Source organism: Canis lupus, chromosome 11, assembly GCF_003254725.2.
Source record: "Canis lupus dingo isolate Sandy chromosome 11, ASM325472v2, whole genome shotgun sequence".
NCBI classification, from domain to species: Eukaryota; Metazoa; Chordata; class Mammalia; order Carnivora; family Canidae; genus Canis; species Canis lupus.
In genome coordinates, this window is record NC_064253.1 from 7,417,889 (window position 1) to 7,562,067 (window position 144,179).

A 144,179-nucleotide genomic window follows, 5' to 3' on the forward strand; every position below is an offset into this window, starting at 1 on the left:
ATTTAGAAAAAAAATTACATGCAAATCCCAAGCAAGAAAATTATAATTCAAAGTGAACTACTCAACACTTAAGGATTTCTCTGTCACAGATTCTACAAATCTAGAATTTGGCAGGATATAGCATGTAAATGGTAGATTACCTATATCTGAATTTTTTGCCAGAATCTGTTTAAAGGAAAGTAGCTTAAGCTTTTCTGGGTCTTGTTGAAATTTCACATGTGAAAAGTAGCTCACTTTGTTACCGCACAAAAATACTGTTGGATATGAAAAGACTAATTTAAAAAATGCTTAATATGGCCTATAGGAAGAATGTATCCAAAATGATTAAGTTCTTGCCAAAGAAGAATTCAGCAAATGAAAGAATTTCTATACTTTGTAAGTTTCTTAAGCTAATTGTAATAATTTGTTGAGTAAATTATCTCTTCACCATGTCATATGTGAACTTACCAGCATTTTTCAATTTCCAGTTCCCAAGATTCATCATCTCCTATATTCTCAGTACTATACATCAGAACACAGACTGTTGACTACAAAATAAATGTCTAAAGATAGACTTATTGAGAATTAAAATAAAGTTATGAGGAATGTCAGAATATTCTCTTTAAAATGATCATACATTTGGCAATTTCTATAACACTGATTTCAAAGGCTCATTTCTGTTTTCCAAAGAATATTAGCAATCATCAGTGTTGATATTAGATTGGAAAATAAAACATGATTTCTGTAATTTCATTTTTAGGTAGACTTCAATATCAAAATAGAAAATGTTAATTCTGAAACAGGGTATTTTGGTCACTAGACCACATATCTGTGGTTGGAGTTGCCATTAGTAAAACTATAGATCAACCAGGGAGCCATGTTTGTCATGTAGAAATGTAGTAGTTCAGGCAGGAAATGAATTCTTGATGATGGGGATGTTACTGAAGAGGGCCACTGAGGAGCTAGAAGGCCCACAACAACAACAAAAATACTAAATAATTGTAGGGGCTATCAGAGCAAATACTTGACATCAGATCTCCAGGATCAGCTTAGTCAGAAAAGCCCATCTGATTCTCAGTTATGCAAAAACACTGAACTCTTACCTTCCATTAATTAATTTTAACAGAAATAAAACTAAAACATTGGATGTATTTTTGTGTAGCAGAGATCATTACTGATCAACTCAAATCAAAGTAGACCTGAGTATGCATAGGCATTGGAGATAGATAATCTGTTTATTTCATTTTCACAGAACTTGGGTCAATTATGTCTCCTAAAATTGCATTTCCCAGTTGCCAGTATACCTAACAGAGCTCTGAAACATTTTTATTTCCTTTTTTAAAAAAATTAAATAAATTCTCCTTATTCTATAAAAACTCCTGCAGTTAATGTCTTTTTTAAGCTTATTGAAAGATACTCTCTTTCAAAATGCCTAATAATCGTGGAAATATGTATATGGATTTGGATGTGAGAGTTTACACATGTGCATAATAGAATAGTGAATATAAAATTCATAACATTGCTTAATTCTGCAGAGGCTATGACATGATGGGGATAATTCCATACTAGTTGGTAAATGGCTAGTGTTTCAGCTCAGCTGAGTATCCCCGCTACCCAATCTCCTGGCCACCTGTACCTTTCCTTAGCCAGGCCTCCTTGAAGATCTGGGCAGTGGCATGTTGCCCCCCAATGGCATTTCAGGGGCCTCCACAGTGGCTCCAGAGTTTGGCCAGCATCAGTTTTCCTCATCTGTACCTGCTTTTTCCTGTTCTTAGACAATTTGTATATTGCTCCTGGGCCAGCTGTATATTATTTGCTGTTTTCTTTCTTGTGTTATGAATGTATGGGTATTTATTATATTATGAATTGAACATAAAGCAAATAAAAGAGGTAAAAGGGGACAAAAAGACAGGTGTATGATTGAATTGAGCGTTCTGTGTTTCTGATAGTTTTTCCAAAGCTTTGTGACTTTTCATATAATAAGCTTTAGTTCATTTTTCTCTTCTGCTTCCAACTGGGACCCAGCCAGGAAATTTATGTTGCATGTTTTCCTGGAAGACATAATCCTCATTGACATTATCAATACTGGGAGCACTGCCCAGGGAGTGAGATTCAATATTAATTATTATTACTTATCAGGCATTGACTGCATACTTTGGATTCTCTAAAACACAGAAGACAAGGTCTCTGGCCTGAGGATGTGCATAAAGTTTCAATTAGTGAGGCAAAAGAATTGAGCTGGTGCATGGGTGGGAGCATCTGAGGTTGTGTTCCCTCTGCTGGCTGCCTTACTCTTTCTCTTCATGTAAGGCTAAAACATGATCGGGTCACAATCAATCCTGACAGAAATCTTGCTTAAAGAGTTTATGAGTTTACTGTTGTTGTTTTTTATTTGTATTATTCATCTAGTTTTAGTGCATGACTGCATTCTTACTTATAGACAGCTTTTTAAGTGATGCTTAAAGGATGCTTGGAGGAGTTCTAAATGATCCACTCTCCTACCATATTTCCAATAAAAATGGCAACATTTGTTTCTAGCTATGTTTCTGAGAATACGTGAAACAATTTGGATATACTTTTATTTTTAATGTTCACTAACTGAAAAAACAAACTTTTGGTATAAGAGTAAGAATTTTTTTTAATAGTAAGAATGTAATAAGGATTTTGAAATGGGAAGGAATTAAAAAAAAAACAGGATCTTTTGAGGAAGAAAATTCTCATTTCGTTACTGGGCATATTTAGATGTGACAAGTGAATTTCCTCACTTGGCCAGCATTGTCATAATCATCTCTGAGGAGAGGCTATAACAAAGTGTTCTGCCTGTGGATGTAAATGGAAATCTGGAAGTTTGTATTCGGAAACTGGAGTACTTAATGACTGAGGTTTTCCACATTTGGAAATATAGAGATATGTAAAGGAAAAGAGGAGGAGAGACTCACAAAAGCAGTGAAGGATCAGGCCTACCTGAAGGACAAGTCCATCAAGACATTCCCTAGGTTAAGGAATAGCCAATTTCTTCAAGACACTGATACCTAATATTCTGTTTTAAGTGCTCTATGTGTTGTTGTAGTCTTCTCTGCTAATCCAAATTGTGAGTAAACTCTATTACATTGTCCTGGTGCTGATGGCACTTCTGCAGAATGAATAGAAGCATGATAGGTGGAATTTCTAAAATGTTTGCTCAAAAGTGACCCAGCCTAATCTATAGAACCTACTTTTATGTTAAGATGTCACCCCTGTACCTATACTATCTAGTTGACCTTAAGATAGGAAGATTATCGAGGTAAACCTGATCTAATAACACCAGCATGTAAAAGCAGGGAGCTTTCTCTGCCTAATAGAAGAGGAAGTCAGAGAGTCATCAAGCCTGAGAAGGACTCAATGCACCACTGTTTCCTCCAAGATGAACGGGGTCATGTGAGAAGGAATGTGGATCACTTTAAGGACTTGAGAGTGACCCCTGGCTGACAGCCAGCAAGGAAAGAGGGATCTTAATCTTATAGCCATAAAGAACTGAATTATGCTATCTAAATGGATGAGCTTGAAAGTGGATGTTTTCATAGAGATTATACATGGTAGCCAAGTCTAACCGACACCTTGATTTCTGTCTTGAACATGAATCTTTTTTTAAAAAAAGATCTTATTTATTTATTCATGAGAGACACACACAGAGAGAGAGAGAGAGAGAGAGGCAGAGACACAGGCAGAGGGAGAAGCAGGCTCCATGCAGGGAGCCTGGCATGGGACTCGATCCCAGGTCTCCAGGATCAGGCCCTGGGCTGAAGGAAGCGCTAGACTGCTGAGCCACCGGCCTGCCCTTGAACATGAATCTATTCAAGCTCATCGGGATCTACAGAACTGTGAGCTAATGAATGGGTGTTGAATTAAACCACTAAGGTTCTGCTAATGTGTTTCCCAGAAATAGAAAGCTAAGGATTTTTACTAATCATAGGCCAAAAGGAGTGGACATAGAGGAGAAATCATATGGGACAAGAGAGCATAAAGCAGAATAGGATCCACAAAAACAAGGTGTTAGCTGGGTGAGGAGGACTCAAGATTTCCCACAGTGGAATGGATTCTCATCCATTTGATTTACATTTTAAATGAGTATGAAGTCATTTATTTCATGAATCACTTTTCCAAGATTTGGGGGAACATTCTGTGGCAAAGATATAAAGTTATTGTCCCTATTTTGTGCAACAATTCATAAGTAGGGAATTTCAGTGACCTGGGCCAGGAGAGAAGGTAGAAATTTCTTAGCTTGGGTGAATACATAAAAGCATACTTATTCTACCCTGAAACAATCTGTTTTGTTTTGTTTTTTTTTTTCTAGTTGGAAACTAGAAAGTTGTAAAGAGTATAAACTATAAAACAGCTCATATTTCAGAGGCAGCAGAGATCGGATGTCTTCTTTAGGCTTTAAGGTACTATCAAGTAAATTTGTGTATAAAAGCATGCTCTTGAGTGTAATGGTGGTGTTCTTGTAAAGGAACATCATTAAATTAAGACTAGAATATCAAAGGTCAGAATGTATCTATATATCTATATAGATATGTATATATATACACATACATATACACGTGTATATATACACTTTCTGAAGATTACTGATTAACTATGGAAAAATCGTCACACATATCTACTGCTAATCTCATGATGGACCCTATTAAAATGTGGGATTTAAAGGATTTTTGGAAAGCAAAAGCCTGAAAGAACAAAGAAAATAGGAATGTCAAATCAGCAACACAAATTGGAAACCAGAAAAAATTTGGAGGGTTATTGACTTATGAGTGGGGCTAAAGACCAGAGAAAACTGTAAACCAGAGAAAGGAGAAGTCAGCTCCAGTCACTGTCGTGATTTAGCATCTTGGGAAAGCTTGAAGATTGAAGACGCCAGGTAGAGCTGATAGGAGGGGAAAGTCACAGGTGTACTGTTTTAGTGACTTTCAGTTCCCATGCCACACTGTATAGAATTGCTTATTCTTCTTCATTCTTCTTGGGCCAAAGTCTGGAAATTTACTTCATGGAGATTGGCAGAGGCACTTTAATCCCAGAAATACTACTTATAGCCAAGGAGGGAATATTTTATTAAAAACAGGAGGATTTAGTACAAGACAATATACTAAATGGTGATGGCTTAGGTTTCCTTCTTTCACTGCACTCGGAATGTTGGCAGTTAGGTTTATAGCACATGGGAGGAGATTAGGGAAGGAGTTGGAAGCAATGACCTGCTGTCTGTTTTTTATAAAGTTTTATGGCCACATAGCCACACCCTTTGTTTATGTATTTTCTATGTCTGCTTTTGTGCTATAACTGCAGAGTTGAATAGTTACAACAAAGACTGTATAACTGATAAACTATAAAATATTTGCTGCCTGGCCTTTTATAGAAAAAGTTTGCTAACCTCTGGACTAAAGACTTTTCAAGGAAACTAACTGGAACACAAGACAAACTCTATAGATTTAGAATTACCAAATGAGAGGGCTCTGCAAATTTACCCTAAAATAAGACCACCATTTGACAAAGCCCAACTATGCAAATAGAATTTGTAAACATCTTTACAGTGCTTCACTTCCCATTACATAAAAAGAACAATCAGCGATTACAAGACATTTTAACAAAGCTTCTAATATGAAATACAAAGATGAAGGGGAATAAGAGAAGAAATCATAATAAAGAGAGTCAATGAAAATAGTAAAAGAAAATTCCAGAAAAAGAAGCAGAAAAAAAATATACATATGTGTGTGCACATACATATCCTTACAAATTATAGGGTAAAAATATATATATATATATGTAAACTATATATACTGTCTGTGCAGATATCATTAGAAACTAAATTTCCTTCAAGAAACAGGAACTGTGGCTATATATAAAAAGAGCACTTAGGGGCACCTGAGTGGCTCAGTCAGTTAAGTGTCTTGACTCTTGGTTTCAGCTTAGGTCATGATCTCAGGGGCAGGAGGTTTAGCCCTGTATTGGGCTCTGCACTGGGCATGGAGCCTGCTTAATATTCTCTCTCTTCTCCTCCCTTTCCTCCTCTCTAAATAAATAAATAAAATATATTTTAAAGAGTGCTGAGATAAGAAAAGTTTTCTCAGAAATGAATCTACAATAACAGATAAAAGATGAGAAGAAATTATGAAAGATCGAGATCATTTTTTAAAAATCTAGAAACTTGGGGCAGCCCCGGTGGCGCAGCAGTTCGGCGCCGCCTGCAGCCTGGGGTGTGATCCTGGAGATCAGGGATCGAGTCCCACATCGGGCTCCTGGCATGGAGCCTGCTTCTCCCTCTGCCTGTGTCTCTGCCTCTCTCTCTCTCTCTCTCTCTCTCCCTCTCTCTCTGTGTCTATATGAATAAATAAATAAAATCTTTTAAAAAATAAATAAAAATAAAAATCTAGAAACTAGAACAAAGAAAGGAGAGTATCAAATAATTAACTCCAGAAATTTCCTAAAACAGAAATACTAATGTTTCCAGACTGAGCGGAGCAACTATTGCCTAGGGCCCTGGTACAATAACCAATTAATCCACAAATCAACTTTTCAGACTGAAAGGATTGGAATACAGAGTTTGGAAGAAGCACTAATGCTTGGTCAATAATGCATTTATATACATATATATAAAATAATGCATTTATATATATAATTATAAATATATAAATGCATTATTTATATACATATACATATACATTATTTATATACATATACATATATAGTGTATATATATACACTATAATCAATTTACATATAATACATTTTATAAATTATACCTTTCTTTATGTATATATAATGTCTTTCTAGATGTATGAGTTTATATATAGAATATAATCAAGTTATATATTATATAATTTTATAAATTGTACCCATAAGTATATATATAAATTATACATATAAAATTTTGCAAAATTTAAAAGAATAGAAATTTCACTTAAAACTCCAGATTCGTGACTTCCATTGAGCCATCAGAAGATTTTGCCACAGAGGTGCCTGGGTGGCTTAGTTTGTTAAGTGTCTACCTTCAGCTCAGGTCATGACCCAGGGTCCCCAAATCAAGCCCTACATCAGGCTCCCTGCTCAGTGGGGAGTCTGCTTCTCCCTCTCCCTCTCTGTGATCGGTATCTCTCCTCTCTCTCTCTATCTCTCATCAATCAATCAATCAATCAATCTTAAAAAAGAGGATTTTGCCCCATAAAGATTTTTATACATGATAATAATCAGCTAGAATTAAAGAAAGGTTTTGTGGCACCTGGGTGGTGTACTCAGTTAACTGTTGGGCTCTTGGTTCAGCTTGGACTGTGATTTCAGGCTCATGGAATCAAGCCCCACCTTGTAGTCTGTTTCAGATTCTCCCTCTGCCCCTCCTGCTCATGCTCTCTTTCTCTCAAATAAATAAATAAATAAATAAACAAACAAACAAATAAATAAAAATAATTTTTTTAAACAAGGTTTTGCCTTCTAAAAAGAGTGCATACTCTACTTTTCCATAGTCTCTGCCACTTCCCTTTTTTTAAAATGGCTTGCCTGCTTTGTCCATTTATGACACTCTTCTGTCCCTTGTAGACTTTTATGTTGGAAACTCCTGGTTCATGTTCATGAGGCATATCTGCTTATTCCATTCCTTGGAGATCCCTGCTTTCTTGACATTCCTGTAAAATTTTAAAAATATTTTATTTATTTATTCATGAGAGAGAGGGAGAGACATAGGCAGAGGGAGAAGCAGACTCCCTGGTAGGAATCTGATGCAGGACTCGATCCCAGGACCCCAGGATCACAACCTGAGCCAAGGCAGACACTCAGCCACTGAGCCACCCAGGTGCCCCACTCCTTTGAATTTCTTAAATCCCTCTCTTACATTTCTTATATTAACAACAAAGTAAACAGATGAATACCATCTATGACCAAAGGCAACATTAGTTGCCTTTCTTCACTAGTGCTTTGTAATTTTTAAAATATTTATTTATTTATTTTAGAGAGTGTGAGCAGGGTTTGGGGCAGAGGGAGAGGGAGAGAGAATCCTCAAGTCGACTCCCTGCTGAGCGTGGAACCTGACAGGACTTGATTCTAGGACCCTGAGATCATGACCTGAGCTAAAATCAAGAGTCAAATGCTTAACCAACTTAGCTACCCAGGTGCCCCACCGCTAATGTTTTTTAAACTCCTTTAGGGTTGAATGAAGTCTCATTTGGTGTTTCCCTCCCAAGGAGCCTAGCATAGTAAAATACAAGTACTCAGCAACTATTTTTTCAAGAAGGTGAGTAAATAGATAATTAGATTTCCCTAGAATGTCATGTAAATAAGCTTATAATTTCCATTAAAATGGCGAACATACAAATATAGTTCAAGGGAAATTGTCATAGAGAAGAATTATATGGAATTGTTACTTATGGATAGAACAATTTTCTTTTTTAATTTTACCCTTCATAGCTAAATAAATTCGGTATTTGTCAAATTCTGTATTTGGTAGTGTCATTTGCACATGTGTTTTCCTCGTATTTTCTGCAATTATCGTAATGGAATTCTTCTTTGGACCCTCACACATCCAGCCATATGGAAATACGTTGTTATTTGATATGACCTTGTATCATTACTTCAGCTTCTAAAAACACTTTTGTATTCAAAGCACAGAAACCAGTCTTCATTAGTGGTAGAGTGATTTGTTCAAGGGCAGAGAGTTATTGAATCTCACGGTCAACCTATTAAACCCAAATTACTTAGAAGATCGTAAATTTGGAGGCATTGCTCTTCTCTTTAAGTTGGATAAAACAGAGTTTCGGCTCATGGACTCTTGGTCTCAGGTTTGTTTGAATGGTTTAAACACTTGGCTCCAGGGGATTAGACACAATGGACTAATATTCAATAAATTGGCTGACTAAAATGTAGCTGTTCAAACAGAATAAAAATTGACTAATGGATTACTTACGAAATGGCCACATAACTCCTGCTAGAAAGCCCTAACATTCTTCTTTATCATTTGATGTAGGAGGAGAGAAACATAAACAGTCTTTTTACTCCTTAAATTTGTACCCTCAGTTGACCTTCTGAATACTCTTGCTTTTGTTTTGTATTCCTGAGCTCTGGAGGGGGAAGGAATGAATGATAAGCTCATCAAGAGAGTTAAAAGTGCAGTGGTTGCATATTAGTCTAATGGAATTGTCAGGTCTCATTAATAATAGGTATGTATCATTTGCAATCAATCAGCTCTTCATTGATAGAAACAGCAATGCTGTCTTCATTTTTTAAAATACTGTTTAGTTAGACTGAGATTCTTTCTACATGTTTTATAATTGTTTTACAAACCATTTTAAAATTACTGTCATTTTTACTTTTTTAGAAGAGTTCATTTCTGTCATATCGACGTGACTGTGAAAGAATCAGAATAAATTAAAAGATTTCATTTGGCTGATTTATTCACCACTAAGTGGTTTCTTCTTTTCCTTGAACCTTGGTAAATCATACAGTAATGCTGTAGTTTGAAGGTAGAGGCACTTTATATTGCTCATTACATGTGTGTATAAAGAATTAAAAAGGAGCTGGTTGGACGGATGGTAGCCTGAACATGGGCAGGGACGTATGTTAAATTGGGGCGTAACGGTTCACTCTGTAACTCTCTTTGACTTCTGCAAATTTTTGCTAAGCCAGCGAGACTGTGAGGCTAATCTGCTTTCTATTCCTAGAGACTTTCTAAGAATCTTGAGCCAAGAAAATCTTTTTCCTTCCATTTCCTCCTGCAGAACAGGAAAAACATAGAAGTTTCAAGTAGAAGGTGAAAACCAATTTCTTTCAAAATGCTGAAAAAAGTAAAATATAATTAGTTGTGATACTTGTATGCTTATTATTTTGAACATAATTTCAGAAATATGTAAGGGTGTCTTGTACCATTCACTAGGTGCCTTTGTGCAAAAAAGCAAAGTATATGGTCTCAGTATTATTGTGCAAACCGTTAGTTTTTAATAATTCATCAACAGCCTCTTGTTTTTACAACTAGTGGACTTGTTAGTAAACCTCTAAATGATTTATTTTCTTTCAGGTAGCTTTTTACTGAAGTGTAACATGCCAACGGAAAAGCACACAGGTCATAATTATACAGCTTATTCTGTACAGTTACATGCATAGTGAGCCTACCCACGTAACCCATACCCAAATTAAGAGGTGGAGCATTACAGACAACCTCAAATCCTCCCAGGGATTATCTTCTGAAAGGGAACTAAAATCCTGAATTCTAACACATATATGATTTTTTTGTTTGTCTTTCAAATTACAGTTGTATTCTTTTGTCTTTGATTTGATCTATTATGTTTTTAAATTCATCCATGTTATTATTTCCTGAAGCAACAGTTTGTTTCTTCTAATCATGTATCATGTTCCATTGTATGAAGCATTTGATTGGGTCCTCCTTAGAGGTTATTCTAAATAGTATTGTCAAAACACAATTAAGTCTTTCTGTTGAGCATACACCTGGGACTCAGATCACTAGGTGAGATGGCAAGTATATACTCAGCTTGGTGGATGTTGCCAAATCATTTTCCAAGGTATTTTTTCCAATTTTTATCCCCACTAATGGTGTATGAGAACTTTAATTCTTCTACCACCTTTCCAACACTTGGTATTGCCTGTCTTTTTCACTGCGGCCATTCTTATAGGTAAATAGAGGTATCACATTGTGATCTAATTTGTTGTTCTCTAATGACTAATTAAGCATCCTTTCTGATGTTTATTTATATGGATCAACACAAGGTTGGTTGCTATTCTAAGAGTTTGAACAAACTCAAATTCCCCTCTAAATGGGTTGTTCACAGTAGGGCTTAAACTGCGCTTTTTATGAGAATGAACATACTAGTGGATCTGAAGCCTACATACCAATGCGAATTAAATTGTTAGATATAATCATTTCCTCTCAAATCCACCAATCTCATCATGCCTTCCTCCAAACCCTTAGAGAAGTAGATTCGTTTAGGATAAAGAGATATTGGGTCAATAAAAAAGATATCTAATGAAGCTCAAAACAATTATCATAGCATTTAGAATTTTCCTATTGTGGAAAACATGTTTAACCTCAAAAATCCCCCTCAAACAAGCAGACCAAAAATGAACACTGTTTATATCATAACACAGATCACCCAGAATAAAGACTGAGAAAGTGGTGGGTCAGAACACAGTCCTTCTTTGGATTCACACCAATGGAAACAAACTCCCACAGATTTCAGCTAACAAGTACTATTCTAAAAACGAGCATACACACAAATATTTAGGGCTTCCAAAAAATAGCAAGGGTCCTAAAATAAGAAAACAGCAATCACTGAAGACCAGTAATGGATGACAGCAGCAAGGGCCACACAGAAAAGAAAGAGAACATGTTCTCTTGACCTCACTAATTCTGACACCTTTACTGGCTGCTTTGCCAAGAGTGTCTGAGAGACCATTAGACTAAAGCTGTACTGGACTTAATATCTATACATCAGTGGAATAGATCAGTATGGGGGGAGAAACACTGGAAGTGACTGCGTTCTTTAGACAAGTTATCTTCACTTTCCTCTTAAAAATAGGCAAACACAAATGGCTTAAGGGAAGGCATATCTAAGAGTAAATTAAGAAAGGACAAAGGGAAAGAGAAATAATTGGGACAGGTCATTTGGAAAGTGAAGGAGAGAGAGAGAACTAATTAGCCAGGATATATTGAACATCTTCTGTGTCCAGAGCTAGGGCATGAAGGACCTGTTTGGGAAGAAGTTTACAAGCCTAGAGAGAAAAAATCAGCTGGGCAGCTTATAATTCCAGTCAGCAATGCTTGGAGGCATCCCGTGCCCCCTGAGGCCCCTGTGAGGACATCATGTAAACGCAGCCACAGTGTTACACTCTACTTTGTCTTTGTCAACCCAGAATTTTCTATGGAGCCAATATAAACAGAAAGGGCCATTGTAAAGTTTTCTTTTCTTTTTCTTTTCAAAATATGACCCTATAACCACATTCCCAGCTGTTGTGTCTTGTGAATGGATTTTCCCCTTTTAGCATTTTGAGAGATACAGTTTCTCCCTGGCCATGTCTGCCTACTTTGTTCTCCTCTTTGCCACACCCTTTTTCCATATCACTTTTTAAAGCGACACACAACTCTATGTATTTTATAGGGAATCTGGGTGAGTGGGAGAATGGGCTATTTTTCCCTTTAGCGTGCAGTGGGGCATTTGTGGCATGCTGCAGTTGAGACTGTGTGTCGATTATTGAATTATATATCATTCTTACTTTATGTGATCACCACATAAAACTGTCCACCCAAACATATACATTTATATTTTGTGTTTTATAGTTAGGGAATAAGGGTCTTTCAGCTCTAAAATAACAACTGGCAGATTGTGGTTGCTGCCTGCCTACTGAATAGTTTATTGGGAGCATAGTTAAATTAACATGAGCTTTGTCATAACACTTTATCTTTGGAACAGGATTCATGATTCGGCTGACATTTTTCCCTTCTTACTCCACTGTAAAATATATTTTCATTCTATTAAACTCAGCCTAGGCTTTAACTCAATTAGTAACTTGGACACACCATCTTACCTAACTTTTTTTCTTTTTGATATAAGAATTCAAGTTTAAGAAAGAAAATTGCAGGTCTAATGAAAGATTGCATGGTGTTAAATTTGCTAACTCTCTCAACACATTGCAAAAAAAGGAGAAGCTGCCATGTTCTATATGTGAGGAAGTCGGACCGGCTGGGAAGTCCACCTGTCTTTATGAAATAGTGTATCTCTCATTCCTCCATCATGCCCCTTCAGACTTTTCCCTCCTGCCTCTCGAGACTCTGTAAATTAATTTATTTTATTCTACCTTTGCAGATAAAAAAGTGGAGGGACAGAGAAAGGAGATCACTTATGACCTCAGAGTGGTATTGTGTTGGAGATCAGGTTAACACTTCCCAGACTATTAGTTGGGTCACGCAGAGTCTCCACACTAAAGAATTATTCTGATTATTTTGATCCATATAAATCACTATTCTGTGAATAGTATGATACCCTAAAGTCATCTACCAGGTAGTTCTACTTTCTAGGTTCTCGTAGATGGGCAAGTTTGGTTCCATCTCTCCTATTCTCAACTCCTCCAAAAAGAGTATAATAAAGCCTCAGCTTCTGGGCTACTGTATCTGTACAGGATGTCGGTAAAGACCTAGAGATCAATTGGCACATCAAGGCATAAGTCCAGGTTTCATGAATAAATTTCCCCAACCATGAAATTCAAATAGGTTCATCTGGATGCCTCATAGAAAGCTAGAGTGTGAAGCCTCCCAAATACAATTGCAGGGAGCCGCTTCAGTGGGGAAATAATAGTCTAGCAGATACAGCTCTCCATGAGGGGTAAGTGACAGCATCATGAAGCTGGAATCAGGACTCATTACAGGAAATTCTGAGCATTTGTCTCAGAGTCTACCACCCTGTGACCCCAGGCTTCCTGAGGGAAAGAATCCAAATGAATACATCTGGGACATAATAAGCCAAACCACAGAGGTTTTGTGCTGAGAAACAGAAAGCAGCAATGCTGGAAGTGAGCCAAGGTTACAGTAAGGCATGAGCATATCATATAATATGGATGTCCAAGATGAAATATGGACATGCCCATATGATGAACGGCATACGGCCAAAACAGAAAACACATCTGCCCTTTGACATTGAGTTCCAGGCATCTACACCTGGGAGACATTTGTGTAAAGGGAAAAGTGCTCAAGAATGGAAAACAAAGCAATTGAGAAGTTGATTTTGATGGAAAGATTACATAGGTTAAATAGGCTGCCTGTTGTGGACAGAAAGGCAGCTAAGGGGTTAAATAAGATCTTAAGAAATGTGTTCTGTATATCCCTAATAGCTAGCAGAGTTCCTGGCACATAGTTAGTGTTCAGTAAATACCTGTTAGGTGAATGAATAGCTTTCAAATATAAACTTAACTATGAAAAAAGGAGTACCTGTTCTCTACGAAAATATATAACCCCAAGCTATTTTTAGTGCCCTTCTATAGAGGACCGATAAATAATTTAAAGAGAGTAGGCTCTATTATTATCTTTAAGCAAGAAACAAAGCTTACATACTCTTCTAATGCACAAAGGAAAGTGAATGTCCTTATGATGCTGCTTCCAACATCTTCTCAGATGTGAGACATCCAGGTCTGTCTTTAAGCACCGTCAGCTGGTCCAAAATCCACAGACAGAAGCAAGAGCTTTTTGTGTGTTGCAGATCAGATTCTTCAGAACAAATTGCATACTATGAAAGCTTGCACCCCACATGCCACCCAGAGGCCTGTTGTTCCTCATATTTGGATGTCTAAGTAAAACGTAAATTACACTTCACTGTATATGTGAGGATTTTTGGCTTTGCCTTGGCTCTGTCATGAATAACTTCAGCAATGGAATTATACTGTAAATCTTGGCTGATTTTTCAATCGCCAAAATGTATTGACTGTATAACTGCAAACATTTAGCATGGCACACATTTGATCAAAACCTTAATAAAATGCAAGAAAAGATCTATGTTTCCCATATGGGAGGTTGGAAATGAAAGGATAATGCTGTGACTCACCAGTGCCATGTTTAAATAGTTGTCTCTAATAAAATTAATCCAGAGTTTGAGCCCTGGACAAGAGATCAAAGGGAAAATTGGGAAAACTGGTACCATCTCTGACAGATCACCTGTGGGTGGAATGAAAAAAGAATAACTTGGGACACCTGGGTGGCTCAGCGGTTGAGCATCTGCCTTCAGCCCAGGAGTGATCCTGGAGTCCCGGAATCGGGTCCCACATTGGGCTTCCTGCATGGAGCCTGCTTCTCCCTCTGCCTCTGTCTCTGCCTCTCTCTCTCAGGAATAAATACATAAAATCTTTTAAAAAAGAATAAGTTTTATAAGAAGATCAGGATGTAGGAGTACTCAAGATTACTAAAAGGTCCATTTAGTAGTTTTTTCTTTCAATACAATTTGAATGGTCTCAGAGGATTCATGTATGTTGTTCACAGAGCTTTTTGATGATGCAGTCTGGTGGCCACCCTGCTTTCTCGGTCTAGCATGAAGCAGACACAAATTAAGAAGTATTGGGAGATGTGAGATATAAAGTAGATGACTAGAAAAATAAGCTTACCACCTTCACAGGGAGCTCCTGCCATGCCCCTAGACCACTTTATGCTTCTAATTAGTCATTTTAAGGTCTTTCATAGCTAATATTAGTTTCCTATTGGGTGAGTCTATCTTTGACTCCAAATCCTAGATGGGCCATCAAATGCGATGATTCCCACACTGAATTCCTACTCAATGCAATGTACTTCTTAAGTATTAGATCATGCAATTACTAATTTATTAAGATGATACAGAGAGATGTAACCAGGAAGAGCCACACACCTAAGAGCCTTTCAAATTCTCAAAATAGAAGGGAGATCATGTGGACTGTCTACTGGTTCTGTAACTCCCACTTCTATTCTACACTGGGCAGCGTAGCTTCAGTTCAAATCCCTCCCGTGTTACTCTTCTCTTTTAAAAGTTAGCAGTGATGCCCCAGCCACAAACCGTGGGTCTCTCTCAGACACACTCTCCTTGCTTTCTCCACAGCATTTTGTTTATTTATTCACTTCCGTTTTTGTTAGATTCCAGCACACCAAATTGACCCATCCTCCCCTTCTCTCTGACTCTACTTACTACCTACTATTCCTATCCCTTTAGTGTAAATCTTTTAATGAAAATCCCACCAAATTCTGCCTTTAGACCACTTTTCTTCCCCTTCTGGTGTCTGTCCACTCATTCTGTCTGTGACATCAATAACCATGCCTTTCATCCCTCATTTGCAAGGACCATCTCTCCATGAATGTTCAGTCATCATGTCAAATCTGACATGTCCACGACTAATCATCTGCTCTCTCCTTCTATATATGCTATTCTGCTTTTTTCTCCCTATAATCTTTGTTGAGAAATGAAGACAGAAGCTACTGTCCCAGTCAGACAGTCTCTTACAAATTTAATGCTAAATTTTGTAAGATAGTAAAGAAGTAATTCCTTACTACATTTTACATGCATGCCTTTATTTTCCACTACTGGTACTAATAACCTAATTAAGAACTGTCTTCTTTCTGTTGTGACGAATACTAATAAAAGGATTTATTTTACTACCATTCCTTCTTTGAATTCGTTGTGTGCAATAGTGAGAAAAATGTGGTTAAAGAACAAGTCTGATCAAACTGTCCCGAATTCCATGAATTTTGGGTGTTTCCAAATAATTCTTGAATAAGTGAAGTGTAGAAGACACAAAGAAGATTAATTCCAAAGCAGAGGGCACTGGGTTAGATGAGAGGAAGACTGGAAGAAGTCTTAAAAAGTAATAGCAAATATTTTCCAAAAGGACTGAATAAACTGAAGTACTCTATCTATGGTAAGGTATGATCAAAGATATCATGCTATCTTTACAGTATCATTCTGTAGACACAGATTTGTAAAATGAACATACTTCTCAAAGATGTATTGTGGGATTTAATCAATTTCATGGTGTTGACATAGATCTGTGAGACAAGTGAGGAACCTGTGGGCCTATAAGGCTTAGGGTAGCCTCTGACAGGCTGACAACTTCTGTACTGGGCTGAGTCATGAGGAAAGCGTTCCAGATGCATCTCTAAATAACACCAGGTCTGTTTTGTGTCATTAATTAGTGACTATATAGGAAAGGAAGTACTGTTATTAGGGGTTAACAGCCCTTCCCAATCCATATCAACCTGATTTATTTCTGAAGAAGCACTGTGATGCCCCCATAGCTCTAGAACAAGAAAATTACTCCTTCTTTCTGAAAGATCTCCTTCCAGCTAACAATAAAACTCACAAATAATTTTTCAAATCCAGATAAAATACCATTTTCTATTAAACCTCTCTAAACCATTAGAGAAATTTTGGTCCTTTGTATTTTATAGCATTTTGTCTGAACCTCAGTTATAATTGATTATATTATATTAGGTGTCGAAGTTTACTGTATTTCTAAAACATTCTTTATTTATTGATGGCCAGAATAGAACTTCTGCAGTTTGTTGGGAAAACATGGAATATGGAATCAGAAGGCTTGGATTTGAGAAACATCTCTGGCATGTATGAGATCTGTAATGGACTTTGAGTGAAGCCCATAACCCACTTTTATCATCTTTAAAGAATAATAGTAACAATCTTTACTCAAACACAAGGTTGTGATAACTTTGTTGATCTGAAAGTAATTTGTAAATGAGAATATGCTCTGTAAATATTATTTCCTAAGTCCATCCCACAGTGCTCCTGACCAGTGTCTTTTACGTATGAGGTCCTCAGTAAATACTTGCAGAATCAAATTGAATTTCGACCCTCCAAGGTGAACTGGGAAATGTTTATTGAAACAAAATTTGGAAAATATGTTTTATAGTGAAAGATGGCTTTTATAGATAAATGATTTCCCCAATGAATCCAAGCTTGTAGGAGATTGTATTAGCAGTAGCTCAGTATCTGGAATGTTCTGGTATAAACTACCAGTGTATCTTCATTGTTTTTATTTAGACTTATCAAGAAAATATAACCTAGTCAGGCTCGATAATATTGCCTTTGGCTCCAAAAGACAGAAAGAACATGTTTATAAAAGAGAGACAAATAGAATGTGAATGAGAAAAAGATAAATTAATCACTGGGGAGAGAGAGAATATGTATCTCCAGCCTAATGAATACGGTGATTGTGCTTGCCTGCTTTCACGTTAGTGGGGCAAATGAACATCCAGAATAACAAGGAATCGTTTTGCTTTAGAGGAATGCTGATTTTGATAAGAAGTAGAAATGCTTTCTGAAATCAGACCTAGTCAGACCTTAAGTTTGAGGAGAAGAAATGAGGTTGGTTTGGATACTAGATATTCCACATTTAATTTTCATGAAAACCATAGAATGCATGCATGTACTACTGTCCGCATTTTACAGTAGAGCAACCTGAAACACAGAAGGCTTTTTCCCTAATGCCTAAGGGGAAATTTTTAAGAGGGTCCAAAGATATATTGCTTTTGTGTGTAGGAGAGAGACATGAATGGTGCAGAAGGTAAGATCCTTATTCTCTGCAGAAGCCAGTGTATCTTCAATTCATCAGTGACATTTATCTCTCGGGCCTGAGAGTCAACACCCCAGTCCAGACATCAGTGTTCTCATGGAGAGCCAATCATAGTTTCCTTGGAGCCCTAGAGGACTTCTTAGGAAGCAGTCCTTATAGAAAGAGAGGCTGAGAACCTGGGGAAGAATAAGGCAGGCCTAATAGCAGTACTAATATAGTGTCTAGCATTTTCTGAGTGCTTACTATATGCCAGGAAGTATCTCCTATTCTTTACGCTTATTTCCTCACAGAATTCTCACAATACCCATATGAGGCAGGCACTCTTAGTATCCCAGTATTACAGGCCCAAAAATGGAGGCAGAGATTAAATACTTTGTCTACGGTTACATGAATGATGCCAATTGGTTCCAACGATTTGTTCTTAACAGTTCAGTGCTTTCCGCTGCCTTAACCTCCTGAAATAAGTGAAGCTGGCAAACTGTTGGTAGACAGGTAGGTGTGCCAAGTAATACATCTGGAGGGGCTTGTAAATTATCTGATGAGTTTGAGACAGTTCTGTGTGAAGGGGTGGGTAGATAAGTCCTACTCGGCTTTCAGCTCAAGATCCAAGTTTGCCCAGGCCTCGCTAGCCTGAAAGGGCAAATGGAGTTATGGCCACCTAGACAAATGGAAGATGCTCATGAGGCTCATGTTCCTCTTAGAAAAATGTCCTTAATTTTCTGGGACCTGGGAATAGAAGGACAAATATTTGTAAATTTCTGTATCTTTCTAATTTCTTTATCAGTATCTCATCAAAGCAGCTACCCTGATTGTAAATCTTTTGGCTTCATCTTTACCTGATTTATTTTCCTCTGCCTTTTTACAGTAGATGTGGACAGTAAAATGTTCTAGATAAGTATTAGAGAGGAAAGAAGGGTAGGATAAATAAGGAGGCTGCAGAAGTGTGTGTCTAATGGCTGTTCCTTTGTAATGTTTTGGGGACCCTTGCCTGTGGGAAATGTAAACAGTGAAGTACTCCTGGGATCATCTTTTGATGACCTTAACTTGTCAGAACATTGTTCTTTATCCAAAAATGAATTTTTCTCTACTCCTGAATGTATCAAGTAACCTTCCTAATTGTGAATTACTTCTGGATCCTTCCCTCCTACCATAGTACAAATGAATAATAATAATTTAGAACAGTGGTTCCTAAACCTAACCTTTTCATGTAATGGGCCATGTCAACAGACATCTAGTGATGCCTATAGAACCCCTTCTCAGAATGGTATCTTTAAATATTTTTTAAATATGTAAAACTAATATATTGAAGTAATGTTATAAAATGATAATTTTACAAATTATGAGGAATTAAATTATGTTAATGTTAATATAAATATTTTAAAATAATATTCTAATAAAAATCATTTACATTGAAATATAGTCATAAAATATTTTTTAAATTTATGATATATGTCCTCTAATTGGCACACTAAAGTTTTGGCAACAAGTCTAATAATTACTATAATCTTTAGGTAATGGTGAAGGTGAACAATATTTTGCCATTTTGCAACAATCACATATAATAAGATAATACCTGTGATTTCCATTGGTGGCAAAGTCACCGTGGCTGCTAATATGTACATGTTGCATACATTAATAAATGAAAATCATGCTAAATTTCAGTTAGAGATTAGTGAAAATAAAGATATAGTATTTCTCCATCCTTGATTTCCCTTCAGGGGTGTCTTGGGGATTCTGTGGACTCAAGATTGAGAACATTAAATTAAGTGGTGTCCTTTAGATGCAATTTCAGATTTTTAAGCTTATGAGTAACAAACTGCTGAATCTTAAATATCAGGTACTAGGTGGGAGAAGTTTGGGCAAGCCATTGCTTTCCTTGCATTCCTAAAATCATGCCATAAACTAGGGTACCTGCTATATACATGTACATTCCAGAGTCCTTTTTTTTTTTTTTACCATTTGCCATCAAAAGGGCAACAAAATTTATAATTCTTACTCATATAGGGTATGCATTTAACAGTTTAATTCTTGTTTAAATTCATATCTGGATGTCTATCCAGTTATGAACCAGAAAAACTAAAGAAAGAAGACACAGGCCTGGTAATTTTGAAGTAGATATATCTTTTGCATGGGATGACTTATTAGGACGTCACAGAGCTTATGTATCCTAGAGATCCGGAGCAACATCTGACCTCACTAGGAATCCTGTCCCCACCATACATTGAAGAAGGCAGGGAAGTGGCCTGGTTGAGAGCACTGCCATGCTTATCAAGGCAGCCACCACACTAGAATTTAGTATCTACAGTGAAATCTGGATGCAGCATACTAAAGAAGCTATTCTTATAATCCATGCTCTGGAATAGCCTTATAACTCAGGCGATTTATTAATGAGATCTTTTGGGATTTGGATGGGGATTCAGCACAAGCCTGCCTTCTTAGGAATTCTTTGCTCAGAAAGCCTTTGATAGAGAAAGTCCTAATATCTTTAAAACATGGAGAAAGGAAAAGTGTCTCCTTTATGTAAGTGCTAAAATGGTAAAAGAGGCAATAAGAATATTTGAAGTTTTTCTTCCTTTTTTTTCTTTCTTTGGTTTTTTTTTGTTGTTGTTGTTGTTATTTAGGGGGTTGATTCTTAGACAATGCAGAGAACAAGATATGGGTAACTACTGCGGTAATATAGTTAGAGGTGAAGTGAAAAAAGGAGCCTCAGACACAAAGACATGACAAGAGAACATCAGGATGGATGTCTATGTTTATGTATACTCATGTTTATACGGAGCCTTTGCCCATTGCCAAAGCCTTTGGGTGCATTTGCATAATTAAAAACAGCAACCTAATCAGCGCACTGGAAAAACAGCAATAACTAGATAGGGCCCCAAACTTATACTCTTCTAAACATTCTTGGCAAAATGCTCGTTCCTAGTGAACTCTGTAGTCACAACAGCCGAGCAAATTACTGAGACATATCCAGTGCCCTGAAGGTCATTGGACCCTGCCTTTTGAATCAGCATACATATGGTATATAGCATGGAAGCTTTGACTAGGAATATCCTTTCTAATATAGAACTTTCATCTAGTGATTTCTAAATTCAGCAGAGCTCTTAAGAAAATAAGTGGCTTCTTGGGAAAATAAAACCATACTTTCTAGTTGCACCCAGAAGCACTCAGAGAGTTGAGCTGTTGCATTTGTGATGCAGCCAGGGCAGGAGGAATTTCAAAGAACCAGTTGCTACTGCTGTAGACAGCTAGAGCCAGCTAGCCCTCTGCAATGCTTGCTCACCCGCTTGCCTTCTTTCTGTCTCTCTCTTTGCAACCTCTTCACAAAGAGGCTGTAGGATCCCTCTGCTCACTCCATTGTGAGGATCTACTGAAAACTATTTCTACTTTAAACTCTCTGTACCTTCATAAAATTTAGCCAGATCTCTCAGTTACATTCAAAGTCTTCAGTGTCTTGCTTTGGCTCATGGCCCTGTTGAAGCAACGCTGATAGAATTTTCGAAAGAATTGTGATGGACAAGAAGCAAAAAGTATCTTCCCTGTTGGCTTCTATTTACATACTCTGAGGTATGTGTCCTGTAGGGTGAAAAAGGCTCATGCATTGCTTGAGTTGACTGAGGTAGTAATGACCCATTTGCTTTTGGAATGGGAACAAGGCAGATCTTCTGTCCATATTTATTATAGACAAACCAGAAAGCATATGCTCTTGCCACAGAAATATAACCTGTCACTTCCACTTTCTTTGATAGCTGTAAAGCAGAGTCTGGAACCTGACTGAGTCAGAGAACAAGAATCTTTAAATGCAGAATAATTAGCCTATTGAAGTTCCATCTTCCTAAATTAACATGCAAAGGATCAAAATGTTCAACCTTGGTGGGTTAGAATGCATGTTTTTAGTTAGAAATACTGATTGCCTCAGAACTATGATTTGGTGTTGAGGGGGACATTTTCCCTAATGGAGCCTGGTGACTTGGAATCATTTGTTGGCTTTGGGCTTCGACCATTCTTTTGCCCTACTTGCACCTGTCAGAGTGTGCTAAGGCACACTCACATCATGTATCAACAGTGCATAAGCACAACTTGATAAACCCGTGGATGAAAATTAGATGAAATGGAATCCAAAATACACATAAAAATAGAAAAGTCACTTCTCTATCACAATTTTTCTGTAGGGACTGTGATTCTTCATCATTCCAGTTTCCATAGTTGTGTTTTCTGCACCATCTTGCAGAGAGTGAGACATTGACAGACTGAAAGTGCACAACTCACACTGACAACCTGGAGGCTGTTCACATTCAAGTTCAACTCACATTTCCCCATTCCACTAGGTTTTCTCTTTACACCACTTGTATACATGCCTCTATCTTCCATTAGTTTTTAAGCTCCTCTAAAACCTACATCATATTTTTATTCATCCTTACATTTCTTCCAACTTAGTTCTGACACAGCATTTTGTAATCATTAGTCATTAAATAAATACTGTTGGAGACAGAAACAGAGGACATTGTTTTCTAAAGTGAGCTACATAATAGTATTGCAGACAGTAAACAAATTAATCTTGTTATCTTAATAATTATTGTCTGCTTAGTATTAAAATTACGTAACATATGTCAGATCTATAATTGTAATGATATTCTCATGGCAAGTTATAAATGAGATGCCCAAAGAATGAATATTAGCACCATTCAATTTATGTGAATGGGCACATATTGTGAATTTTACAGGAATATGGCAGGAATTGTGACACTGGTGTGTTTGAGAAGCAACAATGTGAGGAAAGCAAGGAGTCCATGACTAACGAGCATTTTCTACTGTCAGTGAGTTTGAGTGGGCAAAACAAAATGCTGAAGGTAGTTTCAGAGCAGGAGTCAAACCCAAGACTCTTAAATGATGCCAGGAGTTTGAGCCTGTAAATATCCTAACGCCTGACTTCCTCATCTGAAAAAGCAGGCAATTGGACTAGACTATATGGTGTTTCCTGTGTCCCTAGAACCATACATAGGAACCTAATAAATGTATTTAAAGATGGCCATGTGTACTTTAAAGACCAACTACATTGTTGTTTTGCCTTTTTTAAAAGTAACTTCTCTTTGTTCACTCTTAGGTTATACAACATGGCTCTGATCCAATTTGCTGCCAACCACAATATAATCTGTCTCTTTATTATATAGGCCAGAATGTGAGGATAAACTGATTTGGGGCTCTGGCAAGTTAGGTCTTGAAATGCTATGGCTCCCTTGATAGCAATTCAAGCAAGTTTCTGTGTCCTTCCAGACTATGTGAATGTAGGTGCTTTGTATGTTTTTTTTTCTCACCTGTAGAAATTAAAGTTTTAGATAGTGTTCTTCTCTTTACATTTTCCATAACCAGTGTGAGCTTCCATATGTTACTCTTGATGATATCTTTCTAGGAGGGACTTGCTGCAAGCACTTACAGTCCTGCTTCATCAGTAAACACAGATTTATATTGCTTCCATGAGCTCTGAAGTAGTAAATTTTCTCTAAATAAGGCTCGTGGTAAATATAATTGAATTATAGTTTCAAAGTACATATTTATGGAGGTACCATGTTTTAGAAGCTCATGCAAAATGAAATTGATGTAACTGATGCTAACTAACAGAATATTTCCCATTGGGCACAACCTCACGAGCCTCTGTTTCTACCCACTCCTAATGTTGATAGTCTTTGCTTTCCTATTTATAGGAAACTTTTAGACAATGAAACCAAAGATAGAATGGAATTACTTATATGTTTCTCAAATCTTTTCTTCTTCTGATCTTAACTTCCTTAACCATCCACTCTGTGGAATCTATTATTATGGATGATTATAAAAAGATTCCTCTCGTTACTAGGTCTGTTTAAACTATAAAATGAATAGACAATTTTACTTCATTCCTTGCATGAAACTACATGAATTTTAACAATCTAATATCAAATGTAATTGCTCTAGTAATGCTTGAAACTGGCCTCAGAGGAATGGTATTTGAAGATCTCAGTGGGACATTAATTCAGTTGAAATTGTTGTGTCTCTCAGGTCAGCCCCTAACTTCCCAGTTTTTCTTTAGTGATATAGTATGACACCATGGATCACGATCAGATTTACTCTCCTTAGCAGATGATACAGCAAATCTTTAATTCACCTAGGTCAGCCGGCATGAGCTAAGTAAAATGCCTTATTAGATGAAATGTTCCAAATTACTTGATGGATTAATACAAATCTGTTTATCTGAACTTACAGCTGGCAGTTTACACTGAGTTCATTGCTCCTCTGAGTTCATTGCTAGCATTCAAAAAAAGAAGGTCACAAAGCTGAAGGCAGGGGAGACAAAGAGAAAAGAAAGGACAAGCCCTTCAGTTTTTTTAAACCAATGGGGCATTCCGGCAAAATAAATCAATTCGAGATGTCGTATCCCAAAAGGAGGTTGGGGAGTCTTCCCAAGCAAACAGTGGGAATCAACAAAGCACTAGTGGACTATTTGAAAACACTTCCTTGAGTATCTAAAATATCACATCTTAGGATGCCTGGGTGGCTCAGTGGTTAAGTTTCTGCCTTTAGCTCGGTGTGATCCCAGAGTCCTGGGATTGAGTCTCACATTGGACTCCCTGTGAGGAGCCTGCTTCTCCCTCTGCCTGTGTCTCTGCCTCCCTCTCTCTCTCTCTCTCTGTCTCTCATGAATAGATACATAAAATCTTTAAAAAAAAAATCACGTCTTGCCTTAGAACCTATAGACCAGCAACTCTAGACACTCAAATAGTGATCTTTTTTCAAGTTCATTGAAGTGTATTAATTTTCCATTTCATTTTGGCAGCCAACTCATAGTCATAAGGAAAACATACATTTGTTCAGTTTCCACCATGAACCAACCATTGCTTTGGACATAATCACATAATTTTCTTACTGAATGTGCTTAAGAACCATATGAGTAAACTATTGTTGTCCCTTTTATCCAAGGAAGGCAACTGAGACTCAAAGGAATTAAGGAATTTTTTTCCCAAGGTCACACAACTAATAGGTAAGAAAATGTAATTTTAATGTAGACAAACACAATTCTAAGTCCTATGTTCTCTGCACGTATCATGGTTCTCAAAATAATAGATTGAGCCACACAAAATTGCCGTTTTTATTAGTCAAAACTAATACAACATAGGTAAGTACATGATTCAACCTAACACATTTGGAGTTGTTGGACTTTAAGTGATGCATAGAACAGTTTGCATGGCAACACAGGAGGGACTCTGAGTTTGAGGGAGCACAAAACCTCAACAAGTAGCTTTGGAAAAATTTGGAGTGTGTTTATGTATACTTTGTATACATACTCAGTATACTTTGACCTGGATGTTGACTAATGTTTCCCAAACTCATATGTACACAAGTCACCCAGGGATCATGTTAATAGACTGAGACTGACTACATAGGCCTGGGACAGGGGCTGGGATTCTACATTTCTAACAAGCTTTCAGGTGATGACATTATTGCTGGTCTGAGAATCATACTTTGAATAGCAAGGAATTAGATACCTATTCTTTTTTTTCTTAAACTTTATTTATTTGATGGAGAGAGAAAGAGCAGAAGCAGGGGGAGCAACAGGCAGAAGGAGAGGGAGAAACAGGCTCCCTGCTAAGCAAGGAGTCCAACAGGGGACTTGATCCCAGGATGCCAAGATCATGACCTTAGCTGAAGGCAGATGCTTAACTGACTGAGCCACCCAGGTGGCCATAGGCATCAATTCTTAAAAATGAGCATCCACTCCTCAAGAATTGTCTGGCACCTACAGCAACTGTTAGTAGCCCAGAAAATTACTAAGAGTTGTCTGTACTATGCTTTGCTGTCCCAAGCAGAGAAATGGGAGCTCCACAGGGGTAGAGGCAAGGGCCTCTGGATTCTGCAGGAATCACCATAGCATATGATCTGGCTCTGTTCAGTCTCTTCAAGACCTATATACATAGGAAATATTTAAAGAAAGTATTCCTTTTCTCCTAGATAGGTACCACCACCTCTGTGGTAGATTATGTTAGTTACAAGTAGAGACTTGTAAAAAGATAAGTTCAAGAAATTCTTATTATAGTTAGACCAGAGAGACAGGTTTTTTATTTATTTATTTATTTTATTTTTTGACAGGTTTGTTTTAAACCCTGCAGGTTACCAGTTCCTCCTAAACTCTTGTTACAAACTGAGTAATGCTTTCTGGAGTGCAGTGGTATTTTCCTGTTTTAGCATATACAACCATAAGCATCCATAGATACTTTCAGCATTCAGCTTGGAGATTTCTTTCCTTACCTATAACCCAGAGGTTGATTAGGTATACTTTCTGTCTTGCAAGTTATTATGGCTAACAGTTTGCCAATTGTGTTGCCCCTATATACACGGATTGTTATTTTTCCAATCTCTCTGAGAAATTTCTCTGATATTTTTCCAGACTTCACTAACGGTTTCCTACCCATTGCTCTGTCTAGCCTTCACTAGCAATTTATTCACAGCTCTTCCAGCTTCTTCCTACTTCCTGGTCCTAAGTCTAATACAATATGTTTTATGTTTTTGTTTAGCAGCACCATGCAGCTAGGTATCAATTTCTGTCTCAGCCTTTGATGTGTAACAATTTACCCTGACACCTAGCAGCTTAAAGCATTATACATTTATTCTTTTCTCAAAAGTCTAAGGATTTTGGGAACTCTGAGTCAGAAGATGGTAATCTGAATGACTATATATATATGTATGTATATTTACATATACATTATATATAATTATGCAATTTATATATTATATATACATATTTATTTAACTATATATTTATATTATATATTTCTATAATATAATATTTTATATATGCATATACATATACGTATATATATAAATTTCCTACCAATCACAGTATCACAGTCCCCAAGTAAGGTGATTCTCTTCTGAATAAAAAGCATGGTGCTCATATCTCTCTCTCTCTTTTCTTTTTTTAATAAATCTTGTTGCATTTTTTTTTCTTTTTCACTTTATTTTATAGTTGCAATACTACTCTTTATCCTAATTCACTTCATTTGGCCAAGGACACTTTAAGATGAGAATTTTGTCAAAATTGTACTCTTATGTATATAATTTAACAACCATGTTTTCATTCATTTTGTAAATTATACTCTCAATTACTTTTTTATACAAGGCCATATGATACTTTTTATTTTGTAAAATATTCTTTTAAGACCATAAGTGTTGTAATTGAAATAGCATTTATGTTTTTTAAAGATTTTATTTTATTTTTTAAACATAGATGATAGATAGATAGATAGATAGATAGATAGATAGATATAGATGATAGATTTATTTATGAGAGAAACAGAGAGAGAGGCAGAGAGATAGGGAGAAGCAGGCTCCCCACAGGGAACCCAAGACGGGATTCTATCCCAGGACCCCAGGATCATGCCCTGAGCCAAAGGCAGATGCTCAATCTCTGAGCCACCCAGGCATCCCGAAATTTTATTTTTAAAGTAATCTCTACAACCACTGTGGGACTCCAACTCATTACCCTGAGATCAAGAGTCACATGCTCTACAACCGACTATTAACTTTCAGAATGTTGTCAACCCTAAAAATAAAAATAGCCGGTTATTTTAATAGCAAAATGAGTTTATTCAGGAACAGCACAGGAATTGCATTACAGCACATAGAAGCTATAGTGAATCATAGGTCAGACAAAGGGAAGATCCACTTGTATTAGGTTTTAGGAGGAAATTGGAGAGGGTTATTTTGAACAACAGTTCATTGAGAAGAACAAGAGTGAGAGGCTAGAGCATTTTCTCATTGGCTGGAAGTGGTGACCAGTGTGTTGCTGGGACTGGGAGAGATCTTCCTTTTCTTAAAAGTAGGATCTGGATTTCCTTTGTGAAAAGTGCCCTTCTCATCAAGATACTTATCTTCCTTCTTTCTGCTAGTTCTATAAGCCCAACAAGTAGTACCTGCATGAGAGCTCCCTGCTCTAGTTTAAATGACTTTTCCTTTATTTATTTTCATAGTGTAAACTTAAGTTAGGTAGAATGTTAACAAATGTAGAACTGAGTGGCTACCTTTAGTTTCCAGACTTGCAATTTTCAAATTCCCTTTACCCAGACTTACAAACACATTTCTGCCCGAATCCTACATTTTACTTCTCCAGAGAATGAAGATAAAATTAAGGTCATTTTTCCTATGTGCTCGGCTAGAACAGCATATCTTGCCTTTGTAACATTTGTTACATTTGAATCAGATAATTAAGCAATGAGCCATTTATTGCCTGTTTGTTTTCATAGAATCAGAACTCCACCAAGACAAGGAGTATGCCTGGTTTGATAACCATGACTTATCAAATCTATTTCGCAGAGCTGATGCTCTATAACTTCTTTGTTCAATACATGTACGAACAAATAAGAAAGCACACATTGTTGGGTACTGTGTTATTGTTACATTTTGTGTCGTTAGTAGCACTATGGTACAGGAATGGCTGAGACTTCTAGAATTTATTGAATATTGGTGTTTTGTAAGGAGGATACAGGATAATGCTACAAGAAATTTGCATAAATATTGGAAGAAATATTGGTCCAGTGATATACCACAGATTCTAAGCTGAAAAGGAAAATAAATGGAAGAAATTGATAGAGATAGAAAAAAGTACAAGGTTAATGGGACTAAAGATCTCCAAAAAGTATTTAAAAAGAGCTGGAAAAAATATAAAGAGCTGGAAAGAAAAGAGGAGTAAGAAAGGGGTAATGAGAGAATTATAGACCTATTCTTCAAAATACCTACCTCTCTATTGATATTTCCCAGTAGACTGCCTCTCGGTTTTCAGTTTTATCATGTAACAAAATAAATGTATAAATATCAATTTTTTCAACCAATGCTTACAAAGGAAAATTTTCAGTTATGCACTTTTAACCCACAGTAACATTGAAAAGCTACCAATCTTTTTTTTTTTTTTGTTCTTGTTTTCATTATCTATTTTCATTTCCTTTTTCTGAGTTTCTTGGTGTGTAAATGCTATACATAATGTCTAAAAACACTTGTTTTCAAATTTAAGCATTATCTTTTGATTGTCCATTGTAAGTGGGGATCTCACTCTCTTGTTCCTTCTTCATTGCCAATCCCCATCTGACCCTTCTCATACCCACATACTCTCTAATATTATAATTGAGGTTAGATCAGTGTCCAGCATTTCTATCACATTTATATTATTATTACCACTACAAAGGATATCCTTTTATCATCAACCAGGAGAAATGTCTTTTGTCTCTCTTCTAGGTTGGGTCCGTTGTTTCTTGTCTCCCCAAAAATGTTTCCTTTTTTTGGTTTACTCCCTAATTATGGGAGATCAGACCTCCAAGAGCATCCCAAGAAAGGAAACATGTGGTTTCATTGGAGGTGCTCTTATGTGATGATGATATGACTAGATTAAAAAAATTCTGTATTGGAAATAATTTCTTTTTAGAATTTTAAAGTATTTGACCCCACCATTTTCTAGTTTCTGATGTTGCTGCTGAAAAGGTCCAAGCCATTCTGATACTCTGATGCCTGCTGCCATAGGGCTTTCCAGACTCTCTCCACCTCTGCCTTCATGGAAGCTTGTAAAGTCTTCCACCCATCTCTGGTCTTCTCAGATTTTTCACACTTGGTGTGAATTGTTTTAATCACATGTAAGTAATCAGCAAGATCGTTCAGCCTAACAATGAAAGCTCTTTGGTTCTTAGAAATATTTTTGAATTATTTCATAGATTATTTCCTCCATTTTTCCCCTTTTCATTTGTTTTGGAACTTCTTGTATTAAGATATCGAACTTTTTGGACATTTTATTTAATCTTCTTACATTTTTCTCAAGTATTTTCGAACTATGATTTCTGTGCGTGTGTGCATGTTCTTCACGGGATATTTCTTTAGTTTTCCATCATTCTGTGAGTTTTATAACTTCCTTTCTGCTTTTTAAAAATATTTTATTTTTATTCATGAGAGACACACAGAGAGGCAGAGACACAGGCAGAGGGAGAAGCAGGCTCCATGCAGGAACCAGATGTGGGACTCGATCCTGGGTCTCCAGGATCATGCCCTGGACTGAAGGCAGCGCTAAACCACTGAGCCACCGGGCTGCCCTTTTCTGCTTTTTTTTTTTTTTTTTTAATTATTTTCAAAAACTTCTTTTCCGTTCTGAGAGTACTCTTTTATTTTTTTCTGAATATTCATTTATAATAGCAAGCTACTTTTTTTTTTTATGGATTCAGTATCTCCTCTCAGTCATCTGAAGATTTTAATGATAGTTTATTTGAAGTAGTATTCTCTTTGCACAATTTTTCTTTATATTTTTTTGTTTACATGTGTGTGCATGAGGATGCATTAGTCATTATAAATTTCATACTAAAGTCTCTTCTCAGATATTATTTAAATTATTTTGGCCTTTGATTTTTTTGTTAAGAACTCTATCAGGTATTGAGTAATCTATGATTTCCTGCTCATATTAAAAATTAGGATGCTGAAAACAGGATTGGAACCTCATAGACTTGCTGACTAGTTTTCACTATTAAGTGTGCTGCTGGAGTGCATAATTTTGCAGCTTTCCTCTTGCCAGCTTGGTCCAATTCACTAGAGAGGGATGATTCAATCTCCTGCCAACACTCTGGAAGCCACTTGGCAGGAGAGGGTTCAGGAGCCTCAGGAATTGGTATGCAAATACCAATACCATATTTTAGTACAGTACTCCTACCCACAACTGTGGCTAATTTCTCCCGTGGGGTCTCTTCTGTTTACCTTCCTGAGAGAACAAACCTCCAGAGTTCTGCTGAAGTAGAAGATGGGTGGTTGCTTGGCTAAAGCTAGAAATTTAACTGAAAATGGGGACTGGATCAGAGATGTGCACAGCTCATTGGGGACCTTCCTGGCATCAATAAGCATGCAGACTTATAAACTCTCATGGGCCATGCTAGGACCAGGCTGCTCAAATACATACACACAGAAACGACTGCTTGGCAGAAGGGCAACATCAGTCATCCTTTCAAAAAAGTGTTCTTACAGTAAGCAACCCATACAGCTTTTCATACAACCTTCCAGTAGCTTCCCTGACCCTAGATCACAGTGCAAAGACAGTGATCAGGACAGGAGATGAGTCCACTTTGGGAGTGCGAGAGTCACCTCCGTAGATGGTGATAGCTTTCATAAGAATTCTGTAGGCATAGCTTCCAGAGTCTGCACAGAAGACATTCCAGTTATAAGAGCCATATATTCATCGGAGACTAAAACTACGTCCAATCCACATGTAGTATTCCAGGGGTCATTTTTGTCATAAGCAATAATTATATACCATTTTTATCAGATACCAGACGAAATCTAAACGAATTTCAAATTTTCTGGCCCAAGGGAATGGATATTATTAAGCTTTTATTCACACAATCTAATTGTTTCTGTTACCTTTCTCTTATTATTGATGAAATAGGAAGGAAAGAAACACATGGATAGATCTGTGGGGAAGGTGGCACGTTAATGTTGTGTGAAGATAAGGGCATTTCTATTTCTATATTCTCAAGAAATGTGAGGTAAAAATACAGTCATACAGTAAGAATGGGGAAAGAGGTGCAGGTGATTAGCAGCAGAGGGGAGCAAGTGAGAATTAGGCTATTTTGTAAAAGTATTCAATAGAGACCTCAAATCCCCTCCAAAATGCTATATTTAGGATTTTTTAAATAAAGAAATAGGATGTCTTGCTTAGGATGGGCTCAATGGAATAACAAACTGACTCCAAAATGTATAATGGTCCAAATACAATAGAGTCTATTTTATGCTCATGTAAGAGTTTTAGGCAGGAACACAGGGTAGTGGGATAACCCTCCTCCACGCAATTTGGTACACCTACTGGCAGAATGTCTGCCATCTACATTACCTGGCTGGTTCTTCTTTCTTTGAGCCAGAGTGGAAGAGACCAAGGGGGCATGGGTTGTTTGAAGTAGACCTTAACATTCCACCCACTGGAACAAAAAAGGCACAGAGCCACCCTAAGTCTCCAGCAAGGCTGAGTAATATAATCCAGCCATGTGCCCACTATAGTGAGAGAAATACGGATTTTATTGAGCAGTAGTGTGAGCATTTAGATTTTAGAATGTTATCTATTAAATACATTCTATTAAATATATAATAGACATTAGTTTAGAATCCAAGAGTATAGTCAATTACTTTTAAAGAGCTTATTTGAAACATCGAATTCCTTAAAAAGGGTAGGTCAGTAAAATGGTATTTTGAAATTGAGTACTAATAATTTCAATAGCATTGCATTAAATGAGAATCTTCATGCTATTATGGTAGTGATTTAGATGTGTATGACACGACCATATACGTTATATATAAAACATACTTCTAGACTTTGCAAAACTGACCACAGGTCAATTACCTTCATAGTAAATGAAGTATCCATCTTTATTTTTAAAGAAAAACTTTTTTTTTTTAATCTCAATGGCTTATTTTCATTGATGTTTACTTCTTTTAATTTGGGTAACAGAGTATTTTATTCAATTCTATATGGTACCAAATTACCACGTTACAGTGGATATGACATTTTAAGGGATCAAAAGAAACCAAACCAAATAGAAACATCCAATTTATTAAAATACTTCTGTAACTATACCCCCCCACTGACTGGGGCTCTATTCTTTGGTTATCTTGCTTTTCTTAATGGAACATGAGAGCTGCCAGGAAGCTGAATAAACACCATTTTTACTTCAAAACACACTTTATGACACTAAAATAAAATAATAATTAGAAAATAAATCTTTTTAATTCCTACATTAAAATTAATTGCTAAAAAGTATATCCCCATTAGTTCATAAATGTGAATTATTTTAAATTTATCATTAATTAAATTCTACCAGTTTTACACATAGATTTCTTTTGCTTCACTTATAATGTTTGAAGCATACCTATTTTTTTTTCTTTTTAATAAAGTGACTTCACAAAAAAAGAAGAGGAAAAAAGGGCCAACTCAGTGTTTGATCGCCTGTTTCCATTCATTCACATCTTTCTGTAAAATTATCCTTCTGATCTAACGGGTTCCAGTAAAAGATGAAAGTTTTCATGGTGTGTGAGCCAAACTCACATTGCTTTTTTTGAGTTACACAGGGATGAAAGGAAAATCCTGTCCCTTCACTTTGATTATTTTTGCATATGTGTAACTTAGAAGGTGACTATAAAAATTGAAACTTTCCATGGGTTTAGTTTGCAAAAAGGAAGCCTCTCATGGCCAATTTAGAAAAATAAACATCCAAATTCTGAATGTTTGAAAAATAACTCCAAGGCCAGTTCTGTGGCATTTCAAACATCAGCTCGCCCTCATTAAATGCCAGTCTTATCTATTGCTGGGAAATTCACACATAAGACATAACTATCTTTTACCTAAGTGGTGGTGGCATCTTTGGTAGTAATTTTGTGTGTGTTTTTAATTGGTTTTGTTTTGTTTTGTTTTGTTTTTCTCCTGGGTTGGGGGAATAGCATTGACCCTAAGTGACTGAATTTCAGCCCTCCTTTTCTGCATAGTGTATCAATGTGTCTGTAATTCCTCAGTTTTAGGAATGAGGATACAATTACAAAGGAGAGTAAGCTTGAGTATGTTCAGACATACGTTCTACACTTGAGGGAGAGAGAGAGAGAGAGAGAGAGAGAGAGAGACAGCAGTCTACATTTGCCTAACCCCTAAAGATCATCAAGAAACATACTTCTCACCAGAGGTTAGAACAGACAAAATGTTCATGTACCTAATTTTATTTGAGGGAAAAGCAGAAAATTTGTGTTAATGTTGAGTTACATTCCAAGCCCTATAAATACAAAAGCTTGCAAGATATTTCTTTGCCAAATGATGCTTGTCAGAATTTAATACCAAAAATGTTACTAGGGAATTAAAAGTGACCTCAAAGACTATCTTATAAACAAACCCTCCTTTTTGTGGATAACATAAAACCAAGTGATTTTATAAATTTAAGATGATGAAAATCATAGGTTTGAACTAAGTGTAATTACCAAGATTAGCTGATAAAAGGTGATAACTAGTGTGCTATCTTTCTGGTTTTTTAATATTATATTATAACAGGCATAGAATCTGAGCACCACTTTGCTGAAAACCATAAGCAGAATGCCAGTAGATTTCTGTTTTGGGGGGATGAGAGCTTCATGCTTTTATGTTATAGAGATTATATATTTCTTAAACATTGTCCCCTTAAATTTTGGCAATATATTGATTTCCCTGATCAGTGTAAATATCTGTGGTCTTGAACAAATGAGCATGTCAGTGAAGCTCTTAAAGCTTCTTCATGTTTCAGAGTAATCTGGGAACATACCATGGGAGAAGTCACAATTTTTCTTTTTGAAAATTGCCGTATGAACACCAGTGACCCTGCTATTTAATGTAAATATAATAAGACAGAGAGGGCCAGTGAGCATGCTACTATCCACCAATCTCCTCTTCAGGAATTGTTCATCCCATAGACCAGATACCACTGTCTGTTCTTTACCCTCTAGCTTCATACTTTCTTCTTCCTTCACACCCTCTTTATCTTTCTTTTTTTTAAGATTTTATTTATTTATTTTTAAAAAAGAGAGGGAGAGAGAGTGTGCATGCACAGGTGAGGAGAGCTCAAGTTGGGGGAGGAGCAAAGGGAGAGGGACAAGGAGATGCCACACTGAGCAGGGAGCCCAATTCAGGGCTCCCTTCCATAATGCTGAGATCCTGATGTAAACTGAAATCCAGAGTCAGTCATTTAACTGGCTGAGTCATCCAGGCACACCCCCCCCTTTATTTTCATTTGGTCTCTTTGTCTTACTTCTTAACTGTCTTGCCCTACACCATTGCCAGAATGGTTTACATAAAATGCATGTTTGACCACACTGTCTTCTCTTCCATATAAAGGCTAATTTTGTGTGTGTGTGTGTGTGTGTGTGTGTGTGTGTGTGTGTGGTTTTACCATGCCTAAAAAATGAAGTCCAGACTCTTTAACAAGTTACTAGACTTAATATCTTCCATCCACCTCCTCTAGCACCAGTCAATTAGAAATGCCTCAAAGCCACACAATTTCTCCCTTTTATTTCACTCTTCTTTTTATTTTTTATGCCATACTGCCCTCCTCCCACCTCATCTGCTTTTAAAATCTTTGAAATTAAACTTTTAAATTAACATCTTTAATATGTCTCTGGCATACATGCCCATCACCTAGATAATAGGGAGGCAGGAGGAGTCCCTTCCCTGGGGAGGAGAGTCCCTTCCCTCAACACTCCCCACTATGATTTTGTGATTTCTCTTAAAGTCAAATTTATCCTGTACCCTCAAAAAAGCAGAGTGGACTTTGAATGAAAAATAAAATGCCTGGTTTGTGCATCAGTGGAGATGTTAACATAGAGAGATCCACGTTTCACACTCACTCATGCTTTTTTTCTGCACGGAATCATACTTGCATTTGGAGGAATGGAGTCCCAATACTACCCCCACGCAAATTGTATCTCCAGAGTGTGTTGGATACCTGGAGGACGCAGTGGCTTTCAGGTAACTGATGCTTTGGGGCAAATGCAAATCAAATATGCTGTTAGGCAATTGACTGATGGTTTCACTAACTGATACTCAAGTGACTTGAGAGTTAATGTAAAGGTAAATGGCTTCAATACCAAGACAAAAAAATCTGTTTGACTTATATCTGAGTCATATATTCTCATTACTGTTGGAAAGAAGGATTTGTATTTGGCAGATCTTTTCAGTTACACACTATAAAGGCAGAAAATGTTTTGTTCATCCTGGCAAGAACAATATTTTCCCTTTTAGATTTATTTTTAAAAATAAGTTGCTGATTGAAAAGTCACCCAGGTAAATCATCTTCTATAGAAGTAATGACATTCCCAGGCCAGCAGGCTTTAGTTTAAAATACTAAACCAGGCACCGTCTGGAACATTCATTTCCAAACACTGTGCCAATGGGATTAAGCCCTGGCATGCTCAACCTATATTTGAATGAGTAACACACTTTTAAAATAGAGCTGGCAAGTCAAAACCTTTAGATTTCTGACCTTGGCTGAGAGATACACTGACATACTTGAGGTTGGTTTTACTCTTTAATAGGAAGCATCAGCACCTGGCTGCATAGTAAGTGTAGAAGAAGGTGATACTTAGTTGCTAAAAAAAAAAAAAAAAAAAAAAAAAAAACCTACAAAATTGTCCAAAAGCAAAGTCAGTGATTTAAATATATGTTAGATGGCCTTTGAATGTGTGCTTCAATGCTCCTAGTCAAAATGGTACTGTTAACCCCACCTAGACTTCTTGTTGATTCTATTCAGAATCATGTACTTTTGCATAAAGGTAAAGGAATTACATAAGGGTAAGGAAATGATCATCTCTTGGAGTTCTTCTGTAGCTTCCATTCCTTCTTTAATTTATTCAGTGTTTATTGGGTGCCTGCTATTTTCCTAACAGCAGTATTAGGGATACAAATACAAATATCAGTGTTTCTTACCCTTGAGGATTTCAGTGTAATGAGAAAAACAGACATTAAAACAAATAATTACAGCATGCTGGGAAATCTAAGCATGTAAGGAATGCTATTGGACAAGAAAGAAAAGAGCCACATTGGTCTGGAAAGCTGGGTAAAGGTTCCCAGGGATCACTTTGGGTTTGGCTTGAAGAGTGAGTAGGAGCTAAACCAGAGCAAGAGCAAGAACAAGAACACTTTAGGTAATGGCTAAGACCAGAAAGGCCCACAGGACCAAGGGTGCTTACATTAGTGCTAGCCCCAATTAGCTTTGGCTGGAAGAAAACACCTTCTCCAGAAATCTTGCTATAATTATGAGATTTCTGTAACAGTAATGAGAACATAACGAATGTAAATTCTGAGCAGTACAATTCAGCAGAAGTGTATGGTTTAAGGCATGTATTTTGGAGCCAGACTGCCTGGGTATGGCTTCCAACTTGGATGAATAAATGGTGTTTGACTTTTAGTGAGTTCTTTAACCACCATGAGCTTCAGCACCCACGCCTGTAAACTGAGGGAGAAATTAGTAACTAGCTTATAAATGTTATTGTCCAGATTAAATAAAATCATCCTTAAATATTTCAAAGAAAAGTGACAGAAATGTGAAAACTTCCTATAAACATTAGCTACAAATGCTTCATTTAATCACTTTTTAATGCTATTATCGAGTTATAACTAATATGCCATGCATGTCACCCATTTGAAGTACACATCAGTGATTTTCAATAAATTTTCAGTGGGTAAGCATCCGGTCAGTTTACTTTTAGAATGTTTTCTTCCCCTATTTTCTTCTATATCAATAGGTAGAAAGGAACCTATTGATATATATTCTCTATTTCTACCGTTCTACTAGGCCTAAGTGGAAACTAATCTCATTTCTCTCTCCATAGATTTGCTTATTCTAGATATTTCATGTAAAAGTAGTCATAAAAACTGTGGTCTTATGTGTTTAGCTTCTTTCTTTTAGCCTCATTTTTTTCAAGATTCATCCATGTGGTTGTTCATACAGTATTTCATTTCTTTTTACGGCCGGTAGTACTCTATTGTATGAAATGCCACAAAATATTTATTAATCAGTTGTTGGATGTTTTGGATATTCTGCTTACTGGATACCATTAATGCTGCTAAGAATATTCATGTATAAGTTTCTACATGGATGTATCTTTTCATTTGTCTTGGTTATGTATGTAGGGGTATAGTTGCTAGGTCATGTGTTACCCCTATCTTTAACATTTTGAAAAACTGTCAAACTTCTCCGAAGCTGTTGCACAATTTTACTTAACATCAGGAAAATGCATGAAAGTTTTAATGTATTAATAACCTCACCAATGACTGTATTATCTATTTTTTGTGAAAAATGCCATTGGATTTTTGATAGGAATTGCATTTAATTTATAGATAGCTTTGGATAGTATGGACATTTTAAGAATGTCAACTGATCCATGAATATGGGCTGTTTTCCACTTATTTGTGTCTTCTTTGATTTCTTTTATTATTGTCTTATAGCTTTTGGTATATAGATCTTTGACTTTCTTGGTTAAATTTATTGTTTTTGAAGCTATTATAAATGATAATGTTTATTGTTAGGGCAGAAACATAACAGACTTTTGTCTGTTGGTTTTATATCATGAAACTTTACTGAATTCATTAATTCATTCTAATAGTGATTTTTTTTAAGAGTCTTGGGATTTTTTTTTTATACACAAGATCATGCCATCAGCAAACAAGACACAATTTTACTAATTACTTTCAGATTCAAATGACTTTAATTTCTTGCCTGATTCCTCTGATTAGGACTTATAGTACAATGTTGAAGAGGAATAGTGAGATTGGGCACTTGAAACATTTTCTTGTTTCTGATCTTACAGGGAAAGCTTTCAGCAACATGTTCAGTATGATGTGACTTGTGGGCTTGTTAAGTATGGCCTTTATTATGTTTAGTTACATTTAGTTTATACCCATTTTGTTGAGAGTTTCTATCATGAAAGGATGTTGAATTTCGTTCACTGTTTTTCTGTATCTGTTCAGATGATATGATTTTTATTTTTCATTCTATTGTGAAATACCACAAGAATAATTGATTTGCATATGTTGAACCATCCTTGCATCTAGTGATAAATCACACTTGATTGTGGTGTTTGATCCTTTTATTGTGCTGAGGAGTTTGGGTTTGGTAGTATTTTGTTCAGGATTTTTGCATCTATATTCATCAGGGATATAAGCCCATAGTTTTATCTTCTTGTAGTGTCCTTATTTAGCTTTGGTATCAAGGTAATGCTGAACTTCTATCCTAGAAGCAATCTGAGGAAGGAACTTTGGGGCCTCTTTATTCTTACCTTGCCACATTTAGAGTAGAGCTTCTGTTCTTGTTCTATGTATAAGGGTACAGTGTGGGGGGGGCCACAGACCTGATCCTTTCAGCCTACTTGGCTGGAATAGAACTTCTACAACAGAAACAGGAGATGAGAAACCCTAACATCTTGCCCCTCCATGGGGGAAATCCTATCCCTGGAGTGTTTGTGAGATAGAGGGCCCTTATCTTCTCAATCCTCACTTGACACCTGTAGAACATTTGGGGTAGAGCTTCTGTATAGCAAAATTGGTAGAGCTGGGGAGGTTGGTGGTGGTTAAGACCATGCTCAAAACTGCAGTCATGTTCTTCCTGAGGATCAGTAGATTTTCCTTAATGAATGTTTCTCCACTTGCTAATTCCAGAGACTTTAAATAATTGTTGGTTTGATTTTTTAAAAAATTTAATAAAATTTTTACAAATTAAATTGTTGTTTTGTTGAGAAGAGGGCCCACCAAGCTTCTTACTTTGTCATTCAGGAGATCTTACCCCCTATAATTATTTTTGCCAGTGCCTTATTTTTTCATCTATTATGATAGAATGCTCATCACTTCTGTAGTTGCACACTTTGCCATCTATTTTTATAAGAAACTGCATTTCTTCAGGTAGATAGGAGCCTCTGTAAATAAAAAGAAGTAATATGGTCACATATTCTGTATCTGTCTTATAGGCCCCTCTTAGTCGAATTTCTAATTAGAATATTAAAGAATGTAAGGAATCTTGCACAGAGGAAAATGGACTCTATAAAGTCTCTTTATAAAACAGTGTTTACTAGAAATGTGGCAGTGGTAAGCAAGAGTCTGTATACAAGACTAGAACAAAGTGTGTGATCTTGAAATTGGATACCATAATGGAAACAGAGACACAACCAGTGTTATGTGCAGAAATCTCCATTTCAACAGAGGTCAGTAGAGATTGTATCTCTGTCATGACAACATGAAACATATACACTCTAGTCATTAGCTGCTGACATCCCAAGGAGAAGGAGGGACGGTGAGGGGAAAATCCTTACCTGATCATAAATTTACTGCCAGAGACCAGGTTTTAAGCTAAAACTGACTATTACTGTGATTATACAAGGTTAAATTTCCTCTCTAGCATAGCCTAAATGTTTCTGTTTCCCCAAAGCTCTGTGTTGCAACTCAATCCCCAACGTGATGGTATTTGGAGGTGGAGACTTCAGAAAGTGGCTGTCATGATGCAGAGCTGTCGTTAATGGAATGAATGACATTATAAAACCGATCCCAAAGATTTCCCTTGCCCCTTTGCCATGTGAGGACACAGGGAAAAGTCAGAAGTCTGTGACCCAGGAGAGTGCCCTCCTTAGAACTCAATTATGCCAGCACCTTGATGATCCAGACCCCAAAACCATCAGAAATAAATTTCTGTTGTTTATAAGCCACCTAGACTATGATATTGTTACAGCAGATACCCTCCAAGCATAAATATGTAAACCAAATCAAAGTTTGTTTCAGTTATAGACATAAAAGGAAGTTACATATTTGAATGCTTGCATTTTGTGATTAAAAATTCATACCTGCTACATTGTGTTGCATTTTTCCTATATAGTCGCCACTTGAAAAATAAGAATAATATAAAATACAAGGTGAAAGAAATATTAAAGTGAATGAAAACTTGCCCTCATATTTTTAAAAGAGCTAATATATGGTGCTAAAATACTAAACATAATAGACACCTTCTTATGCCACCCCCCACGCATATGCACGTGGAGCATACACACACGTTCCACTCAGTTCGAATATACTCATAAAAACGTTGGCTCTTACATTTCTATCACTATTCCAGACTAATGATGACAACGCATTAACATCAAATGACTTAAATTATATATAATAATTCATAAGATTCTCATTACATATCACTTATAATAATTGGGACAGATAAACCAGACTAGAATATTTTTTCTGCTTATTCTGTGAAGGAATGATATGTTCTTAAAAAAATAATATGTAAGTAGCCCATTTGGGAAATGTCTAAACAACTTAAGAATATACAAATACTTTTGAAGCAGCACCTGATAATTTATAAGCTTTTATTTGTGAAGGCATTGCCAGAAGTTAATGCAAAAGATAGTCTCCTTTTCATTTAAGCAAACCCCTTAGGATGATTAAAATACAACAATTAGGTGAGTTCTACTTAATGTATTCTGAAAGAAAGTGCAGTTGAAACATATAGTCTTATGCCTGGCTCCTGAATTCATGGCCGAATAGATTTCTAGAAAGACTTTTGAGTTCTCCCTAATTCTTAACACCTGGATCTTGTCAATTAGTACCTCTCCATTTGTATCTTGCTTCAGTTACATTATCTGTCTTTCATTCTCAGTTGTTTTTATTTTTTTCAGAGCTCAGTACTTTTTCTTCCCCTTGTATATTTTATCCCTTATGCCTAAATCACTCCTCCACAATGTTTCTTCAGGTTGTAACTTTCTAGATGAACAGAACGATAGTAAGCAGTTCCTCTTTAGGGATCGTATCTTTACTTCTCTCAGCTGACAGAACCTTTCTTTCTTACCTGCTGTCTCTGTGCAACAAGATTCTGTGTGTGAAATAAAAGACTTGGGCATGTTTGTATTGTGATGCAATATTTTTAAATAACTCTGAATACTACATATCCTGATGTAAGAGTGTACATTAGGTTTTAAAGGGCTGAACTTAATAAAAGTGATACACACCTACTTTACAGCCGCAGCTACTGACATCCTTATTTCTTCCAAATGGGTCTCCTAACTGGGATCCTCTTGAGGCTGTCAGGGGACTTCTGTGTAGGAGATTGTTCTGCATCCTGACACACCCTTAGATAATAAGACGGATGATAATCAAATCTGCCTGCTGGATGATCACAGCAACCCTCTGCAAGTTCTCCAGAGGCCTATTGCCATCAGTGAAAGCTTTCTGTTTTTTGAGCTATCCAGAGGGTGCTATCCTCCAAAGTCAAATCTCCAGAAGATGGAATCACACCTATTTCTCTTGGACAAACTTTACTGCAAGTAGCAGCACTAAAAATTATTCATACATAGTCAATGTCACATTACTAATATGAGTTCAGAAACCCAGGATAAAAAAAAAAAAAAAGTTTTGCCATTTAACTTGCATGTGTTTTCCATCACTTTGCAAAAGCCTTTTACGATTGCTTGCTGGGAATTCCTTTCTAGGAAACACTTCATAGTTCTTACCTAATAAATGACACATTTTCTAGATAAATTAGTGTTTGAAAAATTTAAGAATTTTTAAAAATAGTGTTTGAAAAATACTAGAAAAATTAGTATTTGAAAAAAAAAATATATATATATATATATTCTTTTCCTTATTAGTGTCAAATTCTTTTAAGCCAAGTACTCCAAAATAGGGATGACTTTATGCATCAAGGGCTAATGTGATCACCAGCATAGAGTCTCCTTGGCCTATGTTCTAAGTTTCTAGGGTGCCATACAGATTAGGTCTGGGAAGTGCTATTTGGTTATTTTCTGTTTTCAAGCTTGTGCAGAGTCTGTATTGAATTTTCAGAAAAGAAATAGATGGTATCAATGTTCAGACTTATTCTAATTTCATATAAAGCTCCAATATAATGATAAGCCATATATTATACTATAAGGCCTCACACAAATAGACTTTTATATTAATATAGTAACAGAAAAAAATGTTTAAATCTTCTTGAAAGCACATCTCAGCTTCAGTTAAGATATTGTCTATAAAGGAACCCCTAGCAGTGGGAAAACCGTATGGTTAAGAGCCTTTTCTTTTACTTGCTGAAAGCTCATGAGCTTTTCTACCCTCACTAGCCAAACATTTAAACTATTTTTGAGGAAATTGTAAAATGCACTTGTCTTGGGGGCAATGGTTTCCTCAGAAGATGAAAAAACATTTGTATTATTAATAGGTGACATTAGATATTTTATCTTTTCACCCAGCTTACTTTCCACTGACATGAGAACAAAGTCTGTGTTCTTGTGGGCAAGCTGTCCACCTTGTAGAAGGGAGCTGTGATGGTTAAATCTAAGGCCACAAATTTCTTTGACATTCTTCTCCAGTCAAGAAGCAGGATATCTGCTCCTTTTGAATTTGAATACCTTATAACTGACTCTTTTGATCAAAAAGTTTTGGTAGAGGTAAAGCTATATGACTTCTTGCCAAAGTTAAAATGCAACACAACTTCCAGGTTTCTTCTGGGATATTTAATATTTTTGGATCACTGAACTCCAAATAATTATTGAGGCTTCAAGCCACAAAGACTGGCCGCATATAGGCACCCTTTACAACAGTCAAAACTAGGCACACAGCAGATAGCTAGAATTAATTGCTGGTCACGTGAATGAGCCATCTTCGACATCCATCCAGCTGAGCATTCAGAAGACTTCAATCCTAGCCAGCATCTGACCACAATCACATAAAAAACCCAAGTGAAAACTGCCTACCCAAATACTTCCCAAATTCCTGATCCATAAAATAATAACCACAGTAAAATAGTTGATTTATATCAATTTTAAGCAATTTGTTATACAGCAGTAAATAACGATAACAGGAACCAAACACTAATTGTCTGAAAGCTCAAAAAAGAAGTTTTTAAATGAATAACAGTTTGGAGTTATTATATATGGAACTGGAAGAATTTTTGTTATTTCAAAAATTGAGACCACTAATATATTACCTGAGGATGTCAAAGAAAGTAATGAAATTGTCTTAGGTTTCATTCTGGGAGGAAAGGTATGCCCTACAGAGCTGATTAAAAATAGCAGCTGTAAAAAATAATTATGTTGCTTCCTTCCCACATCACGCTGAGTCCAGCTTATTTAATAAATCTGGTTCTAATCTGCATAGAACACCACTAGCTCCATCATCACCATTATCATCACAAGAAATTAGTGTGCTTTGATTAAGTTGTTAAAGTCCTCTATTAAAACACATTTATTTCGGCAAGCTTTATGCTTGGAGGCATCTTCAAAATCCCTCCTTAACCCATTTTTAGTGATTAGCTAATTACCACTGGGTTAGTTGTAGATGATTCCGTAAAAGGAATCCTTTAGGAGGAGATGTTGTGGATCATGGAACCAGAATTGGTGCCTGAAAATACCATAGATGAAGAGAGTTGAAAGAATCAGAAAGAGAATGAACCCAAAAAACAATGATGTTCTACTTTCCTAATTCCATCTCCATACCAAAATTATCTTCTATGTGAATCATCTTCTGGTTCTTCTTGTGTGAGACCATCTTCTTCCCTGAATGATAAAAACAATGAGTTTAATCTTCCCCTCTGACTGAAGCACAACGACAGAATCTTGCTAGCCATGATTCACCTCTTGCATTCTAACAGAACATGAGGAAGACTTCAAATGAACTTCTCTCTCAATTAACTTACCCAAAATAATTCTCTTTTCTTCCGATGCCCTACAAATGTGACTCACTGTAGTAGGTCAAATTATAGGACAATCTCCAATGATGTTCATCCTTGTATTATCTCTCCACTTTATGGATATACCCTACTAATATGTTGATATATTGCTCCAGTGCTGAGGTTTGGGAAGGTAGGTTCTCTCCTTCTGGCTTTGACGTTCTGAAGATGGAGGCTGGAGTGGGACGCAGGTGGCAAGGAATACCAAGTACCATCTATGATCTGCCAACAACCTCCAGCCACAAACCAGTGAGAAAATGGGACCTCAAGCCTCAAGTCCTAAGAAGCTGATTCTTCCCAAAACCTCAATGAGTATGGAAGCAGATTCTTTCCCACAGCCTCCAGAAAGAAACTCAAGTCCACTGACCCCTCATTTTCACCTATGAGACTCTGAGCGATAGACCAGGCACCTCAAGACCAAACTTGTGACCTACAGAACTGCGAACTAATAAGTAGGTATTCTACTAAAGTGCTAATTTGGACATAAATTGTTTATAGTAATAGAAAACTAATGTGGACAATGGACCATAATTTTACTTTATCCAATGCAGTTTCAGAAACATAAAGTTAATTTTGTATCAATTTTTTTTAGTATTAGAAATCACTTTTGTATTGGTGCTAATGAGTCAAAAGCTGAGTACACCTCAATAAATTATTAATCAGGTATCTTTGGGAATTAGTTTTAAATTAATTTATCCTATAACTACTTTTTTTTCTTTTATTATTGTTTTCATCATGATAAGTATACTATTTCACCCATTCCTTGTACCCCCATCCCCTCTAGTAACCATCAATTTGTTCTCTATAGTTGAGTCTATTTCTTGGTTTGTCTCTCTCTCTTTTCCTTTGCTTGTTTGTTTTGTTTCTTAAATTCCACATACAAGTGAGATTATATGGCATATGTCTTTCTCTGACTAATTTCACTTAGCATTATACTCTCTTGCTACATCCATTTTGTTATAAATGGTAAATTTTATTCTTTCTTATTGCTGAGTAATATTCCAGTGTGTGTGTGTGCGTGTGTGTATGTGTGTGTGTGTGCACATATACCTTCTTTATCCATTCATCAGTTCATGGACACTTGGGCTGTTTTCATAATTTGACTATTGCAAATAATTCTGCAAAAAAACATAGTATACATCCCACTGAATTAGTATTTCTGCAAACTGGTGCAGCCACTCTGGAAAACAGTGTGGAGATTCCTCATGAAGTTAAAAATAGAGCTACCCTACGACCCAGCAATTGCACTAAGTATTTACCCCAAAGATATAGAAGTAGTGAAACGCCGGGACACCTGCACCCCAGTGTTCAGAGCAACAATGTCCACAATAGCCAAACTTTGGAAGAAGCCATGATGTCTTTTGACAGATGAATGGATAAAGAAGAGGTGGTGTGTGTATTATATATATATATATATATATATTATAATATTCCATTCCAATATTCCATATATATGGAATATATATAATATTCCAAATATATATATAATGGAATATTATTCAGCCATGGATAAAGAGAGGTGGTGTGTGTATTATATATGTATAATATATATATTATAATATTCCATTCCAATATTCCATATATATGGAATATATATAATATTCCAAATATATATATAATGGAATATTACTCAGACATCAAAAAGGATGAATACCTACCATTTGCTTTGATGTGGATGGAACTGGAGGGTATTATGCTGAGTGAAATAAGTCAGTCAGGGAAGGACAATCATCATATGGTTTCACTCATATGCAGAATATAAAAAATAGTGAAAGGGACCACAAAGGAAAGGAGGGAAACTGAGTGGGAAAAGATTAGGAAGACAAACCATGAGAGACTTATAACTCTGGGAAACAAACAAAGGGTTATGGAGGGGGAAGTGGGAAGGGGATGGGATAACTGGGTGATGAGCACTAAGGACGCATGTGATTAGATGAGCACTGGGTGTTATACTAGCTGTTGGCAAATTGAATTTAAATTAATTTTTTAAAAGTGTTTTTGTATTTGGGGGATAAATACTTAGTAGTGGGATTACTGGATTGTAATGTAGTTCTATTGTCAGTTTTTGGAGGAACTTCTATACTATTATCCAAAGTGCCTGCACCAATTTGCATTCCCACCATTAGTGCACAACTGCTCTTTTCTCCACATCCTCACCAACATTTATTGTTTCTTGTGTCTTTGATTTTAGTCATTCTGACAGATTGAGGTGATATCTTACTTTAGTTTTGATTTGCATTCCCCTGATGATAAGTGATATTAAGCATCTTTTCATGTGTGTATTGGCCATCTGAATGTCTTCTTTGGCGAAATGTTTGCTCATGTCCTCTGCTTATTTTTTAATTGAATTGGTTTTGGTGTGTTGGGTTGTATCCATTCTTTATATACTTTGGATATTAGCCATGTATCAGATATGCCATTTGCGAATATCTTGTCCCATTTTATAGGTTGTCTTTTAGTTTTGTTGATTGTTTACTTTGCTCTGCACAATTTTTTTTCTATAGCCCCAATAGTTTTTTGTTTGCTTGTTTAAATTTCTCTTCCCTCAGGAGACATACCTGGAAAAATGTTGCTATTGCTGCTGTGACTGATGCCAGAAAAATTACTACCTGTGCTTGCTCTCTTCAAGAATTTTTGTGGTTTCAGGTATCCATTTGGAGTTTACTTTTATGTATGATAAAAGAAAGTAGTCCAGGTTCTTTTTTGGTTTGGTTTTCTTTCCTTTTTTTTTTTTTTTTTTTTTGCGTATGACTGTCCAGTGCTCCTAACACCATTGTTGAAGAGACTGCCAAAGATTAATTGACCATGTAATCGTGGGTTTATTTCTGAGTTTTCTATTCTATTCTATTGATCTACATGGCTATTTTTTATGCCAATACCATACTGTTTTAATTACTACCCTGTGAGGGTACCCTATGGGTGGCTCAGCAGTTGAGTGCCTGCCTTTGGCTCAGGGTGTGACCTGGGATCCGGGATCAAGTCCCACATCAGGCTCCCTGTGAGGAGCCTGCTTCTCCCTCTGCCTACGTCTCTGCCTCTCTCTTACTGTGTCTCTAATGAAGAAATAAATAAATCTTTAAAAAAAAATTACTACCACTTTGTAACATAACTTGAAATCTGCATTTGTAATAATCCTGTTTTGTTTTTCAAGATTGCTTTGGTTATTTGAGGTCTTTTGTGGTTCCATACAAATTTTAGGAATGTTTGTTATAGTTCTGTGAAAAATGTGTTGGTATTTTCACCAGGATTTCATTAAATGTGTGAATTGCTTAGAGTATTACAGGCATTTTAATAATATTTCTTCTTCTGCATAAATATTATTCTTCTGAGCCATGGGCATCCAATGTCTTTCAGTTTCTTTGCGTCATCTTGAATTTCTTTTAACAGTGTTTTATAGTTTTCAGAGTACAGGTTTTTCTTTCACCTCTTTGGTTAAGTTTATTCCTTGATATTTTGTTGTTTTTTGGTATAATTATAAATGTAATTGCTTTAATTCCTCATTATGCTGCTTCATTATTAGTGTATAGGACTACAATGGATTTTTATAAATTAATTTTGTATCCTCTAACTTGATTCAATTCATTAATGGCTTTTTCGTGAAATCTTTAGTGTTTTCTGTATGTAGGATCATGTCATCTGCAAACAGTGACTGTTTTACTTCTTATTAGTTTGGATGCCTTTTATTTCTTTATGTTTTCCGCTTGCTGTTGCTAGGACTTTGAGTACCATGTTGAATAAAAGTGGTGAGAGTGGATATCTTTGTCCTGTTCCTGACATTAGAGGAAAAGCTCTCAGATTTCCCCATTCAGTGTGATGTTAGCTGTAAGTTTTTAATGTAAAGCTGTTATTATGTTGAAGTATATTTCCTTTAGATCTGCTTTGCAGGAAGGTTTTATCATGAATGGATGCTGTACTTTGTCAAATGCTTTTTTTGGATCTATTGAAATGATCATATAGTGTTTATGCTGTCTTTTATTGATGTAATGTATCACGTTGTTTTGCAAAGATTAAACCTCTCTGGCGTGTGTGAATAAATTCTACTTAATTGTGGCATATGATTTTTTAAAATGTATTATTGGATTCCGTTTGCTAATATTTTGTTGAAAATTTTTGCATCTGTATTCATGGGAGATAGTTCTCTTTATATGTGGTGTCTTTATCTGGTTTTGATATCAAGGCGATACTGGCCTCATAGATTGAATTTGGAAGTTTTTGTCCTCTTCCAATTTTTGGAACAGTTTGAGAATAATAACTATTTACTCTTTTTATATGTTTGGTAGAATTCACCTGTGAAGTTCTCTATTCCCGAACTTTTATTTTTGGGGGATTTTTTTGATTACTGATTCAATTTCATTGCTGGTAGTTGATCTGTTCAAATTTTATATTTCTTCCTACTTTAGCCTTGGTAGGTTATGTTTCTAGGAATTTACCCATTTCTTCAAAGTTATCCAATTTCTTGGCATATAGATTTTCATAATATTCTCTTATAATAGTGTTTCTGTGGTATCAGTTGTTTTTCTCCCCTTTCATTAGTGATTTTGTTTATTTGGATCCGCCCCTCCTTTTTTATGAGTGTGGCTAAAGATTTACCAATCTTGTTGAGCTTTTCAAAGAACGAGCTCCTGGTTTCATCGATCTGTTCTATTGTTTTTTAGTTCCTACATCATTTATTTCTACTCTAATCTTTATTATTTCCTCCCTCCACCTGAGTTTGGGTTTTATTTGTTCTTTTTCTAGCTCCCTTAGATGCAAGGTTAAGTTGTTTATTTGAGATTTTTCTTGTTTGGGGTTTTTTGTTTTGTTTTGTTTTGTTTTTGAGATAGGTGTGTACTGCTATATTCATCCCTCTTGGAACCATTTTGCTGCTTCCCAAAATGTTTGGACTGTTGTGTTTTCATTTTCATTCGTTTCCATGTAATTTTTTATTTCTTCTTTGATTTCTTGGTTAACATATTCATTGTTTAGTAGCATGTTATTTAACCTCCATGTATTTCTCCTCTTTCTAGATTTTCTCTTGTCGTTAGCTTCTAGTTTCATAGTATATAATTACTTTTCTACTCCAAGAAATATGATGTATCTCATTGTCGTCCTCTTTCACAAGACATGTTTTGGCATGCTAGCAATTAGTTCTCTTCAAATAATTTAAATAATAATTCTGGCCAAATTAATTAGCAAAATATGATCATTATTCCTTCTTTAGGGAAAAGTCATTTCAATTACACTTCAGTGGGACATGAGTCTCAGTCTCTTCTCTCTTTTGTAATATTTTTTTCCTCAAATGTTATTTGCTCTTTTAGAAATGTGTATATCATGCATTCATGTCTCTGTGTTTCCCTCTGATTATATATGAACATTCTGATCCTGTATTCACTTTGATGCTACCTGTTTTCCCTACTGATATTGGCTGAGTTTCTAGAGGGTCCAGGTCCATCAAAAGCCCCATTCAGTAAGTGATTAATAGGGTTCTCAGAGAACTTATTAACTCTTATTGAGAATACTCTCTTCTCTTTCCTATCCCATTGATTTATAGACAGTTTTCTAGAAAACACAGTATGAAGCAAATGCTTACATACTAATCCTGTATCAGAGAATGCAATCCCAGAGAATCACTTGTGGTGAAGAAAGAGAAGTATGGCAGGGAAAGACAGAGAGAAAATGCATAAGAATATTTAGGAAGCTAGTCACAGCTTCAAGATAAACTCGTTCAGACTCATGGAATATCTGCAGAGAGGCTATATATGAAACTACTACATTTTATAGTTGTTGGAATATTATGGATCTGGGGAAGGAAGGAAAATATATTTATTTGCTAGATTTATTGTACCTCATCACCGATTTTTGACCCTTTGTAGGGTCAAAATCCGCCCTACAGGGCTTTAACACTTGTGCTATTGTGGAATGTGACCAAGCTCTGTAGTCAACCACCGAGGAGCAAAGAGCTTGTATGAATCTGTTTTTGCTAATTCTACCATGTAGGGCTTTTCTACAGGTAGTGGTACTAATAAAAGTAGCATTCATCTGACAAATCACTAAAGAAGGAAACAAGCCATTTTTATAACTCTTTTGCTAGGAAATGGAAGAAGAGCCTGAGGCTTCTAGCAGAGGGTTTGGGTATGGCAGAAATGATAGATATCAACAAAAACAGAGTCAGGAGCATCCCAAAGCTCTTCACCTTACACAGAAATATATATAGATAGATAGATATATACATATATATCTATATCTGTCTATATATATATATATATATATATATATATATATATATATATATAAAAGACCATCAAGACTTATGCCTTACCTCATAGTTTACACAATGAACACAAGAAACACAAGACACCACGGTGGTCACTTAGCACTGGATTCCTGATTTCATACGTCTCTCTTACAACTTTTAATTCAAGTCATACCTCCATCCCTCATCAACCACTCACACTTTTCGATGGTGACCTGTGGAACTCATGATCTGGTACCACCTAATTCTCAATATTCTCAATCTCCTCTCTGAAGGAATCTTAAGATATGTCTCCCACTTTATCTGGAAATTGACTTGAAATTTATCACAGAGCTAAATGTAAAAGTTGCCACCATAACACTTCCAGAAGAAAACAGGAAAAAATCTGTTGGCTTTAGATTAGACAGTTACTGGATACCAAAAAATGAAAAATTGGATTTCATAAATTTACAAGTTTTGTTCTTTGAAAGAGAAAGGAAAACTAGCCAAACATTAGGAGGAAATACTTGCACATCCTTTGTGTGCTCAAGGCCTTGTATCCAGCATTGATGAAGAACTCTCGAAACTCAGTGTTAAGAGGACTCCGTACAAATGGGCAAAAGTATTTTAATAGACACTTCTTCAAAGTCATGTAAATGGAAAATTAAGCACACAAGAAGATGTTCAGCATCATTAATCACTTGGAAAATGAAAACCTATGTTCACACAAAAACCTTTATGTTAATATTTATAGAAACTTTATTCAAGATTACCCATTTATTAAAACAACTTGAATGTACTTCAGCTGGTGAATGGATAGACAAGTTGTGTGATATGTCCAAACTATGAAGCAATGAAAAGAATAAATTCTTATTGTATGCAATAACATGTATAATTCTAAAATACATTATCATTAGTAAAAGGAGCCATGTCCACAAAGTTACATATTCTGTGGCTGAATTTATATAACATTCAAGAAAGGGCCAAAAATATCTACTTTTATTGGGAAACAATTGATGTATACGTATAAGTTGAAGGCATGTAGTATGTTGGCTTGGTTTACAGATAGTGTGCCATGATTGCCATAAGAGGTTTCATTAAGGACTAAAAAGAAGAGAAAAAAAAATTCTCCTTATATTGTGAACTCTTAGGATCTTCTCTCTTAACAATTTCCTATATATCATACAGCTATGGTCACTACATTGTAGATTATATCCTTAGTATCATTTGTCTTCTAATGGCTGTTTATACCTTTTGACCACCTTCCTCTAACTTCCCCACCCACATCTGGTAGCCACAAATCTGATCTCTTTCTCTTTCACTTTGATGAGTGTTTTTACTTATTTTTACTATTCTTTAAAGATTTTACATGTAAAGGAAATGATTTCTCTGACTTATTTCACTTAGCGTGATGGTAAAAGGCAAATTTTCAGAGAAAAGAATAGACCGATGTTTTCTAGATATTAAGGGTCAGAAGTAATTGATGAAAGAAAAAGTAGATAGAGCAAGAGGATATTTGGAGGGGAGGGAAGAGTTCTGTATACTGAATGTGATGTTGGTTTATATAATTTTGCATTTGTATAATTCATATAGTTCCTTCTTCATGTTAATATTGTGTATTTGTGGGCTTTTTTTTTTTTTTTTAAGTAAGACCATAAATTTACCGTACAGGTTTTTCATTTACTTGGAGTTTCTACTTATTTGTTGTTCTACTTTCTTATTGATTAAAGAGACTTCTGTGGAATGGAATCTCCTTCTGAAAGTGAAAATTTTTTGAATTTATACATGGAAATACCTGTGGGGTTTATTTTCATTCTTGATCTAGTTTAATTGTTCCTTGCTGTTCATGTCTCTTTAAAAAGTATTAATTAAATTCTCTTAGTTTTGCTAGAGTCGATATAGAATATTGATTCAAAAAAGGTAAATCATTAAAAGATAAAACGATTGGGTCTTGCTCTTGTGTAATGAATCAGGGATGAATCATTCAAGTTTGTTTCTTCTCAAATGTTGAAGTTACTATTACATTGTCTTTTGGCATCCTTTGCTATATTAATATCTTGATTAAAGAAGATTATCTGCCTTTTGTATGAAATCTGTTTATTCTTTGTTCCCTGTGTCTCTCTCAGAAGTTATTAGTACTTATTCTTCGTGTTCTCCAACTTCGCCATGATATATCTAGATGTGTTTTTTATTGTCATTCATTGTGCCAGGTTAAAAATTTTTTTCAGATATGGAACTTTTTTTTTCTGTTAGTCTTTGATTTTCTTTCTTCCTCTTTCATACATACACTTTAATTTTCTTTGTTCTCTCTTTTTGGGAAAGCTATTTGAAGAGCTATAAATTTGGTGTATTTTCTTGTTTCTTGTTTCTTGTCTTGGTTCATATGTCATAACTTAGATTTTTCTCTTAGATTTTTCATCTTTAAAATGTTGTTCTTTGATATACAAGATTTACTGGAGTCTATCTCCCAGGTCTCCTATTAAACTATTTCATTTTGACAAACACATGTGTGATTTTCAGAAATTGCTCTATTATTCTCTGATTGCTCTGTTTACATAATAGCTTCCAACAATTTCAATATCTTTTCAAATTTTTTCTATCAGAGTACTAATCAGAATTTTCCAAAATTATTCTTCTGAATTACCTTAAATATATTGCTTTTTTCAAGCATCATTGTTTAATTTGTTTATTTGGATTCTTATCTTTGGGCACATTGTTTTTTTTTTTTTCTCTAGTCTTAGGTCATCCTGGTTTTCTGTTCATATCTATAAGGAGAAGGTTTGACTAATCAAAGTCTGTTGTTGCTCAGCTTTTTGTTTGTGAAAAGGAAGTGTTGACTACCAGACTATATTTTTAATTGACTTTTGATTTGGAAATTATTTTCAAGAGAGCAACACTTTGTAAAAATAGAAATGGTACAGAGAATGCCCATATAGCCTTCACCCACATGCACTGGTCATGCATTTTACCTAATTTTGTTTGCTCTGTCCTTGCACATATAGATATGTATATTTAGCGACTCCAGGGTAAATTTCATACATCATTGCCTTTTACTCCTAAATACCTTCTCATGTGTTTCCTAGGGATAGAGATAGTCTAATGTCTTTATAGCATTTTTTCCTTTCCAGTGCAGGACCCTGTCTGGAATCAGGTATTTCATTTAATTGTCATGTTTCTTTAGCCTCCTTAAATCTACAGCATTCTCACAGTCTCTCTTCATTTTCTATGTCATTGATATAGTTTCAAGACTACAGCCCTTCCTTCTGAAAAAAAAGTTTCTCATTTTCTGTTGGTCTGATCTTTTTTCATGATTAAATTAAGGGCCTGCTTTCTCACCTGGGATGTTGCACAGGTGAAGTTTTGTCCTTCTCAGGGCATCCCATCTGGAACCACATACGACCATCTGTATCTAGTTAGTTATGTTAATTTTGATTACCTGGTCCAAGTCTTATTAGATTTTTTTCACTGTGTATTTACTGCTTCCCCACCACCTTGCAATTAATAAGCAATCCATAGGGAGACACTTAAAGATCTTGTAAATACTTGATCCTCATCAAAATTTTCCCTGGACTTAGCATCCATTGATGATTCTTGTTTTATCTAATCTGTCTGGATGGTTACAAAATAATGATTTTCTTCTGCATTTATCAGTCAGCCTTTGCATTCTCCTGTAAGCAAACACCTTCAATTCTAGTCCATTTATTTATGTGCTTATTATCTTGTTACTGTTGGTATGAATGTGAATTCCTATTTTTCAATGGTTTAAATTTTTTTTTTGCTACATTTTATTATTTTGCTTTTGAAATTATCCTAAATTTGACCAGTTACTTCTCCTTATGCTGGCTCCTTCATCCTTGTGATACTCCCTGATTATTTTGGAGGTGGGTCGGGTAGGGGCACTTGCTTTTGTTCTGTCACAGCAAGATGTTCCAGGCTCATCTTGTCTACTCTGTCCCATCCCTAAAAAAAAAAAAAAAAAAAAAAAAAGTCTCTTCTCTGACAAGTCTTCATTCCTTTTTTGTTTTGTTTTGTTTTGTTTTGTCTTTAGGCTGTGGGAAATCTCCACCTATGACAGTTCTATGTTTTGGGAGATGAGAGGAGAAGTAGACATTCCTTTCATTGTCTTCAAATTATTTCCTCAAAGCTCAGCCCCAGTTTTTATAATTCTATTTAACAAATGATAATACTTGGCAATGTTGGCCCTATGGATTGATATTATTTCATGAGTCAAAGGACTCTGCCCATTGGAGCCTAAAGAATCTTTAAATTGACTTCCAAACTGAAAATAAAGCAAAACAATAGACATATTTTTAGAAGGCGAAAAAGCATCTCTGTGGAATTTTCCTCTGATGAAGAAAGTAATATTAGTTGACATTCATGGTAATGGCAGACTATGATAAGATATATTTTTCTTTCACATTCTTTCTTATTGTAGGACTTACTGAACAATTCATTCATTTTATTCTTAGAGAAGGAAGGCAATCAATGATTAACATAGGTGGCTCATCACATCCCCAACATGTTTGTGTTTGGTATGTTTTGTATAGAAGACAAACTGCTATCAGGCATTCATAAATATCTGTTGAATGAATAAAAACAAGCTATTGAAATCTTTTGTAATGAGGGAAATAATTTTACCATTGATGGAAATAGAAATTGGAGAAATTCTTATCAGTTTTACTTCTATCTTTTCAGCTAATTACATCAGGAAAAATAATAAAATTTTGCCATAACATATGCAAATTATATAACACATTGCCACATGGTGCATTTAATTTCATTTTTAAAGCAAAGCAAAACACTGATAATTTGTCCTTCCTTTGGGTTTAGCCCCAAATGCAATTTTTTTAATGGTAACTTATTTAACAAGGCTGGCCTCTGTCTATAATCTTCAAAGTATATTGGATGATGAACATTTTCAAATTACATGGCCTGCAGTTCCTGGTTCCACTACATTTACACCTGCTTTCAGACTCACTGAACTGCATTTGATGAGGCTGCATTTGGTCCGGAATCTTTCTTTGGGTACATAATTGAAACTGTTCTACCAAATCTGTTTCACTTAGACAGTCTATAGTCACGTCATTCTGTCAGCCACCAAAAAATACCTACACTGCCACAGACACTTAACACATGTGTTAAAATGCCATTTAATCTCCTTTCTAGGATATGAGTGACATTCAACCCAACTGTTCAGTGACAGTCCAGGATGACAGGTTCCATGATGAAAAACAATATTCCAATGGGTGCAATCTCTGGGGATCATGAGTAAGAATTCAGATATGAACATGTTAAATAAAAAAGGAGTATTAAAAAAAAATTGATCCCCAGTTTCAAAAACAGGTGTCTACCAAAGCTTAAAGTGAACACTTGCGTCTGTCCAGTCAGGTATAGCTCTCAGTTGTTTGGCTCCCAATTCCTCCAGTAGGGACTTTATAAAGCATCAGAGGGCTTAGTTGCATAAATAGGTACTAACTACACTTGTCTCAACTACATTTTTTTACTCACATACTTAAAAAATGATTGATTCATTTCTCTAGTCAGGCATAGAGCAATAATGGCCGCCTTGTAAGTTTGCCTTTATCCTGTACCAGAGGAAAATCTCCCTCTAGGCTTTCTTCAGAAGTACATGTTTCCTTAAAATGGAAGAAAAAAAATAGTACTGGCTCACTAGAGGAATTAATAATAGAGAGGGTATGCTCAAGCAAAGGACATCGTTTGTTTTATTCTGGTCATTGTCCAGATGCATATGAGGAAAAGTAGATAATGTTGTCAAAATGAGTCCAAAGTCACTCAATGAAAAATGGATGGAAATGGCACCGTGTTTAGAATGTACCTACTGGTAATGCTAAAGAACTTATTAGCAGTCCTCTTTGATGAAAATGTGAGTCAAAGATGTAGACTAGTTTGTTCAGTTTTTATTTAGGTGAAAGACTCTGAGATGCGGTGTAATACCTTGCCATGATAATGGCATGCACTCTTTAAAAAAGTCAAGAGAGAATGGCTTCTAAACATGGCACAATAGAATTCTACACTCTTAGCCAAAAAAATTCTAGGCTAAAATTTCATTGCTTTATTCTCTATGGAACCTTAAACTAGTCTCATAAGTTGTGTTGTACCTGTGCTTTCTCAAGTGCAAAATGTAGCTGTAGCAATGAATAATCTCTGGGCCACAAACATTTTCAAAATGACCAAATGAGAATACATTCTGTCAACTAGAAAGTGTTACATAAATTGAAGCTGTTTCTGAAACAGTGAACTCACCTCAAGGAAGATTTCTTTGTTCCCTACATTGGGTTAGTTGCTCTAATCCTCTATCTTTTCATGACATATCATGCTTCCCTCTAACTCAAAGACGTAATTATAACATGATGTGATGAGTGCTCTCTAACTTAAAGACAATGAGCTAATGTGGGAATGCATCTGATTTATTTCTACATCAGTGGTGCCTAAAATAGTGCATTCTACTTAATGGGCAGTCCACAAATTTGTGATCGCATTGTTGTGTGACCAAGTACAAGCAATTTGGAATAAACTGTGAATGCACTCACGTATACAAAATCTTAAGTGTTGAACAAAAAGATAAACACAGAAACCCCAAGGTTATTCCATCACTCCCCTATCCCAATCAAAATTAGTTCCCTATGGCATAAAATTACAAAAATATATATAATCCACAGAGACCATGGTTTGTCATTACAGGAAGCATTAAAGGGCTTGGTAATGTAATTTAAAATTAAAGTTGGCTGAGTATTTGGAAAAAGTGGGCTCAGAAAAATTCAAACATCACTTTCTAGCAAGCAAAAGAAAAATCAAAAAAGAAAAGGAGAAAGTAATGGCACACAGATTAAAAATATAAAAAGTTGGACTTGATACAAGAACAGAGAAACTGATTCTTTCCCTTCCTTTAAGTGTTCAATGAGTGAGCAGATGTTTTCAGAATATCCTAGTGATTGTATAAGTGGTGTTTTACTCTAGGAAATGATGCCCTTCTGGTATTCCGAACACCCAACTTCCAATGTGTGTGTGTTGAGAAGAGGGGTGGTTTTCACTCACACCAACATACAATTCTTGGACGACAGCTGGATGTCTGAGAATTCAACTCAATTCCAACACTATGTGCCAGGAGATTGCATCATATTTTACAGGTTGAGGGCTCAGTCCTATGAAACTGCTCAGCTTCTGCCTCTTACCCTCCAGTTCAGATGTCAGTGGCAGATCTAGATTATTAACTATACTTCAAATCAACTGGGTATCAATAAGAGGTTACTACAACCTATTCCTTAGATTTGACTTATTTGCTAGAGTAAATTAACTCAAAGAAACATTTCTTACTAGATTACCAGTTTAGTGTAAAAAGATACAACTCAGAAACAACCAGAAGGAAGAGATACATAGGACAAAGTAGGGAGAAGGTGCATGGAGCTACTGTGCTCTCTCCAGATGCAACACTCTCCTAAAATCTCAATATGTTCACCAACCTGGAAGCTCTCTGAACTTTGTCCTTTTGGTGGTGGTGTTGTTTGGAGTCTTATTTACACAAAGATAGATAACTTATTAAAACATTTGTCATTGGCATTGATTCAACTTCAAGTCCCCATTACCTCTCTGGAGGTCAGAGAATTAGGATTGAAATTTCCAATCCTCTGATCATGTTTGGCTTCATCAGCAACTAGCCCCCATCTATACCCACTTGGCAAAAGTTGCCTTATTAACACAACAAAAGACACCTTAATTACTCTTAACACTTATGGAAATTCCAAAGGTTCTGGTAGCTGTGAGCCAGAAATGGGAGACAGAGACCAAATATGTATATATTTATATCTTAAAATAAATCATAATATCACTATATGGTTCCTAGTGTAATGGCCTAAGAATACAGGGATAAAGAAAAACGCCCGTTGCATTGGGAACTTAGTAACATTTAATGACTTAGAGTTCATGCTTTTTCCCACTAATTAAAATCGAATTCATGTATGTTGGTATAACATATATTAGCAAGAGAGAGAAAAACCTTGTCAGAGTACTTGTCCAGGGTTGCTAGTAATATCAAGGGTTTGTATGTCAGCAGGGAATATACACTTAACAGAAAACTTACAGAAGGCTGTACAGTTTTAGGTGTTATTTATAATTCAAACTCAATTCTTTGTTAGTTTACTTTAAATAATGCATGGCTTAATGTTTACTATTTCCCCTGGGATACTGTTCTTTGATGATTCCATTCTTTTCCTCCAACTTAGACTAATTTGACTATTCTTAAATTACATTTTATCATTTCTACCAACTTTGAGCTCAGATACAAGATTTTCATTTTTTAAATATTCATAACACTCCTCATTTGCTTATTATTTGTTACTTAGCTAATTAAAAACACATGCTCCTTTAATCTTTCCTCATGCATAAATTTCTCCATTTTATGTATCATTATTTTTCTTTGAACAATTTCCAGGAATTCTGTACTTTTCATGTACAGGATCTCATGTTCTGGGATTGTTAAGTGCTTAGAAACCACTAGAAGACCACCAATTAGGGCTGATCACCTAACCAGAATGTTGAAAAGAGATTTAAATTATCTTTAATAGTACATTTTATAATTGATAAATAAAAACATGCCTTTCTACCTTTACTGAATGGTTGATTCATCTATTCATCTCATTTTTTTTTCAGGGAGAGAAGGAGAGAGAGAGAGGGAGAAAGAGAATCTTAAGCAGACTTCATGCCCAGCATGGAGCCTGATGGGGGCTCGATCACACAACCCTGAGATCATGACCTGAACAAAAATGAAGAGTTGGACGTTTAAGTGACTAAATCACCCAGACACTCCCATCCATCTCATTTTAAATAATTTCTAAGACTCTGGGGAATGTCATGAGCTAGGGAACAGAATCCTGAAGTGGCACTCTGAAAACCTGAGACTCAGGACTCTGCAAAATATGACTGTAGGCTTCATAGAATGTTTTTCATTTACTTACAAATAAGGAAATGATATCAGCATTGTAATGGCTGTCTTGCCTTCTGCGTAGAACTGTTGTGAAGTCCATGTGAGATATAGGTGTTAAACATGCCTTGTAAACTGTATAGTACATTAAAATTATAAAGTAGGATTAGTCCTTCATGCTCTGTGCATTGGTATATAAAAATGGTAACATTGCTACTTTTTCATGCCATCATTTATAACTGAGTTTAACTTGGTGACCATGAATTCACATAAAACCATAAGACTCTGATGAGAAAGTATTTCATAGATGACATCTCAAGCTATTACTAGGAAGAGGGTTGAGAAGGTTACAAATAGCCACATTAGAGCAGGGGGATGACTAAGCATTTGAAAAGAGAAGGAATAATGTGATTATTTTATTAGAAGGAAGGCAAGAGGTCAGAAATAAAACAAGAAGAAACAGGAAGCTCAGCAATGGGAAAAGAAGAGTCATGGAGTCAATTAGGTGCAGGAAGGCTGTTCCAGATGGCCAGAGGAAGCGTGGGAGAGAAGTCTTCTGGGACAAGGACTCAGACAATTGCAACAGACTGTGACTGAGGCCGATGGCTGTAAATCAGACACTGTTTTCTTTTTTGGGGGGGAATAACACCCAGAGAAACATTATGCTCTATCTCCTGTCATACCCCAATTTTAACCTTTTCTTTTACACAAAGATAGATATATCTGAAAAGACTAACAATTACAGTTATAAACATTGTCCTAAAATTTTTAAGTTTTGTAGTTACATTAAAAAAAGAAGGCTTTCTAAGAATTAACTCCATTCATAGAATTTCCTAATAACATAAGAGGGGAAAATACAAATGGTTCAGATCCATACCAGGTTAACAGTCTTGCCCATACACAGCAAGGAAGTCTCCCAGATGACTTAGTGTTGTCATATTCCAATATTTCTTAAGGAAAGCTGCCATTAAGTTTAGTAGCTAGATCAAAAAAAAATTCTATTAGACCCAATATATTGAAAATCCTGCAAGAAGGAAGTAAAACAAAGTTAGTTTTCTCTGAATTCACAATAGCAGCAGTAGCAGCTAAGAACACAGCTTAAAAATCTCAGGCATTAACAATAAATTTCTAACAATTCAGCATCCTCAAAGTCTTTGGAATCCTATCCTTCTTTATTCCCAAAGCAGCAGTTGAATTAATAGTTCTGTTCTCCTTTCTCTAGGGAGGAGTAGCTCTCTCACAGCCTCCTGTCTGCTTCTCCTGCTGCACTCATCTTAGGTGTTCTTCTGGGTAGCTTTCTTTAAATGGCAGTTCACAAATGTTGTTACCAAGACCATTTTACACTTAAAATGAGGACCTCAAAGAATTTTTGCTTATGGGGGCTGTATCAATTAATATTTACTCTACAGGTAGTCCTCATTTTGTATGTTACTGTGTTACCTGTAACTCAAGAATGTCTGAGATTTTACCTGAGTTAGCAAAAACCTGTAAAGAAGCAAGGGCTCTATTCCAGTAAGCTTGGGTTTCAGTCAAAGTTGTGGAGTAAAAGGTGGGGATTCCTTATATTAGAAACTTGAGTTGAAACATTTACAAAGTACTGAGTTACTAGTTTATTTTAAACAAAAACAACTTAATCATAAGTAAACAGAAATAGAAATCCTATTTTCCAAAACAAAAGGAACTGAGAAGGAACACATTGTTTTACATTTTTGCAAATTTCTTTACTATGTGGCTTAACAGAAGACCAGTAAGACAACTGAATTCTCTTACCTAGCTGCCTTCAATCTACCGAGATGTGTTGTGGTTGAAGTATATGAAGAGAATAGGACTCAACAGACTTGTAATTGAAAAGGATGAAGCAGCTTGTTAGTCTTTTCAAATAATTGTAGACATTCTTTGATATTACATCAAAACTCAACAAGAGGTAGAATCTCAAAGATTAGATGCAATGAAGAATGTCATACTATATCAGTTAACTTTTTAAAATTTTTTTTATTTTTTTTTAATTTATTTATTTATTATAGTCACACACACAGAGAGACAGAGAGGTAGAGACACAGGCAGAGGGAGAAGCAGGCTCCACGCACCGGGAGCCGACTCGGGATTCGATCCCGGGTTCCAGGATCGCGTCCTGGGCCCAGTTAACTTTTGATAATCTTTTACATTAAAATCCGCTGGCTTATCTTGCATTTTAGTGGATTTGCCCATGCACTATTATTTTTAACATCATACAATTGTCATTTGCAAAACATTAATTCATTGGATGATTTCAGTCTTCCAAATGTTGGCACATTTCACTGTAAAATATCACTAAAACAGCACTCTTTAATCACACCCATCTCATCAGGCATGACTATTAGTATTAGGAAGCCATGAAGCTATCAAAGGCAAATTCAAGTTTTCCAAGATTCCGATTTTTCTTTGAAAACATCATTTGTAGCAAACACTCTCTACTGTTTTCCTTGTATACGTGTTGCCAAAATTAGCATACTCTCTGTTGTTCTCCTTAAGGAGGCCACCTCACTTCATTCATTTTCTGAAATATATTTGTTAAATGCCAAAATCTGAATGACCATACATTATCTCTTAATTCTTCTTTCAGGTAAAAATTATTGCGGTGCCTGAGTGGCTGAGTTGGTCAAGTGTCTGCCTTAGGCTTAGGTCATGACCTCTGGGTCCTAGGATCCAGCCCCAAGTCTGGCTTCCTGCTCAGCAGGGAGCATGTTTCTCCCTCTCTCTCTCTCTTTGACCCTCCCCACTGCTCATTCTCTCTCTCTCTCTCTCTCAAATAAATAAAACCTTGAAAAAAAATTTTGTTTGTGAACTAGTTCATCCTGACATTATAGAAAAAAATGTTTTCCCTTGAAACAGAACTTGCCTCAAAAATGTCTTGCTTATGCTTTCCATGTTACCACACAGAATTTTAAAAATACATGTACTCAAGGGTTGATTGAATAAAATCAGTAATTTGTATGACCTCATCAAGGACATTCCTAAGTGAAACTGGATCTTTCTTTCTAACTGCGTGTTGCAATGAGGAATATAAAGACTATTAGGCTCTTTGCTACTCTGAACTTCCTGTGGGCTAAGATACCAGGAGTTTTAGCCACTATTGTATTTTAAACATCAGTGCAAATAGCAAACCAGTGGGAAAAAGAAAAACAGAAAAACAAGGAATGCCAGTATTACTATGAAAAAAGTTTTAACCTTGCATGCCCCCAACTCTCAAACTTATAGGGGTCCACAGACTACACTTTGAGAATCATTGCTTAACAACAGACCTGATCTTATCAAGCCCCTGCTTTAAAGTCGGTTATCTTTCGTCCTTATGTCAGGCAAACAAATTCCAAATTTGACACCCAGAACTTTGATAGTCTGGATTCAACCTCCCATGACTTTTGGAAATGTACCTCTGCTCCTAATGTACCCTGGGCTATGCATTATACATCTCAATCTGTGCCTTTCATCACTGGCTTTTGTACAAGTGTTACTTCTTGCTTCATAACGTTCCATCTCTGCTTACCTAAAAAGCCCTTCATTCTTTAAGATATAATTCAACTCAGCACCCACAAAAAGCCCTTTCTCTCCCTCCTGGCCAGCTGGCCAGCATAGACACTTCTTTCCCTGGGCCTCTACTCTATGTCACTCATTTAATAAAGTATTGGGAGCATCTGTTGATGCCAAGTACTGTTCTCAGAACAGAGATGAAAAAGGCAGAAAACAGCAATAATTTAATCTATTAGAACTGATCTAATGGAATGTAAATATTGAGTGATAGCCAAAATACATTGAATCACAAAGTCATAGGGTTTCAGATGATGATAACTGCTATGAAAAAAAAATAGAATAAAGGGATGGAGAATCACTGAATAAATCACATATACTAGTTAAAATACCACAGAAGAATTCTCCGTGGAGGTAATGTTTAAGCTTAGGCCCAGGAGATTTAAAGGAATGAGCCAGGTTAAGAAAAGGCATTCTGGATAGTGAATGGTAGATGTAAGTGGGTAATAATGTACCTACGGTGCTGGAAGAACAAAGAGAACCCAAAACCACACAACTGTTCATGATAAAGGAATCAGATGCTGAATAGATCTTCTCTAGGACAAGTAGTGATAGAGATATTGGTTTTCCAAAGGTTGCCTGAGAAAGTCCCACATGGATATTGGTTTTCCAAAGGTTGCCCTGGGGGTCCCACATGGATGGCTGTACAAGCACAAATGTGGCTACCATCATGTAGACAGTGGAGCAGTCTGTGGTTTAGGGAACCCTCCATGCCCAAATTTCAGACTCCACAGGTGATGCCTTGAGGAGTTACATATCCCACATTAAATTCTCTGTTGTCTTGAACTAACTAAGCTGGTTCTCTTATCAGTTGCTAAGAACCCTGACTGATCTAAAAGTCCTCACTGTCTATTTTTGTTGTATTTAAGACCAGGTGATCTAGGGAGTGCATGTGGGATGAGAGAGTAAAGGCAGACTCTCTTCACTGCTGGCAGTTCATTACCCCCCCAGATAGATGAGGCCAGCTAATAAACTCCCTCCAATTTGAGCAGTTATCCCACTTACTTGGAGACGTGTTCCCCAAATAACATATTTGTTATTTGTCATATCATCTGCACAATACTTATTCCATGCACAGAAACTGTTATTTGTCATATCATCTGCACAATACTTATTCCATGCACAGAAACTTCCCCCTCTCTTGTACTTAAGTCCTAATGGCAGCCGGGTTCCACCTCAGATGGGATGAGCTCTTTAAAAACAAACATGGGAGGTGGAGGCACGCAGGAGAGTAGATGGCCATTACTGGTCTCAGAGTGGAAGGACAAAGGAAAAGATGTACAGTACAGGAGTCCAGTGAGAGATGGAGCCCTGGTACCAACTAGAAATTCAGAGCTGATGCAGGGAGCCTGAGCCTCCTGTAGGACAGAACAGGGTAGAGAATGGATCTGGGGAGGCCAAAAGGAAAATAAACAATATGCCCTTGTCTTAGCCTGCTTGGAATGCCAGAACAAAGTCCCACGGACTGAGGGTTTAAACAACAGAAATGTATTTACTCCCAGTTCTGGATGTCTGGAAGTCCAAGACTAAGATGTCAGTAGAGTTGTTTTCTTCTGAGGCTTTGTTTTGTTTTGTTTTAAAGATTTTACTTCTTTATTTGAGAGAGAGAGAGAGAGAGAGAGAGCACAAGCAGGGAGTAGCAGGTAGAAGGAGGGGGAGAAGAAGGCTCCCCACTGAGTAGGGAGCCCAACATGGCACTTGATCCCAGCACCCTGGGATCATGACCCGAGCAGAAGGCAGATACTAAACTGACTGAGCCACCCAGGTGCCCCTCCTTTGAGGATTTTTCCTTTGCCTCGAAGATGGCCATCTTCTCAAAGTGTCTTCACATAGTCTTTCCACTGGGTGCATGTCTCTGGAGACATTTTGTATGTCCACATTTGCTCTTTCTATAAGGATGCTAGTCAGATGGGGGTAGGGTCTATCCTAATGGCTTCATTTTAACTTAATCACATCTTTAAAGACCTATCTCCAGATGCAGATACATTCTGATATATCAGATATTAGGATTTCAACATATGAATTTCGAGGGAACACAGTTAAACTCATTATAACCCTCACTGTAAATGATGTGAATTTTTTATCAATTTTGTTTAGGAATATCTATCATCCTTGGGTCATGCGAGTGACTTGGTTAAGTATCTGCCTTTGGCTTGGGTTCTGGGATCAAGCCTTTGTTAGGCTCCCTGTTCAGTGAGGAGTCTGCTTCTTCCTCTCCCTCTCCTTCCTCTCCCTCTCCCTCTCCTTTCTCTCCCTCTGAGTTCTCTCTCTCTCTCTCTCTCTCAGTTAAATCAATCAATCAATCAATCAATCTTAAAAAAAAAAAAAGAGTATCTATCATCTTTACTTTTACCTCCTATCTCCAGCCCCTGCATTCCCCATTTAGTTTCTACCCAGCTTATCTGGATGGGACATAGTAATTTTTTTCTAAATAAAGAGTAATTTATTGATAACTTAGAGTTTGAAAGACTTTGTTATAAATATTTTCAAGTTTTGGGGACATGTGGGTGGCATGGTCATTTAAGCATCTGGCTCTTGGTTTTAGTTCAGGTCGTGATCTCAGGGTCATGAGATTGAGCCCCAGATCAGCCTCTGCACTCAGCACAAAGTCTGCCTGAAGTTTCTCCCCCAGTCCCTCTGTCCTTCCCCTCCATTCTCTCTTTCTCTCTCTCTCTGAATAAAAATATGTAAATCTTTACAAAAATAAAAAATGTTTTTAAGTTTTATGTCATTTAACCATTAATTATAGTTGTGATATGGATGTTATTATTTTATACCAACTTTAAATAAGGAAACTGAAAGAGAGCTGTTAAGCAATTTTCCCATAGTAGAAGGGTTAATAATTGGTGAAGTCAGGATTCAAGCCACAAAAATCTGTGTGGAGGTTCCTCAAAGAGTTAAAAATAGAACTACCCTACAACCCAGCAATTGCACTGCTAGGGATTTACCCCAAAGATACAGATGCAATGAAATGCTGGGATACCTGCACCCCAATGTTTATAGCAGCAATGTCCACAATAGCCAAACTGTGGAAGGAGCCTTGGTGTCCATCAAAAGATGAATGGATAGAGAAGCTATGGTCTATATATACAATGGAATATTAGCCTTTAGGAACGACAAATACCCTCCATTTGCTTCAACGTGGATGGAACTGGAGGGTATTATACTGAGTGAAGTAAGTCAATCAGAGAAGGACAAACATTATATGGTCTCATTCATTTGGGGAATATAAAAAATAGTGAAAGAGAATAAAGGGGAAAGGAGAAGAAGTGAGTGGGAAATATCAGTGAGGGTGACAGAACATGAGAGACTCCTAATTCTGGGAAATGAACAAGGGGTAGTGGAAAGGGAAGTGGGAGGGTGGTGGTGACTGAGTGACGGGCACTGAGGGAGGTACTTGATGGGATGAGCAGTGGGTGTTAGGCTATATGTTGGCAAATTGAACTCCAATAAAAAAATATACAAAAAAAATATGATTCCAGAATGTGAGCTCTAGTCACCAGCAGTACTGGCTGCCTTGCCTTGAATCAAGATCTAGAACCTACCTGCTATATACCGATGTTCTCTTCCCTCTTTTCTGATAACTTAAGCTTGAAATCTGTGGTCCAAAAAGCAAATGCTAGAAAAAATTCTTACGTAATGTATTGGTTTTCTATTGCTGTATAATAATATCTGACTAAAAATTTAGTGGACTATAAGAATCCCCATCTATGATCTCAGTTTCTGTGGGTCACTGTTTAAGATTTAGTGCTGCTCGATTTTCTGCCCATGATCTCAGTTGAGTGAAACCAAGGTGCTGGCAAGGCTGTGCTCTCATCTGAGTTCAAGGTTTCTTCAAAGTTAACTCACGTTATTAGTGAAATTTAGTTCTTTGCGTTTGTAGGACTGAGGCCCATATTTTCTATTGGCTGTTGGCTGGGGGCCACTCTTCATCCTCAGGCCCTGGCTATGAGGCCCTCTCATAACCCAGAAATTTACTTTTTAAAACCAGCAGGGGAACCTTCCTTTTCAGTCTCAAATGATAGTCTTGTATAATATACTCACAATCACAAGGATCCAGGACATTACTATGAACATCAGGTAAACAAGCTGGACATACTGGAAGGACTGGATAAATTCAAAGAAATGTACAACCTACCAAAGCTGAAACAGAAAGAAATAGGAAATCTGAATAACCTGATACCAGTAAGGAAATTGAATCAGTAAACAAAAACTTCTCAAGAAGAAAAGCCCAGGTGCAAATGACACAATGGATGAATTTTGCCAAACACTTGAAGAATTAATGGTAGTTCTTCTCACTTACTACCAAAAATTGGAAAGGAGGGAATACTCTCAAACTCACGTAATAAGACCAGCATTACTCTGATAATGACAAAGCGAGATAATGACACTGAAAGAAAAAAACAAAACAAAACACAGCAAAAACTGCAGGTTAATATGCTTAATGAATATATGTAAAAAATATGTTAATAAAATACTAGCAAACTGAATTCATCATCACATTGGGAGGATCATACATCGAGGCACCTGTGTGGCTCAGTTGGTTGAGCATTTGCCTTTGGCTCAGGTCATGATCTCAGAGTCCTGGGATTGAGCCCCACATCAGGCTCCCTGGTCAGCAGGGAGTTTGGTTCTCCCTCTGCCTCTCCCTCTGCCCCTGCTCATGCTCTCTCTCTCAAATAAATAAATAAATAAAATATTTTAAAAACAAAACAAAACAAAAAGTATCATACACCATGATCAAGTGGGATTTATCTCTGGGATGCAAGGATGGTTCAGTATATGGAGATCCATAAATGTGATACATCACATTAATAAATAAGAGATGGAAATCTTATGATCATCTCGATAGATGCACCAAGAGCATTCAACAAATTTCAACATCCTTTCATGATATAAAATCTTAATAAAGTGGGTAGAGGCTGAGAAAACCTCTTGATAATAAAAGCCATATATGACAAGCCTACAGATAATATTGTAGTCATTGGCAAAAAAACTGAGAGCTCTCCCAAAAGTCCTCCCTGATCCTAAAGATCAGGATTTAGGGTATGTACTCTCACTCCTTCTATTAACATAGTACTGGTAGGCCTCCCTCAAGGAATCAGTTTAGAAAAAGAAAAAACATCAGATCTTTCCTCCACATGATAAATTGAATTGAATTGATTGCTATGTTTGGACTTGGTGAATGCTCATGTGTCCAAAATCTCCTTTTAAATCCATTTAATAAAAAAAAGAAAAAGAAAAAGCATCTGAATCTGCCAGTATTAAGCAGAATTGTGGTCTTGTATATAGAACATGATATAGACTACATCAGAAAACTGTGAGAACCAATCAGCTGAAGTTTCAGGATACAAAATTAACATTTCAAAATCAGTTGTGTTTCTATACCCTCACAATAAACTCTGATAAAGAAACACATAAAACATTCTCATTTACGATGGTTAAAGCAATAAAATACTTGGGCACAAATTTAAGCACAGAAGTGAAATATCTACACAGTGTAACCATGAAGGAAGAAGTCAAACAAGACACAAATGAATAGGGACGCCTGGATGGCTCAGTGGTTGAGCATCTGCCTTTGGCTTCAGCATGATCCTGAAGTCCAGGGATCAGGTTCCACATTGGGCTTCCTGCATGGAACCTGCTTCTCCCTCTGTCTATGTGTCTGCCTCTCTCTCTCTCTTTCATGAATAAATAAATAGAATATTTTTAAAAAACTCACAAATGAATGGAAAGTTACCTTGTGTGCATGAGTCGAAAGATTTAATATTATTATAATGGTCACACTATCTAAAACTATTTATAAATTCAGTACAACCCAAAACTCCAATTGCATTTTTCCCCTGACATCTGTATAGAGCCATACAAGGTGCTGAATAAAGCAAACCCGAGAAAGAAAAACAAATATGGAGGCATCATCCTTCCTGATTTTTTTTTAACTCTATTACAAAGCTATGCAATCAAAACAGTATGGCATGACCATAAAAAACAGATGCATATATCAAATGAACAGAATCAAGAGTCTAGAAATAAACCTATGTATATACTGTTAATGAAATATTCAACGGGGAAAGGATAATCTCTTCAATAAATAGTGTTGAGGAAAATTGGATGTCAGCTTGCAAAAGAATATATTGAACCCCTATCTTACATTACCCACAAAAATTAACTCTTAATAGGCTAAGAATTAAATAGTAAAACTCTTAATAGGTTAAAAATTAAATAGTAAGAATTAAATAGAGTGGATTTTTTATTTGCTTATGTGCTTGTCTCACTGTCAACACTTGGCAAAACAAAAAGTTGGCAAGTTGGCAGTTGCTCAGAATCTTTTTGGAAATGTTAGTGGCCTGTGAAATCCTAACACCTGGGAACTACTGATTTATGAGATCAAGTGACACTGGTGCCATTCAGTCCCACCTATTTGGAAAATTTAACTTTCATCAGAGCGAGGACGAAGAGAGTAGAATCAGAATATCCTTAGATAAATGCTTATTTTTGCAACTCACAAAACAAAACAACAAAAACCCTGGTGCACTTTTGGTGGGAATGTAAACTGGCACAGTCACTATGGACAACAGAATGGATGTTCCTCAAAATATAAAAAATAGAACTACCATGTGATGCAGCAATCCTACTTCTGGGTATATATTCAGAGGAGATGAAATCATTACTTGGAAGACATCTGCCCTTTCATGTTCTTTGCAGCATTACTCAATAGCCAAAATATGGGAACACCCTGATAGTCCATCAGTGGATGAATGGATAAAGAAAATGTAGTGTGTTGTGTATATGTGTATATGTGTATGTGTGTGATTTATACATGTGTAATAATAGAATATTATTCAGCCATGAGAAAGAAATAAATCCGGCTATTTTCAACAACATGAATGGACTTGGAGGGCATTATGCTAAGTAAAATAAGTCAGAGGAAGAAAAGTACTGTAAAACTTCATATACATGTGGAATCTAAAAATACCAAACTCAGAAACAGAATAGAAAACTGCTTGCTTGAGGCTGCAGGGTGGGAAAAGTGGGGAGATGATGGTTAAAGAGTATAAACTTTTAAAAGATAAATAAGTTCCAACATCACGGTGATAGTTAACAATAGTGTATATACTGTATACTTAGCAGTTGCTGTGAGTGTACAGCTTTAATGTTCTCATCATAATAATAAATACAGCAAAACTGTAATTATGTGACGTAAAGAACTGATTAACCTCACTGTGGTATATATTTTGCAATATCTACTTATTTGAAAGTTACTCTCATCCCAAAGCACACTAACAGAAGCAACCAGAATAATGCTGGACCAAATATCTTGGCACCAGGGCCCAGCCAAGTTGACACAAAAAATTAACCAACACACTTATTCATTCTGACTTTGGGTGGAATTACCCAGTCATCATCCTTTTTTTTTTTTTTTTTTTTTAAACAGTGGCAGACTTTTTATTTTTTTTCAGGTTTTTGGGGGTTTTTTTTAGTCTGAAAATCTATAATTGATGGAATGCCAACATAAAATGCCTCAGAGTGAACCATGTAATCACTGAGTATGTCTTCAGGCAATTACATGGAAAGTTCAAGGTAAAGCTCCTATTGAATACTAAAATCATGTTGAATGTAAAGTGAAGGTTGCTTCAACCCTGGTGAGATTCATCCTGACCCAAAGGAAATAGAATTCCTTGAGATGAATAACCCAAGTTCTACTTGCTTTATAAATCTATCAGTTAAAAGTATGTAGAGACCACTGGTAGCATTCCATCCTGGGTGGTAGAGAAAACTACAACACGGACTCTGTTCTTAAAGAACCTACAAACTAGTAAGGGGGAGAAAAAGTGATAATCAATATAGTATCTCAATTAACACACCCACATGCCCACATACATTTCTGGTGTTATTTTTTAATAATTCGGAGAATGAGATTCTCTATAAAAGAAAAAATGGAGAGAATCCTTAACAACCAAAGTCATCTTTCCTGGGGCAAAGGACATTAAGTCTGGGATGTGAAGATGAATAGGATTTGAAAAATCCAAGGCTACTGAAAAGCCAAACAGTGGCGACAAGTGCAAAATGAAGAGCACGACACAGCTTGGCTGGGAGTAAATAGAAGATGGCTTGAGGGAGAATAAATTTGATAATGATGAGACCTTCAAGTTTCCTGAAATTTGCAAATGCCACTTACAGTTCATTTCACCTTCCATAAATTCAGTGAAATATAACTGCTGAAAAATTTATGAAAGTTCTCCAGACAGTTAATTATCTTCAAAATACAAAAGCAAAAATTTCTAGCTGGAAATCACCACTTCTCTGACCCCTTTAATTTCTGGTCATTTGCATTAGCAACAATTTCAGTTATTTTTCTTCCCAGAGACATTTACATAAAGTACAAAACAATTTATTGGGTCATAGGAACTCCTGTGTACTTAATAAAAAACAGACAAAAAAAGAAAAAGCCATTTCTCTTTGAACTCAAGATTCACTCTTGAACACCAGCTTCACAATATGTGTGAACAGAGTACGCATCCCAAACATAGGAGGAACCACAAATCTCAAACAAGCAATATTATTTATAGCATTGAGTTTATGGGTAGGGCCTCTAGACCGAAATTGTTTTGGAGTACTTAGTATTTCATATGGAACATGATGAATATAATAATTTTAAGCTATTAATCCTCTTTAGAAAAATATCAGCTAATTGATGGATTTGAAAAATTAACCAGGAAATGCAAGATTCAGGAGGAAGACTTTGGAAGTAATTTTCTTAAATAAATGTGAGGATAAAATACAAAGAAGTGCAATGTTTCTGATAGCTTTTTTCCCACCCTCACATGCTGAGATTTTGCAAGGTCTATAATATAAGGCCAGTTATAACCATCATTTGGGCCAAGTTCTAGAAATTTCTTTTCTCCTACTTCGTTTTTCTCCATCGTCCTATTTTTAAAAAGAGAGAGAGATGATTTCTTTCTGGAAAGCATATTCCTATTCCTCTCCATGAAATGAAATTCAAGCCTCACATTCTGATAACACTCAGTTATAACAAGCATTCCTGTGAAGGAATATAAATTGTTTTCAGGATTTCTCTGTTATTGACCATGTGGTAGTTATAGCTAATCCAAGCTGTTGTATTTTCAAGGGCACTGTTGCTTTGCAGGGCATAAAGCAAATTTTCTTATCTCAGCAATGCTGCCTCCAGTTATTTTTGTGATCTTGATTCTTCTGAATCCTTTTTTGTTGAGATTCAAAACAGTATTTCTTTTGTCCTGATTTTCCTCATGAGTTTAAAATAGCATTTTGACTTTGAGGGTTTCATGTGTACATAACAAAGAAACCTGAAAACTTTCTTCATGGTGTTGTGATTGATTTGTTTTCTTTAAAAGGAGTTTCTCTTTTTTAAAACCTTTTGCTGTTACAGAAATCGTATACCTTTCTTGTATCCAAAGTAAAAAGTTACCTGACAATCCAGTTCTATAGTAATGTTGGCATAGCATATGCACTCAATTCAACAACTTAATGAAATAATTTTTACTCAAAACTTATGTATTAAATCCATATCTTTACATACTCATGACTTACTGAACGAAGGTGAAACTATCTTGCTATTTGTTAATCTTACTAAATATTTTCAGCTTTGCATATACTAGAATATATAACCCACAAAATGTATAAGCCTGATAGATGTGTTCTACTTAGTTTTGTTTTGGTACAGATTTTCTACTGTGTCTCCAAGTAAAGTTTTCTAAAAAGTCAAAAAAGGTTGAGATCCTGTTCTGTTTCTATAAACAGTCCCAATACATCTTACTAGATGGAAAATAACATTACACTCCCCTCCCTCCTTGGGCTTCAAGATACTGCCAATTGGACACATTGACCTCTTACAAAAAAGAAATGGAAACATTCAGCACTCTATCTTTAACAGGTTGCCTTTGATGGATTTAGTTAGACAGGGCTATAGCTGTCAATTGGAAATGCCTAGCCTATCTTACCTTTCTCATTTTTCTTCTTCAGGGGAAAAAAAATCAGAATTTCTCAAGACACTAGAGAAGCTTTGCCCTAAACTAATAAAAGAGGAAGGTGACATGCATGAGTCTTCATTTTAAGTCATTTATTTAGCCATGTACATTTGTGTGTTATTCTGAACCTACGTCACTGAATAAGATCATGCTATAACATGCTGAGATATACAAAATATCATTAATTTGTCTCAGGAAAATGAACTATGGTTCCTTCAGTACTTCACACTGAATATATTGTATTTTTATTGCTTTGATTTTAATTTTTTAAAGACTGAATGTATTTTAAAGCCCCTGGATGGAACTTCTAAATTTTAGAATAGGTTCATTTGAAAAATTATAATTGTCCTACTATTAAAGTGTATTGTCAATGTCTAAGAAAACTTTCTGAGAGGAATACAAAGCCATTTCTTCACTTGCTCTATCTCTCATAATTTAAAAAAAGTCCTTTCCAAATTGGTAAAATTATAAATTCCTAAAATTATAAACCAATGTATTTGGTGCTAACCACAGCTAATCATTAAACAGTCTGTGTGAACCTGTTCATCATACTTTTTAAATGCATATATAAATTTATATATTTATAATTTATATACACACAATTTTTTGTGTGTGTGTATATATATATATGAAACAGTAAAACTACAAATGTATCTGCAGATATAATGAAGTGTTATTATCATGTGATCCCAGTGTTTTAAGAGAAAAATTAAAGTGTAAATATAAAAGTTAGAGATAAGGTTTTGAAAGGAAAATATAAATGTGGACAGCAGGAACAGGAAGTAGCTTTAAATAACTTGAGCTATGTTTATAGGAGAACCCAGTGTACATCGGGACTATGGATGAGCATGAGAGGGGTGTGGGGTCTAAGATCCGACAGATGAGGAGGACGTAGTCAGCATCACTGTGGGGTACTGGTGGAGCTGGAGTAGGCAGGGGCTCATATGTAGGAAAGAGGAAGCAGAATGTGTTCCAGGAGCTAAGAGAAGTTGTGAGTACAGCTGGGGGAGCTGGGGAGCAAGGCAGATGAGAAGTCTGATGGTAGATCCCAGAGCACCGCATAAGCCATATAAAAGTTTTTGGACTCTGTTCTCAACATAGTAGGGACTCTGTGGTAGGCTTTTAAGCAGAGGAGCTTCATAATCAGATTTGATTTCCAGGATAATTCCTTTGCTTGAATGTGAGTGGATAGAGAGCAGGGTCTATAACATAGGAAGACAGTACTTTAGTTAGCAAACATTAATGCACTCTTTGACAGAGGTGACGATGACCTGAAGTAGTAAAGAGTCATTGAGAATCCAGTGAGGTGTGTGAATTCCAGAGATATATTGATATGTTAGTGTTAAGAGCATGGAAGGGAGAAGACAGAATTGTGAACAGTGCCCAGAGCTCTGTCTTGGGCATCTGACTGGTGGTACATTGTGCCAAATGCTGGCAGAGTAGACTTCCAAATGGAAGAGCAATTGAGGGGGATGGAGAGGGTGGTTATAAGAGAGTTGATGACATCTTGAGTCGGATCTTCATTGGGTCATTTAAGTGATCCTGTGTCTAGGTAGTTGGATAAACAGATAAAATGTTTAAGAGAATCTGGATTCAAGTTAAAGACTTGAAATTAATTCTTTATTAAATGTAACTGATGACGCTTGAACAACATGGGTTTCAACTGCATGGGTTCACTTTCGTATTTTTTTTTTATAAATATGGTACAGTGCTGTGATTGTATTTTTCTAATAATTTTCTTAACATTTTCTTTCTACAGCTTACTTACTGTAAAAATACAGCTCATAATACATATAACATACAAAATGTGTTTTAATGGACTGTTTATGTTACAGGCAAGCCTTTTGGTCAACAGTAGGCTGGTAGTAGTTAAATTTTGAGGAAGTCACAAGTTAGACATGAATTTTCAGCCATGCAGGGGGAGGTTAGTGCCCCCTAAATCCCGCACTGCATAGTGGTCAACTGTAATTGAAGACGGGAATGGTTCAAATCTCTCAGAATTCAGGAGAAAGAGTAAGGAATTGCAAAGATGGAACCCTAAGAAGCATTGACACTAAAGAACAGGCTAAGAAAGAAAAGTCTTAGAAAAGGCTATCAGAAAGGTAGAAGGGAAACTTATTTTCATCATAAAAAAAAAATCACTATTGTAAGGAGATATTTTGTATCCTATGTGGCTAATCTACATTTTAAGAGTGTTACTGTAACATGTCAGAAAATTAATGAAAATGCACAGAGCAATGTTTGGAGGCAGAAACATCAGGGACATTGAAGTTAAGAACCACATTAACGTATTCATTCATTCATTGATATATTCCGGAGCTTCCTATTAAGCATTCATTGTGAAGTACTGTAAAAGATGTTGCCAAATATAAGCATTAATCAAGCACTGAGTCTGGTTTTCAGGAGCTTATACACTTCGGTATGAGATGAGACATGGGTTTTAATAAATGACTTAAGATAGAACAGGACATGTTTCTTAAAGAAAGTATACTAAGGAAGGTCAGAGAAGGAAAACTGCACTGCCATAGGGTCAGGCACAAGGTAGCTTCTCGGCATGTCATCCTGAATCAATTAGTGCCATCCAGGTGGAGCCCTCAAAAAAGCTTTCTGTAGCAGTTGGTATTTGTCATTAAAATAAGGGAATTCGGGATCCCTGGGTGGCGCAGTGGTTTGGCACCTGCCTTTGGCCCAGGGCGCGATCCTGGAGACCCGGGATCGAATCCCACATCAGGCTCCCGGTGCATGGAGCCTGCTTCTCCCTCTGCCTGTGTCTCTGCCTCTCTCTCTCTCTCTCTCTCTCTCTGTGACTATCATAAATAAATAAAAAAATAAATAAAAAAATAAAAATAAAAAAATAAAATAAATAAAATAAGGGAATTCTTCTATTTAGCTTTCTGTAGCAGTTGGTATTTGTCATTAAAATAAGGGAATTCTTCTATTTAAATATAAGAGCAGGGATTTGGATAAATAAGTGGCAGGTTCAAAGACAACAGCTGGAGCTACCGAATCTGGGGCAAAGATCTGAGAAATAGATTTATCTTAAAGATAAGTTGAGGATCTATGCTAATCTCAAATAACAAACTAAAGTAAACTGCTCATTTTTGTGGCCATGGCTGTTTAACTGGTCAGGAGCTAAGCATGGTACAGACATGTCAACAATGAATAGTGCTGAAAACCTTTGGAACAGATTTTCTATTTAATCCTCAAAGGCAATTTTAATGATCAGGACAGTTATTTCCATATACGGAAACTGAAATCTGAGTGGTAAAATGTAACAGAATATACATTTTTGCACTGCCCTACATCTTAGGTTTTAGAATGTTCTGCGTATTTTCATGCCTTCCTCAATAAATAATTTTAGAGTAATTAAAGATTTATAAGGGCATTAAAAAGAGTATAATTCTTGGTCATATTAGCTAACCATAAAAAATGTCTCAAAGAGTAAGTGGGGTACGTGTGTGCTGAGTTTTCTATGTTGTACACTGTGAGGGCTTCAGAAGGAAATCACCGAAATGCTTCAAATTGAAGGGGTTCCACAGAGGCTCTGCTTGTGAAGTAGGAGACTTAGCAAAACACACTGAGGAAATGTAAGTGATCTGAGGTTTGGGTGATCGTTTGGAAGCCTAGTTTCTGGCCCGACGTTTGTGGTTTTATCTTTAGTCACTGACTCCCTGATGATACCAGTTGGCTTTCTCTAGGGTATCATAATAACGTCTGTAGGGTTGTGAGGGGATGGATGAGAAAAAGGCAATGAGTCAAAGACCTCTTTGAAAGACGGTATCACCCAATGAGAAGAGGTGTACGGTTTTATCAGACTATCAAGAGTCTGTGTATGTTTATACAATTGTGTGATGTATCATGCAGTTCTATTTATCCTGCTATAGCTAAGTAAATATCCCTGTTATCATACATACCATAAAATTCATGTTTCAGCACCCAAAGAGCTACTTTTTATTTGAAATAATTCTTCTTATGGTATTAAATATATAAACAATAGCACTTGATGCTTTTTAAGAATACCTGTTAACTCAGGGGTCTGAATTTCAAAATTGACTAATACACAGTTCTTTTTGAGGAAAGTATTTTTTGGTACTGTCTTCTTAAAATTGCATCACAGAAAGCAGTTAATTTATTTAAATTTCTAATGCACATTCTCACATAAGCTCCAATTTTTTTTAAAGATTTTATTTATTTATTCATGAGAGACATAGAAAGAGAGAGAAAGGCAGAGACACAGGCAGAGGGAGAAGAAGGCTCTGTGCAGGGAGCCCGAAGTGGGACTCGATCCCGGGTCTCCAGGATCCCGCCCTGGGCTGAAGGCGGTGCTAAACCGCTGAGCCACCGGGGCTGCCCCAAAATTTTTGTGTGAAACCTTTGTATGGTACTAACATATGACAGGACTTCTATTTTAGTTCTTGCTCAATATTAATATCATAATGTTAGATTATAATTTTTAAATGCCTGCCCTTGATACGTATTGCATCAATGTAATCTCCCTAATGAAAAGTGATGTAATATCCCTCTTGGCTCTCTGACAAGGAATACAACAAAAAAAGTGTGAGGTGCCACTTGGGTTCTCAGCTCCCTTGATCACTGAATGTGCTCCATAGCACCTGAGAGTGGTACGGAGACATTGGTTTCTGCCAAACTTCCATTTACCGTTCTTGAACAGTAGCCAATTTTAGCTTTCTGCCTTAGGTTTAATGCCTTTGTCTGACACACATAAAGTAAAATTGCTTCCAATGCTTCCACTGAAAAGCATCCCTATACAGAAAGTCAGGAGGACATATTATTTTCATGTTATGAGTGGCAGTGGGAATAAAGAAGAGTTAGCGCTGATTCCGACATACAGATCTGAGTTACTCTTGGCTAGAACACTTCTCAAGTTTATTTTTCCCATCCCTATACTAAATCAGTATTGATGTTTTTGAAAATCTTCACTCTTGCTAGGAATTCTATGGGCTTTTAGAAGAAACAAAAACACACTTCCCCTGCTCCCTTTCTGTCACTAGAGTAAACACAAGAACAAAAAAGTCATAGATTTACAAACATGAAACTACATGTATTTTCTGAATGGCAGGCCATACTGAAAACTAATATGTGTGTGTGCTTGTGTGTATCATCTAAGCATTTATAATATAGTGTGAGGAATATATATATTCTTACGTATGAAAGTTATCAGCAGGGAAGTAGAAGTTATCCATACTAAAAAGGTACATAAGAAAAAGTGATTTTCCTGAATGTCACTTAATATCTAACCAAAAATAAAAATCTGTAGGAAGCAAATCTGGGGGGCAGAGTGTCTAGCTTTTTAGGGGATAGATCTTTATATTCCACCAAAGCAAGCTCACCAAAGCTCTTTAACTTCCTGAGTTTGAAAGAACATTCTGCATTTTCATGTCAGTGAGATCATAGATCTTGTTTAATCATGGACTTTTTTTTAAAATTTTTTTTTAATCATGGACTTTTTAGGGTACAATCAAAAAGCTGTTGATAACAAAATCTCTGGTACTTAGAAAAGAAGTTCATCATGCTAGAGGCCTCTAGGTTTGATCCCATCAGCTAACAAAAGGGACTAAACCACGTGATAGTGTCATGAGCCTATTCTGAAATTCGGTTAATTTGACAAGAAAAAAAAATACGTGTTTTCTGTTGTCCACTTATTTCTTTCCACAGTACATCATGGCATGAAATTTTTACCACAAATAGCACAAATGGATTGCAACAGAAACATTCTACTGAGCCCAAACGAGTTGAATCTAGGTAGAGTATGTAATTTGATTGGACACGTTAGTAAAAAAAAACAAGGTCTACTCTCCTAAATTGGAATTTTAGATTGTGAATTTTCCAGGCCGACTTAGTAGAAGTTTGTTGTGTGTTTGTATATGTTGTCTGCAAGAAAAGAGAATCAAGTTCATTTTAATGACGTTAGCCAAAAGCTCAAATGCCACGCTGCCTCCTGAAAGTGAACACACATACAACTTTTTAAGGTGACTTTACATATTTAGGTAAAGATCAAGAATAGGGATCTTCACGATATTAGAGTATATACAAGACATGGATTTGGAGGAATCGTAGAATAATTTGTAGAAGAAAAAATAACTTCAGACAATTTAGATAAGCCCCCAAATTCTTGCTTAGACATACGTGTTTCCTTTGCAGCATCTTTATGATTTACTTAATATCTTACTTCTTATTCTATGTTAGATTCGAAATTTATGAGGGTGGGAAATGTGTTTCAGTCACTACTATACTCCAGCACCTAGTGTGGTATTTGGCCTATGGTAGGCTCTGAATAAGCATTCCTCCATCCCTTCCTTGCCCCCAAGGTGATAAACTTGGCTTTTCCTCCTATCTTTGTTTACTCTTCCTGTTATCAGTGAACTACATTCTGAAAGGTGTCAGAATCATACTCACCAGGCACTCAGGAGCCACACTTTTAGCCAGATTTCCACAATTTCTGTCTTCCTGTTTCTTACCATTGTGATACTACATTTGCACAGATTCTCCCAAATTTTCCATTTTAATCTTTAGATCCTACATTCCACTTTCTATCAAGGACTCTGATGGTCTTTCTCAATGTGAGTGAAGTCTGTGGTGGCGAATGCATGGAAAGTGGTGTTGTAGGTTCCAATTTATGCTGTGCTCCTGCTGTGTGGTAATGTATGTTTTCTTTCTTTCTTCCTTCCTTTTTTTTCCCCTGGGATGGGGTTTTCTTTACTATTCTATTCAGTATCCCAACTGAATTCCCTCGTACCTAACCAGACTTTCATCCATTTAAGATGTCAGCAGTCTTTCCTGAGAGTTCTGGGGCCTGCTCTGAGTATATAAAAAAGGAAAAACTAATAATATTATCATCCAAGCAATGATATTATGAATGAGAACATATCTTAAGTCAATAAGATCCATCTATACGAATGGATGTCACTAAGAGTTCCAAGTCCAGGAAGCTTCCCCAAGTAGCAAGTTTGGCTAATAAGCTTTCATTTCAAAGTCCAAAGCTGATTGTGTTTAGTGGACTAAATATATGACATGATACTACTAGTTTTGTAAATGCCTAAGTTTGTCAGTATCAGAGACAGTGTAAAGAGGTTTCTGGTTTCTGGTAATGGTAGCTGAAATTATCATACGACCCTCCCCTCAGCAAAAATAATTTTAGCTACCATATGAAATACTTAACTTTTTCTTCAAAGCAAGGGTAATGTGAAAAGATAATAGGGAATCACTAGGGATAAAACTAAAGGGAAATTTGGAACCAAGGATGTAAGCAAGAATTCAAACTCATTTTTATCTGGATGGCAATTGATCCCAGGCAATTTGGACTTCTGTTTTGAAAGCCTCGTAGGCAAGAGGAATGAAAATCAAACTCAGGGTCTGCCAACAGTGAAGTCTTTTAAAGGAAGCTTCACACAATATTGCTGGGACCACAAAAGGCTAATCCCTTAAGATGTGATTCTAGAAATAGTCAACATGGAGCCTTGAACCTTGAAATATGACTTAAGTATTTTTAAGCATATGCATGTGGGTAATGATGAAGAGGAAGTAACTTTGAAGAACCTGAGCTGGGTTTATGGGAGAACCCACTGTATATCAGGAGTGCACAAGAGTGGTGTGAGGTCTAAGATCTGACAGATGAGGAGAAGATAATCCTGCACCACTATAGGGTGGGTGGGGGTGCAGCTGGGGTGCATATGGAGCTCATATGTGGAAAGCAAAATGTTGGATGTGTTCCAGGAAGTAAGAGAAGTGCACTTCCTAAAATACTTGATGAGACACATGTCTTTTAGTCCTTTTTTCAAATATCTTTCCAACTTATTTTCACTTATGAAAAATTTCTGTATTAATAATTAGATGAATTTAGTGAAATATATTACTTAGATTTTAATCCAAATCAAATATACTTACTGGACACCTACTTACCCTGTCTTTTTAAGTGTTTCAATATATTTGACACTTGAAACATACTTTCTTATTAAAACGAACTGCATTGAAACAGTTTAATTGTTAGGACACACACACACAAAAAAAAGGCAAAGAAAAAAATGTGTGTTATGCCAGTTATCCACAAAGTATATGAATGGCTGCCCCAGGTGGGGAGAATGGTAGAATGGGAGCAGTTGACTCATAATCTTCCAAATAACAAAATATGACTACTACTTAGTGGGACTCCACTTAAAATTGCTAACCCTGACACTGAGGTGTCCCTGCGATGAACAAGTAGTTATTTGAACTCCACGTTTCCCACACTGTGCCCATCCAAAGAAAAATTCCTTCATTTTCCCACTTTATAAATCAGCTCTCCTTTGGCCTACACACTCCTTCTAAGCCTAACTGAAGTCCATGTGGTTCCTTTACATTAAAACCCCATGAAATGTTTTGAAATCCTTCACTAAGTTAGAATTCTCTGAAGGGAACTTCTCATTCCCGGCACTTTTGAATATAGGATTATGCTAGTGATGTCATGGTTGACAACATTTTAAGGAAAAGTCAACAAGATAGCCATCATCATGGAAGATTGAACATACTTCTTGGAATAATTGATAGAATAACAGATCAAAATTGGTAAGATAGAGAACATTGAACCAACACTACTAATAAAGTTTGAGTTAATGCTGTATAAAGAAGCCATATAAAAAGCCACCTTTCTTTGGTTAATATCTACCTAGTTTTTCTTTTCCTGTTCTTTTATTTTGACCTTATTGTGTTCTTATATTTAAAGTCCATCTCTTGTAAACAGCCCAGAGCTGGTTTTTTTGTTTGTTTGTTTGTGTTTTGTTTTTTAATTTATGATAGGCACACAGTGAGAGAGAGAGAGGCAGAGACACAGGCAGAGGGAGAAGCAGGCTCCATGCACCGGGAGCCCGATGTGGGATTCGATCCCGGGTCTCCATGATCCCGCCCTGGGCCAAAGGCAGGCGCTAAACCGCTGCACCACCCAGGGATCCCCCCAGAGCAGTTTTTTAAAAGTGTATGTTCTTACAAGCTCTGCCTTTTAATCGACAGGTTTATAGATACTATACATAATGGCACTTTTAGGTTTAAAAAAAGTCAGGGATGCCTGGGTGGCTCAGCGGTTTAGTGCCTGCCTTCGGCCCAGGGCGTGATTCCAGGGTCTTGGGATCGAGTCCCACATCGGGCTCCCTGTGTGGAGCCTGCTTCTCCCTCTGCATATGTCTCTGCCTCTCTCTCTCTCTCTCTCAGGAATAAATAAATAAAATCTTTTTAAAAATCATATTCCTCTCTTCTTTTTTTTTCCTGTTTTCTTTTGCTTCTTTTATTTCTTCATTTTCACTTTTTATGCTGGGATGAATGGCTATATGTTTCTCTCTTTTGACTCCTTCTTTTATTTTCTCACATCTTTTATAAAATTACCATTCCCTTTTTATTCCTTTAGTTCAAACCTTTGATATTTTGCCACACTTACCAATGAATTATGGAGTATATCCATATCCTAACCTATTGTACAGCAGTAAAAATATAACTCTCTAATTACCTCATTGACTTACATACTCTTTTGTAAAATTTTCTCTCCATCTTTATCTCTGTTCTATTCATTCTTCTCTCTCCCTCTCTCTCTTTTTCTCTCTCCACACTTAGTTAAATGCTCTATTGGGCTTTTCCTCTGTTTCCCAGTGGAAGCTTTTCACAAATGTCTAGCGAGTCTTGGATGCTACTTCTTGTTTAAGATAGATGCATGAAAAGTTCTGGATTTGTGAGCAGGCTTTGCCACAAATGGGCCTCCCTACAATATGAAAATGAGGCCCTTTTGGCCACCCATATTTCAGTATCTGTGGGTCTTTGAGATCATTAAACTGTCAGAAAGAACAGGACATGGGATGGAAACAAACAGGCAATCAATATTATTACAGTAGAGGAGAGAGATTGAATTCAGCTCCTCTGCTATGAAAGATGGGAGAGCAATGAGGTGACCTACTGGAAGAGTACTCGAGTTTGCTGGGAGAAGGCTGTCAGTGGGATTAGGTCACCTGTGTTAGCCAGTTGGTACCCTTGGAAGTTAGGCACCCACCCTTCCACAGAGACTGGGAGATTGAGTCAGTATCTTTCTTGATGATTGCATTTCAAAGGGATAACTTCTGTGTCCTGGAAAAAGACATTCCTGGGTGGTTGAAGATTTGTATTTCAAAGGGAAGAAAAAGAATTTTCCATTGCAAGTTTTCCAGACTACATGCTCTAAGAGAAGGAAGGTCATGGGCCTTTAGTCAGGAAGAAACCCATCTAAATTTCAGGGAAAGTGAGGAAAACATTAAGTTTGGTCAGAGCTTTAAAGAAAAATATGACACAGACTGAATTGTCTGCTTTCTGAAAATGGATGTGGAGGAAGTGTGGGGACCTCATAGTTTACACACAGAGTTGCTCACACTACCCGCCAAGCATCAGCCCTGCCCTGCAACATGCTCTCCCTTGTGAGGATAGATGATGGTACTCAATTCTTTGCAGTCAGACATCCTCTGATCTCCTGCAGGCATTGGGGTGGGTAGTGTCTGGTTGTATGGTATTGGTACAGTACCTTAGAACATTTCATCATATTTTTTCCATCTCATTGTGGCCTTCAGCATTCCCAGAAACTCGCTGGGGCTCTAATTGGCAAACTTTTCCTCCTCATTATGCCTTTCTAGGAGTATTTAGATGTTAGCCTTCTCTTCTCTTCTTACTGCTCCTCTGCTGTCTGTTGGTATCTTCCCACAACTGGTCTCAGACTCTCTAATCTGTTGTCTTCTTTATCATACCATTAATCCTACCTGGATACAGCTTCTTGTGTTGATAATGTTTCATTTTCTTCATTAGAATGTAATTATTCATGTGAGCATAAAGGTAATGCATGTCATCAACTTAGTCTGATAAACTATAAATGTAAGTCTTTGACTTCCAACTTTAATTCACTTGCAATCCTTCCTAGCCTGCAACATGGCAAGAGATGGCTGGAAGTGGAAAGAGTTGGATTGTACCTGATACTCTTGCTTGCTGTGAAAATAAGTACTAAATGGGTAAGCAGGTAGGGTGCATGCCAGCAGAATGTACCCAAAGGTTGTTGCTGGTAAGTTGGGACCGCAGAAGAGGCCTGAGGACTTGTCTTCACCTTGCCTTTGAGAAAACACTCTTGCAAGTTGTGTTTCTTTATGATGCCATATTAAGTATAGAAAACAGATAAAACTTGGCCTATAAATTGATATAGTAAGAGCAAGAACCAAGAATCTGAATTATTACTTTCAATTTAAAAGTTGGAAATGTCTCAACTGGCAAATAAAAATCCTGAAATTATTATTATTTTTTAAAAAGCTCTGAGGAAAACGTACTGAGATATAACTTAAGAGTTAAGTTTTCCAAAAGACCCAACAACAATTGGGATAGGAGCAGAATATTTACAAGAAGTATCTATGAGTTGACAAAGGGAATTGTTTCCACAAATCACATGCATTCCAGGCAAAATTAGTGTAATGTACATGCTGGCATAACCTTCGAATTTCAAACATAAATTTAAAAGATCCTAAAGGTATATATGTATAATGTCATTACCTAAAAATAATTATAAATTATGCTGACTTCAAAATTCAGACTTAAAATCTAGACTCAGGGATGTTTTCTATTTTGTGTGTATGCATGTATTGTTTTTCTTTTGTGTGTTGTTGTTGTATTCTTTTCTTTTTGAGACTCAATGATAAGAACATAGGATACAGAAATGATTTTATACTATGGTCCTCAATAGGTAAGATAAAAATTTGGAAAAATAAGAACATTGGGAGAAATTATGCAAAATATTAATTGTGGTTGCTTCTGATTGGGAATTTTACTAATGTAGGTCCTAATAGTTTATAGTTTTTTGGTACTTTTTAGATGTTCTAGAATGGTCATGTATTACAATAATAATTAGGAACATATAGTTAAAAAATTAAAGAAAAAGACATTTTTCCAACTAACATTCTTCTGTTATGAAGCCGTTTCTTGAGTTCACTCATTATCAGGCTCTGGCTATACCTTAAAGACTCAAGTAAGCCTGTGACATTTCATTCGAGTATTAGATGAATTTCACAATCTTACCATGAACTTCCTACAGCCTTAAATTTTAAAAAATTCTTCGGAACGCTTTGGAGTCATAAAAGCAAACTTTTCATAAAAAAACCACATACACACTATTTTTCTTGAGAACTGAAACTTAAAATTTCTGCAGAGGCAATGATTTGTCAAAACAAAATTCCCTCAAAGGTATAAATCATAGCAGCTTGCCCCAGGTCCAGCCTGTGCTGTTTCTACTTGGGTTAGACTGGAGATAAAGAACCATCTTCCTGGCACAGCTGGGTTTGTGTTTTCTAAAGGCTAGTGTAAAAATCCACACTATTTTATATAGGATACAATGACATTATAGACATAATAAAACTGTAGTCCTTTAAGGTGGGAGTTGCAAAATTACAATGAAGGGACCTGATAAAGTTTATATACATGCTTCATTTGACTTGAATATTGTTTAAATGAATCAGGGGCCAAAATCAATAAATCACAAGACCGTCCCCCTAGAATTCTGGGTTTTGAGGCATCTCTTAAAAAAACTGTAAAGTCTAGAAATCCTAAGCAGCAGTTTGCTAGAGGTTAGCTTGCTGTTCTTTTTTAAGGTAGGTTTGTGTTCTCTCAGCTTCCAAAAACCTACCTTACTCATTTAGGTTAACTGTCTAGCTCCAGCAGGCATTTGAATTGGTGAATTCTGTTTGTAAATAAGAATGTTAAAAAATTAAAATAAAATAAAATAAAATAAAATAAAATAAAATAAATAAAATAATATAAAATAAAAGAAGAATGTCAATCCTAACTGATGGCTATAATTATTAAGTGAAAAATTGATACCTATGGAGGTTATTTGTGGTGTTTCTGTGACAAACTGTTGTTGGGTTTTGAGCCAGACGTCCTGGGTTGTGTATCGGTTAGGATGACTTTGGATGCAGCTCTGATGGCTTCAGTAAAGTTAAATGATTTTCTCCTCTAAGTAAGAAGGCCTGAACTGAAGTAGCTCCAAGGTTGGTCACTTTAGGAACTCAACCATGCCCTCAGAGATCTAGACACTTTCTCTCTCCCTGCTCTGCCATCCTCAGAGATCTTTCTCTCATGCTGGCTCCCCTCAAGGTTGCAAAATTGCTGACACAACAGCTCTCAACATGCAAAGACAATACCCAGCAGAAGAAAAGGGTAACTCTCTTCTTTTGGTCTCTATTAAAGAGTAAAAACAAAACAAGCAAACAAACAAAACACTCTCCAGAATCCCCCTCTAGTATATTTTCCTTAATATAACATTGACCAGAACCCTGCCCTAATGTCTAACAGTAAACCAAATGTCAAGAAGAGTACAGTATCTGTGATCGGTTTAGAAAATACAACCCCTAATATAGGCATAGTCTTGCTTTCCCTTACCACAAGGTGGGTCACATTGGGGAAAAGTGGCCCCAGAGTGAAGCACTGATGGATCACAGGAAAGAAATGGTGGGAAGGGGAAACTGATTTTATACGTAACTAACATGATCATTAAAAATGGTTTGGGGCATCTGGGTGGCTCTGTTGGTTAAGCATCTGCCTTTGGCTCAGGTCATGATCTCAGGGTCTTGGGATTGAGTCCTGTATCAGGCTCCCTGCAAAGACCCTGCTTCTCCCTCTGACTATGTCTCTCCCTCTCTCTCTGTGTGTCTCTCATGAATAAATAAATACAAATTTTTAAAATGTTAAAATAAAAAGTTTCTCTCGCTTTGGAATGGCCTTGGGCACATTGAGCTTCTCTTAGTTCACATTCTTTGTCTGTAAATTAGGAATAATGATGTCCTTTTAACGGGCTTAACATAAATATCAAATGTCACATATGAGAGAGTATAGATATTTCATATATGGTAGCTTTTTTTGAAAATGCCAGATATATTTTGGAATATAAATGGAAAAAGGTAAAAAAAAAATGAGAGGTGTTGTAGAAATTTAAAATGAAGCTGATTGAAACTTTGAGGAAACTTTTACAAAATCCTATTTTAGTTGAAGGTTTACCTTTTACCTTAAGACATATTTTAACTCCCACTCAGTTAATGGATGAGAAGCGCCATTCAACACATGTTGAAAGCAGACAGTTGAAAGTAGACAATTGTGTTTATGAGGTTGAGATCTTTGTTTACTGTTATATTTTGTGAAAGAGAAAAATGGACATGGTACTCTTAGTGACACTGCTGAAGTTTGGCTCAATTCAGGATATGCCCCCTTTTCCCACCCTGTCATTTGGATAAATGAGAATATTTGGTTGTTTGATGTTCTACCAGAAAGGATACTCCATGGCAAGGTACAATATAAAGCAGGTGCTACTACATGCTCTACTGGGCAGGATGACAAGTGATGGCTTCCCCAGAGTCATAGCAAAAGACAGATTTAGTGAATCTTGCTTTATGATGGAGAATCCACACACCAGGGCTGCAGATTAAACTCGGCCTGCTGAAGTGTGAGTATTTGCATTTGCACTCCCAAGAGAGCTTTCATCAAGTGGCAGGAGAGGGTGAAACTCTGAAGGCTGCGTATAACAGTCACCACCTGATGATCCCTATCAAGAGGACTACAAAATCAAATTAAGACCTTGGAAAAGAACAGATGTAAGAATCTTGCAAATCCCTCTAGTTTTGAGGACATTACTATTTCCGGGGGGTGGGGGTGGGGGTGGGGGAAGTACAGAAATCTTGCAAGGTGATCCAAATAATAACTGGGCATTCCAGCAAGTTCCAAACGTTCTTTGCATTTACATGGTTGCCAGATTATGCTCCTTGGAGATCATCTATCAAAGGGTATCGCTTGCTGACATTTTTGGTCACTGGTGGCTTCAGTGATGACAGTGTACTCATGTTAGGCCTTGAAAACAGAATGAAACCACCCACAAATTGGCTTCAGTTTCTACTTAAGTAAGCATGTTTCAACAGATTTTTAAAAAAGAAGAAAGAAAAGAAAAGGGAGAGAGTGCCTTGGTAAGAAGATTGTGATTCTAATTCTAGTTTCTTCTCCAGATAAGAATGCCTCAGGTCTGTAAGTAAAGCCTTCTAATTTGTACACTCCTTTTTCTTCAACTATATGATGAGAATGATAATGTCTATACTTCCTATGTTATTTCTGTTCCAATTAAATTCTGAATAAGTTTTCAGTGGGAATATTCCAAAATTATTATGGAACAAATAGTGCCACGAATGATCAAGACATGTACAATCATCATAATGAAATAATATTCACATTCTTATTCCTTGGGGGAGAGGGGCTAAAACATTGGACATTAAGTGGTGAAGATCATCAGGCCCCTTGGCCCTTAAATGTTTCTCTCAGCCACCAAGCAAACTTTAAAAATTTAACAGTGATATATAATTATTATATAATACAGTGCAAAATCATATCTCATTGATCATATAGTACTATTTCTCTCCTTTAAAATGGGACATCCTCTCCTTTTTTGTCTGTCATGACCTGTCCTTAGTATTTGAAAGAGTAAAGAGCCAATGGTTTGCAGCATAGCCCCCAGTTTGGGTTTTTCTCATTGTTTTCCATTATTCAATTCGGCTTATGCATTTCTGTCAGAAATATTACGTATGTGATACACCATCTTTCTCAAAGCAACATATCTGAGGCACTTGATATCAATTTGTTCTAATTTTGGTTCTAGTAACTTGATCAATTAGTTCAAGTAGTTTCTGCCAGATTTTTTTTTCTTTTAAAGAAATACCTTTAGGAGTGCCTGGGTGGCTCAGTGGTTGAGCATCTGCCATTGGCTTGCATGATCCTGGGGTCCTGGGATCCAGTCCCACATTGGGCTCCCCATAAGGGTCTGCTTCTCCTTCTGCCTTTGTCTCTGCCTTTCTCTCTGTGTCTCCCATGAATTAATAAATAAAATTTTAAAAAATAAAAAATACCTTTATAATTGGTCAGTAACCTGTTGTCAGATACTTTAAAACTATAAAAATATTTAATTTGTCAACAAACATGAACCTCTAATTTTAGCATTCAGCAGTGATATTTGTCCCTATCAATTTTTATTGTTTTGTTGTTGTTGTTTGCAGATCGTTGGCTTTCTATCATTTGATAAAGTTAATTCATCTATCAAGGTGGAAGGTGGAAGCTAAGTGGCCTGGCCCATGTAACAAATCTAAGCCTAAGTAAGTTAGCATGTGCTTATGGGAAGCACTTTATCAAGGAATCATAACATAAACCTGTCAACATCCTCCAATGCAGCTTTCAGCTGGCTTACCTTGCTATAGAAAATAGGACCTGCTAGCCTTACAAGCAAAGCCCTCACCTGCCAGCCAAGCATACTCTGTTTCCTAGCTGCCTCTTCTAATTCTTTGTGGAACTTGCGGTTGCCCCAGATCCCTCAGGAAGAGCTCCACTGCCTGAGAGGCACTGTGCTCCCCCAATCCCTGGATTGTTTCCCCTTGAATGAAAGACATTAAAGTTGTTACTAAATTGTATTATTTTTGTCATTTGAGAGGCACCTGGGTGGCTCAGTCAGTTAAGCATCTGCCTTCAGCTCAGGTCATGATCTCAGAGTCCTGGGATTCAGCCCCATTGGGCTCCCTGCTCAGCAGGGTGTCTGCTTCTCCCTCTCCCTCTGCCTGCTACTCCCCCTGCTTATATTCTCTCTTTCTCTCTGTGTCAAATAAATAAATAAAATCTTTAAATTGTATTATTTTTGTCATTTGACACATTCCTTCCACCTTTAATATGTTACTTGTTTATTGTTTATTTTTCCAGTGTTTTTCCTGTTATAGCTGTCACTCATTTTTGATGCTTAGATTGTTATAAATTTGAGCAGTAGCAGCCCCATCAAACTAGTTCCTGTTATTTTGTTCCCCACTTTGTTTTAGTACTTTTTTGAGTAAGGGAATTCAGGCTCATCTCATGCTTTGCCTGAAGCAGCCTGGGATCTCCCGAGAGCCCTGGTTCCAAATAAACAACTATATTTGGAAAACAAGAGCTTGGAGCTAGAGGTGCACATTTTTCGGGGGCATCATTGCTTCTAGGCTCAAAAATACCATTCATACTTAAGGGAAAAAACTAATATCAATTTTTACTTAATAATTTTAAAGAAAATTAAAATTAAAAACTAGTCAAAGAGGAGGATACAATAAGAAGTATGTCATACTACTGGTGGAAATTGAAACCATTGTGGAAAACAATCTGTCACTATGTAGTTCGGTTTAAGATAGTCATACCTGAAAAAAAAAAAAAGATAGTCATACCTGTTAAACTAGCAGTTTCTTCTTTAGGCATTCACACTGGGGATGTTGTCGCATCAGTGCAAAAAGATGCATGTTCAGGAATGTTCACTTGGCATTAGTCATTAAAGCCAAAATATGGGCTGTGTTAAAGAAACTGGTATATTTATCAGATGGAGCCTTTTGTTGCAGTTGGAATTCATGGATTAGAAATACATGTTTTAATATACAATTCAAACCACATGTAAAAATGAAAATGTTATACTAAAGATATTTACAATATGATATTATAATTTGTCTAAAACAGACAGCAATGCTGCTTATGGTTTATGTGTATATCTGCATGCATTCCCATGATAAAAACATGAATTAGAATGATAAGGGCCAAATTCAGGTTAATGGTTGCTTTTGGAGAAAGAAAAGGGAAGCAATTGGATAGAGCTCTATCTCTTAGGTTTTATTGCTTTACTATTGAAAACATAAATAGGAAATTTTATAGATTTTCCAATGTTTTATAATTTGTAACAATTAAGTGATTATGTATTATCATATGGGACTTTAGTGGTATGAACTTTTAGCAGAACTCTTGACAAGAAAATAAGCAGAACAATGAGGAGAGAACCCAGAAACTGAGGAATGTTATATCTGTTTCAGCCTAAGTGTTTTCTTTTTTGGATATATAGACATTGTTTCCCCTGTTTTTCACTAAGGTATGAAAATTTGGAATCCTCTCAATATCTTCCTGTGAGAAAGAATGACATCTGCAACACGTTGTTCAATCATTTTGAGCTGCAGTGGAAGTAAATTTTAACATTGCCACAAAATGCATATGTACATTTTACGTCCTAGACTAGGAAATGTTTAGAAAATGTAGCATTCTAGAGAAGGAAGGCCATTTCAACTAAATCTAGTGTTAGAAGATATTAGAGGAGGCAGGATTAGGAACCAGTTGTCTGAGGGGAAATTAGCATTGCAGAAAGAGAATCAAATCTGACAGATCTAAAGTAGAGGCTAAGGAAGTACTTATCAGTAGAAACAGCATAGAAAGGAGAGGAAGGTATTCAGTGAGCAACAGGCCAGTTACTTTCATAGGCCACAATTATGAGATAATAAGACAATTTTCTCTCCCACACACACAAAAAAATATACATGAGAGAAGAAAAGGGAGATTTGTCCTAAACTTGTATGTGGGTGAATGGGCACAGTAAGAAGCCAGTATAATTCAGAATGGTGCAAGGCTTTGAGGTGGATGAAATAATATGATCGGTATTAATTAAAGCATACCTAAGCCCTAGATTCTAACCCTTGTTCCAATTACTTGATGACCTTTAGTGGGACACCTAACTTCCTTGAACCTCAGCTTTCTCATCTGTAAATAAGGAGGATGTACTCAATTATCTACTTCCTTTCCCACCTTAGCACTTACGATTCTATGAAATCCAAATCATTTAATCAATAGATACCATTTAATCAAGTATCTGCCATGTACAAAGTATTCTTCTAGGTGGTTTAAATATATCATACCATGAAGTAGCTTTTACCAGCTTTTTGAAGAAGGCCCAAAAGTTTATCAAGATTTAATGACTTGCTCAAGATCCTGAGCTGGTCGGTGAGGGAGCTGGAATAGTCTAGGAATGTGAAAAGTTCTTGTCTGAAATATTTTGCCACATAAAGAATCACTTGGGTAAGCAATATATATACACATATATGTATATATTTAATGCATAGAAATCATTTGTAGGAACTTGCTCCTCATGTGTTATACCTTAGTGTGAATCATGTTAATAAGGACATTATTTACCTGAGATATCAGCATTTCTCTGATTGGGTAGAGAATAAAGAAGGAAAAAGATGAAGGATTTTTAACCTGTATGTAGAATGGGAAATTTCAAATAACCCAAAAGCAGCAAAAGTCACTAGAGAGCTTATAAGACAGGGAAGAAGAAACTGAAAGTTTAAATAGAGCTCTAAAAGGAGGAATAACAGGCTAACACGTGCACTACTTAGAAAATATTTCCAAATTTCTGGCAAAATCAAATGTCCCCAAATTCTGAATGAATACCTCAAGGGCCTTTGAAAACATTTCCTTAATGTAGCTCATGCTCCTCTTTCTTGCACTCTGCTGTTTTCTCATTCAGTAAGTAAATATTTACTGTGATAATTCTAGACATTTTATCTCCCCACTGAAGTCTCACTTTTGTTATCAATGAAGTTGAGGTAGTGGTGGGATCAGGAAAGAAAAGAAGAAAAGACAATGAAAAAGCAGCTTTTAGATAAGATAAACACATGCAATTAATAACTCACCTCCTCCTATTCCCACTAGATCATCCATCCATTGTGATGTTTGCTGAATTTATCAACATGCAAGATTTCAGAATTAACCTCCTAATCAGCCAACCAAAGCCTGGAGGCTGCTGTACCTACCTTGATGATATTTAGTAAATATTGTCAAAGCGAAAAATGCCCTTCCTTTTCCTTTTCTCTTGTTTATTTTACTTTCTGGTTTGTGGGGGAAAAAAATTCTGGTTCAATTAGAGAAAGGATGGGTAAGATCCATTATATCATTCCCTAAATTTAGACTCCTGAGAAATATTTCCACCCCACCCCGCCTCTCACAAACACAGACACCTTTATCTAAAAGGGGAAAAACAGAGGAGTTTCTTCTTTAATTTAGGCAAAAGTCACCTTAGTTCCAACTATCTTGCTATTTAAGTCAAAGGTGATTTGGATCTGAACTAAAGGGGTATATTTTTCTTTATTCAGAGAGCCTGATTTGGACGCACACTCTAAAAGACTCTGATGGCTATGTTTAAATTATTAGAGGCCTTGGTGAGTCAGTTGTTTTCTGTTTCTGGATCATTTACATTTGTCTGTTTATTTGTTTGATGGTCTTCATATTCTAGCTACTGGGTTCAAGTACCAACATCACAGTTCTAAATTATATTTCAATCCATGCTTCATATAAACGACCTGGTGGAAGGATGCAATAAAAGTGTACTTTGTAATACCGAGTCTACTCATGCCGTTATGGAAAGCACAATGTCAGCACTTTCATTTCCATTATACACCCTATTTGTTCAGAAATTATATACAGAGCCATAAAAATTTGCTTGGCTGTGAGGTATTAGCTCAGCCCACGGATAAACAATTAGATAAAAACCATAAAATGGCTAAGACAATTGATTAAGAGTAAAGTTTGGGCCAACTGTGTATGTGACCTGGGTTCAATGTCATTTAGAAACTCTTTCTGCCACAACAAGAAAAGAGCTGTGAGACAAGGATTCCCAGGCTAGAGGGAAAATCTCTAGGCTTAGAAATAGATGCCTGAGACTGGTTATTTGTTAGGTAGGTTTGCATATTTCTTTGTTTTAGTTGGGAAGTAAAAGGAATTAAGATGAGAATAGAATTTCTACTTTGATGATACTTTGGTGTATTAGGAGAGCTTTTGACCCAAAGTTCAGGAAAATTGCCATGAAAACTCTTCGGCATGGAAAAACATCCATCTTATAAATCAGAGTGAAAGAATTCTAGAGGACAGACATCAATCAGTATATTTTTGTTCATTTGTTTCTTATCAATGTTCGTTTATAGTTAGGAAATATTAAGTGAGAATCTAGGTACTGCTCACATGGATTTTTCAGCCAGCTGGTGGTGTTTGAGCCAGCTTGGCTACAACAACAAAATATCATAGACAGGTGGCTAACAAACTAGACATTTATTTCTCATACTTCTGGAAAGCTAGAAGTCTGAGATCAGGGTGCCAGCATGGTGTGTGCCCTTTTCCTGGTTTGTTGATGACCTAGTTCTCACTAGGGAAGTCACAGAGAGGGAGGGTCTGGTCTCACACCTTACTCTTGTAAAGATATCAATGCCATCATAAGGACCTTATTCTCATCACCTCCTGTAGCCTACTCACCTCCCAAAGGCCTCTCTTTTAAACATCACCACACTGGGTGTTAGTATTTTAACATAAGAATTTTGAGGGGATAGATACAAGCATTCAGTCTATCACATATGGTTAGGTTTCCTTTTTGGGCTGATTTGTTGTAAAAGATCAGGTAAAGATTCCAAAAGTTACAGTGATCATTTACCTTGGACAAAACCTGGTTGTATACCCAGAATGACTGACATTAAAGCTAATTGAACTATTTTATTTCTCATATGAGTCACTGAAAGGTGATCCTCCATCACTCTCTAAAAAAAAAAAAAAAAAAAGATGTTTTATATATTTATTTATTTTTTATTTTTTTAAGTAATTTTTAAAGGCTTTTTATTTATTTATTAATGAGAGACACACAGGGAGAGAGAAACAGGCAGAGAGACACAGGCAGAGGGAGAAGCAGGTTCCATGCAAGGAGCCCGAAGTGGGACTCGATCCCGCATCTCCAGGATCTCACCCCAGGCTGAAGGCTACACTAAACCACTAAGCCACCGGGGCTGCCCAAAAAAGATGTTTTAGAGTACAAAATATTTTTTGAAAAAAGCCCTCATGATATATTATTATAAACACTATGGAACACTGAATGGTCTTTTATATTCTTAAAGCCCTGCTATTAGGATTTTAATTTCTATTCTGCAACTTAGTAGCTATGTGACTATGGGCAAGCCATTTAACCTCTCTATCCTTTAGCTTCCTCATCTCTCATATGAAGATAAAAAACAGTATCCAGCTCAGATGTTATTATGATATTACACTAATTGATAAATGGTAAATACCTAGAGTAATGCTTGACACATAGTAGCAGCTAAATAGGTGGGGAATGCAGCAGCATATTTTGTTGGACTGTGTTCTAGCAAGAGTTCTCCTAATCTATATACTCCTAGATTAAGAAAGTTTTGCTATCGTATTGACAAGAAAAGAAATCCCCTTCCTGTGGCCCCAGATTGTCCAAGTGTCTATGACATAAAAGAAAAGAAAAATGAAAAGAGAAAAAGATAATCCATTCTTTCCTTTTCTTTTGAGTTTCAGCTTCATTTGAGAATGCAAAAATAGGATATTCATTCTTTCAAAATTTTATAAGTTCATTGTCAAGTGTTAATCAGATGAGATGTTAAAATACTTAACTTAAAATGCTAATAGTTGTTGCTTTTTTTCCTTTTAAAAAGTTGAACAAAAGCAACTATTAATGTCGCAGTCAGTACTCTTTCTAGAACATTTCACAGAATTTATTCTCTAAGGTAAAGTTATATTTAACCAAAATCATCTTTACCATCACAAAAATATCTTTAAAAAATTAAAGATGGAATTATTTCAGTCAAGTTTAGACAGGCTTATAGAATAATTGTGGAAAATTATAATTTGCTCAAAATAAAAGTAATGTTTCCTTTGGCTTTTCTGAAATAGGCAATATGCCATTTTCTCATAGACAATTATGAATTTCATTAGAAGGGTTGATTAATCCAAAAGCAAATCGGTTTGGCTTAAATAAAACTGCAAAGCTGCTTAAATTAAATCAAATTAAAGTATTAGATTTAATGCCTTTAAAGACAAAAGCATTAAACCCATTTTGTTTGCATGAGAAATATAGGTGTCTAATACAAACTTCTATTTCTGAACCTACACATTTAAACTGAAGAAAGGAGCAATATTTTTTGTTCCAGATAGCCCCCATTTGAAGTATTAAGTAAATAATCATATTGTATATTGTGTTTTTATGAGGGAGTCCATAAAACTTAAATCCATTCATCAAATGGTATTTCCATCACAACATGAGAGCATAACATAAAGGTGGATTGAACCTGTATAGGGAAATTACTAGTGTACAAATGTTTTTCTGATGCTCAAGGTGTGTGCTTGTTGGGTAAATCCCAACAGCTGCTGCACTTCCAACAGGCTGCAGACAGAGATGGACCTCATTAATTCATATGGACGGAAGGTGAAGAGTGCCAGTTCTTCAGCAAAGTTCTTGACACAGTGAAGATGCTCCAGACAGGAAACCACCACAGCACATGTCTGGGGATAAACAGAAGTAAAATGAAGGGGACCATCTAAAGCAGAGGATCTACTCCAGAGCTAAGCTGATGAATCACTGTTCTCTGTGATCATGCCCTTAGGCCTTCATTGCTAATGCCTGCACAATGAGAGCCACCAGTTTCACAAAAGTCCTGGACCCCTCAGCACCTGCACTACCTCACTTCCCCTTTCAGCCTTCCACAAGATGCAAGAACACTGCGGCTTGTGCATGCATGTCATAACTTCCTACGAGTCCCTAAGTTCCATTTCCAGTGAGTGTGAGATCTGGAAAAGAACCAAGTGAGCACTACTTTGGGAGCAAGTTTTCCTCTCTAAAACTTCCTGAAAAGATCTGAATCAGGAAGAAACATGAATAATAAAAGAAAAGTGGGATCCATGTTAGAAATGATGAGGAATTTCAGCTAAGCCTAGAGAACAAGAGATGAAATGAAAGAAAACAATTCCCTCTTGTTTGCCTAAGAATAGCCTGCTTAAGAATAATGAAAGCACACAGTGGTGGATTCCTGTCCACATTTTTGACCCACAGGGTAGGGTCAGAGGTGAGGCCAATTGAGGGACACTGAGGGACAATCAGGAGACCTATTGAGGGACACTGAGGGACAATCAGGAGACCTATTTCAAACCAACTGATGCCTGTTGGAAGGGTTCTGTTTGCTAACACCATATTGAGCAGAAACCCTCATGCTCTGTAAAAGGACCCCATGGGGACTGGCTTCTGACAAGAGCAGCTCTGGAAGGCCCTAAACAGGACTCCTGATGGTCTTGGAAAATGTGAAACAGATACTGTTCATTACAGAGCCACACTTTTTAATTCCCACTCTCATTTTCTCACTCTTCCCAGGCTGCCATATCTCTGCATTTGCATAGTAAATACTTCCAATCCAGATGAAAGCTGGAAGAAATAATAGATTTACTGTAATTTAAGACAGATATCATCACCAATCCCAAAGGAAGTTTATTTCTATTTCAACATATTCATCTTTATCAATCAGATTAATACTTGCACAGTAAATAGGAAAAAAAAATACTGTATCTTGAAAAGGATAATATAATATGTTCCAAAGAAACCAGAACAAATGTATCCTCTGAAATAAAGTAGTGCAAAGAAGAAAATGACATTTTCAAATGTTTAATTTGTATTTTTAATAAGATTTTGAGATACTGCAGCAGTGAAATCATGATAGCCCTATACAGAAAAGAAAAGAGGAAAATCATTCCTTCAGCAAGTATTCATTGTTTAGCTGCCCTGTTGCAGGCACAGAGGTAGGCTCTGAGAACCCCATTATGAATGAAGAAGATACCTTTCCTACCCTTAACAAAGTTTGCATTTAGATGATAGCTATTCACCTAATCCCACTTAAAATTAGTTAGAAGCACAGTGCTATGGAGAGGAACCATATCACAAATAACACCAATAACAGGTGAGTGCTGATCACATCTGTGCAATCAAGGAAGGCTTCCCTGAGCAAGTAATATTTAAACTGGAAAAGAAAACAAAACTTGGAATTAGCCAGGCCAAGACTTGGGGAAAACATGAAGCATGTAGAGGAAAAATCAAATGGGAAACATTAAAAACCAGGGGGAAAAAAACATGATCAAAGATCCAAGTGGCCAGGGGAGGGTGAAGATGGGAAGCTACAAGTTAGGCTTAAAGGAGAAGCAAGGGCTAGCTTACGTCCAGTCTAGGAAGTCATATTGAGGAGTTTGAATTTCATTCTGTGGGTAATGTAAGAATTATAAGCAAGAAAATAACATGATAAAACGTGTTCTTGGAATATTCTGGCAACTCTGGAGACCAGGTTGGCAAAGCATGGGAGAAGATGGGGAAAGAAGTTAGGAAGGCATTCAAGTAGTCAGGACAAGAGGTGAGAATTACTTATAGGATGGAGGTATTCCAATAGATTGGAGTCCTTGGAAATCTTAAATAATTCATGGAAATGGGAAGCATTATTGCTGATGAAAATCTGCAATGGAGGAAATTATTGATAAATTGAAAAGAAATTACTAAAGCTGGAGGCCATGCCATTCTCTTAGAATCCAGAGAAAAAGACCAAAAGGATAAGTATGATGAGAGAAATATTAGGAAGAGTGGTCAAAGAAATCACATGTTAGGGAGTCTAAGAGGTGAGAAGGCCAAATAAAATGGGAGAAAAAAAGATCAGAGAAATGATATGATGGTACAGATTAAACAAATGAGCTATCAAATAATAAAATATATGGAGGAAATGGAAATCCATATTGCCAAGTGAAAGAAACTGGTTTGAAAAAGTTACCTACTGTATGATTCTACCAATATAACATTCTGGAAAAGTCAAAACTACAGAGATGTAAAACATCAGTGTTTGCTATAGGTTCAGAGAGAGGGTGTAGGGATAAACAGTTGGAGCATACGGCACTTTTAAGGCAGGAAGACTATTTTTTAAGATGCTGTAATGGTGAATATATGTCATTCTAGATTTGTTGAAACTCATAGAACCAAACAATACAAAGGATGAAACTTAATGTAAATTCTAGATTTTAGTTAATCACGTATCAATATAAGTTCATTAATTCTAAAACATATACCTATCACACTAATGAAAGATGTTGGTCAATAGATAAAACTGTATTTGAGGAAGTTAGGGGTGGGTGGAGAAAGGAGTATATGGGAATTCTTTGTACTCTGTGCAGTTTTTCTGAAAATATATTGCTCTTAAAAAATAAAATCTAATAAATAATATAAGACAACTTCCCACAGTCAAAGAAACACCAGAATTTACAGAAAAATGTTTACCCCAAGTATCTGGCAAAATTGTTTGGCCCCGAGTTTATGACACCAAAAGGAAGCAAAGCCAGACTGAAAAATGAGGTGTTTGATAGAAATGAAGTCAGTTAAAGGAGAAACAGAAGGGCATAGAAGGAGAGCAGAAGAAAAAAGGGAGGGTGACTGTGGATCGTCTCGATTACCCTTTAAAATACACAAAACACAGGGGAAAATATATACATAATATCCTGAATGAGAAAGTGGAGCCCATGCCAGCCACCAGTCAGAGCAAAAGGGACATGGAAAGACAGCATTTCCTTGGGTTTGGTCTGTATGGTACAATCAGGTGGCTCTGATTGCCGGTGATGTACATATAGCTGAAAATGAAATGGTGATTCCTAACTGGTGAGCAAAGGCATGGGCAGGCTAGACAAAAGTGAAATGAGGAGAGATGGTTCCTGGGAGACATAAATACATATTCTGGAAGTGAGGATTCCCACACATGGCTCATTGCCTCAGATGGATCAGCTGTATGGTACAATCCCACTGGTTAGAATTGTCTGCTTATCAGCCATGAAATAACGAATTTCAGGGCTGAAGTAAACCTAACAAAACCTTACTCTTTCTTGTCTTCTTCCAAAATAATCCTTTTCGCTGGAGCCCAGAAATACTTTTTCAACTATTCCTCCTCTCTTATTCTGGTTTAACCAGCTGTCCCTTAGAGGTTGATCTCTGGCATTCATTGCTAGGAATAAGCCTGGTATCTAAGAGACTAAATATTTCTCAGACTTAGTATTTTGCCTAGTGTTTTTTCATGCTGCCCCTAATGTTCTTCTATAGTTAGAGAGACGGGGATATTGAGAGTTGTAGAATCTCTTTGAAATACATTGGCTGGATCAATAAAACTGGGCACATTTGAAAGTCACAACTGCATTGGTGGTAGGGGTGGAGGCCAACCTTTCCCTAGAAAGTACTATAAACCATTTATGTGTGACAAACTCGGGAAACTACTACCAGAGTAGCTGAGACAAGAGGAGGGTTCTTCTCTGTGACTTCTCTATATGAAAAATATCTCTCTTTCTGCATAAATGCTAACAATGATGAGGAAAAAAATTCATATCACAGGAAGAAGGGAAGGGACAGTCCCTTTGAAAAGAGACGTAATAAGCAAATCCATTTACCAGGATTGCAATATTATTTCAGAGGTTGAATAAGAACTTACTTGTATAGAACTAATTTTTCTTGGATGAGTTGCCATTTTTCATTGGGAGCAAGGTAGAAAATTCTTCCAAGTATCACAGTCATCTCATTCCTAACAGGGATTCTCCATCAATGTTTTCATAAAGGCAACTTTTAGGGAAAGAGTATCTGACTAAATTGAATGAATGAATATAAGTTTATGACACAACTAAAAGAAGACAGAGATCAATAAATTCCCTAACATTTATTCCCTGTTCATATATATGAAGCCAGGTTCAGCGGAAATAACATTGATTTTTACATAAGTTCCAGTGATTATTTCTGAGAGGAAAAATGAAAAGGATACAAGGGCATTGATAGTACTGCATGAAATTTCTCTTTGATGAAGCAGCAATTCCAAGTAGAAGAATCATGAAGTTTGGGGGAGAGTGATTCTTGAGTTTACCTAAGCTGTGGAGCAAGTAGGAAAGGAAGCGAGAAAAAGATCACAGAAACTTTGGCTTGAGTTTGGCTTGACACCATGCCTTGAATCTCTAAAATCGACCGAACTTAGATAATTGGCTGAATCTTTCTTCAAAAGTACTAACGAGTACTAATACTACCCTGATAGAATTCTTTCCGTAATTACATCAACTGGGGCACCTGGGTGGCTCAATGGTTGAGGGTCTGCCTTTGGTTCGTGTGGTAATCCTGGGGTCCTGGGATCAAGTCCTGCATCAGGCTCCCCACGGGGAGCCTGCTTCTCCCTCTGCCTATGTCTGTGCCTCTCTCTGTGTCTCTCATGAATAAATAAATAATATCTTAAAAAAAAAGAAATTACATCAACTGATTAAAGTATAGGTGACAATTCTCAATTCCAAGAGTCACACACACACACACACACACACACACAGTACAACAAAATCCTAGAGGAGAACACAGGCAACACCCTTTTTGAACTCGGCCACAGTAACTTCTTGCAAGATACATCCACGAAGGCAAAAGAAACAAAAGCAAAAATGAACTATTGGGACTTCATCAAGATAAGAAGCTTTTGCACAGCAAAGGATACAGTCAACAAAACTAAAAGACAACCTACAGAATGGGAGAAGATATTTGCAAATGACATGTCAGATAAAGGGCTAGTTTCCAAGATCTATAAAGAACTTATTAAACTCAACACCAAAGAAACAAACAATCCAATCATGAAATGGGCAAAAGACATGAAGATAAATCTCACAGAGGAAGACATAGACATGGCCAACACGCACATGAGAAAATGCTCCACATCACTTGCCATCAGGGAAATACAAATCAAAACCACAATGAGATCCCACCTCACACCAGTGAGAATGGGGAAAATTAACAAGGCAGGAAACCACAAATGTTGGAGAGGATGCGGAGAAAGGGGAACCCTCTTGCACTGTTGGTGGGAATGTGAACTGGTGCAGCCACTCTGGAAAACTGTGTGGAGGTTCCTCAAAGAGTTAAAAATAGACCTGCCCTACGACCCAGCAATTGCACTGCTGAGGATTTACCCCAAAGATACAGATGCAGTGAAACGCCGGGAACCTGCACCCCAATGTTTAAAGCAGCAATGTCCACAATAGCCACACTGTGGAAGGAGCCTCGGTGTCCATCGAAAGATGAATGGATAAAGAAGATGTGGTCTATGTATACAATGGAATATTCCTCAGCCATTAGAAACGACAAATACCCACCATTTGCTTCGACGTGGATGGAACTGGAGGGTATTATGCTGAGTGAAGTAAGTCAGTCGGAGAAGGACAAACATTGTATGTTCTCATTCATTTGGGGAATATAAATAATAGTGGAAGGGAATATAAGGGAAGGGAGAAGAAATGTGTGGGAAATATCAGAAAGGGAGACAGAACATGAAGACTCCTAATTGGGAAATGAACTAGGGGTGGTGGAAGGGGAGGAGGGCGGGGGGTGGGGGTGACTGGGTGACGGGCACTGAGGGGGCACTTGACGGGATGAGCACTGGGTGTTATTCTGTATGTTGGCAAATTGAACACCAATAAAAAATAAATTTATTATTAAAAAAATAAAAAATAATAAAAATAAAATAAAAGAATAAAATAAAATAAAATACTTGATGTTTCATAAAGTGACCTTTGTAAATCCAACAACATAACATATAATAAATAAGACATACACTTTCAAGTCAACTGCTAGTCCTTGGCTCATTTGGCTGTGAGAAGAATAAGGCTCCTAGCTCAAGCCACTGTGACCTATGATTAAAAACTGTTCAGACTAGTCAGTACTCTTTGAGATGTCTTGGAGTAGAGCTGCCTATACTGATTAATGATTAATGCTGAGTGTGACTGATTCATCCAATCAACTCTATTTTGAGGAGATTCTATCTGAGATTCTCTTTCCCCTGCTGGCCATCTGAGCTTCTTTAATGGCATTAGAGAAAGGGAATAATCTGCCTTTGTTGAAAGATTGGAGGATCAGGTCACCATAGCATTACTTATTATGAAGGTCATTTGGATGACTATAAACCATGAATATGAAACATTCCTCTGTGTAATCTGACTGAGGACCTTAAGAAGTTTCCTTCCTTTCAAGTTTATAATAAGGTGCATTATGGATAATAGCTAATGTGAATATACCTCATTGATGTTTCTTGAAACTACCTATAAATTTGTGTATGATTTCTTAAACTCAATTGATAATTTAATAAAATTAAGCATTAAACATATTTAAATGAAATTAAAATTAACATTTGAAATTTTATTGCAAGACTTCAGAATGTTTAAGAAGATACATTATGAGTGTTGTGAGTTGGTTAAATTCATATTTGTTAAACAGAGACCCAACGTGTCAGATGGTCCAACGAAAGATCATAAGGGGTGCAAACAGAGACACAGGACCTATGGCATCACTTTAAGGTCCATGAGTGGAGTGTTTGGAATTCTATACTAAGACTGGATTGGTCAGTCCAAACCAAAATAATAATAATAATAATAATAATAATAATAATAAATACTATTAATAATAATAATAATAAATAATAAAATAAATAATAAATTTTGGTAAGCTCCACTGAGATCTTGTCTAAGGGATGCACAAGAAGAAAGCCCTGGGGGGACTGTTGTTTGTAAGGGCTGCTGGGGGGGTCATGCCAGTAGCTTACATTTGCTTATGCTATCACCTCTTGGTAGGTTCAAGGCTTTTGCAGGCTACTTAGTCACACAAAATGGATGCTGAGGCAGCAAAATCATAGAGTAGTTTATCTAAACAGTGCATTTCCATTAAGTGGACACAGTGTGTAGTGTATCATGACTTATGTGATTATAGAGTCCTTCTATGTCGCATAGTGCCATACTAATGTCCAATACTTTACATTTTAGGAAGTTAACACTTAAACAACCCCACTGCTAATAAGAGAATGAAAGCAGTTAAACCACGGGGAATTCTGGCTTTCTCATCTATGATCAAAGAAGATAATTAAAAGAGTGTCAGAAAAATCTTCATGGAAATTATAAACTTTCCTTGGATTTTCCTCCTTTGGGTAAGTGTACCGTATTTGAAGAAAATGTCCTCATTTGGAATGGTTAATTAATAATATGAATCAACACATAACTTGCTTGTGGTAGTTAATCAATGCATATATTGATCTAAAACAATTGTGAAACATGAAGTCAATATGTCTTTGCTATAGAATACAGTTTTCTTTTTCAGGTAATGTAAAGATGGCAGCTAGTGCTAGACAGTTGACTGCCTAAATATTCCACTTTATCATGCTTTAATTAATGATTAAGAATAGTCCTGGTAAATATATAAAACTATTGGTATATCAATATATGTTTATATGAGTGTATGTATATATTGGTATGTGTACATATATACATGTGTATGTTACCATATACCTGTGGTTTACAATGCAATCGTATAAAAATTATTTCTAAAAACTTTCAATTCAGTTTCTTCTTAAACTTTTAATATTTTCAAATTTTTAATTGAAATATAGTTTATATATAATAATACTTTCAGATGCAAAACATAGTGATTTGACAACTATATGCATTATGAAATGCTATCATGGTAAGTATAATTACCATCTTTCATCTACATTATTATAATCTTATTGACCATATTCCCTATCACTTAATTCACTTAATTTATTTTGCTTATGCCCCATAATATTGCTTTGTAGAATAGTTTCAAATCCAAGGTTTTGATAACTCCACCTTTCTTCTTCATTCTCGAAATTGCTGTGGCTTTTCAAGATCTTGTGGTTTCATACAAATTTTAGGATTATGTATATCTCTTACTACTATGGAAAATACTATTGGTATTTTGATAGGGATTGAATTAAATATTTAGTTTAGTTTTTTTCAGTAGTATGGACATTTTCATAATATTCTTCCAATCCATGAGAATGTTCTATCTTTCTATTTGCTTGCATCATCTTTAATTTCTTTCATCAATGAAATAGTTTTTAGTTTTTAGAGTATTGGTCTTTAAGCTCCTTGTAGTTACATTTATTCTTAGGTTTTTTATTCTTTTTGATTCAATTGTAAATGAGATTGTTTTCTTAATTTCTTTTTCTGTTACTTTGTTATTGGTGTATAGAAATGAAATGGATTTTTGAATGTTTATTTTGTATCCTGCAAATGTTCTGAATTCATTTATTACTTGTAATACTTCTTGGTGGAGTCTTGGTAGGATTTCCCATATACGGCATCAGGTTATCTGCCAGTAATGACAGTTGTAGTTCTTTTTTACCAATTTGGATTCCTTTTATCTTTTTCTTGTGTGACTTCTATTACTAGGACTTTCAGTACTGCGTTGACTACAGGTGGTGATAGTGGACATCCTTGTCTTATTTCTGATCTTAAAGTTTTCAACCTTTCACCATTGAATATGACATTAGCTGTGGGATTTTTATTTATGGTCTTTATTATGCTAAGTTGTGTTCCTTCTGTGCCCCTTTTGTTCAGCATGAATGCATGTTACATTTTATCAAATGCTTTTCCTGCATTTATTGAGATGATTGTATGATTTTTATTCTTCATTTTGTTAATCTGGTGTATCACATTGATACAATTTGTAGATAGTGAACCATCTTTGCACTCCTGGAGTAAATCATAGTTCATCATTGTGAATGATCCTTTTAATGTATTTTTGAATTCCATTCGCTAATATATTATTGAGGATTTTTTAATTTATGTTCATCAGAAAAATCGTCATAGATTTTTATAGTGTCTTTGTCTGGCTTTGGTATCAGGGTAATCCTGGCCTCATAAAATGAATTTGGAAGTATTTATTCCTCTTCCATTTTTCAGACTAGTCTGAAAACTATAGGTATGAATTCCTCTTTAAACATTGGGTAGAGGGCAGCCTGGGTGGCTCAGCAGTTTAGCACCGCCTTCAGCCCCAGGCATGATCCTAGAGACCAAGGATAGAGTTCCGCATCAGGTTCCCTGCATGGAGCCTGCTTCTCCCCTACCTGTGTCTCTGCCTCTCTCTGTGTGTCTCTCATGACTAAGTAAGTAAAATCTTTTAAAAAAATAAATAAATAAACGTTGGGTAGAATTTATTTTTGAAGCCATTTGGTCCTGGACTTTCCTTTTTTTTCCTATTTCTTCCTGATTCAGTCTTGGAAGATTGTATGTTTCTAGGAAAATATGATTTATAAATTGGCTGTCCAATTTGTTGGCATATTATAATTTTTTATGGAAGTCTCTTAAAATTATTTGTATTTCTGTGGTCTTATAACCTTTCATTTCTCATTTTGAGTGTTCTCTTTTTTCTTAATGAATCTGGCTAAAGGTTTAACAATTTTTTTAATCTTTTTAAAGAACCTGCTCTTAGTTTCATTGATCTCTTCCAATTTTTTTTTTTTTTTTTTTAGTCACTATAGCATTTCTTTCTGCTCTGAACTATATTATCCCCCCACTCCCCCACCCACTTTGGGCTTTGTTTGTTCTTCTCTTTCTCATCCCTTAGGTATAAGGTTAGATTTGCTCTTATGAAATTTTACTTGCTTCTTGAGGTTGGCCTATATCACTATGAACTTCCCTCTTAGAACTGCTTTTGTTGCTTCTCAAAGATTTTGAACCATTGAGTTTCTATTTTCATTGGTTTTCTAAACATTCTTCTTTGATTTCTTTGTTGACCTATTTGCTGTTTAGTAGTGTAGTTTAGCCTCCATGTGTTTGCAGAGTTTTTTCAATTTGCAGTTTCATACCGTTGTGATCAGAAAAGATGAGGAATATGATTTCCATCTTCTTAAATTTACTGAGACTTGTTTTGTGGCCTAACATGTGATATATCCTGGAGAATGTTCCATGTGCACTTGAAGAGAATGTGCATTTGGCTGGCATGGGGTAGAGTGTTCTGTTTATATCTGTTAAATCCATCTGGCTTAATGTGTCATTTAAAGCCATCGTTTCCTTATTGATTTTCTGTCTTGATGATCTATCCATTGATGTAAGTGGGGTGTTAAAGTCCCCTGCTATTATTGTATTGCTGTCAGCTTATCCCTTTATGTCTATCAATATTTGCTTTTAATATTTAGATGTTCTTCTGCTTGGTATATAGATATTTGTAACTGTTAAATCTCCATGTTGACTTGATCACTTTATCATTACGTAATGTCTTTATCTCTTGTTATATGTCTGATATAAATATTGCTACTTAAGCTTTTGAGTTATTTCACTTTCATTTGAATGGAGTATCTTTTTCCATCCCTTCACTTGGAGTTTGCATGTGTCTTCAGGTCTGAAGTGTATCTTTGGTAAGCAGCATATCAACTTTGTTTTGGCCCTATCTCTTTGTTGACGTTCTTACTCAACAAAGAGTATCCACTCTTCTCTCAAGTTGGATAAGCATCTTTATGATCATTACTTAGAACTCCTTATGAAGTAGATCGCTTATCTCTGTTTTGCTTAGCTCTTTTTCTGTTCTTTTGTCTTATTCTTCCATTTGGAACATTTTACTCTTTTTATCTGACTTTCTGTATTTGTTACTTTGTCTGAGGTAAGTCAGTGTTGTCTCTGATCTTTAAAGTAATGGCCTTCTGGGGATCCCTGGGTGGCTCAGTGGTTTAGCGCCGCCTTCAGTCCAGGGTGTGATCCTGAAGACCCAGGATCGAGTCCCACATCAGGCTCCCTGCATGGAGCCTACTTCTCCCTCTGCCTGTGTCTGTGCCTCTCTCTCTCTCATGAATAAATAAATATAATCTTTAAAAAAATTAAATAAAGTAATGGCCTTCTATAAAAGTAATCCTTCGGTACCCTGTAAAAAATCCCCCCTTGTCACCAGAACCAGATGTCCTGGGGCTGAGCCAGATGTCCCAGGGTTGTCCCAGGGCTGTATTGCCTTTCTGTTCTGGCTGGTCTGTGGCTGATATGGTTGTACTACTGGGCAGGGCATGTCCCAGGATAGCAGGCTAAGAGGTCACTTGTAGTTATTGCAGGCATATTGGTGTTTAGAGCTTATTCCCCTCTACCTGGGACTGGAATTGATCTGAAGAGGTGTCATTTTATTTTATACCAAGTGGCCAAGCCATAGTCATTCTGTGGGGATGCTGGTCCAACTGAGGCTGCCTCTTGAGTGTGGCAGGGCTAGAGCCACATGGAGGGACACTTTCCCAGTTCGTTGATTGTGTAGGACAGGTCTGCAGGGGAATGCCATGTCCGGGCAATGTGTGTTAGCAAGGGAGATGGAGTGCCAGAACTGGCTCCTGAAAATGTCCAGCTAGGTAAATTGAAAGAAAGCAAGAAAAATGGCATCTACCAGCACTTCTTTCCTTGAAGAAAGCTCCTACAGATTCCTCTTCCTCCAGTGCATGTCCTAAAATTAAGCAGTAACTCTCCACATATAAACCCAGGCCATTTTTATACTGTTGCCTCTCTTCTGGGTGTCAGACTGAATGGTAGAGAATGCTGTCCCTTTATATGCAGAAGCTCAGTTTCCTATAGCCCTATGACTCTCGCAGAGGTAAGCCCTGCTGATTTTCAAAGCCAGACTTTATCTAGTCTCTTGTTCCTGATGAAGGGGCTGAAGTCCAGGGGTGTCCAGTGTGGAGTTTGATCCCCTCTCTCCTCTGTGCTTATAATATCCCTCCCATTTGTGAGTAGCCACACTGGGGAGGTGGTTCCCAACCATGTTTCCATTGCTTTCACACATCTCTTTGTGGCCTTCTTTTTATGTCTTTAGCTATGGAAGATCTGTTTTGCCAGTCTCCATGTTGTTTTCAGAGTGAGTTGCATTACATGGAATCTTGGTTTGTCTGTGTGAGGATATGTGCTCAGGATCCTCCTCCTACAATGCTGTCATTACTGAGAATCTATTCAATAGTTAACTTTATTAGGTAAGAAAGTAGGTAAATATATGTCTTAAAGTTTTGTTCACTTTAGTTATTTGCTTAGGTACTTTGTTCTCTTTTTTAAGATTTTTAAATTTATTTTGAGAGTTTGAGTGCATGAGCTGGGGGAGGAGTAGTGGGAGAGGGAGAGAGAGAATCTCAAGCAGACTCCCCACTGATTGAGGAGCCCAATTCAGAGCTCAGTCTAATGACCCTGAGATTGTGATCTGAGCTGAAATCAAGAGTCAGGTGGTTAACCGTTAGAGCACCCAAATGCCCCATACTTGCTTTCTTGATACAAAGAAAAGCTATTTATATTATTCTAAGTTAATAATGTACACTATAAATCCAGGACAGCCTCAGGCTCTGAATAAAGCAGGAAAGACTGCTGAGAAAAAAAAAAGGGCAATGTTTAGTTATCCATTATGGACATTTACTTTCCAACTATAATTGAATACTTTAAAATAGAATTCCCATCAGTCTTCTGGTGTACAAGTTTTGATCCTACAAAAACCGATCATTTGACTCATGATAAATTACCCATATCTGTAAATGACCACTTTCAGAATGTCCCAGTAGTAAAATTAGGTTGAACACTTTAAAAATGCACGAGACGAAAGAAAGAATTCTGCCATTAAACAGAAATAAAAATTGTTTCTTTAGCGGATTACAGCTCTCTGGTTTTCTAACTTTACCCACATTATAGTCAAGTAAAAATATTTATGCACAGATACAGGATTAGGTAATGATGAACTGCCCTGTGGGTTAAAAGAACTCCTCAGGTCAAAAGTTTCATCTTAAAAACTAAACACATTCTTATAAAATTTAATGGATTTTCACATTGGTTGGTTAAATACATAAGAAATAAAATTTTACCACGAGCCAAAACATACTCCTTATAAAAGCAAGTGTAAAAAAATTGCAAAGAGCAAATCTCTTTTCTGTGCATTTTCTGATTAAAGCTATGTCTATTGTTATAACTTAGTGATTTTTAAAAAGAAAAATATCATGTATCCTTTAACTCTTTATGAAATAATATTTCTAAAGAATTGATTCATTAAAAACTGCTTAATTGTGTGTCATCATTAAAGTATATGGCCCAAAGGTGGTGTTTACTTTGAAAAATCAAAATTAAAAAATGACAGTTGCTGCCAAGACATAATGCACAAGATCATTAAAGAGATGGTAACATTCAGTTTAGCATTCATTAGTATATATTCAGGATAATGGAGACTGTTCATTAACAAAAATACATCTCAAAGGGAGAATAATTGAGTTTTATAAAATGAGAGAGTCATGAGGAAGGGTGAGTGTTGAAATACACATGGGCAAAGTGGTCCTTTGTATTTGACAGTTTCTCAGAATACAGTGTATGTGGTGGTGGTTGGTGTTCAGAGAAAAAAATGATGGAGGGATTTCTTAATTATTTATTTTTTTCTGGTAATATAGGCTAAGGTAAAGTTCAACATTGTTGCTGTCATTTATATTCATACATTATACATACACATACAGATCTCAAAATCCTTTAACATTTGTCATCCCCACTTTACAGGTGGATAGGTAAATACTTGGGAGTAGGTTGGATTAGTGTACCAGCCTGTTCCCCTGAAAAGTCAACTTGAGTGTGGGAGAGTAAAAGGTTATTGTCTCAATTTCCCCAATATCCATAGAAGTTCTAATTGTAATTTAGTAGCCATTCCTAAAATTGATTTATTTGTGTCAGATTATGGGTACAACAAAATCTGCATTTTTTGATTTTTAATGAAATGGAAAAAAATATTGTTGTGAAATATTTAAGAGGCTCTGGAATGACACACTGGCCTGAGTAGGCTGATAGACACAGAAGAATAGATGAAGGATAGAGGAACAGACTCTGTGGTTGGACATGGGCCATGTTGGGAGCATGGGCTCCTGAAAAATCATGTGCATCAGGTAGGGAGCCAGAAAAACGGGGAAAGTTTGATTTTTAATGTGGCCTTTCTTTATAGCAATGACTCAAGTTATTGGAAAATGTTGTAACTATAAAACAATGAACACACAGGATGATGGCATTGCTACAAAGCCAGTCCATCACAGTCTATGTATCACCTAGCATTGTAGCTAGTAAGCTCTCTGAATTATATAATTCAGAATGCTCTCTAGAAAGTCTCCACGAAAAATCTCTTTGGGAAATAAATGATAGATGTTTGCCTTCACCTAAGGAACTAATGAGCTTTCCCTTATATGAATGTGATGATTACTTGTTTAATCATAGAACACTTCTTCTTTTGGTTTCTGGGAAGCTCAAAGGCAAATTTAAACACTTCTAAATTGTGTTCTCCCACAATGATATGTTGAAGCCCTAACCCCCGTACCTCAGATTGTGACCTTATTTGAAAATAACAGAGTGATTCACAGGCTGTATCGAGAAAATGAAGGTTCACCGATAGATTTTTAGGGTGATAAATTGAGGTGATCAATTTTACTGCCCCATTCAATTGTTACTTACCTGATTGGCATAAAAAATTTACTTGAAAATTTAGGATACTGTAAAGAATTGGATTCTTTAGTGAGCCAAGTGGATAGTCTTGAGAACTGGGCTGCTATTTGTGCTCCATCAGCATAATAGCCAGTATTGATGCCACTCAACTTCCCTCAACAGCTATGAATGGCTCAGTGAGGAACTTATTTACTTAGTCCAAATGTTCCATTTTTTAAATTTTAGGTCCATTCAGTGACACGTGGGTGCCTCAGTCCACTAAGCATCTGCCTCCTGATTTGAGCTCAGGGTCATGGGACTGAGCCTTGCATTGGGCTCTGTGCTCAGTGAGGAGTCTGTTTATCCTTCTCCCTCTGCTCTTGCCCCCATGCTCATTCTCTCTCTTTCAAATAAATAAATACAATCATTAAAAAAATTTTAGGTCCACTCAATACCTGTGTCTGCCAAAAATGCTAACAATTATATACAAAGACCACTCCCCCGATTTTCCTAAGTGTTATCAAAGTGACTTGAACTGGGCTTCTTCATACTACCTGGGAATTTGATCCACCTTCAAATAGCATTTCGGTGAAGCGTATTGGTTTTTTAGGGCTGCCATAGTAAAGTACCACAAACTGATGACTTTAAAAAACAGATATTCTCTCACAGTTCTGGGGGCTGAAAGTCTGAAATCAACACCTTGCTCTCTCTGAGGGGTAATCTGTTACATGCCTTTCTCTTAGCTTCTCGTGTTGCTGGCAATCCTTGGCGTTTCTTGGCTTATAAATGCATCACTCTAGTCTGTTTCTGTGGATACATGGCATTCTCCCTCTCTATCTCTTCGCATGTGTTCTCTCTTTGATTCTCATCTGTCTCTGTATCTCTTCTTATAAGGACACCAGTCATCCTGCATGAGAAGCCTACGCTACTCCAATATCACCCTACAAACACATCAGTGGATATCAGAGACTTACCTGATATCGCCTGAGAATCAGACTTTTATTTTTTAGGCTTTATCTTCATTCAGCCTCCTGCAATGTATAGTGTTCAGCATCACACACACACACACACACACACACACACACACACACACACACTAATGCCTTGCCAAAAGTCTTTAAAAACATATATGCAGTAATTCAAATTAATTGGAAAAATAACTAAATTTCCAAATGTTAATGAATTGTAGGAGAAGAAAATTTTTCCCTTTTTCTCTTCTTGGTTCTTTGTCTTGCCTATAATTAAATGAGGTTCAAAGAAGTGACCAGAGCAGGCAGCTTTTATACCTTTTAGATAAAGAAACAATAAATTTATGAAGAACTGACATAAGAAAGGGGTTTGAACTTGGTGTAGTAAATTACTAAAGAAGTAAAAAGATTTATTTTTTTTTAATTTTTATTTATTTATGATAGTCACAGAGAGAGAGAGGGGGAGGCAGAGACACAGGCAGAGGGAGAAGCAGGCTCCATGCACCGGGAGCCTGACGTGGGATTCGATCCCGGGTCTCCAGGATCGCGCCCTGGGCCAAAGGCAGGCGCCAAACCGCTGCACCACCCAGGGATCCCCAAAAGATTTGTTTAAATAGCCTTCTGGGCCTTGGGTTTCCTATCTCTGGGGATCAGGGTATCTTCTTCCCTCCTGGTATAAGAAGGGTGACATCCCAAGAGAAATTCATTTCTTGCTTTCAGGGAGACAAAGGAGGGTCAGAATGTCCTTGCCCCTGCTGTTTCTTAAATAACTTTATTTCAAAATAATCAATAAGTCAAAGTGGTACATATTGGGGTGGCATATTCTGTTCCCCTCAGATTGTGTTCAGAAGATTCTTACTTTACAGCACAGGAATACCCCATATGTGCATGAGGCAAAAGAAATCATCACAGCAAGGCTCTGATCTTGAGTCAGAAGGCAAGAATAGCAAACAATAATGAGCTTATTTCTAGCCAAATGAGCCTTTTATTACTTACCCTTAACTTCTGAATATTTCATCAGTGCTTCACTGAGACAGAAATGACACTGTATTATTTTTTTAAATAAGGTATCAGGTAATGGTTATTGAATCAGAAAATTTGTTCTAAGGAGGATATAAATAAAGGGTATGGTGAGGAGGCTATAGCACCTTTATTTTGCCAGGCTGTGATTCAAAAGAACCAGACTTTTGATAAATGTGCAGGCTGGTTGTTTAATAAGATGGAAGTTTGCTGTGGAGGTTAGATCACATCTCTTCAGAGTGGCTCATTAAATTCTACTTTTACTGCTTGTCCATTACTCAACAGTGTCCAGCCTTCCCAGGAGGAAAATGGGGGGAGAGTACTCTAAGTTTCTTTATATAAAGATATTACTATATTTTATACCGTTTCCATAACTTTTCCTTCTTTCAGTGACATATCTGTTTAGGACATTTTTATTTTCTTTTTAAGACACAAGTAGCATTTACCCAAATTATTAAATTTTCAAACATCCACTAAGTTTACATTTAGTTACCTTTAAGGTCTATGAAAAAGGAATTTTGAGGTTGGTTTGTTAATGAGGGGAGCTTCACATTTCCCTGTATCCGCATTTACTCCATTAGGAGCTGATGTCACTGTTGTATCTGATCCCATCTGTAGTTTCCAGCTTCCTGCTGTATTAGTTTCACCAAACCAAATAATAATTTTTTTACGTTGATTTATAGCTCCTACTTTCTTGAACACACCTGCCTTTGGAAGATCCCATTGATCGTCACAGCTCCATTTAAGTATTTCTCATTGAATTAAAGAGGTACTTAATTTTTAGCCATCCAAGGAGGGAGATCAAAATAAGCTACTCCTGTATTAAAAGGCTGGAAATAAAAGTGATCCCCATCCCCAGCTGTGACCCACCCCAGAAGAAGAGAAAGAAATGTCAACTTTCAACTCCCTTTTTTTAAACTCGTCTCTTCCTGGGGCACCTGGGTGGCTCAGTGGTTGAGTGTCTGCCTTTGGGTCAGGGCGTGATCCTGGGGTCCTGGGATCGAGTCCCATATCAGGCTCCCCTCAGGGAGCCTGCTTCTCCCTCTTCCTCTCTCTCTGTGTCTCTCATGAATAAATAAATAAAATCATTTATAATATAAAAAATAAACTCATCTCCTCCCATAAGTTTATAAGGTGGAATCCAACTAATTCTGATTCACCTAAGCATTTATCATGTTCTGTCACTAACAAGTATGAATATATAGAATAAAAAATAATTATAGCATACTTAGGTTTTTTTTAGATCTGCCTTCTTTAATAGTCTAGAATACATGAGATACTACACTTTTGTATATTCATCATTTGTAGCTTCAATTGTCAGTTTTCTTGAAAATTTACTTCTGCATTCTTCTCATAATCCAATAGGTATTTCTGAATACTAGAATAATAAGAATACATTTTAAAAAAATACACATCTGATTTCATTTTTTCATTTGAATAGAATTTGTTAATTAATGACTAGAATCAACAATATTAGTATTCAAAATTGGTAGTCTATAAGAATTATTTTGCAAAAAAAAAAAACCCACAAATGCATTTTATGTAAGAAAGTTGAATGAATTACTTTCTATTTAAAAAGTTTGCCGTTTAAGGTTTCAATAAAAGATTCTAACATTCTCAAAGGAAAAAATGACACTGCATAAACTATATCACAGCATTATTTTTTAAAGTACCAATATTGTAGGTATAACAATATATACTGTCAGGAGTATTTTTAAATAAAATTTAGAAAGTTATGTTTAATGAATAAAACTCAGTTTACATATTGACACAAATAACAAATGAATTTTTTCTTTTTATGAATCATTATAATTGGATATGTGAAATGGAAGATTTGATGAGGGCTTATTTTTATTTGAAGTACCAATATAAAATGTTAGTTTTAGCTCTACAACGTAGTGAATTGACAATTATGTACATTACTAAGTACTTACCATTGATAAATGTAGTTATCATCTGTCACCAAAGTTGGTACAATATTTTTATTATATTCCCTAAACTGTACCTTTCATTTCCTGACTTATTTATTTTATAACTAGAAGTGTTTGTACTTTTTAATCCTCTCACCTATTTCACCTGTGCCCCATACCCTCTACTCTGGAAACCACCAGTTTGTTTTCTTTATTCATGAGTCTGTTTCTGTTCTATATCTTTTTTTTTTTTTTTTTAGATTCCACATATAAGTGAAGTCACATGGCATTTGTCTTTCTCTGACTTATTTTACTTTTCTTGAAACCATTTTTGTTCATCCATGTCATCCTAAATAGCAAGATTTTCATCTTTTTATGATTAAGTAATAGTCCATCATATATACCACATCTTCTTTATCCATTCATCTACCTGTATATATTTACATTGTTTCCATATCTTTTTTTAAAAAATTTTATTTTTTTTCATTTGAGAGAGAGCGTGTGCACACAAGCAGGTGGAACAGCACAGGGACAGGGAGAAATAGGCTCTCTGTTGGGCAGAGAGCCCAATGTGAGGTTCGATCCCAAGACCCAGAGATCATGACCTGAGCCAAAGGCAGAAACTTAACCAACTGAGTCACCTAGGTGCCCCTCCATATCTTTGGTACTGTAAATAATCCTGCAATAATCATAGGGATGTATATATCATTTTAAATTAGTATGTGATTCAAGTAAATATTCAGACATACAATTAGATCATATGGTATTTCTATTTTTAATCTTTTGAGGAATCTCTGTACTGTTTTCCATACTGACTGTACCACTTTACGTTCTCATGAACAGTGCACAAGGGTTCATTTCCCCCACATTTCCTCTAACACTTATTATTTATTGTCACTTTGATACTAGCCATTCTGATGAGGTAATATCTCATTGTGGTTTTGATTTGCATTTCCCTAATAATAAGTGATATTGAGTACTTTTTTTTAAAGATTTTATTTATTCATGAGAAACACGGAGGGGGCGGGTAGGGAAAGAGACAGAGAGAGAGGGGCAGAGCCACAGGCAGAGGGAGAAGCAGGCTCCATGCAGGGACCCCAACATGGGACTCGATCCCAGGTCTCCAGGATCAGGCTCTGGGCTGAAGGCAGGAATAATTTTAATCAAGGAGGTGAAACACTTGTACTCTCAAAACTAGAAGACATTGATTAAAGCTACTGAATACAACAGAAACAAATGGAAAGATTCCATGCATATGGATTACAAGAATTAATATTGTTAAAATTCCCATACTACCCAAAATAATCTATAGATTTAAAGCAGTGCCTATCAAAATAGCCAGAATATTTTTCACATAAATAAAACAAACATCCTAAAATTTGTATGGAAGCACAAGAGACCCTGAATAGCCAAAGCAAACCTGCTAGAGAACAATATATAATGTTGAGGTAGATTTCTTCTATTCCTACTTTGTTGAGAATTTTTATCATGAATGGGTGTTGTATTTTGTCAGATGCTCTTTCTGTATGTATTAGGATGATCATATGACTTTTATATTTCATTTTGATAATGCAGTATGCCATGCTAATTTGTATGATTGAATCATCCTTGCTTCCCCCACCCCCACCAAAAAAAATCCTACTTAGTCATGGTGTGTGATCCTTTTAATTCATTTTTAAATTCTGTATGTTAATATTTCATTGAGGATTTTAGCTTCTAAGTTAATCAGGGATATTGGTCTGTGATTTTTTTTTTAACATCATTATCTGGTTTTGTTATCAAGATAATGCTAGTTCTACAGAATTAGTTTGGATTCTGTGTTCCAGAATAGCATTAGAACAAAGAATTAACTCTTCATTTGATGCTTAGAATTCATCTGTGAAGCTATCTCGTTACAGACTATTTTATGTTGGAAGCTTTTTCATTACCAATTCTATTTCTTTATTAGTAATTGGTCTGTTCAGATATTCTATTTCTTCATGACTCAGTGTTGGGAGATTGTAGATTTCTTGGAGCTTATCTATTTCTTCTAGGTTGTCCAATTTAGGCCTGTAATTTTTCATTGTTGTCTCAAAATCTTTTGTATTTCTGTGGTGTTGGTTTTAAATTGTCTTTCATTTGTATTTATGAGTCATCTTTCTTTCTATGATGAATCTAGCTAAAGGTTTATCAATTTTATTTTTTAAAAACTCTTAATTTTATTTATCCTTTTTATTGTCTTTTTATGCTGTATTTATTCCTGCTCTAATCTTTATTATTTCCTTCCCTTTACTAAATTTGGGCTTTTTGCTTTTTCTAGATCTTGAGGTAGAATTGTTGGAAAGGTTGAATTGTTTAGCTGAAATTTTTCTTGTTTCTTGAAAGGGACCTATATAATACTAGCAACTTCTTAGAACTGCTTTTGATGTATCTGTAGATTTTGAACTGTTGTGTTTCTGTTTGCATTGGCTGCACTTCTTGACATCCTCTTTGATTTCATCATTGGCCCATTGGTTGTTCAGCAGCATGTTATTTAGCCTGAACTTGTTTATGTTTTTCACATTTCTTATTATAATTGATTTCTAGTTTCATAACCACTGTGGTTGGAAAATATGCCTGTTATTATTTGTTTTCTTAAATTTTTTGTGACTTGTTTTATGATACAACATGTAATGTATCTTGGAAAATAATAGTGCAGGTGTACTTAAAAGGAATATGAATTCTGCTGTTTGGGGCTAGACTATTCTGTATGTATCTGTTCAGTCCATCTCATCTACTGTGTCATTCAAAACCAATTTTTCCTTATTGATTTTCTGTCTGAATGATCTACCCACGATGTAAGTGGGATGTTAAGTCTTCTACTATTACTGTATTACCATCAATTTCTCCCTTTATGTCTGTTAATATTTGCCTTATATATTTAGGTGCTCTTATGTTGGGTGCATAGATATTTATAATTGCTATATCTTATGGCTGGATTGATCCCTATACCATTATATAATACTCTACTTTGTCTCTTGTTACAGTCTGTTTCAAAGTCCTCTTTGTCTGAGTACTGCTACCTAAAATTTTTTCAATTGTATTTACATGAATGAATTACCTTTTTCCAATCTTTCACCTTCAGTCTATATGTCTCTTTAGGTCTGAATCTGTCTCTGGTAGGCAGCAAATACTTCCTTCCTTCCTTCCTTCCTCCCTCCCTCCCCCCTCCCTCCCTCTCCTCCTCCCTCCCCCCCTCCCTCCCTTCCTCCCTCCCTTCTATCTTCCTTCCTTCCCTTCTTTCTTTCTCTTTCTTTCTTTTTCTTTTTTTTCTTTCTTTCTTCTTTCTTTCTTTCTTTTCCTTTCTTTCTTTCCTTTCTATCTTTTGATTAGAAATTTAGTCTATTTACATTTAAGGCAATTATTGACAGATACACCAAATGCTGTTTTCTGGTTATTTTTGTAGCTCTGTGTTCTTTCCACTTCTTTAGCTCTCTTGTGATTTGATAACTTTCTTTAGTGTTATGTGTAGGTTCCTTCCTTGTTTTTTTGTGGATCTTTTATAGGTTCTTGGTTTGTGATTACTATGAAGTTCATATATAACATCCTATGTATATAGCTCTCTGCATTAAGTTGATGGTTGCTTAAACTTGAACATATTCTAAAAACACTATACTTTACTCCCCTACCCCTATGTTTGGTATGTCATAGATCTTTTTACCTTTTATATTCCTTGGCAAGTTTTTGTAGATATATTGACTTTACTGCTATTTTATCATTCATACTAGCTCTATAAGTAATATATTTACCACCTGTACTGTATGTTTTATCAGTGAAATTTTTTATTTTTATAATTGTATTTATCCTAGTTTTGGCCTTTTCTACTGGAGTGCCTGGGTGGCTCTTCAGTTAAGCGTCAGACTCTTGATTTCAACTTGGGTCATGATCTCAGGGTTGAGATCAAGCCCTGCATCAGGCTCCATGCTGAGTAGAGACTCTGACATTCTCTCCTTCTGCCCCTCCCCCTACAAAGGCATGTACTTACTCTCTCTCTGAAATAAATATTTTTTAAAAAAATTTCTTTCACCCTCTCCCTCTGCCCCTTCCCCCTCTGCTTATGAGCTCGCTCACTCTCTCTCTCTCTCTCTCTCTCAAAAAAAAAAAAAAAAGAGAGTCTTTTTATCATTTCTTGTAAGGCCAGTTTAGCGATGATGAACTCCTTTAATTTTTATTTATCTGGGGGAACATTTCATATCTCCTTCAGTTTTTTTTAAAGATTTATTTATTTATTTATGATAGACATATATATATATAGAGAGAGAGACACAGGAAGAGGGAGAAGCAGGCTCCATGCCGGGAGCCTGATGCGGGACTCGATTCTGGGACTTCAGGATCGCGCCCTGGGCCAAAGGCAGGAGCTAAACCGCTGAGCCACCCAGGGATCCCTCTCCTTCAGTTCTTAATGATAACCTTGCTACTTATTCCTGGATGTAAATTGATTTTTTTTCTTATCATTTTGACTTTACCATACCTTTCTGGCCTGTAAATTTTCTGCTGAAAAACCAGCTGCTAGCCTTTTGAGGTTTCCCTTATATGTAATTGTTTGCTGTTCTTTTGTTGCCTTTTTTTTTAGATTTATTTACTTACTCATTCATTCATTCATTCATTCATTCATGAGAGAACAGAGAGAAAGGCAGAGACATAGGCAGAGGGAGAAGTAGTCTCCCCACAGGGAGCCTGACGTGGGACTCGATTGTGGAACCCCGGGAACACACCCTGAGCTGAAGGCAGACACTCAACCACTGAGCTACCCAGGGTCCCTCTTTTGCTGCTTTTAAGATTATCTTTAATTTTTGCCATTTTAATCATTATATGTCTTGCTGTGATCCTCTGTGGGCTCATTTTGTTTGAGGCTTGCTGTGTGTCCTGAACCTAGATGTTTCTTTCCCTCCCCATGTGTTCTCTTCTCCCTGTTCTCCTCCTGAAATCCCTATAATGTGAATTTTTAAGTTTGGTATTTTCCCAGAAGTCTCTTAACCTATTCTTGTTTGTTAATTTTTTCTTTTTATTGTTCAGCTTCATTGCTTTCTGTTAGTCTCTTTCAGATTGGGATCTGATCTTCTGTATCACATAATCTGGTGTCGATTACCCCTATTATATTTTTCATTCAGATATTGTACTCCTCAGCTATGACTCATTCTTTTTTGTATCTTCTATCTTTACTGAAGTTCTCACTTAGTTCATCCACTTTTCTGGCAAGCCTATTGAGCATATTTATGACCATTGCTTTTAATTTTTTATCAGGTGCTTGTCTTATTCTTCCATTTGTAGCAAATTTTTCTGTCTCTACATCTTGCCTTTGTGTGTCTGTTTCTATGTATTAGGTAGGTTAGCTATGTCGCTTGGTCTTAAAAGTAGTATCCTTCAGAAGGCATTCCTTGGTGCCATATAGCACAATTTCCCCTTATCAATAGAACCAGGCACTGCAGGCATGTCCCTTGTCCCTTGTCTGGACTGCCTGTGCCTTGTTATTGTAGCTGGCCTGTGTCTGCTGTGGATATGCTGGCTGGTGAGGCTGGCCCCCTGCCCAGGTGGCCGTGATGCACACTTGTGACTGCTTCACATGTACTAGTGGGTAGGGCTGGCCCTCAGCCTGACTTTTAGGAGCGAATGAATAGCTGTAATTACTGTGGGTTTACTAGTGAGTGGGGCACACACACCCTCTCAGGTTAGGAATCTCTCTGGATGGACACCAGTCCCAACTGATACTGCCTGCTGGGTATGGTGAGGTTGTAGTCATTCTGCAGGGATGACAGTCCCTACTGAGACTGCCTGCCAGGTGTGGCAAGATGGGAGACACTTTGGAGGGGCACTTGCTGACGTGAGCATGTTGGATGGGATGGCCCACTGAAGAATGTCAGGGCAGAGGCAGAACAAGCAGTGCTAGCAAGGTAGATGGAAAGCATTATAACTGGCTCCTGCCAGCATCTAGTTAGCTAGGCAGAAGAGGGACACACAAAAGAAATGATGCCCACCAGCACCTCCATTTCTAGAGGATGCTCCAGCAGACTCCTAGCTCTCTAGTATAACTCCTAAAATTAGTCAATCTCTTTCTGTATATCCCAGGTTCTTTTCAAACTGGTGCTTCTCTGCTGTATCTTGGACCAAATGATATAGGATACTAGCCCTTTAATAAGAGAGGAGACTCATTTTTCTTTAGCTGTCTGGTTCTCCTGGAGTTCAGCCCCACTGATTTTTAAAGCTCCTAGGTGTAAACCCCTAGATTTTCAAAGCCAGACATTCTGAAGGATCATGTTTTAGTGCAGGGCTAGGTTGCTTGATATGAGTCTTGATCGCCTCGCTCCTCTATGCTTGAGATGTCTGTCTCTTGAGGGTCACAGTGCTGGGTTTTGGTCCTTAACTGCACTTCTGCCGTTTCTCCTCTTCTTGAGGTGGCCTCTTTTTTATATCTTTAGCTGTGGAAGATCTGCTCTGCTAGTCTTCAGGTCATTTTCAGAGCAAATTGCATTTCCTATAGTTGTGGCTCCACTGTGTCTGAGGGAGGAGGTGAACTCAGGGTCCTCCCACTCTGCCATCCTCCCTGAGTCCTGAAATGGAAATTTTAGAGACTGAAAACATAGCTGCTGCAGAGACAGAGCTAACCCAATTGCAAACGTTAGATATAAATTGGTAAATTTCTATAGTCTACCAGTTAGACACAGGTGAAGTTAATGTACCAACTTTGTTCTTAATATCTGGCTTATTTAAAGCCGCTTTTCCGTCAGTTATTCAATTCCTAGAATCAGACATACTGGCATCTCTTTTGTTTCACTGAATTATATAGAACTCCTTCTCAAATTATAAGGGAAGTATGAGAACTGGCTCTGAGTTTCTTGATGGAGATTGGGGAAAGAGTGAGTGTTTATTCCCCTATACATATTTCCAACCAAAATGCACTGGTTGTTACCCTTGTGCCAGGCACTGTGCATATATTGGGGCTCTAAGATAAATAAGACGAGAAACTCTGCCCTGGATAGGGTGACTGAAGACAGAAATTTAGCTCCTTTAAAAGCAAGTGTTTAAACTTTTTCTAGCACATAAACTTTTGCCAGAAAAGTAACTGGGGCTTCGTAGAGACATACACATTATCTTTTTTCACTTAGTTATCAGATTTGTTCTGGTGGCAATTAATGGTTTTCAGATTACTGAGAATAGAGAGCAAAAAGATTTTTTTTCAGTGTGCATTATTTTTAGGCTATTGACACTTAAACATAATTGTCAGTATAACCAATTAGTATAAAGGGGAGGGAGGTGATCAGCAAGAGGAAGGTGGCATTACTTGTACACCCATTATGTTCCCTGAATTAGTTACTTTATATTCTTAATTCATTGAGATAGCAGTTACTACTGCATTTACTGATAAGAAATCTGTAACATTTAGAGATTGTGTAATTTAACGAAAGTCATTCAGCTAATATATGGACAAAGATTTGAACCCATGTATGCCTCTTCCACAGTCCATCTGTATGCCTCTATACTATGTCCTCTTCAACAATTAATAGAAAAATGTGAACAATCAGCAAGCCCACTGGCTTTGTTACTAGTAGGATAGTAAGCACTTTGACTTTTTTCTATTGAAATGATAGATTACTTCTGGTTTCTTTGAAATGAAATGTTTATACAATATGGCTTCAAAGTTACTGCAGAAATAAATAAAAACCACCCAAATGAGAACAAACAGAGGTTATTTATTCAGAGCCTGTTCTAGGAAAGGAGTCAGCCACTATCACTTGCATTTGGCAGAAACTCCAAGGCAGGCAGGGTTGGAAGAAGGCTTCATGGTAACAAAAGATGGAATTCTCCAGGTAGGCTCCAGATGAAAGGCTATTGGCATGGGGAAGCCGGAAACAAGCTAATTAGAGTGAGGCATCTTTTGTGATGGGTTTGGGGAGCACATTTGGCTTTCTCTCCTTGGTCCTGAGATGGAATGAGGAATAAAATACAGGGAAGCTGGCATTCACTAACCAAGCTGTGACCATTCTACAGAGGGTTTTTTGTTTTTTTTTCCTTCTTGTGCCAATTGCTTCAGAGGCTGTAAGTCAGATATCTATTGTCCTATGTGTCCTGGCTAGAGTCCATTTGTATATTTAGCCTGGATATTAAAGATGTAATAGTACTATTTCAGAATTCAAGGTACTTAATCCTATGATTAGACTATGAATCTGAGACTATGCACAACAGGATTCATACGTTCCTATATTTTCCCTGTTTACACTTGCCTACTTACAGCAAACTGTCTAAACTCTCCTCTCATTACAAATTTCCACCTCTATTTTTCTGATACCATTATTCATTTCCTGACCATACTGACTATTTTGCAGAGAAAAAGGTACAGTTAGAAAAGGAGATCCATAGGTTCCCACTACTTCCTATACTTATCTTCCTGTAAAGGCAACCATGTGTTCCATCTCCCTGCTACTCATAATGAATTGTCTACACTCACATCTAAGGCCAATCCTGCTACTCATATACTGGATTATCATACCCATCACTCACTCAAAGGTATCTGTTCAGTAATTCTCCCCTTCCTCTCATTAAGCACTTTTCCATTTCCTCTGTAATATTTCCAGGAGCATACTTTACGTGTTGTAAATTATACCATCTTAAAACAGTCTTCTTTAGACCTTGTATTACCCATCAATAGCCCTATTTCTAAGCTCCTTATAGCAAAAGGCCATAAAGCAAATTTTTCTCTTCCTTCTCTCTCACCATTCACATTTTCATGAATACACGTCTGTTTGGGTTTTACTGCTGTGTGCTCATTTTCTGTAGCTACATGGTTAAAAGGCCACTTGTATTCTTACCATATAGATTAATGGGGTGGTATGGACATTCTCAAGTTTTTTGAAGAATGTAAGCAAAAAAATATATCTACTACAGAAGGCACTTAAAAATCAGATTGATTATGAAGATTTTCTCTCTACATTGATTATGTTTTTTATTCAAATATATACTTCAGACTTAACATTACATATTGAATAGAAATATTCATCAGGATGTATCTTTCTGATATTCTAGTAGCCAGGAGTTCAGTTTTTAAATATGCTTTCTTTAAAATATGGAGAACATTTCCAATAGGTTTTTTAGGTGGGAAGCAGTGAAGCATGAGAAAATACCCAAAAGTGTAAAGAATGTAACAATTTATAATATTCCTTGGGGCTTGACATCTTATTATGATTTATTTTCCATGTAAATGGCCTTTAAAAGAGTAAGTTCTGTATGATAATCATTATTCACTCAAACATCATCAGGATTTCTTTTTTGAAATCCCTAATCATACTTGCCCAAAGAGATTTACTCTTTTTGTCTTATACTTGAAGTAACTCAAAACTTTATTCATTTAGAAATGGATTAGGATAGCTGGCAAACAGAATTCTGTCCACAAAAATTAAGAGGGTTACCTCTTGACTCAGATTCTAGTACTTTGTTTGCTATTCCACCTGAAAGGACAGGAGAAGGAGTTGAGGAAAATATGTTGAGACATTCATCAATACCCATTTTTAAATTAACAGACATTATTTACAACAATTTTAGATTTATAGAAAAACTGATTTGAAAATACAGAGAATTTTCATACCACATCTCTGTTGAACACACACAGTCTACCATATTATTTACATTCCGTATTATTGTGGAACATTTGTTAAAATTGATGAATATATCTACATTATTATTAAAATCCATAATTTGCATTAAGGTTCATCTTTCTGTTGTGAAATTCTATAGATTTTAACAAATGTATAATGTATCTATCATTATCATATTGTATAGAATAGCTTTGCTCCCTTAAAAATTTCCCAGCCTTCCACCTATTCATTGTCCCTCCCTTTCACTGAATCCCTGAATCTTAACTGAAATTTTTCAGAATGCCATACTGTTGGAAGCATAGAGCTCAAAGCCTTTTCAGATTGGCTTCTTTGGGTTATCAGTATGCTTCTAAGTTTCTCCGTGTCTTTTTGTGGCTTGATAGCTCACTTTTTTATTGTTACATAATATTCCACTGTATGGATATACAATAGTTTATCCATTCATCTATTGAAGGACATCTTGGTTGCTTCCAAATTTTGAAATAAATTTGTGAACAAAAGGTTGCTATGAACAATTATGCGCAGGTTTTTGTGTAGACATCAGTTTTCAACCTTATTTGAGTAAACACCAAGGAGTATGATTAATAGATTGTATGATAAAAGCATACTTAGGTTAGGTAGTAAGAAACGCTGCCAAACTATTTTCCAAAACATCTGTACCATTTTTTCATTCCCACCAGCAATGAATAAAAATTCCTTTGGCTCTACATCCTTATCTTTTATTTTAAATTTAAATTCGATTAGCCAATACATATAACATCATTAATTTCTGATGTAGAATTCAGCAATTCATCAGTTGTGTTTAATGCCCAGTGCTCATCCCATCACAAGCCTTCTTTAATGACTGTCACCCAGTTACCCCATCCTCCCCACCTCCCCTTCAGCAACCCTCAGTTCTTTCCCATAGTTTAGAGTCTCTCATGGTTTGTCTCCCTTCTCTGACTTTTTCTTACTGTTGTTTTCATCTGCAGTTCCTTCAGAACATATGATTTTGCACAACTTTTCATATGTTTATTTGCTCTCTGTATCTTTTTGGCTGAAGAACACATTTTTAATGACCTCTGCTTACTAAGCACTGCATTATATAGTAGGAAGGTTTGTTAATCTTTCACACAGGAAAATACATACTGAATGTACTATATAGTTGTTGCTCAAAAAAGTCAGTTTATATTCTGAGCAGATTAGCTAGTGGCAAAAACTATGTCATTCATAGGGGATATTCACCACAGAGCCACTACTCTCAAATTATATGAGCGAGATACTATGTAAAATCCCATGTCCTTTTCCCTTCTAAAATGGCTTCTTACAATCAGAAAAATGTGCATATGCTACATATTATAAGAAATAAAGAATATTTACTTCAACACATGTATATTATACAGAAATTTTACTCATAAAATATATCCAATAAAAATGTATGTCAATGTCCATTTAAAAAGCATGTAAGATAATGTTTATAACACCATTAGTAATTCCCCCAAACTGGAAACACCCAAAATCTTTCACCTGAAGATTGGATTAATATGTGATATATTCATTCACAAAGAATACTGAAAAAACCAAGTGAATGAGCAAATTATTGCTAAAGAAATAGCTTGAATGATTCTCACAGATATAACGTTAAAAAATAGAACCAGTCGTAAAAGAACACAAACAACAGAATTTGAATAATGTGGACTTCAAAGTGCTAAATGTCAGGATAGTTGTCATACTTGGCTTTGGCATACCTGTGGGGAACTTGGCATGTGACTTGGATGAGCCATGGGATATGCTACTAATGTTCTACTTCTTCATTAGGAACTCTTTAAAAAGGTTGGTGTTAAAATCTTCAAGCTGTACACTTGTGATTTATGCATGTTTCCAAGAATTATATTTCAATTAAATATAATTCTAAAAAACAGATGCTATAGTAAAATATTTACCTTTAGTCTTTATACTGTGTATAATGAAAAATCTACACAGTAAATAAAAATAAACCTACCTCTGTAAGTTTTGTCAATAAAATACTGATAAAGGAGTAAAATCTTGAATCTAGCTATTTCTGTATATATTTAGATGTGAAAAAAGTTTGAAATAAAATACAGAAAATATATAAGCATAAACATGTGTGCTTGTATTCTACATAGTTTTTAATTTGTATCTGTATGTGTATATATATATGTGTGTGTATGTATGTATATTTTTTCCATATCTCCATTAACTTTATTTCTATTTATTTATTTATTTTTAAATATTTTATTTATTCATGAGAGACAGAGAGAGAGAGACAGAGACAGAGCCAGAGGGAGAACAGGCTCCATGTGGGGATCCCGATGTGGGACTCAATCCCGGGACCACGGGATCATGCCCTGAGCTGAAGGCAGATGCTCAACCACTGAGCCACCCAGGCGTCCCTCTATTTCTATTTAATTCTATTTTATTTGTACTTGAAATATAGTATTTTATATGTATATAAGTATGCATATAGAATATAGTAAACAGATAATTATATATCTAGTATATATATATAAATATAGTATTTATTTAAAGTATATAGTATATATACTGTATGTGTATATACTGTATGTACATATACATATATATACTTTATATATAGTAAAATATACCTTTTATATACATTATGAAATGTTCATCAAAATAAGTATAGTTACAATCTGTCACCATAGAAGTTATTACAATATTTTTGACTGTATTCCCTATGCTGTACTTTGCATCACTGTGAGTTATTTCTATTGTAACTGGAAGTTTGTACCTCTTAAACCCATCAACATCTATTACCTGTCCCCCCACCCCACCCCTCTCCAAGCCCTCCCTCCTGGAAACCACCAGTTTGCTCTTTGTATTTATCAGCCTGTCTCTGTTTTGTATTGTTTGATGGCTGGTTGGTTGCTTTGTTTCTTTTGTTTCTTAGATTCCACACATAAGTGAAAGCATATGATATTTTTCGACTTGGCTTATTTCATTTAACATGATACTCTCTTGATCATCTATATTGTCCTGAAAGGCAAGATTCCACTCTTTCTTATAGCAGAGTAATATTCCACTGAGTATATATACCTTATTTCCTTTATCCGTTTGCTCACTGATAGACATTTTGATTGCTTCCACATCTTGGATGTTGTAAGCAATGCTGAAATAAACACAGGAGTTCATATATTCTTTTAAATTAGTATTTTTGTTTTCTTTGGGAAAATACCCACAAGCAAAATTACTGGAGCATATGATATTTCTATTTTTAATTATTTGAGCAATATCCATACTGTATGCCATAATGGCTGTACCAATTTATCTGCCTACCAAGTACACAAAGGTTCATTTTCACCATATCCTCAACAATACTTAGTATTTCTTGTATTTTTGACACAAGACATTCCAACAGGTGTAAGGTTATAGATATCCCACTGGGGTTTGATTTGCATCTCTCTAATGATTAGTGATGCTGACTATTTTTTCTGGTGTCTGTGGCCATCTCTAATATCTTCTTTAGAAGAAGGTCTATTCAGGTCCTCTATTAATTTTTTATTGGACATTTTGGGGACTTGTTATTGTTGTTGAGTTGTATATGTCCTTTATATATGTCTCCCATTCAGTACATTACCTTTTCATTTTGTTTATAGTTTACTTCACTGTGCAAAAGCTTTCCAGTTTGGTGTAGTCCTAATTGTTTATTTTAGCTTTTGTTTCACTTGCCTACAGAGACAAATCCACAAAAATACTGCTAAGAGTGATGTCTAGAAGTTTACTGCATATGTTTTCTTTTAGGAATTTTATGTTTTTACATCTAACACCTAGGTTTTTAATCCATATTGTATTTCTTTTGCTGTATAATAGAAGAAAATGGTCCAATTTTCCCAGAACCATTTGTTGAAGAGAATGTCTTTTCCTCTTTATATACTTTTACCCCCTTTGTCATAGATAAAGTGACCATAATGATGCGAGATTTGGGGGGGGGGTCTCTATTATCCAAGAATCAATGTGTATATATGTGCCAGTACCATACTATTTTGATTACTAGAGTCTAGTAGCACAAAGTCCAGGACTGTGATATATCCAGCTTTGATTTTCTTTCTCAGGACTGCTTTGGCTATGTTGATTGCTTTGAGGAGCATGGACATTATGACATTTTTGATTCTTCCATTCCATGAGTATGAGATATCTTTCCATTTATTTGTATCATCTTCAATTTCTTTCATCAGTGTTTTATAGTTTTCAGAGTACAGTTCTTTCACCTCCTCGGTTAAATTTATTCTTATGTATTTTATTATTTTTGATACAGTTGTAAAAGAGATTGTTTTCTGTATATGGTCTATATTTTATAACTTTTCTGAATTCATTGATTTGTTCTGATAGTTTTTTGGCAGTCTTTATGGTTTTCTATACATATTATCATATCTGCAAGTAGGGAGAGTTTCACTTGTTCCTTACCTGTGTAAAGCAATTTCTTTTTTTCTTGTCTCATTGCTGTGGCTAGGACTTCCAGTACTTATAATGAATAAAAATGGGGAAAGTAGACATCCTTTTTTTGTTCCTGATCTTGGAGGAAAAGCTTTTAGCATTTTATCATTGACTGTGATGTCAGCTGTGGGTTTGTCATATATGGTCTTTATTATGTTGAGGTGAGTTTTCTCTATACCCACTTTGAGGAGAGTTTTTATCATGAACTGACTCTGAATTTTGTCAAATTCTTTTTCCATATCCATTGATATGTTCATATTTTTTATTATTGATTTTGTTAATGTAGTATATCACATTGATTGTTTTGCAAATAATGAAACATTCTTGCATCCTTGGAGTAAATTGTACTTGATTGTGGTAAATGATCCTTTTAATGTATTAAACTTGATGTGCTATTGAGCACTTTTACATCTTAATCATCAAGGATATTAGTACATAGTCTTGTGGTGTAGTTGTCTGGTTGTGACAGGGTAATGGCGACCTTATAGAATAAATTTGGAAGCATTCCTTTTAGTCTGAGAAGTTTAAGTGCTAACTACTCCTTAAATACTTGGTAAATTCACTTGTGAAACCATTTGATGTTGGACATTGCTTGTTGGAGCAATTTTGATTACCAGTTCCATTTTGTTAGTAGTAATCAATTTGTTCAGATTGTCTATTTCTTCTTGATTCTTTTTTAGAACATTGCATTTTTCTAGAAATTGGTCCATTTCTTCTCATTTGTAAAACTTATCATAGTACCCTCTTATAATACTTTTATTTCTGTGTTATCACTTTTCTCTTTCATTTCTGATTTTTTTTCCTATCCAAGTTTTTATTTAAATTCCAGTTAGTTAACATAGAGTGCAATATTAGTTTCAAGTGTAGAATTCAGGTGAGTCATCCCTTTATACACAATATCTGGTACTCATCACAAGTGGCCTCTTTGGTACCCATCACCTACTTAACCTATTCCCCCTTCCCACCCTTCCCTCTGTTACCATCAGTTTGTTCTCTATAGTTAGGAGTCTATTTCTGGGTTTTCCTCTCTCTCATTTTACCCCCCTATATTCACTTGTTTCTTAAATTCCACATGAGTGAAATCATATGGTATTTGTCTTTCCCTGACTTATTTTGCTTAGCATTGTACACTCTAGCTCTATCTAAGTCATTGCAAGTGGAAATATTTCATTCTTTTTATGGCAGACTAATATTCCATTGTCTTTATCCATTAATCAGTTGATCTATATTTGGGCTCTTTCCGTAGATCGGCTATTGCTTATAATGATGATATAAACACTGGGGTGCATGTATCCCATGGAATCTGTATTTTTTTATCCTTTGGGTAAATACCTAGTAGTGCAATTCCTGGATTGTATGGTAACTCTCTTTTTAACTTCTTGAAGAACCTCCATACTGTTTTCCAGAGTGGCTGCACCAGTTTGCATTCCCATCAGCAGCATAAGAGGGTTCAAATTTCTCCTCATCCTCATTAACATCTGTTGTTTCCTGACTTGTTAATTTTAGCCATCCTGACTAATGTTAGGTGATAGGCATTATAGTTTAATTTGTATTTGCTGGATGATGAGTGGTATTGAACATCTTTTCATGTGTCTGTTAGCCATATGAATGTCTTCTTTGGAAAAATGTCTCTTCATATCTTCTGCCCATATTTTAACTGGATCATTTGTTTTTTGGGTGTTGACTTTGGTAAGTTCTTTATAGATTTTAGATGCTAATCCTTTATCAGATAGGTCTTTGCAAATATCTTCTCCCATTCCTAGGCTGTATTTTAGTTCTGTTGATTGTTTTGTTTGCTGTGCAAAATCTTTTTATTTCAATGAAGTCTCAGTAGTTTATTTTTGCTTTTGTTTCCCTTTCCTCAGGAGATATATCTAGTAAGAAGTTGCTATGGACAATGTCAAAAGGGTTAATGCCTGGGTTCTTCTCTAGGATTTTGATGGTTTCCTGTCTCATATTTAGCTCTTTCATCCATTCTGAATTTATTTTTGTGTTTAAGAAAGTTGTGTATAAAAGTCCAGTTTCATTCTTCTACATGTTGCTGTCCAGTTTTCTCAACACTATTTGTTGAAGAGACTTTTTCCATTGGATATTCTTTCCTGCTTTATAAAAGATTAATTGACCATATAGTTTTGGGTTCATTTCTGTGTTTCCTGTTCCAATCCATTGATCTAAGTGTCTGTTTTTGTGCCAGTACCATACTGTCTTAATCACTACAGCTTTGTAATATAAATTTAAGTCTAGAATTATGGTGCCTCCAGCTTTGCTTTTTCTTTTTTCAAGTTTTCTTTGGCTATTCAAGGTCTTTTTTGGTTCCATATAATTTTAGGATTGTTTGTTCTAGCTCTGTGAAAAATGCTGGTGCTATCTTTTTTTTTTAAAAAAAAAAAGATTTTATTTATTCATTCATGATAGAGAGAGAGAGGCAGAGACACAGGCAGAAGGAGAAGCAGGCTCCACGCTGGGAGCCCTACGCGGGACTCGATCCCGGGACTCCAGGATCATGCCCTGGGCCAAAGGCAGGCGCCAAACCACTGAGCCACCCAGGGATTCCCGCTGGTGCTATCTTTTTTTTTTTTTTTTTTTTTTTTTAATTTTATTTATTTATGATAGTCACATAGAGAGAGAGAGGCAGAGACATAGGCAGAGGGAGAAGCAGGCTCCATGCACCGGGAGCCTGACGCGGGATTCGATCCAGGGTCTCCAGGATCGCGCCCTGGGCCAAAGGCAGGCGCCAAACCGCTGCGCCACCCAGGGATCCCCCGCTGGTGCTATCTTAATAGCAATTGCACTACATGTGTAGATTGCTTTGGGTAATATAGACATTGTAACAGTATTTGTTCTTCTAATCCATGAGCATGGATGAACTATTTTTCCCCTTCTTTGTGTCTTCTTCAATTTCATTCATGAATGTTCTATAGTTTCCAGAGTACAGATCTTTACCTCTTTGGTTAGGTTTATTTTTAGGTATCTTATAGGTTTTGGTACAATTTTAAATGGGATTTATTCCTTGAATTCTCTTTCTGCTATTTCAATATTGCTATATAGAAATGCAACACATTTCTGTACATTGATTTTGTATTGTGTGACTATACTGAATTCATTCATCAATTCTAGCGATTTTTGGTGGAGTCGTTTGGGTTTTCTATATAGAGTATCATGTCATCTGCAAACAGTGGAAGTTTGATTCCTTGTCAATTTGGATGTCTTATTTCTTTTTGTTGTCTGCCTTTTGTGGCTAGGACTACCTGTGTTGGGAGCATAAATATTTATAATTGTTAAATCTTGTTGATTGATTATGATATAGTGCCCATCTTCATCCCTTGTTATAGTCTTTGGTTTAAAATCTAGTCTGTCTAGGGGTACCTTGGTGGCTCAGTAAGTTGGGCATTGGACTTGTAATTTTGACTCAGGGCATGATCTCAGAGTTGTGGGATTGGGCCCCATTTGGGTTTTGCTGGGTGTGGAGCCTGCTTGGAATTCTCTCCCTCCACCCCTACTCCCCCAATTCCATGTTCATACTCTATCTCTCTCAAAAAACAATCTATAAAATCTAGTTTGTCTGATACAAGTATTGCTACTCTGGTTTTCTTTTGATGTCCATTTGTATGATAAATGGTTGTCTATCCCTTTTCAATCTGCAGGTTATCTTTAGGTCCAAATGTGTCTCTTATAGACAGCACATTAGTGAGCTTTTTTTTTTTTTTAATCCATTCTGCCACCCTATGTCTTTTGATTGGAGGGCTTAATCTATTTACATTCAGAGTAATTATTGATAGAAATATATTTAGTGCCATTTTATTACTTGTTTTGTCATGTTTATGGAAATTTTCTCTAATGTACTCTCTGTCACTTTTAGTCTTTGCTTTCTACTCAGTCAGTCTCTAATATTTCTTGCAGGGATGGTTTATGATCATGAACTCCTTTAGTTTTTGTCTGGAAAACTCTCTCTCTCCTTCTAGTCCGAATGATAGCCCTGCTGGATAGGGTATTCTTGGCTGCAGATTTTTCCAAATCAAGATGTTGAATATATCATGCCATTCTCTTCTGGCTTGCCAAGTTTCTGTGGAGAGATCTGCATTTGGCCTTACAGGTCTTCCCTTGCAAATTAGGAACTTCTTTTATCTTGCTGCTTTTAGTTTTTTCTGTCACTATATTTTGCAAATTTAATTAGAACTTCTCTTGGTGTTCATCTGCTTTTGTTGACTTTGATGATTTTTGTTGATTTTGATATTTCTCCTGGATTTGGATGTCTGCTTCCTTTGAAGATTTAGGGAACTTTTTAGTTATGATTTCCTCAAATTTTCTGCCCTCTTTTCTCTCTCTTCTTATTCTGGGACTCCTACCATTTAATAGAGTAACTGAGCTCCCTAAGTCTGTTCTTGTGTTCCCTAATTCTTTCTCTCTTTTGTTCAGCTTCTTTATTTTCCATTATCTAATCTTCTTTATCACTTATTCATTCTTCTGCTGCTTCCATCCTTGCATACATTACATCTAGTCTATTTCAAATCTGAGTTACTGCATTTTTCATTTTTATTTGACTTTTATCTCTGCTCTAAGGGCCTCCCTGAGGTTTTCCAAGCTTTTCTCAAACCCAGTGACTATCCTTATAATTTCTGCTTTAAATTCTCCATCAGGAATATTACTTTCTCTGTTTCAATGAACTCTCTGGCTGTGACCTTATCTTGTTGTTTCATTTGAGATGAATGTCTGTCTTCTCTGTGTTAGAAAAGCCTGTTATGTTTCCTGCTCCTCAGCGTGATGGCTCTATCATTTCTGATTTTATCTGAATCTTTTCTTTTTTTCTTCATGAATCAGTTTTGCAAATAATATTTTAAAGAACCAGCTACTGTTTCATTGATCTTTTCTATTTTTGATAGTCTTTATTTCATTTATTTCTACTATAATCTTTCTTATTTCCTTTTTTTTAACCTTTTCTTCTTCTTTTAGGTGTAACGTTAGATTGTGTATTTGAAATTTTTGTTTCCTCAGGTAAACCCATATCTTTATAAACTTCCCTCTTAGAACTCTGTGTCATAGAGTTTGAACTGTGTTTCCATTTCCATTTATCTCAAGGTAGTTTTTAATTTCCTCCTTGATTTTCTTATTGATCTACTATTTTCTTAGTGCATGTTGTTTAGCCAGCACATATTAGTATTTTCTTATAGTTTTTTTCTTACACTTGATTTCTAGTTTCATACAACTATGGTGGGAAATTATACAGATATGATTTCAAACTTCTGAAATTTATTGAGACTTCTTTTGTGCCTAGAACGTGTCTATCCTGGGCATGTTTCTTATGACTTGAAAATAATATGTTTCTGCTCTTTAGGGATTACGTACTCTGTATATATGTGTTAAGTACATCTGGCCTAATGTGGGGTACCAGACCACTATTTCCTAATTGATTTTCTCTCTGGAGAGTCTATGCATTGATGTAAGCTGTTAAAATCCTCTACTAGTATTGTATTACTGTCTCTTCCTTTATTACTGTATTGTATTACTGGCTCTTCCTTTATTACTGTTTGTATGTGATTTATATATTTAGGAACAATTATGTTGGGTTCACAAGAATTTGCAATTATATCCCCTGGTTTGATTGATCACTCTGTCATTTTAAAATGCCCTTCTTTGTCTCCTGTTAATCTTTTAAAAAATATATCTAGTCTAAATATATATAGTCTATGGGGCATCTGGATGGCTTAGTTGGTTAAGTGTCTGATTCTTGGTTCAGGTCATGATCTTGGGGTCCTGGGATTGAGCCCTGTGTCAGGCTTCATGTTCAGCAGGGAGTCTGATTGCAGATTCTCTCCCTAAAATAAGTGAATCTTTAAAAAATATAAAGTTTGTCAGTTCTGATATAAATATTGCCATCCCAGCCTTTTTTTTTTTTTTTCTTCCATTTGATTGGGATAGTTTTTCTATCACTTTACTTTTAGTCTGGGTGTCTTGAGGTCTAAAACAAATCTCTTATAAGCAGCACATATATGGGCCATGTTCTTTCATCCATTCAGTCACCTACCATCTTTTGATTGGAGCACTTAGTCTACTTACATTTAAAGTAATTGTTTAAAAAATAAATTATTGACAGGCATTTTTTTTTAAATTTTTATTTATTTATGATAGTCACAGAGAGAGAGGCAGAGACATAGAGGGAGAAGCAGGCTCCATGCACCGGGAGCCCGACGTGGGATTCGATCCCGGGTCTCCAGGATCGCGCCCTGGGCCAAAGGCAGGCGCCAAACCGCTGCGCCACCCAGGGATCCCTTGACAGGCATTACTTATTGCCATTTTGTTAACTGTCTGATTGTTTTCTCTGTTCCTTTCCTCTTTTCTTGCTCTATTTCTCTTAACATACAGCCTTTAACATTATATTTAGATTCCTTTCTCTTTATTTTTTGTATCGTTATTATGGGTTTTGATTTGTCGTTACCATGTGGTTCATATGTAACATCTTGTATGTACAGTACTCTCTATTAAGTGGATGGTAGCTTAAGTATGAACACATTTAAAAGCACATTTTTCTTCATAACTCGTTTAATGTTATGATGTCATATTTTACATCTTTTAAATTGTGTATACCTTGGCTAACTTTTATAGTTGTAATTGATTTTACTACTATCATCTTTTAAACTTCATAGTAGCTTTAAAAATGATTGATCTACTACCTTGATGATATGCTTTTACAAGTGAAATATTTTCCTTTCATAATTTTTTTATTCTAATTATGGCATTTTCCTTTCCACTTAAGAAGTCCTCAACATTTTTTGTAAGACCAATTTAGTGGTGATGAACTCCTTTAACTCTTGTTTGTCTGGTATTATCTTTATTTCTCCTTTAATCTTGAATGATAACCTTGCTGCATAGGGTATTCTGGGTTGTAGGGTTTCTTTTTCACCCTTAGCAATTTGCAGGCCAGAAAGGAGAGATATGATATATTCAAACTTTCTCCTGAATATAGACTTATGGATTTTCCTTCTTTCTACTTTTAACATTTTCTCTTTAATTTTTGCTAGTACAGTTATTGTTTGCCTTGGTACAGAATTTCTTAGATTCTTTTTTGGATCTCTTTGCTTTATTGGCCTGGATATCTGTTTCTTTTCCCAGATTAGGGAGGCTTTTTTTTTTTTTTTTTAGCTATTATTCTTAAGTTCTATGCTCCTTTCTCTCTTCTTCTGGGAACCCCGATAATGTAAACATTAATTTGCTTGATGTTGTTTGCAGAGGTCTCTTAACCTATTATCGTTTTAAAAATTATTTTTTCTTTCTGCTCTGCAGCCTGATTACTCTCCATTACTCTGTCTTTCACATTGCTGATCCATTCTTCTGCAGCCTCTAATCTACTCTTGATTCCTTCTAAATTTATTCAGTCTTCTCTCAAGCCTGTTGAGTATGTTTTATAACTTGTTATTGGATAGAATAGATTGTTTATCTCTGTTTCTTTTAGTTCTTTTCCTAGAGTGTCTTATTCTTGCACTTTTGTTTCTATGTATTAAGTAGGTCAGCTGGGTCTCCTAATCTTGGAAGTTTTGGTCTTATTTAAAAGGCATCATGTGGTGCCCCAGCAGTGTAATCATTCATGATTTTCAGAATCAGGTGCTCCAAAGCATCCATGTGTGAGATTTATGCATTGTCCTATTGTGGCTGGGCTGTGACTGCTAAAGATGCACTGGTGGATGATTATGTCCTCAGCCTGGCTTTTTGCAGTGACCAGTTGCAACTAGTTTAGGTTACTGATGGGACTATATTTCCCCACCTTCTCAAAGCAGGAGTTACTCTGGTAAGGTACACCCTCTGGAGAGAGGCTGCTTACCCAATGTGCCAGAACAATAAAAATTTTTGTTTCCAGAATGAGGGAGGGTTTCAAGTCCCAAATGAGTCTTCCTACCAGGTAGAGTGGGAGCTGCTCTGGAATAGTACCTGACTGGGCAGGTATGTTGGGTGAGGCAGGTTCCCAGGGGATGCTGTGTCAAGGCAAGCCTGTTAGCAAAATAAATGGAGAGTGTGACAGTTGGTTCCTGTAAGTAAGTGTCCAAAAAGCTAGAATGGAAGGCAAGAAAAATGGTGTCCACAAGCACTTCTTTTCCAGGGAAAAGATCCCTCTGCCCCAAGCACATGTCCTAAAATTAGTCAATAAATCTCCTTAATGTATAAACAAGGTGGCTTTTCAAACCTATGCTCTGGTGCAGGGTGATAGGACAGGTAACACAGCATGCTAGTTCCTTATGAGTGAAGAATCCTTTTACTATAATATTACTATAATCTTCTGGCTCTCCTGGAGTTAAAATCCTTTAATTTTCAAAGGCCCTATAGATAAGACCTGTCACTTTTCAAAACCAGACATTGTAGGGGTAATCTTCCCAAACTTGGGGGTGCTCAATATGAGGTTTGCCCTGCTTGCTTCTTATGGATGACATCCCTGCCTGTGATATCCATCCCACTTTTGGGCTGCTACACTAGGCCCATTGTCTGGTTGCCAACTATGTGTCTCCTCTCCCTTCCCCTTTTTGATGTGGCCTTCTCTTTATGTTCCTAGTTGTGGAAGATACATTCTGGCAGTCTAAGGGTCATTTTGAAAGTAGTTCATGTAGTTGGAGCCTTCTTGGGTCCTAGGAGGAGGTGAGCTCAGGAAACTCCTACTTTGTCATATTCCCTATTCTCCTTATTATCCTTTTGAATAATAAAATTTGGTTATCAGTTTGCAAATAAGGCACAGTGGATATTAAGATTGTATAAGGGGGAGTATACTTCACAATATAATTGTGGGGTTTTTTTTTCCTTTTTCCTCCTGGCCATGTTCTGCAAAGCTAATAATTTGCCATGTTGGAACAAATTCACAGTGTTAATGTATAAGACAGAGTGTAAGCAAAGAACCTAAAATAGTTCATGCAATTCTGTAGGTTGACAGATGTAGTATCACACTTTGGTACTACTGAAAAGGTATTCTCCTTTTTCAAATACATTTAGAATAAATAACTCCAATTTTAAAAGATTCTATTTAGCTCACCAATCTGTTGGTAAGTTCATTTATGAATACTACTCTTCTTCATCCAGCTATTTTCATATATTTCCCTAATCCCTCACATCACTAGCTAAAAAAAAATAAAAAGCTGTATTTTCATGCTCTTCAAACCTGGTTAGCAGTACTACAAGGAAATATTTAATTTCCTAGAGAGGAAAAAAGCAAAGGCAGGGAGAAACTTGGATAGGAAGGTGAGAGCTTAGACCAGCTGGTCATCGTGTGACTCAATGTCCGGTGCTTCATTATGAGGAGAGTGGGGAAAGATGGCAGGAGCATTCTGAGCTCACCTCCTCCCACAGAAACACCCACACAACAAGTATATGTAATGCACTTCATTCTGAAAATGACCTGAAGATTGGAAGAACAGATCTTCCACAGCTAAAGACATAAAGGAAAGGCCACATAAAGATGGGCAGAGGCACAATTGGGAACTAGACTCCTGGAGCAGGAATGTAAATGGGAGGGATATCATAGATGTGGAGGCATAAAAGGGACCAAGCCCCACATCTGGTGCACTGAGGGCTTGCACATAGAAAATGAGCCCCCATAAAGTGTGGCTTTCAAAATCAGCTAGGCTTACCACGAGGAGAGTCAGGTGGTGGAGTACAGAAAACTGAGTATCTTCTCTTAAAGAGCCAGTATTTTATCACTCAGTCCAAGACCCAGCTAAGAAGCAGCTATGTGAAAAGGACTAGAGTTGCAGAGATTTACTGACTTACTTTAAAATGTGTGCTGGAGAAGATGTACCTACAGGATTTGCCATGAAGGTGGAAGAACTGGAAGGTACCATTTTTATTGCCCTTTTTCAGCCTACCTACCTGGACACTAGCCAGAGCCTGTCTGACACTCTCCATTTACCTTGCTAATGCTCTCTGCCCTGCCCAGGTAGGAGCCCCTATAAAACAACTCCCAACTTACCACACATCTTACATGCCTCACCTGGGACTATTATCCCCTCAGGGTGACCAGCACAATAGCTCACCCAGTGGCTAGCACCAGTGCCTCTAGAGAACCATTCCTGCGCACCCCATCCACCGACATAGCCTCAGTACTGAAAATCATGCTTCTAAGGCAGCTATCCCAGGTTCAAGCCCCACCTACCTGTGCATACAGGGTCATTGCTGACAGCCAAGTTGAGGGACAAGGTTGCCTACCAGCATGCATGCAGCCACTGAGGCTATCTAGAGCACTTGCTATTGCTAACATGACACCACAGGACACCTTCCACATAGGGCCACATATAGAGACAAAATGAGGGGGGCAGGTATATGTTGAAAATGAAGGGACACAACTCTAGAGAAAGAGCTAAATGAAACAGCAATCTACTTGATAAAGAGTTAAATGTAATGGTCATAAAGATACTCATCAGACTGGGAGAAGACTGAATAAACTGAGAACTTCAACAAAGAGGAAATACAAGACTTCAACAAAGAGGAAATACAAAACCAACCAGTAAAATTTAAAGAATACAATAATATATAATCTACTACAGGGGATCAACAGTAGATAAGAGGATGCAGAAGGCTACATCAGCGATCTAGAAGACAAGGTAGTAGAAACCAAGCTGAACAACAAAAAGAAAACCAAATTTAAGAAATTAATTGGGTTAAGAGACAAATTCAAGCATACTAATATTTACATTATAAGGGTCCCTGAAGGAACAGAGAAAGGAGCAGAAAACATAAATGAAGGGAGGATAGATGAAAACTTCCCTTTCTGGTGAATAAGGAGGCATCCAGATCCAAGAAGCACAAAGAAGCCAAAACAAGATGGAAGAACTGTAAGAGGTCATTTAGGTAATGACAGAAAAAAAACACACGATAATTACAATGCCCAAAATTAAAGATAAAGAAAAATCTTAAACGCAGCGAGAGAAAAGGAAATGGTTATATTCAATGGAAATCATACAAATCCATCAGTTTATTTTTCAGTAGAAACTTTACAGGCCACAGGACATAGCATGATATATTCAAAGTGCTGGGGGCAGGAGGTGGGGGGGCAACAGTGAAGAATACTCCAGCTGGCAAGGTTATCATTCAGAATTGAAGAAGAAATAAAATCTCTCAGACAAAGGAGTTCATTACTATTGAACTTTATAAGCACTGTTAATTTCACAGGTAAAGTAAACATACAATAATTGTGGTGTATCAGTCACTTATTAAGCAAGTATGAAGAGTAAAAGACAATAGTACAGTGATATGTACAAATTAGTCAAACACGCAAAAGAAAAAGATGTAAAATATGACATCATGTACATAAAACCTGGATGAGGAAGTAAAAGTGTAATGTTTTAGAATGTATTTGAACTTCCCCAACCATCATATGGAGACTGCTAAAAATATAGGATTTTATGTGAAATTAAACACTTATAATAGATGTGCAACATATCACAAGGGATAAGAGAAAGAGAAGAACAAAAGGACAGAGAAGAACTACAAAAATAACCAAAAAACATTTGTAAAAAATGGTAGTTAAGTACATACTTATCAACAATTACTTTAAATGTACCTGGATTACATGAGCAGAAAGACATAAAATGACTGAATGTATCAAAAAATGAAACCAATGATGCTACCTACAAGGGACTCATTTCAGATCTAAAGACACATAGACTTGGGACACCTGGGTGGTTCAGTGGATGAGCATCTGCCTTTGGCTCAGGGCATGATCCCTGGATTGAGTCCCACATCGGGTTCCCTGTGGGAAACCTGCTTCTCCCTCTGCCTATGTCCCTGCTTCTCTCTCTCTCTCTCTCTCTCTCTCTCTCTCTCTGTCTCTCATGAATAAATAAATAAAATCTTTAAAAAAAGGCACATAGACTAGAAAGCAAAGGTATGGAAAAATGTGTGTGAAAAAATAAAAAGCTGGGTTAGCAATACTTGTGCCAGACAAAATAGACTTTAAAACAAAGACTGTCAACAGAGACAAAGAGGTCCTTACATAATGATAAAGGGATCATTCTAACAAGAGGCACAACAATGGTAAATATCTATGTATCCAACATTGGAGAACCTAAATACATAAGGCAAATATTAACAGAATTAAAAGGAAGACATTTTTAGTACTTATATATTAGTAGCAAAGTAGGAGAAAGAGAAATTACAAAGCCACATTCAAAATTGCATCAAAAAGAAGGAAATACCTAGGAATAAATGTAATCAAGGAGTTAAAGAACTTGTATTCTGAAAGTTATAAGACGTTGAAGAAAGAAATTAAAGACAGCACAAATAAATGGAAAGGTAAACCATGATCATGGATTGGAAGAATTAATGATGTTACAATGGACAGATTTAATGCTGTCTCTATTAAAATACTATTTTTCAGAAAACTGTAACAATTTGTATGGAACTACAAAAGATCTCAAATAGCCAAAGCAATCCTGAGAGAGAAGAACAAACCTGGAGATATAACAATTCAAGATTTCAAATTCTACTACATGGCTATAGTAATTTTAACAGTATGATAGTGGCACAAAAATACACACATAGAGTAATACAACAGATAGCACAGAAATAAACCCATATTTATATGGTAAATTAATCTATGACAAAGGAGACAAGAATATGCAATGGGAAATAAATAATCCCTTCAATAAATAGTTCTGGGAAAGCTCAAAAGCTATATGCAAAAGAATGAAACTTGATCACTTTCTTGCACCATACACAAAAATTAACTCAAATACAAGACCCTAAACTGTAAAAGTTCTAGAAGAAAGTACAGGGAACAAAATCATAGACATTGGCTTTTGCAGTATTTTTCTGGATATGTCTGCCCAGGCAAGAGAAACATAAGTAAGAATAAGCAATCGGGAATACATCACACTAAAGAGCTATTGCACAGTGAAGGAAACCAGCAAACAAAGAAAAAGGCAACCTACTGAATGGGATGAGATAATTCAGATAATATATCCAATAAGTGGTTAATATCCAAAATATGTAAAAAAAACCTTATACAACCTAAGACCAAAAGAACAAATAATCTGGTTAAAAAATGCACAGAGGACCCAAATCATATTTTTCTTTTTTTAAAGATTTTATTTATTTAAGAGAGCAAGAGAGCACAAGCAGGGGTAAGGGCAGAGGGAGACACAGACTCTCCGCTGAGCAGAGAGCCCCATGTGGGGCTGGATCCCAGGACCCTGGGATCATGACCTAAGCCAGAGGCAGATGCTTAACCAACTGAGCCACATAGGTGCCTCCAAATAGACATTTTCTAAAGAAGACATACAGATGGCCAACAGACACCTGAAATGATCCTCAAAATTACTCACCATCAAGGTAATGCAAGTCAAAACCACAATAAGATGTCACTTCACATCAGCCAGAAAAGCTAACAATAGAAGATAGAAAATAACAAGCATTGACAATGAAAGGGAGAAATGATCATCGCGCACTGATGGTGGGACTGTAAATTGGTATAGCCACTATGAAAACCATATCCTATGACCCTGTAATTCTACTTGTAGGTATTTACTCAAAGAAAACAAAAATACTAATATGTGTACCCCCATGCTTTTTCTACCATTATTTAAAACAGCCCAGGTAATGAGAAAACCTAAGTGGGTACTGATAAGTGAATGGATAAAGAAAATGTGTTATATATACACAGTAGAATAATGTTCAGCCATACAAAAGAACGATCTCTTGCTATTCACAACACAGTTGGACCAAGGGGGCATTTTGATAACAAAGAAATCAGACAGAAAAACACAAATATTTTATGAGTTCACCTATTGGTGGAATACGACTATGTCTGTTCATATATGTCTATCATCTATTTATCTATCTATAAATAAATGAACAACAAAAATGAATGAGGGTTGCCAGAGGGGAGATGTGTGGTGAAACATGAATAGGTGAAGAGAATTATGAGGTACAAACTTCTAGTTATAAAATAAAAGTACAGCACAGAGGGTGGAGTCAGTAATATTGTAATAACTTTGTATGTTGACAGTAACTACACTTACTGTGGTGAGCATTTTCCAATGTATATAATTATAGAATCACTATGTTGTATATTGAAGGTAATACACATCAACTATACTTCAGTTAAAAATAAAATTTTAAAAAAGAATTAACTTGGATGAAACTGGAGTGGACTATCAATAATAATGGCAAAGAAAAAAGTGTCATAATTTTTGTTATTGTTAATCTAACAGTAATTGATCATCCAGCTTCCCCAAATTAAGTGATTATTTGAACACTCCTAAAAGTAGGGGCTTCATGTTATTCTTCTAAGTTATTGGGTCATTTTGTTTCTAAGTCTGATCACATTATGATTTCTATGGCAAAGAGCACTGATGCACCAAATAAAAATAGTAATTACAAATGGAATAAGATATAGTCTTTAATATAAAGTACTAGAAGCAAACATTCTATTATTCTTATTTCAAGACAGAAGTCTTGAAAATGTTATAATATTTTGAATTTAAAAAACACTAGGTAAGATTTATGCTATGGTAGTATATATGCTCCAACATATCACATAAGAAAAACTAAACTTCAAAGGCATGTGTGGTGAAATCACATATATGTGAAAAGGGAAAACAGGAATAAAATAAAAACAGCACAGTTGACACACACATACACACAAAAACCACTAAAGGGGAGGGAGAGAGAGGAAGGGAGAAAGGAGGTGGAGAAGTAGATGGGGTACAGGTCCCCATTACAGCAGCAGGAGCCAGTGACCTGGGATGCTCACATCTCTGCGAGCAGAAGTGGCCCCTTCCTCCCAGGGTCACTGCCCTGTCCCACCTTGTGCTCCCCAAGCCACTTCTAACAGCCATTTGTAAAACATAGGACATAGGAAAATATTTTTTAAAATTCTTCTTACATATTATTTAAATTGCAAGCCTGACTTTCTAAACTGACTAACTGCTGATCTGATGTGCAGGTCTTCTTTGCACAGTAAGTCCACTGTTTGCAAGGCTTTTAGAAATGCACAGTTTGCCACTAAACCAGCTTCAATAAGATGTTCCCTGGAGCTCTCTTTATCAGCGGGACATTCCACATCTCCCCAAAACACACAACCAAGCACTCATGCATATGCACACACAGACATTTGCATACTTCTCATTCAGTATTTTTGTATTTTAGAAGACATACCAAGTTGGAAGTATGGGACAGTTGGAACTATTTATTAGACATTAGGAATACCATCATCCTTATTAAATAATGATATTCTTGATGTTTATTAAATTTTCTGTCCCACTGTTTCAGTTTCATAGAGATGATGGTGATATGGCTAATACCTAAATCTTTACTTACCATGTGCTGAAGCTGTGATA